At 29.8% G+C, this 140413-nt stretch overlaps 10 protein-coding genes and 1 pseudogene across 12 annotated transcripts; 6 read left to right on the top strand and 5 right to left on the bottom strand.

Annotated features, from left to right (window-relative positions):
- The first annotated feature begins 42 nt into the window (after positions 1-42).
- Positions 43-12113, top strand: LOC119603655 (fatty acyl-CoA reductase wat-like). Its single transcript, XM_037955767.1, has 8 exons — positions 43-499; positions 6335-6447; positions 6751-7002; positions 10364-10625; positions 10697-10898; positions 10962-11204; positions 11275-11532; positions 11909-12113. Exons 1-8 carry the CDS (start codon positions 409-411, stop codon positions 12000-12002), a joined length of 1515 nt encoding a protein of 504 aa, XP_037811695.1. The 5' UTR covers positions 43-408; the 3' UTR covers positions 12003-12113.
- Positions 12114-16859: 4746 nt separating this feature from the next.
- LOC119603642 (deleted in malignant brain tumors 1 protein-like) lies at positions 16860-22016 on the bottom strand. The gene is made up of 6 exons (XM_037955749.1): positions 21815-22016; positions 21584-21755; positions 21464-21523; positions 19953-20170; positions 19774-19884; positions 16860-17059 (listed from the first exon to the last, which is right to left on the bottom strand). The coding sequence occupies exons 1-6, from the start codon at positions 22014-22016 to the stop codon at positions 16860-16862; spliced, it is 963 nt and encodes a 320-aa protein (XP_037811677.1).
- Positions 22017-22048: 32 nt separating this feature from the next.
- Positions 22049-116887, bottom strand: LOC119603651 (cadherin-89D). Its single transcript, XM_037955761.1, has 12 exons — positions 116305-116887; positions 98934-99700; positions 98620-98873; positions 97518-98154; positions 97134-97457; positions 96906-97069; positions 93736-96843; positions 93010-93078; positions 92680-92944; positions 91927-92081; positions 91504-91810; positions 22049-22221 (listed from the first exon to the last, which is right to left on the bottom strand). Exons 1-10 carry the CDS (start codon positions 116411-116413, stop codon positions 91995-91997), a joined length of 5784 nt encoding a protein of 1927 aa, XP_037811689.1. The 5' UTR covers positions 116414-116887; the 3' UTR covers positions 22049-22221; positions 91504-91810; positions 91927-91994.
- Positions 22384-25166, bottom strand: LOC119603659 (myosin regulatory light chain LC-2, mantle muscle). Its single transcript, XM_037955771.1, has 5 exons — positions 25005-25166; positions 24721-24936; positions 23002-23121; positions 22810-22946; positions 22384-22749 (listed from the first exon to the last, which is right to left on the bottom strand). The coding sequence occupies exons 1-5, from the start codon at positions 25044-25046 to the stop codon at positions 22572-22574; spliced, it is 693 nt and encodes a 230-aa protein (XP_037811699.1). The 5' UTR covers positions 25047-25166; the 3' UTR covers positions 22384-22571.
- LOC119603657 (glutathione S-transferase D7) lies at positions 33667-37420 on the bottom strand. Of its 2 annotated transcripts, XM_037955770.1 has the most exons (5): positions 37170-37420; positions 36351-36560; positions 36147-36288; positions 33862-34113; positions 33667-33792 (listed from the first exon to the last, which is right to left on the bottom strand). In XM_037955770.1, the coding sequence occupies exons 2-5, from the start codon at positions 36548-36550 to the stop codon at positions 33730-33732; spliced, it is 657 nt and encodes a 218-aa protein (XP_037811698.1). In that variant the 5' UTR covers positions 36551-36560; positions 37170-37420; the 3' UTR covers positions 33667-33729. The 2 variants fall into 2 exon arrangements, with proteins under 2 accessions (XP_037811698.1, XP_037811697.1); XM_037955769.1 differs by lacking the exon at positions 37170-37420 and having other exon boundaries at positions 36351-36616.
- Positions 59762-60791, top strand: LOC119603656. The gene is made up of 2 exons (XM_037955768.1): positions 59762-60023; positions 60179-60791. The coding sequence occupies exons 1-2, from the start codon at positions 59796-59798 to the stop codon at positions 60767-60769; spliced, it is 819 nt and encodes a 272-aa protein (XP_037811696.1). The 5' UTR covers positions 59762-59795; the 3' UTR covers positions 60770-60791.
- LOC119603661 (glutathione S-transferase 1-1-like) lies at positions 67257-68319 on the top strand. The gene is made up of 2 exons (XM_037955773.1): positions 67257-67541; positions 67610-68319. The coding sequence occupies exon 2, from the start codon at positions 67612-67614 to the stop codon at positions 68242-68244; it is 633 nt and encodes a 210-aa protein (XP_037811701.1). The 5' UTR covers positions 67257-67541; positions 67610-67611; the 3' UTR covers positions 68245-68319.
- On the bottom strand, positions 71263-72283 carry LOC119603660 (glutathione S-transferase 1-1-like). The gene is made up of 2 exons (XM_037955772.1): positions 72159-72283; positions 71263-72086 (listed from the first exon to the last, which is right to left on the bottom strand). The coding sequence occupies exon 2, from the start codon at positions 72076-72078 to the stop codon at positions 71443-71445; it is 636 nt and encodes a 211-aa protein (XP_037811700.1). The 5' UTR covers positions 72079-72086; positions 72159-72283; the 3' UTR covers positions 71263-71442.
- On the top strand, positions 76904-78122 carry LOC119603663 (glutathione S-transferase 1-1). 2 transcript variants are annotated; one of them, XM_037955775.1, is made up of 2 exons: positions 76904-77046; positions 77406-78122. In XM_037955775.1, exon 2 carries the CDS (start codon positions 77407-77409, stop codon positions 78031-78033), a length of 627 nt encoding a protein of 208 aa, XP_037811703.1. In that variant the 5' UTR covers positions 76904-77046; position 77406; the 3' UTR covers positions 78034-78122. The 2 variants fall into 2 exon arrangements, with proteins under 2 accessions (XP_037811703.1, XP_037811704.1); XM_037955776.1 differs by having other exon boundaries at positions 76982-77037.
- Positions 79567-85483, top strand: LOC119603664 (annotated as a pseudogene).
- Positions 116888-137233: 20346 nt separating the features above from the next.
- LOC119603643 (putative gustatory receptor 89a) lies at positions 137234-138405 on the top strand. Its single transcript, XM_037955750.1, has 2 exons — positions 137234-138145; positions 138226-138405. Exons 1-2 carry the CDS (start codon positions 137234-137236, stop codon positions 138403-138405), a joined length of 1092 nt encoding a protein of 363 aa, XP_037811678.1.
- The last annotated feature ends 2008 nt before the right edge of the window (positions 138406-140413 follow it).

Below are 140413 nucleotides of genomic sequence, written 5' to 3' on the forward strand. Positions count from 1 at the left end.
TGGCGTATACGCGCTGCTTTTTCCACACAGATTTAAAGCCCGATTCGCACTCAAACATTTCTAACACACTTTTTTACAAACATACGTTTATATGTATGTGTGTATAACTATTGAATGTAATATTTTAGTGCATTTTTTGCATATAAAAGCCTTTATCAGCGAACATTGGGATTTTATTTGTGATTTAAAGTGAAGCGGAACTGTCTGTGTTCATTTCTTCTTACGTGTTACAGCAGTCAGTGTGATTTTATTCGTAATAACTACGCGCGTGCGCTTTTTACGGAAATTGTTGCAATATTTGCAATTTATATTTGATTTTCATTAATAAAATATTTGTTAAAGCTGCACTTGTTTAAGACTTTGAATTAAAAAAATATATAAAAACTAACAAGAATAAATAATATAAAAATGGAAACTAAACAAATGGAAACCAATATACAAAACTTTTATAAAAATAAAGTTGTATTTTTGACAGGCGGTACCGGATTTTTAGGAAAAGGTGTGTTGGAATTAAGCCAAAAAAAAAAAATGTGTTAACAAAAAACTAATTAAGAATTTAGTAACGAAAATATAATAATCTTGAAATGTGTTTTAACAAAAAATATTTTAAAAATAAATATGTATATTAGATGTGTATATAAAAAATAAAACAATTATTATTGTTTTTTGCTGGTTATTAAAAACATCGTAATGATTCTAAACGAATCAATGACTACAATTAAAATAAACACAAACAAACTTAAATAAGTAAATAAAGATTTATAAAAAAATAATTAGTATTTACTAAGAAAATATAATTGCCAAAATAAATACATTTTAATAACAATGATGAATATGTTTTAAAATTGCACAGAAAAAATATCAAGTTCGAAAGGTCAAAACTCAGGAAAGAAAGAAATTTTAAATATTTTGAAACGTTTAATGTTAAAATTTGCAAAAAGTGTTGATTTTTTGAAAATAGATTTATGCAAATTAAAAAAATCAAAATAGAAAATATTGGTTTTTAAAATTTTTACATAGAATTATTTAATATAAATTTATAAATTATTCAAGTAAAATTTGTTAGAAAAAAATCATACTTAAAGAGACATGATCTGGCCATATACCAACGTAATCCTTTTTGAATGGACTACCGTTTTATACATTGATGTATGGAAAATTTTCGTGACTCAACTTAAAAAATCGATTTGGATGAAATTTGCACCAAGGTTAGTACTATTTTCAGCTCTATCGGTTAAGAACTACCGGAGTTAGAGGGGTCAAAGTTGGACATTTCGGTCATACAGGGATTTTTTTCAAATGAGTGTAACTTTTCAGCTATTAGTCCTAGCAAAAATTTTCCAAAGGACTTTAGATAGCTATTTCCCCAATATTTCCAATTTTTTTTTTAATTTTAGATAAACCCAATAGGTGAAAAGTTACACACATTTGAAAAAAACCTGTATGACCAAAATGTCCAACTTTGACCCCCTCTAACTCCGGCAGTTCTTACCCGATAGAGCTGAAAATTTGTATCTGACCTATTATCCAATAGTACTAATCTTGTTAACCAAATCGATTTTTTGAGTTGGGTTACTTGACACGAAATTGCCCACATATACCTATTTTTTTAGTTTTATTTCTCAAAAATAAAAATTATTTTGTGATTGTTATTTTTTGTTTAGCAATAACACTGGCCAACAATGAAAAACACTTTTTGAAATAATTTTCCCTAATCCCAGTGTTATTTAGTGAGCTGATTCCGAAAATGAAAATAAAAAAGTCGTATCACGCACCAATTTTCCACATTTTAATCTTTTAGTCTTCGTGGCTGGATACTTGTATCCCAACTATTCATTTCTATAATTTTTCAGAAGTTGCCAATATTGGCCATCTCTACCTCTTAAGTTATAAAAATGCATTCTGGAAAAATTCAGGGCGATAGGTCCACGTTAACTTAACTGGTAGCGCCACCGATCTAAAGTGGAAATTGATTTTTGCAAAACTTTTAGCACTAAATATATATTTTTGGATTAAACATCACACAATTGAAATACATAAGTTTGCAATTATCGTTTTAATAAGATATAAAACACAAAAATCGGTTAAAAACTTGTAAAGTTTTTACAAATTACTCAGATCTTTTAGTGTCACAAAACACTTTTAAAAATTTTATTAAGTAAATTTAAACAAAATTTTGAAAATAAATAGTAAAAAAAAATCGGTCAATATCTCTCACATGATTTGAATTTCGAGGTTTTCGAAAAAAAATTAATGCCAATGTTTTTGGAAATTAGTCTTAATTCTTTATTATAATGCATTATTATTAGTATATTATAAAATTTCAGATAATAGGAAACATATATCTGAAGTCGAATAAAGATAACTTTATCCACTTATCTTATTTAAGCGGCATTTGACATCGTCGAAAGTCTCGTACATATCCGTGCAAAATAAGTTTTCTCCGACTAAGCTATGAAGCCATTTTAATTTCAAAGCCAATTTAACTATTAAAAATCTTTTTACTGGAATAGGAGACTATATAGGCTATTCAAATCCAATTTTATTTTAATCGCTCAATTAGTTTTGAAGATATAAACGATTAAAAATTGTTCGATTTTGATGGATTCAACCTTTTCAAAAATTCCAAATCTGGGAAATTGGAATAAATTTAGGAGACTATAGGCTATTTAAATATAAAATTTTGGACAATTAGTTTTTGTTCGATTTTGTTGGATTCAACCTTTATTATAAACCTTTACTATAAAATCTTGGTTACATTGTATGCTATAGAATTTGATAGATTTCAGATTTTCTGAAAGAGGGAAACCAATTTAACTATTAAAAATCTATTTACTGGAATAGGAGACTATATAGACTATTCAAATCCAATTTTATTTTAATCGGTCAACTAGTTTTGAAGATATAAACGATTAAAAATTTTTCGATTTTGATGGATTCAACCTTTTCAAAAATTCCAAATCTGGGAAATTGGAATAAATTTAGGAGACTATAGGCTATTTAAATCTAAAATTTTGGACAATTAGTTTTTGTTCGATTTTGTTGGGTTCAACATTTATTATAAACCTTTACTATAAAATCTTGATTACATTGTATGCTATAAAATTTGATAGATTTCAGATTTTCTGAAAGAGGCCATTTATTTTTGTAAAGCGATTTAGATTCAAAACGTTTATGTGTAATTTTATTCAAATTGGATATTAGTAAATCTATATCAATTATGAATGTTAACTTCATTATATGAAGGACATGCTGAGTTTAAAATATGGTCAATATTGACCCAATACATTCTTAGGGAAAATTTTGTGTTTTAAATTAACTTTTAACCCAGATTATATATACTTTATCTTTCACAAAGATTTCATTTGGATTATGCCTACTTATAAAACTTTTCGAGCTAAAAATATAAAATTACAACAACATTTCAATTAAAAGACAATTACTTTTATGGTTAATAATAATAAACAAAATGTATATTGAATTTGATCATAAGCTTTTTATAGAAATTACATCTCCATAAATATGTATGTACGTCATAATTTGTCAAAAATTTCCATTAAAAATACTTAAGAAGTTGTTGTATAGAAGCTGTCATTTTCTAAAAATAACAGTCAGAAATTTCTGTAATACTTCCAATTAGATTAAACAACATTCAAAAGTTTTGAATCAAAACAATGATACTGACGCAAAATAATATATTAATTCCTAAAAAAAATATTCCATAATGTAGACAAAATTAAACTTTTCCGCTTTAAAATATTTGATTTACTTGTTTACCTTTCTTTCAATTATTTAATGCAAATCAATTATAAAAAGCCTTATAAACAATTAAAATTTAATTATTAGTAAATAAACATACACATGTATATAGCAATTAGCCAAGTTCATGCTAAGCAATTAACTTAACAATTACCAAGTATTTAAGAACAACATACATAAATTTTAATTAGAGTAGTAAACCATTTAGACAAATAAGTAAATGAAATATTATTCATTTATTTTTCTGAATTAAGATTATTCTAATAAGATCTCAATAAATTTAAAGTACGCGACATTTCGTTTAATTGCTATCGTTACAAAAATGATGTAATACAATAAGGTAATTAAATATTTAGGAAACATTTTAGTATTATGTGTGTAGTAAATAAATTAATAAAATGGTTTGAGAAATACGTTTTAACTTAAATCTTTAGATAATTCTTAAAAAACCTAAAAAATAAGAAGGAACATAATAGTTTTCTAGTTAGTCGTCTAGTACTATTAGCCAAATATCATTGGACCATTTTTACCCACATAACGTCTTTGTATCTTCCAAATGTAATAAAGGAACTACTATCGAATCGCATAAAACACTACGCCCAAATTCTTCGGGAAAATTTCCGATATAATTTTCTATAATATAGTTTGGCAGCAAATAGATTTTCCAGTGAAAAATTTTCATATTTAAATTTTATTTTGCTACTATAGGGATACAGATCTTTAATAATTCTATAGACAAACTTTCAAGAAGTTTTCTATTTAAAATTAGCAAAATCGGTCCAAAAGTAACAAAGATATTAGCGAAATTCCGGAATAACCAATGAAAAAAATTTTAAATAATAATAATAACTTAGGCCAACGATAAAAAAGTTTTTTAAATAATTTTCATAATGGAAATAAAAGAAGTCGTCCCAATTTTCCACATTTTGATCTTTTAGTCCTCGTGACTGAATACTTGCGTCCCAAATATTCAATTCTGTTCTTTCTTTTGAAAATTAGCCTTTATTCATTACTGATATGTATTTTATATAAAACCTTTTCAAGTTTCAGACAATAGGAAACATATACATATCTGAAGTTTTAATATAATCGGATAGACCTATAAAGGTCTAAATCAAATTATTCACTTTCAAAACCTTAATTCAAACTTTTAAACATTTTGTTAAGTAAATTAAAAAAAATTTAGAAAATCTCCATGTAATTTGTGAACAAGAAATAGGGATATATTAGGTCAATATCTATCACAGAACAGCGGTACATGCAATTTGAATTTTAAGAATTTCGGAGAAAACTTTTTTTGACAATATTTTTGAAATAATTCATTACTGTTATGTATTTATATAAAACTTTTTCAGATTATAATATTTCATATAATAGGAAACATATATCTGAAGTTTCAATAACCCATTATTGAAGGTATAAGTCAAATTATGCAAAATAGGTAAACTTTATAGAAATATTATTTAGTTTTCAGCCGATTTAAATAAAACTTGAAAAAATATATAATAAAGACCCATATTTATAATGACTTTAACCCTTAAACGTAAAACGGCTGAAATCAGGGATGGAAACAATTTATGATTGAAATTCGGATTTTTTTTAATTTTAAATTAAAAAAAATTAAAATTATTAAAATTAAAAAATAAAATAAATTATAATATTAAAAAAATGAATTACTAATATAAGAAAACAAAATTATTAAAATCTAATATTAAACAAGTAAGAGTGTCATATTCGACTATGCCGAATCTTATATACCCACCATCAAACCGTATGCCGTAGATGGAATGCTCCCCTATAAACAATAGGTTTATATTTGAAATAGGGCTATTATCAATTATGGACACATTCCTATCGGATTAACAAAATATTAATTTTTCAAAACAAAATATTTTTGTCCAACTTTTAAACCATGAACATATATAAAATTCGGTAGAGAAATTTTGGCTCGTAAGAAACTTACTTCGGTATATCGAATTTCATAGATATACTCGCATTTTTAGCCTGTAATGTACGTTAAAGTCATTTTTGAAGGTGGCTTTATGTGGGGGCTAGGGCCAATTATGAACCGATCCTCATATAATTTGGTACAGACAATTTGGCTCATATGACTGTAAAAGTGGTTTTTCGGGAAGCACTTGTATGGGGGCTATACGAAAACCTGGACCAATATTGCCCATTTTCAATACCAAACAAACCTTACCTATAGGAAAAAATTTTGAAAAATTTCAACTCTCTAGCTCATTCCGTTCGGGCTCTATCGTGCTTTCAACAGACGGAAAGAAAGACAGACGGACGGACATGGCTAGATCGTTTTAGAATTTAATAAGGCCACAGAATAATTTGTGGGTCTATCATCAATATTTCGATATGTATAGCCCCCATCTTTTTTGATGGCAAAGGTTATATAATATTTGTCACTCTTGCTTACTAAGGAGTCAGATTCTCTTTATTTAAAATGTCAGAACTAGAATCCTAATTCCTATTCCTATCCTATTAAAGAACTTGTCATCGACAATTGAACATATTTAATGATAATTTAATGCTAACAATTTAACATTTCTTTTAATTTCAGTGTTTATTGAAAAACTTTTACGTTCCACAGATGTGGCCAAAGTCTATGTTTTAACGCGACCCAAGGCAGGCGTGGATATTAATGAACGCTTTAGCAAAATCCTAAAAGATCCAGTAAGTAAAATGTATAAGTATGAAAATATGTATGAAAAACAAATAGTAGATAAGCAATACCCTGTGGTCACAAGCAAAAAGTGGCTAACTCCAAAAATATACATTGGAGAATTTGTAGAAACAAAAACAGCTATCTATACTTTGGTATACATACTTATGTAAGTATGTAACACAATTCATTCTTAAATTGACTTAGGCTATTAACAATTGTGATCACAGCAATAAAAACAAAGAAATAACAAATACTATAAACCATTTCATTAGCAATAATAATAAAAAAAAACTTAAACTTTTCTTTTACAGCTTTTTGAAAAATTGTGCACCATCAAACCGAATCCAATGAAATATATTAAACCTATTGCTGGCGATTGTACACTGTCAAATTTGGGAATATCAAGTGCGGAAGATCGTGAAGAGTTAATTGAAAATGTTGATATTGTTGTACATGTGGCAGCAACAGTCAGATTTAATGAACCACTGAGCAATGCTACAAAAATAAATGTGCAAGCAACCGTGGAATTAATAAATTTAGCCAAAGAAATGAAAAAACTTAAAGTAAGTACTTAATACTAACTAATATGTGTATTACAATATAAGTATTTGTATTTGTACTTATTTACTAACTTACAAAAAAAAAATAATAATAACAAAGAATTAACACATATTTTACAACACATTTGTTATAGTTTTCTATGTGTTTTCTTCTGTTGTTTTGTTTTAAATGGTTTAAATGAAAATACAACCAAACATATGGGGAAATTGTAAAATAATGTAATTTAAGAAAGATTTAAGAGATTTATGTACATATTTTACCAAAAACACGAAAATGATGCAATAATGGTGAGTGTAGATCATGTTGCATAAATCTAAGGATTTTTAAAACAAGTCTGACCAGAGCTATTTAATTTATATAATTTTATCTACACAAAATGTTAGTTTAATTAATGTTTTCCTGCGATGGACTTTATTATTATTACAAAAAAAAACAGTGAGAGTGTTTGTAATATTCGGTAATGCCGAATATTATATACACACTATGATGCATGTGATGTTTGTATATGTATGTATGTTTAATAGACTCTTTATGTATCGATCGATCGGGGATCGCGATCCTTTCATCTTTCATTTATACCAAAGTTTATTTTTAAAGTAATTAATAAATATAATAAATTGCCGTTATATGGGAACTAGGGTCACTTATGGTAAATATATTAGGGTTGTTATTAAATATGGGCCCAGGTTCACCAAATTTTCTGTGTTTGTTGGTGCTTTACGTGAACAGCCTTATTTCACGGTCGTCAAGATTCTTTCGACGACTCACCAAAAGGACCTACTGTCATAAATTGAGCATATTTTAGAGTAAACTCCAACACACTCAACCATGAAGGAAAATCGCCGATAAATTAAAGATTAAGGTATTAACAGTTCCGTCAAAACATCTCACTCCATCCGTCACACCTCAAAAATAACTCAGAATACCCCTCATCCATCAGATACAAGTACCCATCATAATATTTTAAACAAGCGTCCCTATGTGGATCCCGATTAACCAAGCGGCAACCTCAACCAACTGACCAGTCAGGAGAAAGTCCTGCGGTCAACTGGTCACCCGTAGTACCAGATTATCTGGTGCTCTGGTTCGACCCCAAGTCAGGCCGAGGATACATTTGATCATCACGGAAAGTGACACATTTGTTATAAACGCCAAATCGATTATCAAAATTTGCAAGAGCGAGTAAATTGCTCTCTATATGAGGTGATCTTATCATTGATCTTTGAATTTAATTCAATGTCAACTAACAAAAGGAAAAAAGATTGGAAAGTAGAATTAATCTTCAACAATAAAATGTTCAACCTATTTCATTACCATTTTGTTATGTCGATTTTGATTATGATAATCATAAATGAGAAGAGAGAAATTTTGGAAAATTTCATCCCTCTACAATAATCATCTTCTTCATTAGGATTTTAAAACACTTAGCTTGGAGTTGAAAACGTTTGAGTTCCCCCTCATTGATCTAACTTGACGCCTAATTCATGAAGAATTTTATTGCATTTCGATTTTGAAATACAGCACATTTATTTTAGCTTTTCAACTCAGTTACAAGTACTGTTTCCGCTCTACTATTCTGCAAAGATCGGGATATTCGAAAAACTCTTTATTAAAAGTTAAATATTTAGAATAATAATAAGGTAATACCTCCCAACGCAGTATAGAGTACAAGAAACTAGATATATGTATTTTCATACATATTACCACTTACGTTTGTTTAGATATCTATTGGCCAGTTTTTAAGATGGGTTATAAGACAACAAAATATCACGTAACATGCAACTGTTCCAAAACTATTTGAACGAGACAGAGTGTAAAGAAAAGTAGGAAAATGCTTTAATACAAAATAATACTTTTTGACTTGAATGAGAAAAAAAACTAAAAGCTAATTTTCAAAATACTCAACAAGACAATTTCTTTTAGCGTTTAAGTTGTTTTTTTTTTATTTATTGTTTATTTTTATGGCTAGTTATACAAGTTATTTTTCACAAATTATTTTCTTGGTTATTTTTCAATAACCAAGTGTGCGTATTAGTTACTACAGTGGACTGGCATAGTTACATATGTATATACCAGCCATACAGACATTTACTATATAGTACAACAAACAGATGGACGTCTAACAGCTGATAAGTTGATAGTGGTACAAGAAAATTATGTAAAAATTGAAAATTGGAAAAGTTGTTTATTGCACAATTTGTTATTATTGTTACAACTACTATATGTATGTTTTTTAAATTAGCTACATTTTATAATTGTTTACAGTTCAAATCAATTTCACTTCTAAGCTTGAAACTATGAAATAACTTGTAATATTGAAATATTTTATAAAAAAGTAATTGTTGTGTTGTTTATTTAAATAATTTAGTTTGTATTAAACAAAGTACATATTATTCCAATAATCCAACAAAATCAGTGACCATAACCTAGAAAAGTATTAAAATTTCAAGATGATTAATTCTAACATATTCTAAACGATCTATTAGGATTAATAGATCCACGTCTAAGTCCTTAAACTTGATCAGCAAATAGTTCTCTTTTAAACCTTGCAATATCAGTTTTAAATTCTTGTCTCATTTGCTCTTTGCTTTATTGATGCAAAGAGAGTGTCAAATATAGTAACGTATTTTGTATGTATGAGTTTAACTGGCATTAAATTGTACATCTGTTTATGAAACTAACGTTTAAACCGTATTGATTTATTAAGTGTTAACTTAAATAGTTGCCAATATAAGCATGTAATACAAGGTATTAAAATGGTAATTATAATCACTATTATTATAATAAGATTTAGATATTTTTAAATAATTTACTTAAAGTCTATATTGATACCCTACAACACCATAACGAGGAGGATATTAAGCGTTAGTAAGGCATACAAATATTCTTAAAGTATACCGATCGACTCAGAATCACTTTCTGATCCCGTCCTAGCTGTTTTAAGAGATATTCTCATTTGAAAATTAAATTTTCAAAATCCTAATCCAGTTTTTGATAAGAACGAGTGCAAATAGCGAAAGAATTACTTAGGACTTGGGTCAATTATGGATCGAACTTTTCTAAATTTTAGAGAGTGATTAATTTCTAATAACAAATTATTTTTGTTTTATTTCTTTTAATAATGTTTAAGGGGTTATATGGTGTCCAAGGTCAATTATGAACTAATACTCATGAAATGCGATTGGTTCTCAAAAAACATATGACAAATTTTATCATCCTACTTATTTTTAAGCCAGTTATGAACCTCAGTTATTTGCTGAAGGTACAAATGTCAACATCTACTAACTCTCTTAACAAATACCTATAGATTATATTAAGATTTAAAAGTCATAATTTGAAAAAATGTTTATTATTTCGTTTCAGTCCTTCGTTCATGTCTCTTCAGCATTTGCCAATTGTTTAGTGTTCAATGCCAGCGAAACCTATTATACCGAATACCTGGGCATAAGTAGTGATAAATTATTACAAATTAAAGATGTACTAGGTGATGAAACATTGGATCGTATGGAAGGTGAATTGGTGGGAAAGTTTCCCAACACATATTGCTATACAAAATCATTGGCCGAAGAAGCAGTATTAACTAAGGCTAATAACTTGCCTATTTGTATTTTTAGGCCGGGAATAAGTAAGATTTTAATCAAACAAACAAATGTATTAATCACTTTAATTAATATGTTATTTATGTTAACATTTTAGTTTTACCCACTAGCGATGAACCCTTAACCGGTTGGATTGATAATTTATATGGACCCATGAGTGTACTTTATGGCAGTGCCTATGGTGTGTTGAGAGTAATGTATGGCTGTGCCACAAATAAGGCGGGTTTAGTGCCGGTAGATTATTGTGCCAATATGATGTTAGCCTGTGGTTGGTATACCGCCACCGCTGTTAAACAAATGTAAGTTATAGATTTAGGAATTTTATGGAAATAAGGAATTATATTATTATATTTTCTTTTTAGACCCTCCAAGGATCCTCCTATATATAGTTTGGTGCCCGATGAAACAAATCTTTTAGAATGGGGTGCCTATAAGAAATACGTTGAAGAGCATGGCGTTCAAATTCCTCTGTCCACCATGATTTGGTATCCATTTTTAATATTTGCCAGCAACATGTGGTATTACAAATTTTTATGTTTTGTCTATCATACGGTGCCCGGTTATTTGATAGATTTTTTGTTATTAATTATAGGCAAAAAACCGAGGTAGGTTATATCAACTAAAGTTTTGGAACACATATTTTTGATTTTTTTTTTTTTTACTTTTAATTTTTAGAATGACTAAAGCCTATAAAAAGATTCATATGCAATGTGGTTTGTTGCGTTATTTTCTGGACAATGAGTTTACATTCGATACAACGAATGCGAAACAATTGTGGAAATCTATGAGTGTTGAAGATCAAAAACTATTTAAATTTGATATGCGCTCCTTAAATTGGAGTAATTACTTTTATAATAGTTTATTTGGTTTAAGAAAATTTTTGGCCAAAGATGAACCCGATACTATACCCAAGGCTAAGAAATTATTAAGGAGGTAAGTTTTTGGGAAATACGGAACTTTCATTAATTCAGACTATAACGAATCTAGTTTAAAGGAAAACCCATTACTTACGTTTTAACCTACCCAGCAAAAACAAAACTAATTACATAACACCTTATTTGCACGCGATCGTAGTAAGTACTTCTCTAACTGCCTACTTGTGGTAAATACTTGCCTCCAGTGTCGTCACCGTGTTAAAATGCTATTGTGTAAGGAGATTTTATCATTTTAATATCTTACTTGTCAAATTAAGTTTTTGCTGGGTAATTTGTTTCTAAGGTCCACCACTTTTCATTCCATTAAAAATTTCTTACTATTTATAATTATAACACTTTAATTTATTTTCTGTTTAATTTTTTTTTTATTTCAGATTATATTTTGCTCATTGTACTGTTCAGACTTTGGTATGTGCTGGAGTTCTATGGCTGTTATGGATTATATTGAAATTCATTTTCCTTTCATAGTTTAAGTAATTAGTTTTTAAACTGTTTGTGTTAAAATATTAGGTTTATTTTATTTTTAAGGGTTTTTATAATAAAAAAAAATCATTATCATGGTTTAGAAGAATAATATAATTGATTGAATTTGGAATGTTACTTAATAGGTTTATGAAATTATATTTTTAATTATAGAGAGAATATTTCCATATTTCATATTTGATCATATCTCCCTTATATAGGTACTCATTTTGCTTCTCTGTAGTATGTCTGATAGAATTATTCAAGATTTGGATTCCAAAGATATCTGGGGGCTTCATAAAACTGATTTGAAGATGCATACGGACATGCAACGGAATACAATTACAAATTATATTCTAACCTAATTTACTCAGCTGGGTAACGATGACCATATGCCTGTTGTAGTGAAGCAGACCAGAATCTTTGGTGGAATTCGAACCAGAACTACCAACTAGCCTATCGGGGAACCAGGGATTTGGAATAGGGGTCACACTTAAAGTATTTGTGGAACCTGATTTTAAAAGTTCTTGTCATTTCTAAATTATTTTGATTCTACGCTCTGATCCTCAATATAATAATTGAAAATTTAAATTCGTTATTTAAATAATTAAGTAATTAGAAATAATTATAATATTTATGATAAAATATATAAATATGAACTTTTGTGCGTTTTATAGAAAACAATAGCATTTATTTCCATTGAACTAAATAAAATCTACTATTGCAAGTAATAAGTATGTTATTATTCGTAAACCTGTTGCTCTGTTCCTAATAATTGTAATTTATTCCAGCGATTAATATTTCATCATAAACTTGAGTAGCTACGTCTATAACTAATTGTTTTTGTTTTCTTTCTAATTTTTGCATTAATTCGTTATTTAAATTCTACAAACAATATTTCAAATGTTTCCCCCCTGTAATTTATTTAATTATATTCTTATTCAACGTCTAGTCAATCATCACTTCAACACGTTTATCTTTAATGATCAATTTAGTTATTTAAAAATGAAAATCTTAATAAGTTTAATATTATTTATAAAAGTAAACATTTTTTGAGAATTTTGTTAAATCTGTTATATGTAGATAAGACATTTTGACTACTTCCCAGCAAAAAAATGGTAATGACTTGTACTTACTCAACAACTCACTTATTGAAGACTACTACATACCGTCTGCATTACTTCGAGGAAGTCTAGTAATTATTTATAAATAATATTATAAGTAAGTACTTACTTACTAGCATTGATATTTTAATATAGAAGCAGTGGATCTTCTAAAACAACTAACTAAACTCCTTACTTGTAAGTGATCGAGGTAAAACTTAACTCCCGATATGTAAGCGAGCGTGATGAGTACTTGCCTCCAATGTTATCGCCGTGTGAAAAAAATTACTTGTGTAAGTAAATTTAAGCATTTTAACCCCTTACTTTTCAATGTAATTTATTGCGGGGTATGTATCCCTTATGCAATTTATTATCATTACGTTTGAATATTTATGGCCTGAAATTAATCTAATTTTTACCTTTTGCACTTTATTATATGGATTTAAATGTTCGATAGGTAACTGCTTAACAATCTCGTTGGTAGTTTCATTAGAACAAATTAAAATTAATATGCACTTTGGATTTCTATAAATACTTTAATTTAGTAACATTGTTGTTGAATTGTTTTAATAATAATTGGTTTAAATTTATTGAAATAATATGATCGAATACACATGTTTATGTATGCATATAAAATAATTGAAATGTGAAAAAAATTACTTTAATTTAATTGTCCAATTCACAATGGGCGTTGTGACGTTGTAAGCCATACATTTTATACCCTACACTACTATAGTGGGTAGGATATTATGCGTTTGTGCTGATGTTTTTAACACTCAAAAATCTTGGTTCTACACCCACCTTAAAGTATACTAATCGGCTCAGACTCACTTTCTGAGTCGATTTAGCTATGTCCGTCTGTCTGTTTGGCCATGTAAACTTTGTGCGTACGCTACAGGTCGCAATTTTCAACATAATTTTATGAAATTTGGCACGTACTCTTCTTTTGACCCAAGGCCTATAGAAAATGGTTCAAATGAGTTCATTATTTCGCATAGCCCCCATACAACCGTGCCCCCAGAATAGGGCTTTTGAGCTCATAGATATGTTAAATGTTCTTGTATCACTTTAAAAATCGGCAAAACTTGATGTCTTAATGATACTCCTGATTTTCGTAATGATTGAATTCAAGAAACCTATGAGTTCAAGTATCATAAATTCAAATTTGTACAAACTACCTTATTCCCCAGAACGACTAGAGTATATTAGCAAAATATAAATTTTTAAAATGAACCAGAAAAACACCGTGACATTTAAACATACTTCTGAAACATAGAATCTAATGATATAATACTCAATTTCAAAAGCTTATGTCAAAATAAGGAAATAAGCATTACAGTTTGCTGTTTGAACACGTACTTACAGTGTTATTAGCTTATTAAGCACTTATTCCATACAAAATACCTATTACAAACCGTTTATTCTTACTAATATAATTTTTATATATTTATTGACATCAAAAACTATTGCAGTAGACAATAGAGTTGACTATAGACCATCCAATTAACAAGGTAGTCAAATGTCAAGTTATTATAAAATTCATAGACTTCTTCATAGGTAATTTAATAGTCTAGTCCATAGAATATATTATTACACAATATATCACAAAAAATCTGAAAATTATATTAGTACTTTTAATCCTAACTAAATAAGTCCCAATTTCGGAAAAAGTTTGCACTACACATTTCAAAGGTTCTTGCCTGATTTCGTTTAAAAATATTTTCAGCGATTTTTTCTTTTATACCCATACAGTTTGATCGTATATTTGTTGAATAAAAATTTCGTAATAATTTGTAATTTTTAATGATTACTTCATATTAGGGATGCCAAACGGTACTGGCTTTTACAAATCCCGGGATTCGGGATTTTGAAAATTGCAATCCCGGGATATTTCGGGATCCCGGGATTTTTCGGGATTTCGGGATTACATGAATTTAATTATTTTATATATGAAAATCTTTAAATCATCATATTTGTAAAGAAAATTGTTTAATTTTGTGGAAATTTAGCAGACAGAAGATATATTTAAATTAAAACAATCCGATTAATTCCAATTTTTAAATAAAAACTTTCAGAATTGCATAATTTCTGAAACTTTTTAAATACATACTTACTTCCTAAATAAAAGTAAATAAATATCATGTTCCGAAATTAGACATAAGCACTTTTTAAAACCTCATAATGTTCCATGTGAACTAATAATTATAACAGATACAATTATTCGAACATCAATTTAGAACCTATTCTTTGAAAAATATTTGGAATTTACACAAAATACATATTAGTTTTGGAACATGTTATTATATTCGTAGTATTAATATAAAATTGTATGTGCATTCAGAAGAAGGTAATTTACCTTTACCGGTATCACTCAGATTTGTAGAAAGTTAGAAATGTAAAATCCTCTAGTATTGAAAAATAAAGTTTGTATTCGACTGTGCCGAAATTAAATACCCACCATCAAAATATTGAAATGTATTGATATTAATAACAGCATCAATGTGATTTTCAGAGGAGGTACAATTAGGTTTTCTTGTGTCAATTTTGGTAAAATTTGGAGCCCTAATAGAATGAGTCTTCTAACTCGTGTTTTCAGCTTACAGACACAGAATGTGTGTACTTTTTGGGTCGGTCTACGACCAACATTTCGATGTGTTAACAAGTAAGAAGTTATAGTTGGGCGAAGCCTACCATATAATACCCTACACCAGTTATAAAAATAAAATGTGATTTATTGTTCATAATAAAGCATCTAAGTTGGATTGTACCTTGCCTCAGATATACTTTAGCTATTTTTTGTTGAATAAAATTGTGTACATTTAAGTCATATTTCGAAGGGGGCTTTGTATAGGAGCTAGGGTCAAGGGTAGGCCGTATCATCAAAAAATACATCAGGGTCATGAAGGCTAGTATAGATTTTTGTCGAGATACGAGTATATTGAACATAATTATGAACTTAAAAGCCCTATTCGGGGGGTTCAGTTGTATGGGGGCTAGGTCAAATATTCGACCGATGTTACCCATTTTCAATAGGATCCGTCTCTAGTACAATAGAAGATCATGCAAAATTTCATTGAATTATCTTAAAAATTGCTGTAGTTTGATTACAAGGTTTACACGGACAGACGGACGGACATAGCTAAATCGACTCAGAAAATGATTGGTATATTTTAAAGTGGGTATAGGACCAATATTATTGTGCGTAACAAACATCAGCACAAACCCAATATACATTCCCCACTAAAGTGGTGTAGGGTATAAAAACGAAGTGAATATATAAATTTATATGTGCTATGTGTATTAAATCATACCACTTTAAAAAATAAAAGGTTCAAATATGTATGAAATTAGCTCTGCGGAATTTAGTTTTACATGAGTCGAAAATAAAATAAGATCGTAATTTTCAAATTAATGAAAATTATGGCTCAAAAAAAGAAAATAAAAATAGTTTTTGAAACAAATCCCGGTATTTATTTTGAAAAATCCCGGGTTTCGGGATATCCTAATCCCGAAAAAACCCCGGGATTTACTTTCCAAATCCCGGGATTCGAGATTTGCCAATCCTGAAAAATCCCGGGATTTTCGGGATCGGGATTGGCATCCCTACTTCATATGTATAATCTGCATCTGATTAAAAGTAGTTTACTAGTTGCTGGTATATAATGTGATATTTCAATTAGTTGCGTTTTTAATTTCTTAGAAAATGAAGGAAGAACACTTCATTAGAGTTAACTTGTAATATATACAATCATTTTCATATTTAAAAAATTAAAACACTAACGGAAAACTTACGATTATTAGATGAATTTATAATTTTAACAGTATTATTTTGTATGGTAAAAATGTTTGTAAATAAACATAAAGGATTCTGTGTAACATCCTCCAGAGCACTATACGACGTATATGTAGATGTTAAAGTTGCTAGCAATGGGGATGACGATGATGAAGATGAACTTTGAGCTTTGGGACAGCATAATAAACAGCAAACAGAAGTAAACAGTATAATAACAAACATAAAAGATGCCAACATCTTGTTTTGAAATTTATATTTTGGCGCACTTTTTTTAGAATAAAAGAATATAAACTCGAACACAATGTTAAAATGTTGAAACAAAATTTTGCATAAAATTCAAATTTTAAAAAAGTTTTATTTTTTTTTGGGAAAATAATTTATGTTAACTACACATAAGTTTAAGTATTTCTTAATTTCTTTATTTTATGTTATTGCTTAGCGATGCGTTTCACAAGACAAACCAATAGAAACTGAAAAACACAGTTGGCGTTTAAACTATTTTATATGAAGTACATGATGCTAGTAACATCATTATGTTCTTCTTCATCATAATCATTACCAACATCATCTGTATAATTTCTTCAACTTCTTTTACATTTTAGTTCCTTCTTTTTTCGGAAAACAAAATGTTTAAAAACTCATGCAAAATTTGTTCTGTACACTTGCACTATGGGAAGAGCACATTCTTTTAAAGAAATTAAATGGTTGACTATACAATACATATTAATACAGTTATCCAATTTGAACAAAATTTCTTATCAGTACATATTTTGTTGTAAATTTTTTCAATACTAAAATATAAAAACCAAACTCAATGAAAAATTTGTATGACAAACTTACATATGTGGAGGATTTCATGTCAAGTGACCCAACTTTGGAAACCAATATCTTCCGATCGGAATGACATTTGTACCAATGCTATATTGAATAGTTGTCGGGACAAAATTTTTTTAACAGTATCGATCAAGATCGGAAACAAAGAAATGCCCTTTCTTAGTCTCTGAAGAACCTTCAAGATTGAAGAGATAGCTATCTAAGCTATTTGGAACAAATTTTGCCAAGAACAAGAGGTAAAAAGCTATATTGATGAGAAGAAGCACATGTTTGGCAAAAATATCATATATTGACCCACTGTAACTCAGAGAGTTCTTGACCGATCTTGTTGGAAAATTGTGTCTAAACTACTATCCAATACGACTAACATTGGAGCATCCAGATCGGAAGAGATGGGTTTTAAAAGTTGGGTCACTTGACATATAGTGATCAAAAATATCGATTTTGTTTTGGGTGAGTCTTATGTTTAAAAATTACACTTAGCCCCGTTAACTCCACCTCTGGTTATCGTTTAACCTGTAGATATTCTACCGGTTAAAATATATTTTATATGAAAACTGTCAATTTAACCTTAAGATAAAATATAACCAGACATTGAGATAAAGGGGGTTAGTGGTGTAACTTTTTTTTATTTCTTAAAAAATAATGTCATAATTTACACAGGACCATTGTGCTAATCTAGTGAGAGTATAGAATAATAAAAAGTATTAAAAATACTATAAAAGAAGAAACTCATTCATAGAATTAAGTGTAGTACAGAGTATAAAAACGAAAATAAATAAAAACAATTCGCAAAAAGAGCAACAGCAACAAGAATAATAAAAATGTTAAAGAAGTATAAAAACAACAGGACTCCATAAAGTGAGAATACAAAAACAAATAAGAAATTACAAATGGATATGTCCGACTATAAGATAACTTATACTAGACAGTTTTGGAAATGACTCTATTTCTTATGATTTACATGTTTATAATGTTTATGTCGAGTTATATTAGGATTCCCGTTCGATAGATCCTTCGTGATACAGTAATGATATTATTACGAGATTTATGAGTGTTAGTGTGTTTAGCACTCGGGTCGAAACTTATACTTTTAAGATTTTTAATTCGGTAAAATAATATATATAAAAACATCGCCGATACGAATGCCCTGATGATAAAAATTCAGAATATGCATATGACACCGAAATCACAAATTCATATTATGAAAATTGCAAATGGAATGGCAAATTTATATTATACCCCCAACGCTCTGGTGAAGGATGTAAATTGGAGTTTAACAAAACGTGTGAGTGTAAATGTAGACATGTAGTCAGCCAAACACGAAACACTATACCAATACATACAATTTACATAATGACATTAGGATGGGTCCATTTGTATAATGTCAACAAATGTTGTCAAAAAATTCCAACAAAACTAAATCGAATAGTAAAAAGGATATTTTTTTATATTTTTTATAAACAGTTACAAACGCATAAAAAATTATTTCGAAACAAATTCTTGATAATTCCACGCCTTCCTAATTTCCATATGTGTCTGTAGTCTAACTGTATTTAAGGCAAAATAACACAAAAAAACAACAGTTACTAATATAATCACAACTACTATTCCTACTACTACAACTGCTACAACCACTTCCGTAGCTTAGGTTCATTTCCGTATCCGTTTAAAATTAAGGCCAAATATCAACTATAAAGTCTTTGTTAATAAAGAGACAAACTATAGTTTTTTAATAGACTTACAATTATTTGTATTTAAGAGTATATAAAATGAAATCATTTGTAATATTATGTTGTGGTTATTTTTTCAATTGAATGTGTTTTTTTTGTTGGCATTAATCTTGTTAAAATTAAATATTAATGTAGGTTTGAAAATGTAGAATAGTTGTTGTAAAGTTTAAATATTTAAACGAAAGTCAAGTTCTTAAAAGTTTGTCTCGATGGTTGATAAAATTGAGTTAGATTTCTATTGAACCCTATGACCAACAAATATATAATATATATTTTATATAATGTATTTAAAGAAATCATATTAGTTCACTTACCCTCTTTTAACCCTTTCGAAAGTTTAGAATTTTCCATTATATTAAATGCTAAAATATTGTTATTTGGTTTCTTTAACGATGTATGAATTTCTCCCACTACAATTGGTGAATCTAAGGAAATAATATAAAAATACTTTACAAATTTATTAAAGAAATATACCAACTAATCTTCTGCCCACCTGTTGCTATACTATTTATAAAATCATTTTGTATAAATTTAAACTTTCCTCTAAACCCTTTGGATGTAATATTCGAACTGGCATTAAATTCAATTAATAAATCGGGACCAGTACTGAGGATATGGCGTGTGGTGGTAAGCATACCGCATAAAACATCAATAACAGCATTCATATTGGCGGATTCAGCATCAAATATTGTGAGTTTATCTAAATTACAACTGAAATGGTATAAATTCGTTAAAATGGTAAATTATTTCCCTTTTTAAAAGTTTAAATTAAAATAGTACTAACTTATAATAAAATAGTACTTTTTTAGATTTTAAAGTACTAAATTAATTTTCAGGTAGACTAGACTGTAGACGAGACTATTGAATAGACTCTATACTAGACTAGATGACAGGCTGGACTATAGACTATACTAGACTAGCTTATAGACTAGACTAGTCTATAGACTATAGAGTAGACCATAGTCTAGGCAATATACTAGACTATAGACTAGGCTATAGACTAGAGTATAGACTTGGCTTAAGACTAGGCTATATAGTAGACTACAGATTATACTATAGACTAGGCTATATAATAGAGTATAGACTTAAGATTAGGCTATAGAGTAGACTAAAGACTACACTATAGAATAGACTACTGACTAGACTATAGACTAGACTATAGTCCAGACAAAAAACTAGGCTATAGTATAGACTGGACTGTAAACAAGCCTATAGACTAGACTATGGACTAAATTATATACTGGGCTTATAATAAAATAGTACTTTTTTAGATTTTAAAGTACTAAACTAATTTTTAGGTAGACTACACTGTAGACGACACTATTGAGTAGAAAATAGAATGGACTATAGACCAGACTATAGACTAGACTCTCTACCAGACTAGACGATAGGCTGGACTAGACTAGCTTATAGATTAGACTAGTCTATGGACTATAGAGTAGACCATATACTAGGCAATATACTAGAGTATAGACTAGGTTTAAGACTAGACTATATAGTAGACAACAGACTAGACTATAGACTAGGCTATAGACTAGAGTATAGTATAGAGTATAGACTGGACTTAAGACTAGGCTATAGAGTAGACTACAGACTAGAGACTAGACAATAGTCGAGACAATAAACTAGGCTATAGTATAGACTGGACTGTAAACTAGCCTGTAGACTAGACTATGGACTAAATTATATACTGGGCTAGAGACTAAACTTACTAATTAACTATAGACTAGAATTGACTAAAAACTAGTCTATTAACTACTATATGGACTTCTATGTATATCAGAAGTTTAAATGTTAGAAAAAGTAAAGAAAATATCGTGGGGGTACTGTGGTACTTTCAAAAAGTAATGAAAAATACTAATGTACTGAATTTTCCATGCCTGCTTTTTAAGATATCATATATCTATAGCTATAAGTATTATAATTAAAACCAAGCCCTGTATTCGAGGAACCAATTACGTAACTAGTTCTCTTTAATAAGTGAACAATTAAATATTAGTTTACCTGGTTCCTTTTCTGGGTATGCGTAATTCTTCAAATATAACTTCTACACGAGTTTCGGGTCTGTAAATGAACCGATTAAATATATAGATAAAGTTCAATATCCTTAAATGAAAAACTCACCTGCCAATAAATTTATAAGAGCACTTAATATGACTAGGATATTTGGCGGGAAAGCGAGGTGAATGGAAATATTTCCATATATCTAAGGAATTAGGAGGCACTTCGGGATTAGCAAAGAAATAATAATCACAATAGGTGCCCGGTATAAGACGGCCATCATTTTTAAAATTGTCTAAATAAAAAAATTAAAATACATTTACAAACATAAAAGATTTTTATGTAAAACTTTACCTTTTTTTAAAAATCGATATTCCACACTAACATTTAAATGCCAATTATCGATTTTTGGCGGCAGAGGTTTAGCGAAACGTAGACGTAAGGCGAATATTTTACCCGAACTATAAATAAATTCATATGGCGGTAAATCATCTATATTCATGATGGTTGTGGTGGCAGTGGAAGATATATTGGCATACGAGCCAATATTAGACATGGTAAATGGACTGGATACATTTTTATTATAGATGATGTTGTTGATGCTGGTGTTGTTATTTTTGTTATTGTTGCTGCTTTTGCTACTTTGTGGCGACACTATTTTGTTTGAGTGTGTTTGATTACAAAATATATACTCTGGTAGTGTGGTATTTTCAACAACTGGTTCACGTAAATATGGAAAAATCTCAATATAATCTAAACAGCTGCAATTGAAAAAGAACAAGAACATTTATTGAGCTATAAGATTATCAATAAATGTGGACAAAAAGAAATGTTTAAGTAAAAGTGTTTAATATACATAAATTGTGTCGAAAACGGATGTTGTCATTTATGTTGGAAATAAAACGGAAGAATGAAAATTGAGTTATACAAAAATTTAATAAGATTTAAAATCAATAACATGTTTATTAAATTAAAATTCAAATAAATATATAAGAGACAATTATGAATAAATTAAATGATTTAAGATTTGTAACGCTTTGTATATGGCGTTAAGTTATAATTAAATTAGAAATTTTAGGTTTTTTTCCTTCAGTTTCAGTTATTTTTAAAATTATTCTGTAGTTTCTTTGCGCTTTCTCACACCACTTAATAGACGACAAAAGGCTGGATAATCAATCATGGGTGGATCTTCCAAATTTTTCGATTTCACTAATGGTGCATGCCGCAAAGCTTCTTGTGCCTCAGCCAAAGACATTTTATCACCAAAGTTGGTCAATTCTTCATACATTCTAATTAAGAAAATTAATTGCTCAGTCGATAAATTTGATTTTGTTAAGTATAATACTCACTTCCTTTCCTCAATTTTTCCCGTACCATACAGATCCCATTTACTCCAGGCCTCTAGCAATACATCTTCGGGATCTAGTTCTACAGTACGATGACTCATTAATTCCACAAATGCGTCTACGTTTAAGGGTTCTTTGGCCTAAAATATAGTTTTATTTTTACGATTTTATTAAAATTTAAGTTTGATTGCTTACTTCTTTTAACATTTCTTCCAACATTTCTTCGGTAACTTCGGAACCTAAAGCCCCAAAAGTAAATCGTAAATCATCTTTCGATATCAATCCATCGCAATCGGTATCAAATAATAAAAATACCTATTTTTGGAAAAAAAGAAAAATTAAAATTTTCTACGTGCTACAGGGTTCAGGCGAACTTTAAGTCTGATATTTTTACTTTACAAACAAATCCGTTATTTATAAATATTATTGATTTTTGGAGAGATAAAAGAACATTTAATATATTTATGAGATCGAAAGTCCTATCCGAGGGAACGTTTGTATGGGGGCTAGGCGAAATAATGGATTTAAACCATGGATTTTAACAAATTTCATCAAATTTTCATGAAAATTACGACCTGTAGCGCACGCACAAGGTTTACATGGACACACGGACAGATAAAGTGATTCTGAGACGATTTGTATACTTTAAGTTGGGTGTAGAACCAATATATTTGGGTTTTACAGACATCAGTACAAACGCATAATACCCTCCCCACTATAGTGGTGTAGTGAATAAATATATGTAAGTTGCTGAAGGAACGCAAACAGTTAAGCAGAACAGGACACCGCACAGAAAAAAATATGCACATTTTTTTTCTTAACAATCGTTTGCTTAAATTTAATTTCGATTTTTATAAATACTTTTATTTGGTTTTATAACGAATTTGTTTGATTTTCACGTAGAAGGAAAATTTTTGTAACAAACACTTTATTGAAATAAATTTAATTTTCAGTAAATATTTTTACTGGTTCAATAAATGTTTTTGTTTGAGTTTTATTTATATGTCAGCATATGGAATACAACAATAAAACTAGTTTTGGAATGTACTAAAATGAATTGATATAATTCTTACTTGGTTTATAACATTTAATGTATAAGTGTTTCAGTTTTCACAGTACAAATAATAGTATCTAGAATGTGAAATAGTTTTGTTGTAAGTATATAAGTACTTTTTTCTACAAATTTTAATTTTATGGAATTAGTAAAATTTTTATTAAAATTCAATATATATTTTTTAACAAAATTTTTATAGATTCAATAAGGAATTTTGTGTATTATTATTGACAAAATACAATAAATAATTTATCTGTTTCAGATAAAATAATTGCTTAAATTTCAGTACAAATACAAATAATTTGCGTTATTGTTTTAATAAAATAATTGTTTGGAAATGTTGCGAATATTTATTAATGTTTTTCGTAAATAGTATATTATTTTAATAAGAAAAATCCTGAAATTTTTTCAATAAAGAATTTACGAATTTGAGTACTTGATTTTACGAATTTCGTGATAGGTCCTATTTTAGTTAAAAAAATACTTGGCTTTATGAATTTTTTGTTTGATTTTGAATTTCATTTTTTTCTGTGCGTTTTGACGAATTTTGAGACATTAGAAAGATTTTTCCTCATTTCTCTCTGCTTGTCCAATTTTTAACATTTCCAACACCAGGAAGTATAGGCCTTTTCCTAAAGTCCTTATCGAGCCTCTAATATGTAAATCGACAAATAAAAAGATGGACGGACATTGCAAGATCCTCTTAGAATTCTTAGATAATTTTTGTTATAATGTTACAAAGAAATTTTATATCCGAACTTTTTTTTCCAAAAAAATCTTTGTTCTATACTTTTCCAAAAAAACCCAAAATTCGCCTTACCCATTACTTAAATAAAAAAATATCTTCAAAATTCTCTTACTTCCTTTAGTTCGGCCAACTTTCGAACATCTAAATCTCGCATAGCATCAAAATCATCGGTAGTAAGTTCGTCCGGTGGTCGATAAGGACCTGTTGATACTGGTAATTTTAAGGTGGGATTAAAAATTTCATTAATTACACGCATAGCTTCAGATTCTGTCTCCACTACCGGTTGAACGTTAGAAGGTTTACGAGCAGCGGCCGCTTTTTGGCGGCGCTATATAAAATAACACACAAAATTTTAAATCCTTTTATAAATTATAAAATTATATATAATAGGTGTACTTTTTCCAAATCATCAAAAGAAATAGCATGTTCACTGGTCATTTTTATTATAATTATAAAATCCTTTTTCTATAAAAATTTTACACTTTATATTCCAAATGTTTTTTTTTTTTGATGAAACACTTTATATTCCGTTGACTTTTAAAATATAACTAAAATCATATTTGTCTTTACATCTTTAATTTAATGATCGACACTTTGTAAATCAATTTTATTTAGAAAAACATTATTTGATTTACAATTTTGACACAAATTTTCACATAAATATTTAGTTTTACATTTGTACAAACATATGTATTTATGTAATGACAAAAATTCACCTATAAAAATGAAACAAGTAAGAAAGTATAGACGGGCGTGACCGACCATATGATACCCTACACCAGTTATGAATATTAAATGTGATTTATTTTTCATAATAAAGCATTTATCTTCAATATGAACTTGTTCCGATACATTTAAGCAATTTATGGATGAAAAACTAATTTTCTGAAAGAGGTTTTATAGGGGGGCTAGGGGCAAATATGGACCAAGCCCGATAAAATTTTGTAAATATATTGATATTTACATAGTATTTTATTGTGCTGAATTTCATCGCGATATTTGTGTTTATAAGTTAATTTTGGACATTCAAGTAATTTTCTGAAGGGGACTTTGTATGGGAGCTAGGGTCGAATGAGGCCCGATCTCTATGAAATTTGGCAAGGTCATCAAGGCTTGTATAAAACTTAGTTGTGCTTTTTATCAATATACAGGTATGTTTAACATAATTATGAGCTCAGAAGCCCTTTTCGGGAGGTTCTGTTGTATGGGGGCTAGGTGAAATAATGGACCAAGGCTTTGTCCTTGGGCCGAAAAAAGAGTGTGTGCCAAATTTCATCCAATTATCTTGAAAATTGCGACCTGTACCTTGCGCACAAGGTTTACATGGACAGCCAGCCAGCCAGACGGACATAGCTTAATCGACTCAGAAAACGATTCTAATACTTTTGGTATACTTTCAGGTGGGTATAGAAAGAATATTTTTGTATGTTACAAACATCAGCACAAACCCAATATACCCTCCCCACTAAAGTGGTGTAGGGTATAAAAAGTTCTTTTAATTTTTATTGAGTTAATGCGGTACATTCAACTTGCTCTTGTCACACCCCCGTTTTCTGAATGGGTCTGGCTAATTTTGCATTATGATAAATGTCATTACATTTTAATCGATTTTTGAGTTATTTTGGATTGAATTTGTTTTTATATGTACTTTTTATTTACTTAATTTCTTTTTGCAATCGATTTCCTTAATATAATTTATGTTTGTACAGTAAAAGTTTGTTAAAAAAAGATATTGCAAAAAACCTAAAAAGCTAAACTTTTTTAGTTGATATTATTATTTATTTAATAATTTCGATTTTAACATATTAGATTAAGTTATCAAATTTAAATCACAAAATCCCTCAATAATTTCTTTACTACCCTTGCAAACCTAGCAAAAGTAGTTATAGTTAGCTAGAACACACCAAAATAATTAAATTTATACAAATTTGCTGATTTAACAGTAGCTTTACAATATGATTATTAAAGGCTTGGAGTTTATAACAGCACTTTATATTAAATTTACTACTATTGCAAATATACTACATCCTCTTTAATTGAACGATTCTTCATTTCACATACATTTTACGGTATTTTATTCATGCTACACTAGATGTAAATACTCATAGTACATGATTTACTATCACAGCTGCATCAATCGAACGACAAAATACTGTCTCAATCTAATAAAACAACATAATGTTGTTTGTATCAATCGAAAAGAAATCAAACTAAAATGTTAATGCTTTATAGCCAAAAGATAGATTTATGCAAATGAAGTGCACCAACAAAATACTTTTTAATAAGAAATTAAATAAAAAATTTGCAAATTTCAAATTCCACAACCACACACAACACTCTTCAATGAATTACATGAATTAAAACCGAAAAAGCAATTTAGAATATTCTGGTCAATGTCTTGATAAATAATTTTTCAACAGATGTAATAAAAAAAGAGATTCTAAATTAAAATATATTTATAAATTTAAATAAATATTTTATTGTATAAATCATGTTTGTATGTTTAATAAGGCAAAGGAAAGGGTACGTTAAATTTATAAAATTAAATTATAATTCAGGAGCCCACTTAATTATGTATATTAGGGTGATCCCAAAATGGAAATCGCCGATGTTTCGTCTGAAAATAAAAATCATAAACATAGAATACCATTTGATTCTGGGGTTCTGTTGTCACCAAATAATAAAATGATATATAATCGAAATATCTTTTTGCATACCCGACACATTTTTTTTTTTAAATTCAACATGGACTCGCAAATATTGCATCAGCATATTTTCGAGGTTTGGCGTTCAGAAATTTTTACTATAGAAAAAATGTATTTATTACAAATAAATATTGGACTACCCTAATGTACATACGTAACAAAACAACTATTCTTAAGCATCGGTATATTTTAAAACAATTTTCACAGATAATTTTCATCATTGAAGATTTTAAGGAAATCAAATTATCCCAGCAAAACTAGTCCTAACAAAATATCTTTATAGGACAATGGTGATTTTCGGATAGTATTTTCAATTCTTACTCGCTTCCTTGTTCAAGTATCAGCTGAAGAACGAAAAAGAACCAAAAAGTTTACTCTTATAGATGTTCATTCTATCAGGATTCTGTAAAAATTATTGGATAAATGGATCATGTACCACTTAAGTAATCCAAAAGCTACTCCTCTGTATACGTTATTGGAGTACATGATCCGTTTAGTAGTCCTATGTAATGCAGACATGGATAATGTTTATCTTTTGAAAACGACATGGTCCATAGACTGCATTACATGGGGTTACATGGGATTGTGTAATCCCATAATTTAAGCAAGGAAGTAGTTTTGGGGATTACTCCGATGTAACGCATGGTTGGTGGTAATGCGTGGTCCCTACCTAAGACATCACAATGTTAAATGAAGTATGTTTTTTCCATATTTTTGGATTAGTTTTGGACCAGTTCTAGTCCTTTGAGGAGTACTCTTTACACGTGTGTGGGGAGTAGTCTCAATGTCAAGTGACCCAACTTAAAAAATCGATTGGAATGTGCGAAGGTTAGTACTATATCGGTGAAGAACTGCCGGAGTTAGAGGTGGTCAATGTTGGAGATTTTGGTCATACAGGGTTTTTTTTAAATGTGTGCAAATTTTTTCCTATGTACAAAGTACTTTAGATAGCTATTTCTTCAATGTTTCCAATATTTTTTAGTTGGGTCACTTGACACGAAATTGCCCTTATATACGCATGTCTGATATGTTTCAAGGTTCAATATTGCAGAATAATCAAAAAGTACCTGTTAAAAAATGAAAAAATACTATAGACTACCCTTTCATAAGGATTTAATTTTGCATTTCCAGGTTCAATATTCTAAAAAATTCAAAAAGTATCAGTTGAAGAACGAAAAAGTACCAAAAAGTTTATTTTGATTTTATATTTCTATATTTGATTGTAGAAAATCAAAAAACAAAATGACGAAAAGTATTAGAAAGTCCCATTTTTTCACTCAATCTGGAAATACCAGTTCAAGAACAAAAAGTACCAAATAGTTCACTTTTATAGATTTTCATTTACTCAAGATTCTGCATGTTTAATTTCATGGCTCAAGGTTCAATATTATAGACAATCCGAAATTTTCCAGTTAAGGATCGAAGAAAGTACCAAAAAGTTCTTCCTAAAGATTTTCGTTCACTCAGGATGCTTAATGTGTAATTTTATATTTCCGGTTTCTATATTATAGAAAATCCTAAAAGTACTTGTTGAAATACGAAAAAGTACCAAAAAGTAAGTTTTACAGATTATACTTTACTCAGAACTATGCATGTTAATTGCATATATTTAAGTTCAATATTATAGAATACTCAAAAATACCAGCTGAAGTACAAAAAAGTACCAAAGAGTAGTCCTTGGTATCGGAGTTCTAAATAACACCTCATTCCGTGCCATTTAGTGTTACTAAATTAACAATTTTTATCAAAATTGGTGCAATCAGTTTGAATAAAATCAAATTTCCCGTTTTTACCCCCCCTTTGGTACTTTATTTCCTCCTGATGAATCAGTCATCTTGCTGGGTTTTATGATCATTATTATAATTTTTTATATATTAACTTACTTGGGTCTTAATCGTATATGTTTAAAACGCACTGAAACGATTTCCTCATTCGAACCGCTAATAAAAATGATGAAACAATCATTTTTAGCATGACGAACTGTTGAGGCATTTAAGGCTACCAACGAGGGTGACGTGGAAGTACCATTGTGATCTTGGGCATGTAAACAGGAACATTCTAAAACAAATTGTGTGCGTTTATTATGATTTTGTTTTTATTAAGAACATTTTAAATATATTTTTTTTATTTTGCCATAATTATTGCCAAATGTCTTACCCAAAAATAAACTTTTGGTTTTATTGGCGAAAACTATTTGGACATCATAAATATGTATGATACCGATTACAAAAATTAACACAAATATTTTAAACATGTTTTTTCTTTAATTTGTTTTTAAATTACAATATTTCATTTAGAATTTCCTTTATATTATTAACACAATTTGGAAAATTTATGAGCAACACAACCACAACCAGCAGCGGCAATAGAGTCATTGAAAACTCCGTGTTTTAACTGTTACTGATGTTACTGATTGACTAAAAGTGTTTTTCATCTTCAACGCGGGCAAATTTATAATAAATTTTATATTTTCCTGCTAAATATATGTGTGTGGTCACTGCTGCCTGTGTCTATATTTTATATTATTTATTTTTTTTTTCGTTTAATTTTGTTTTGTTTTTGGTATGCTCCATTTAGACTTGTTCCTTGCTTGATTTTCATTTCAGCGGAGGAAACGGAAATAGCATTATGTATGTTGTCTACTCTAGTTGTGTAAGTGTTTGTAAGTTTATGTATGTATGTGGGTGCTTGTCGGTGTGTGTTTGGTGTTTATGTTTCTTTTATAAATAGTGTATGTCTAGCAAGTTACTTTGTTTTTGTCATACTTTTACTCGATACTCTGTTACTTTGACAGTTAGTCACATTTGCGACCTACATACATATGTATGTATATCGTCGTCTTCATTATTATCATCATCGTCGTCATCATTATTATATCTTTTGTCACCATCATCATAATCATCATTTCTATCATCACTAGGGCAACAAAGCTTTAAAGCAAAAAAAGAACTAAGAATGTATGCCATGTGTGCAACTACAGCCTGTTTATATTATTAACCAGTTAGGAGACAATAACAGAGAGTATTAAAACTCTCAATGGAATGACAACAATAACATACACATAAGTAGCATCATCAAGTATTATAAAACTAAGCTAACTTAGTTTACGATTGACACCGTGGTTTAAAATGATAAAATATTGTGGTAAAGGTTTTTATATTATTTCGATGAAAATTCGAATTTTTCTATAAAAATTTCATTTTTCTATAAAAATATTTTTTTTTTATGAAAATTTGATTTCTCTATGAAAATTTGATTTTTTTACGAAAATTTGATTTTTCTATGAAAATTGAATTTTTCTATGAAAATTAAATTTTTCTATGAAAATTCGATTTTTCTATCAAAATTCGATTTTTTTATTTTTTGTAAAAATTTAACTTTTCTATGAAATTTTTACTTTTTTGAAAATTCTATTTTTTGTTAAACATTTTTATTCAATGAAAAAACGAATTTTATTTTTGTAAAAAGTGATTTTGTTCAAATCGGATTTTTAAATAATTTTTTGAATCATAATTTTAGCTCCTAAATTTCTGAAAATATCCATGAAAAGTTTTAGGTAGTCTGAATCCGAATCTGACCTCAAAATGTACTCTTCACATCAGGTTTTCCAGATATCGTGTCATCAATTTTGAAAAAAAGCTTTTGTCCATTATGGATTCAGATTCAAGAATCCAACGCTGCTCATTTCTTTAGAAAAGTATATTTCGGTATCTGGGTTTCGACTTTTTTTAAAATTTGTTGGACTAATGAATCGTTAATTATCCAATAAAATTTGACAAAGGTTTTGATTAAAATAAAACATGAAGAATTTAAGTGAGTTATCAATCTTAATGTGATTTTCTAAAGGGGATCTTATATGAGGGCTTGACCCAATCCTTATAAAATGCCAGACAGATTCTAAAACTAGCTCATGTCTCTTTTCAGCGCTATACCGGTATTTTTTAGCCAATTATGGGCTTTAAAGTCGTTTTCGGTGCGAGACTTTATATGGTAGTAGGATCCATTGTGGACCGATACTTATAAAGTTTAACAAAAAGATTTTTGCTCCTATAAATCTTAAGATCCCCTTCAGAAAACTGTTACTGTTTAAATTAGACCTAAGTTAAGTGAAATCGTGGACCTATAGTGATCATTTTCAATATACAACAAACTGCATCAACTAAAAATATTTGCACTCTATTGTGTTTTCAACAGAGGGATGGATATAACTAGATATTAAGGACCCAGAATATATTTACTTTTGTGGGTATAAGACCAATATTTCGATGTGTTACAAAGGTAATGACAACTTCAATATATTCCAGAATTTTCAAATTGTACAAAACAGCATTAACAATTGTACTTTTTTGATTCCATTTGTGAAGTAATCTCAAAATTAACAGTTCATCTGTATCTATGGGCTAGATTAGTCATTAGACTAGTAGATAAACAAGTCCATTTTGTCATCAGATTTGTCCATATACTAATAGGGAGTCTATAGACTCCCTATGGACTACACAATAGAGTAGTCTATAAACTAGACAATAGATTACTCTATAGACTAGACAATACACTATTCTATAGATTTTAATGTTATATATTAGTCCAAAGGCAAATACAGAGATGTCTATAAACTAGATAATATAATAGCCTATAGACTATACTCTAAATACTAGATAATAGGGTAGTCGGTAAATAACGCAAAGGCTACTTCATAGACTAGTTCCTAGACTAATTTATAGACCAGACCATAGAAAATACATTAGACTACACCAAAGTATAGTAAAATGTATTTTAAAAGTCTATTCAAAATTGCACTTAAAAGACCCTTAAAATTATTTAAAATCGGATAAAATAAGTTCTAAATAAATAATAAATAATTGTGGGAAATTATGACTCTGCTTGTCTGGTTGTAATTTCTTTCAGATTTCTAAACTATATGAGAGAATATAAACAAGAATTTTATTTTTCCTCTTCAGAATTTATCGAAGGACTTCCTACCTTTGAACTTTATGTCAGAAGTACAATTTTAGATTATTATTTCAGTAAGAAAATGAATTTCAAATTGTACAAAATGTGTCATTGTACTTTTGAGTATTGAATTGTACCAAAAAAAGTACAATTGTACCAATTTTACCAACCCTGATATGTTCCCATGTGTTTTGTTGGTGAGTACAAACATGATTAAACAACTATAGAGAATGAATTTGAATTGATGTTAGAATAGCGAAAAATAATAGTCCTATATAATTTTTTTAAATTGATTCAGCAATATGCTCACATAAATATCCTTCTATTGTAGCTAACAATAGGCCCGATAGTGGCCTAGGAGTATTTCTTTGGTAACATCTATTCAAAATAATAGGAGTATTCGATTTACATTCAAATATTTTTTAAATAAATACAAAAAAATATACAAAGATATTTTGCCATTAAAATTTCATTTTCAAGAAAACGAGAGATAGCGACTATTGAATATATATAGTTCCTCGATATAAACTTAAATTTCGACACACTGTACTTTTAAAACATATGAAAACTAATTTTTATTAGACAATTTGTTTTACAAAAATATAAAAGATTTCTTCTTTTATTGTCACTTAATATGTCAGCGAAATACTATAATAAATACAAACTTATGTACATACATTAGGGTGTCCCGTGGACCACTTCTTTCTAGGAATACCACTCTAACGATGTGTATTAAATAAGAGAAAAATAAAAAAATATTTTTTTGATTTTTTTCACAACTTATACAGAGGACGGGATTTTTCAATAGTTAGTAGGGAGCTTAGGATCGTTTAATACTGAAAGGTATTCCTACATTAGATTCTTAAAAAGTGCTATTCCTCGGGACACTCTAATGAACATATACTATAACAATCAACACAACTTTCTCTAGGTATCTATTTAGATAAACTGTATTGTTCCACGGTACAAACTGAGAAGGTCCTTACTCCTATACTTTTTTTCTAATATGTATTTAATATAGTTTTATTTTTTAACAACAAAATTTTAGTTTATAAATAAAAAAAGTTAATATGGAAGCTAGGAAATTGTAACAGGGAATGACCCAATTAATGAATCATTTGAGTGTAAACAATCAATTTATAACACAGTTAGCTATTGAGCCTTATAGCTATAACAGCTAAAGGCAAAATGAAAATGTATAGTCTCGTTTTTTTAAGAGAACATAAATAAAACCACAATATTAATAAAACTAAAAAATAAAGAAACCAAAAATAAATCTATAGTGTTTTATTATTTATATTTAAAGTTTAACCAATTTTAAATTACGTTATAGATAAATTTATTATTAAGTTAAGTTACTGTGACGTTAAATTCTTATTAGTTACAGCTATAAGTATGCTACAGTTTTCTTAAATTCGTGTTGCCCAACAAGCATTTTGACTTTGTACGTGTGTGCCTCTTTAATTTTACTTTTGCAATTTTGATTTAAACATTTCAGCCAAAACCAAAGCAGGATTTCCATTTAAATTCTGCAGTTAATAAATTATTGATGTTAATGTTATGTTTAATTTTTTTCATAAATAATTAATTATACTTACCTCATAATCATAGGATTCGGCAAATTGTTTACATCGTTGATACCATTGTTTAATGCGCGTGTACGATTGTAAATCAAATTCAAAAGCTTCTATTTGTGATATGGTCACCATAAGCGTTAGATCAGCTATGGTAAAATGTTCAGCTGCTGAAAATTTTCTACCCTTTAGTATGATATCGAACCATCCTAGGGCTTCACTTAATTTTGCTTTTTTCGTTTCGTCCAGAGGAGCTCCCATAAACATTGTGGGGAACTTGGGAACGATTAATACAATAAGTTTTTATTACAGGAGTTTAATAGTAAATAAAAGAGAAATTGTGATGCCACCTACTACTAATCCGAGAAAAGTTGGTCTTTTCTTAAAAAGAGCAATTGAAATTTATTTACTTCTTAAAGTAAAACATAATTCCATAATAAATTAACTCTTATTATTAAAAGACTTTAAACTACAAAAATCTTGACTTTAAGAAAATCGGGGAAGAATAAAACTTTTTAAAGCCATTTTTAATGGTATTACGTTTCCTATAGTATCAGGATTTTTTAATGTTTCATTATTTTCGGTTATAAATTTGACTTTTACAAATTTAAATTAAATTTAAAAAAAATCTTTTTAGGGATTTTTCAATGGATATAGAAAGATTTTATTTATTCGGGGAAATTTAGGTTTAAAAAATGATACAATTTTTATGCAAAATATTTTTTAGTGATATTTTTCTTAACTTTTTGTAATGTTGCTATATCCAAAAAGTAATCATAAACTTAATTTTTAATGAAACGGATCTTTTAAAATTGGTACGATGTGATGTTTGGACTATATAAGGTGCATTCGCTAATATCTCTAGTAGTTAGTTAGTTAGGATGTATATACATCAAATCCGAAGAAATACACCTAGGCCTCTATCGGGCCTGTTGTGCGCTCCTTAACCAGTGCCTCAGGTGGGAATCGAACCCACCACCTCCGGTCTACCAGACTAGAACACTAACCACTAACCTACCGGAGGCCAAAATCTCTAGTAAGAATTTCAAAAGTTATTAGTGCAATCATCGAAAAGGGAAATTGAGCCTTTATTGATTAAATATCTTTTCAATCTTAAAGATATTATCTTAGATCTAAAGCACGTGATTAATATTATCACTCTACAAAAAATGTGGGCGGTAATATTATGGCCATGTCCACTTTATTTGCTGGGTTTGATTTACATATTTAGAGAACTATCTTTTGATCACTATTTGAAACAGAATTTTATTTAAATCAGCTTAAATAACTAAAATATTAGTATTGACCATGCCCACTTTTAAAAATTTACTATAAAGTTTAAAATAATCAACTATTGTCATTAAAGTTGTAAATATTATTACACATTAAACGGTTTAATAAAATTATAGCGAAATGTGGGCGAAATGTTTGGATGAGGGCATGGTTGTCATAAAAATTTTATTAGATTTTTATGGTATACATTTGAATAAAAATTAAAATAATTTGCAAAAATTATCTATATAAAAAGTAAGCTCGTCTTTATTATAACTACGCCTTTTTGATTTTGTAAGGCTTGACTCAGTTTGTCTGTTTTAAAATTATTACCTTTTATTGTACTGAAGAATATCAAAGTTAGCACTAATATACGAAGTGGACATGATATAAACGTCCTATGCGATTAAAGTTTTGGAAAAAGAAACTTTCAATAGTGGAAAGTCGTACAATGTTCTTTACATATTTTAATGCCTTGAAAAGGACACAAAATCCGGGGTCGAATTACCTCATACATTATTGTAATTTTCTTGATAGCAATCAATATCGAAAAAGAAATCTAGTAAATTTTAGCATAAATTCGATATCAAAATGTGTTTCGATCTGAATGATTTTTCGAACTTAGTACATACAATTGCTACAAATTAACTATATACTCGTGAAATTCGTAAAAATTATTTATACTTATGTATATTAATAAAAATATTAAAGGTTTTTATATAAACAAAAGCCTCGCAAACTGTGCAATCTGTGCATTTTCGATTTTACATTCAATTTGTCACAGATTGTATGGGATTTTACTTCCACAACATTGATACATTTGATCGCCCATTTGAACGGATCATTTTAAACTAAATTTTCTCTTCTTAATAATACAGATAGCCATTTGTACAAGTTTGCACTAGTGTTTCATGAATACCCTTATTAATTCCTCAAATTTAATAAAACAGGGTAATTACCAAAGGTCCCTTATTTTAGTATATATCGGATTTGCTCTTGTGTAAAAATGGCTAATGTAATAATAATTGAAAACTTACATAATATTCCATCATTCTTTGATACAATGTACCTAAATCAAACATCATACGTTGATCTACCAGAGCTCGAACACGAACATCTTTTGGATATAAACTGTCATCTTTACCGAATGCCGAAACCATATAAGATAAAATAGCGCGACTAAAATTAACACAAAAAATAAATAATATTTTTCATGGAAAATTTCAATTAATAAAATTTACCTTTCCCATAATATTAAACCATCATCATTTAAAGTTGGCACACAATGCTGGGGATTCATTTCAAGAAATTCAGGTTTCATTTGTTCGCCTTCCATAATATTGATGATCTTTAGATCGAGTTCGAGATCTAACATTTTGGCCAAAAGTAAAATGCTGCGACATGGTGGACTTGGTGGTAAATAATACAATGTTGGTGTCATATTACCGCCTCTAATTAAAAGGCAATAGACAAATTCTTTAACAATATTTGTTGTTTCTTCAAACATTATTCAAATGAAAATGACAAATGTCTTTTTTTTAGGTAATCGTATGTAAGTTTTTTAACTTTTTTTGGGCATACAGTAATAATAAATTAGTACGAGTTTTTAGTATGACATGAAATGGTTTTATACAGGTAAGTACGTATGTACTCAATATTAAAAAATACAAAAGAAACCAATAAAAATATACATAAATAAAAAATAGAAAATCGATTTAATTGCTAAAAAAAACAAAACACAACATATATGGCAAGTGATTAGATTTAAATGTAACGTCTAAATATTAAAAATAAAAATAAACAAATTACAACGCAATGGTCAATGGGGTTATATCAATAATTTTATTTCCCAAAAGCCCAAAAGTATGCTTTTATTTAATAACAAAAATATTAATACTCATTAGAATTGATAAAGATCTTCTAGTTTTCTTTCCTTCTTTGTGCTTGCACTTATTTTCCTAGCAATTATTATAATGTTTTCTATTAATTTTCTATTTATTTAATTTTTGGTTTATTTTTGAAACACTCACTGACTGATCGAGAAGACGTTTATTACTTACTTGAGTTGATGCACAAATTTGTGTTGCACCACTTGTACTGTTTCTATGCAATTCCCCAGTTTTTCTTTCTTTTGCGCAATCACCCGTTCCGGTTTTAAACTTTCAAAAGTGTCCTTCCTTGTCAGAGTCTTATAAATGTTTAAACTTTTATTTGTTTCGTAAAAAATGTAGAATAAAAATATCTGTGTAAATGTCCTGTAATGGTGTATTTGACTTTGGTCAACTTATAAATATATGTAGGAACTTAGACGGTTGGGTTAAATGTTGTAATAAATATACAAAAACAATTACATAGTTTTTGTGTTTAGTTTTTCTATTACCGAAAAAAAGTTGCTAAGCAACAAAAAAAAGTTCCATTGACATTAAAAACGTATGGGTGATTACACGTGTCGTTTGGGGTGGGAAATGGTACATTTCGAATAAAATTTTAATAGTCCAACAATTACTGGGATTTTGTTTATGGTTAAAATTTATTACCTTTTAAAGGTTTACATAAATTAGTGTTTAACAATCCTTTTAAACAACAAATTTAAAGTGAATTTTGCATGGTTTCACGATAAAGACCATTATGAATATGGATATACCTCTGTTATATTTTGCTGCTTCTTCGAGATATCTTAATCTAAAGTTTTGATCATTTTATATAAATAATGGTAACTTTGAGCGATTATAAAGTCTCTGATATATCGAAGAACTATAGTAGAGTTTTTTATTCTTTTGGGCTAGTTATTTCGGAAACCTGAAGCCATGTAGAAATTCTGAGGTCAGATTCTGATTCTGTACAGTACAATCATTTGAAATCTATACGATTCTTCCTGGTTTCTAGGTCTCTGGCTTATAAATTTGATAGACTCTGTTATAAACCGATCCCCTTTAAATTTGGTATAGAAAGCTTTTCTCAAGGGAACCTTGTATGATGGCTAGGGTCTTCTATTGAAAATATCACTTTCAACGTTATAGCGCTTCTTAGATTCAGACTACAAGTATTTTTAGTCTTCCCCTATGACGGGTTATCTTTATGAACTTCCCCATGACAGGACTATAACCTGATGCTGTCAAATGTATTCACGGCTTTTCTTGCAACGATTTGTCCACAAGATGAACCTATTTTACCTGGTACTACGAAAAGCGGTAGATCGCAGAGCAGAGCTTCAAAAACGTCGGAAGAGAATGTTGTTTAAAAGACTGATACACGGTGAAATCTATATTTCTGGAAAAGTTCTGTGCTATTGCCGAAAAAGTTAAATGATACCTCTCAGAGGAGTGAGTGTCGGGCTAAGCGTTGGGAATGGGTTAGAATGCAGGTTAGTCCACCTGTATATCTAGAATAAATGTGGCGGATTTTTTTCTCAAAAAATGTGTCGGATAAATAAGAATGGTGATGGATGTACGGTATATTATACAAGTGACACCATTTAATTTCCCGTCCTTGTCAGGATATGTTCAGAGTGTACCCTGTTCATATCTCTTCTCTATAAGTAATAACTTGTCTTTGGCTTATTTGATGGATTCGCATTTCGGTCTACCATCGATCGTACCATCTGCGTGGTTGTAAACGGAAGTTAAGCAACGGGGCAGCAATGGTCAGAGATTAGATAGCTCAGGTACTTGAGCAAAGTTCTTGTACATGGGATGGGTACCATGTACAATATGTCCACCTGCGTGTTTTTTTCAAGGGCGGTGGTGAGTCATCTCAAGCTCATCATGTGGTTGGAAAAGTGTCTCGTGGACAAAATTGTTATAGGAACAGTTGAGTAATCTTTGCAGCACTGAATATGGAAAAAATAAAATTCTTAAATACCTTCTGTTTCAAGTGTGTTTCAAAAGTACCTTAACTTTAAGGGGAATATAATTATAAATTTTCTTTAGAGTACTTTTGGTCCACAAAAAGTTTTTAGCGCATTACGGGTGGCATTAAGATTTCGACAATTTTAGTAATAAGTATCAAAATTTTAGATTAAATTTACCCAATTACAATTGCTTATAATTTTATTTTTTTCCAATTACAATTACTTGTTTCCAAATTCAATTACTTGAAATAGATGTTTTCAATTAAAATTACTTGTAAATGAGGAATTACTAATAACAATTACATGTAATTATAAGGGGAAAATTCAGAATTACAATATAAAACTTAAATTACAATTACAAGTAATTGGAGGTTATTCAATTAAAATTACAAATATGTAATTGTAATTGGCAAATTTCAATTACAATTATAAGTAATCCAAATTGGTTATTGGTCAATTACACATTAGAAGTAATTGGAAATGGAAATTCTGCAATTACAAGTAATTGTAATTGTTATAGCTGCACTTACAATTACTTCAAATGTTAGTAATTAAAAATGTAATCATTACTTTTTTACAGCTATTTAATGCTGAGATTATGATTTTCAATCGCTGGTAGTACCCATTCAAAAAATATATTTCTTATTTTTCCCATGTTCAGTACATAAATACGCATTATTTGAGAATTATGCCTAAATCAAATTCCAATAGGAGCTGACTGTCCCACGGTACGCTCTAATATACAGCTTTATCGATTATAAAGAAATCAAGATTTATATTGGAAAATTTTTTTGTTACACTTTAGTATGGAAAACCTTATATAACAATATTTTACTTATTTTTCTATATCAATGATTTAGTCAACAATAATGTACATAGAATACTATTTAGGAGTTCGTACAATTAAGTGTAAATACAAAGAAATGTATTCTTACAATTACGTTTAAATATACATGTGAGGGGTTTTTCCTGACACTTTTCAAGAAATGACGTGTAAATACTAGTATTGTTTTGTTGTCTGGTCATTATTAGTATTATAACACAACCGGTTTTAATACCCTACATTAAAGTATAAGAATTATAGATTCGAATTGAATCATACTTGTCATGCCTTAATACAAAAACAACTTTTAAAAATATGTAGTTATACATAGGGTTAAGAAATACCACCTGGCATATGGCCCCTCGCTAGGTTTTTTTAAAATATTTGTATACTATTGTAAGAAGTGTTGGTTTTGTCCCATAGTATCCATATCAGAATGTTAACCTTGTAATTAAACTACATGTTATAATTTCAAAACTATATTACAAAATGCTCGAGATCGATCAATATTTTATTTATTTATCACTATCTAGTGTAGGTTAATAAATGTTCAACCTAGCTCGAAATTTTTTTTCTTACATGGTTTACAATTATTTGTATTATTTCAAATCATTATTGATCTAAAACTGCAGTTAATTTGACATGCATACAAATACATACATAAGTTTTTCTACATTCACTAGAAAAAAATTATTACCCACCTTCAACACCCCTTAGAAAAACACTTTTTTCAACATTACACAGGTGAGTGCGGTCATACCTTGATATAAACAAATTTGTCTTATAATATGGACTGACCGTCGCAACAACTACGTATATAAATACATTCATATGGATATGCAATATGTATGTGTATTTCTAAATGTATTAGAGAATGGGCCAGGTCATTATACTCTAGAGAACACGCATGACAAAATTTACGTTTTACTAACCTACATAGATATTTTCTTCAAATGTTTATTTTTTTATTATAACCGGACTAATGTAGACAGTAGAAAGAATTAGGAGACCCCATTTAATTGGAGAATTTCTGTCCTGTTGTCAAAAACCTCTCAATAAAAAAAATTAAATTTGAAAAGCCTCAAAAAGGGACATTTTTATCATTTAAACAAGCTCAACAAATATTAATGTCAGGACAAAAAATTTTAGAAAAAGAACGAACTAAACTTCCATTTAGGGCCCACCCTAATTTACATACAAAGTATTAAAGTTGTATGTAGTTTGTATGTAAGCTGTAAATAAGTATTAAAATTTTAAAACGACATATTAATTTTATACTTGTCAACACTTATAATTTTAAAATCTAATATTGGTATTACTGAAAAAAGTTATTTTCTCTTTTATTATTCCTTATAGAGTGTTTGTTAAAATAACAATTATCAAGTAAATAATTAAATAGTTTTCTTAAGTTCAAGGATATTTATTAGATTTTTTATTTGTGGTGAAAGAAAGAAAATTCTAGAATTTTTTAAATTATTAAAAATATTTAATACAGAATGTGAATTGAATTGTTCGCCAACGACATGGCTAATGTTAGTATAGAAAGTACTACATTTATATCCCACCAAATATCAATTTTTTTGTGAAAACATAAAAGTCCATTTTCTGGCTAAACGGAAGGGCCTAGGACAAAAACGATTAAAATCTGTGATCACTTTTATATCCCACCAAATATAGATTTTTATGTGAAAACATAGAAGTCCATTTTCTGGCTAAACGGAAGGCCCTAGGGCAAAAACGATTAAAATCTGTTATCACTTTTATATCCCACCAAATATTGATTTTTTGGTGAAAACATAAAAGTCCATTTTCTATCTAAACGGAAGGCCCTAGGGCAAAAACGATTAAAATCTGTGATCACTTTTATATCCCACCAAATATTAATTTTTTGTGAAAATATAAAAGTCCACTTTCTGGCTAAACGGAAGGCCCTAGGGCAAAAAGGATTAAAATCTGTGATCACTTTTATATCCCACCAAATACCAATTTCTTGTACAAATATAGAAGTCCACTTTCTGGCTAAACGGAAGGCCCTAGGGCAAAAAGGATTAAAATCTGTGATCACTTTTATATCCCACCAAAATACGATTTTTTTTGGTGAAAACATAAAAGTCCACTCTCTGGCTAAACGGAAGGCCCTAGGACAAAAACGATTAAAATCTGTGATCACTTTTATATCCCACCAAAATGCGATTTTTTGGTGAAAACATAAAAGTCCATTTTCTGGCTAAACGGAAGGCCCTAGGACAAAAAGGATCTGTGATCACTTTTATATCCCACCAAAATACGATTTGTTTGGTGAAAACATAAAAGTCCACTTTCTGGCTAAACGGAAGGCCCTAGGACAAAAATTATTAAAATATGTGATCACTTTTATATCCCACCAAAATACGATTTTTTGGTGAAAACATAAAAGTCCATTTTCTGGCTAAACGGAAGGCCCTAGGGCAAAAGCGATTAAAATCTATGATCAATTTCATATCCCACCAAATATTGATTTTTTGGTGAAAACATAAAAGTCCATTTTCCGGCTAAACGGAAGGCCCTAGGGCAAAAACGATTAAAATCTGTGATCACTTTTATATCCCACCAAATATCAATTTTTTGTGAAAATATAAAAGTCCACTTTCTGGCTAAACGGAAGGCCCTAGGGCAAAAAGGATTAAAATCTGTGATCACTTTTATATCCCACCAAAATACGATTTTTTGGCGAAAACATAAAAGTCCATTTTCTGGCTAAACGGAAGGCCCTAGGGCAAAAACGATTAAAATCTGTTATCACTTTTATATCCCACCAAATACCAATTTTTTGTAAAAATATAAAAGTCCATTTTCTGGCTAAACGGAAGGCCCTAGGGCAAAAACGATTAAAATCTGTGATCACTTTTATATCCCACCAAATATTAATTTTTTGTGAAAATATAAAAGTCCACTTTCTGGCTAAACGGAAGGCCCTAGGGCAAAAAGGATTAAAATCTGTGATCACTTTTATATCCCACCAAATACCAATTTTTTTGTGAAAACATAAAAGTCCATTTTCTGGCTAAACGGAAGGGCCTAGGACAAAAACGATTAAAATCTGTGATCACTTTTATATCCCACCAAATATAGATTTTTATGTGAAAACATAAAAGTCCACTCTCTGGCTAAACGGAAGGCCCTAGGACAAAAACGATTAAAATCTGTGATCACTTTTATATCCCACCAAAATGCGATTTTTTGGTGAAAACATAAAAGTCCATTTTCTGGCTAAACGGAAGGCCCTAGGACAAAAAGGATCTGTGATCACTTTTATATCCCACCAAAATACGATTTGTTTGGTGAAAACATAAAAGTCCACTTTCTGGCTAAACGGAAGGCCCTAGGACAAAAATTATTAAAATATGTGATCACTTTTATATCCCACCAAAATACGATTTTTTGGTGAAAACATAAAAGTCCATTTTCTGGCTAAACGGAAGGCCCTAGGGCAAAAGCGATTAAAATCTATGATCAATTTCATATCCCACCAAATATTGATTTTTTGGTGAAAACATAAAAGTCCATTTTCCGGCTAAACGGAAGGCCCTAGGGCAAAAACGATTAAAATCTGTGATCACTTTTATATCCCACCAAATATCAATTTTTTGTGAAAATATAAAAGTCCACTTTCTGGCTAAACGGAAGGCCCTAGGGCAAAAAGGATTAAAATCTGTGATCACTTTTATATCCCACCAAAATACGATTTTTTGGCGAAAACATAAAAGTCCATTTTCTGGCTAAACGGAAGGCCCTAGGGCAAAAACGATTAAAATCTGTTATCACTTTTATATCCCACCAAATACCAATTTTTTGTAAAAATATAAAAGTCCATTTTCTGGCTAAACGGAAGGCCCTAGGGCAAAAACGATTAAAATCTGTGATCACTTTTATATCCCACCAAATATTAATTTTTTGTGAAAATATAAAAGTCCACTTTCTGGCTAAACGGAAGGCCCTAGGGCAAAAAGGATTAAAATCTGTGATCACTTTTATATCCCACCAAATACCAATTTTTTTGTGAAAACATAAAAGTCCATTTTCTGGCTAAACGGAAGGGCCTAGGACAAAAACGATTAAAATCTGTGATCACTTTTATATCCCACCAAATATAGATTTTTATGTGAAAACATAAAAGTCCACTCTCTGGCTAAACGGAAGGCCCTAGGACAAAAACGATTAAAATCTGTGATCACTTTTATATCCCACCAAAATGCGATTTTTTGGTGAAAACATAAAAGTCCATTTTCTGGCTAAACGGAAGGCCCTAGGACAAAAAGGATCTGTGATCACTTTTATATCCCACCAAAATACGATTTGTTTGGTGAAAACATAAAAGTCCACTTTCTGGCTAAACGGAAGGCCCTAGGACAAAAATTATTAAAATATGTGATCACTTTTATATCCCACCAAAATACGATTTTTTGGTGAAAACATAAAAGTCCATTTTCTGGCTAAACGGAAGGCCCTAGGGCAAAAGCGATTAAAATCTATGATCAATTTCATATCCCACCAAATATTGATTTTTTGGTGAAAACATAAAAGTCCATTTTCCGGCTAAACGGAAGGCCCTAGGGCAAAAACGATTAAAATCTGTGATCACTTTTATATCCCACCAAATATCAATTTTTTGTGAAAATATAAAAGTCCACTTTCTGGCTAAACGGAAGGCCCTAGGGCAAAAAGGATTAAAATCTGTGATCACTTTTATATCCCACCAAAATACGATTTTTTGGCGAAAACATAAAAGTCCATTTTCTGGCTAAACGGAAGGCCCTAGGGCAAAAACGATTAAAATCTGTTATCACTTTTATATCCCACCAAATACCAATTTTTTGTAAAAATATAAAAGTCCATTTTCTGGCTAAACGGAAGGCCCTAGGGCAAAAACGATTAAAATCTGTGATCACTTTTATATCCCACCAAATATTAATTTTTTGTGAAAATATAAAAGTCCACTTTCTGGCTAAACGGAAGGCCCTAGGGCAAAAAGGATTAAAATCTGTGATCACTTTTATATCCCACCAAATACCAATTTTTTTGTGAAAACATAAAAGTCCATTTTCTGGCTAAACGGAAGGGCCTAGGACAAAAACGATTAAAATCTGTGATCACTTTTATATCCCACCAAATATAGATTTTTATGTGAAAACATAAAAGTCCACTCTCTGGCTAAACGGAAGGCCCTAGGACAAAAACGATTAAAATCTGTGATCACTTTTATATCCCACCAAAATGCGATTTTTTGGTGAAAACATAAAAGTCCATTTTCTGGCTAAACGGAAGGCCCTAGGACAAAAAGGATCTGTGATCACTTTTATATCCCACCAAAATACGATTTGTTTGGTGAAAACATAAAAGTCCACTTTCTGGCTAAACGGAAGGAACTAGGACAAAAATTATTAAAATATGTGATCACTTTTATATCCCACCAAAATACGATTTTTTGGTGAAAACATAAAAGTCCATTTTCTGGCTAAACGGAAGGCCCTAGGGCAAAAGCGATTAAAATCTATGATCAATTTCATATCCCACCAAATATTGATTTTTTGGTGAAAACATAAAAGTCCATTTTCCGGCTAAACGGAAGGCCCTAGGGCAAAAACGATTAAAATCTGTGATCACTTTTATATCCCACCAAATATCAATTTTTTGTGAAAATATAAAAGTCCACTTTCTGGCTAAACGGAAGGCCCTAGGGCAAAAAGGATTAAAATCTGTGATCACTTTTATATCCCACCAAAATACGATTTTTTGGTGAAAACATAAAAGTCCATTTTCTGGCTAAACGGAAGGACCTAGGGCAAAAAGGATTAAAATCTATGATCATTTTTACATCCCACCAAAATACGATTTTTTTGGTGAAAACATAAAAGTCCACTTTCTGGCTAAACGGAAGGCCCTAGGACAAAAAGGATTAAAATCTGTGATCACTTTTATATCCCACCAAAATGCGATTTTTTGGTGAAAACATAAAAGTCCATTTTCTGGCTAAACGGAAGGCCCTAGGACAAAAAGGATTAAAATCTGTGATCACTTTTATATCCCACCAAAATGCGATTTTTTGGTGAAAACATAAAAGTCCATTTTCTGGCTAAACGAAAGGCCCTAGGACAAAAACGATTAAAATATGTGATCACTTTTATATCCCACCAAAATACGATTTTTTGGTGAAAACATAAAAGTCCATTTTCTGGCTAAACGGAAGGCCCTAGGGCAAAAGCGATTAAAATCTATGATCAATTTCATATCCCACCAAATATTGATTTTTTGGTGAAAACATAAAAGTCCATTTTCTGGCTAAACGGAAGGCCCTAGGGCAAAAAGGATTAAAATCTGTGATCACTTTTATATCCCACAACAATACGATTTTTTGGTGAAAACATAAAAGTCCATTTTCCGGCTAAACGAAAGGCCCTAGGACAAAAACGATTAAAATATGTGATCACTTTTATATCCCACCAAAATACGATTTTTTGGCGAAAACATAAAAGTCCATTTTCTGGCTAAACGGAAGGCCCTAGAGCAAAAAGGATTAAAATCTGTGATCACTTTTATATCCCACCAAAATACGATTTTTTGGTGAAAACATAAAAGTCCATTTTCTGGCTATACGGAAGGCCCTAGGGCAAAAACGATTAAAATCTATGATCACTTTTATTTCCCACCAAATATTGATTTTTTGGTGAAAACATAAAAGTCCATTTTCAGGCTAAACGGAAGGCCCTAGGGCAAAAAGGATTAAAATTTGTGATCACTTTTATTTCGAACCAAATATCAATTTTTTGTGAAAATATAAAAGTCCACTTTCTGGCTAAACGGAAGGACCTAGGGCAAAAAGGATTAAAATCTGTGATCACTTTTATATCCCACCAAAACATAAAAGTCCATTTTCTGGCTAAACGGAAGGCCCTAGGGCAAAAGCGATTAAAATCTATGATCAATTTCATATCCCACCAAATATTGATTTTTTGGTAAAAACATAAAAGTCCATTTTCTGGCTAAACGGAAGGCCCTAGGGCAAAAAGGATTAAAATCTGTGATCACTTTTATATCCCACCAAATATCAATTTTTTGTGAAAATATAAAAGTCCACTTTCTGGCTAAACGGAAGGACCTAGGGCAAAAAGGATTAAAATCTGTGATCACTTTTATTTCGAACCAAATATTGATTTTTTAGTGAAAACATAAAAGTGCATTTTTTGGCTAAACGGAAGGCCCTAGGACAAAAAGGATTAAAATCTGTGATCACTTTTATATCCCACCAAATATCAATTTTTTGTGAAAATATAAAAGTCCACTTTCTGGCTAAACGGAAGGACCTAGGACAAAAAGGATTAAAATCTGTGATCACTTTTATATCCCACCAAAATGCGATTTTTTGGTGAAAACATAAAAGTCCATTTTCTGGCTAAACGGAAGGCCCTAGGGCAAAAACGATTAAAATCTGTGATCACTTTTATATCCCACCAAATATCAATTTTTTGTGAAAATATAAAAGTCCACTTTCTGGCTAAACGGAAGGACCTAGGACAAAAAGGATTAAATCTGTGATCACTTTTATATCCCACCAAAATGCGATTTTTTGGTGAAAACATAAAAGTCCATTTTCTGGCTAAACGGAAGGCCCTAGGACAAAAAGGATTAAAATCTGTGATCACTTTTATATCCCACCAAAATACAATTTTTTTGCTGAAAACATAAAAGTCCACTCTCTGGCTAAACGGAAGGCCCTAGGACAAAAACGATTAAAATCTGTGATCACTTCTATATCCCACCAAAATGCGAATTTTTTGGTGAAAATATAAAAGTCCACTTTCTGGCTAAACGGAAGGCCCTAGGGCAAAAAGGATTAAAATCTGTTGTCACTTTTATATCCCACCAAATATCAATTTTTTGTGAAAATATAAAAGTCCACTTTCTGGCTAAACGGAAGGACCTAGGACAAAAAGGATTAAAATCTGTGATCACTTTTATATCCCACCAAAATGCGATTTTTTGGTGAAAACATAAAAGTCCATTTTCTGGCTAAACGGAAGGCCCTAGGGCAAAAACGATTAAAATCTGTGATCACTTTTATATCCCACCAAAATACGATTTTTTTGCTGAAAACATAAAAGTCCACTTTCTGGCTAAACGGAAGGCCCTAGGACAAAAACGATTAAAATCTGTGATCACTTCTATATCCCACCAAAATGCGATTTTTTAGTGAAAATATAAAAGTCCACTTTCTGGCTAAACGGAAGGCCCTAGGGCAAAAAGGATTAAAATCTGTGATCACTTTTATATCCCACCAAATATCAATTTTTTGTGAAAATATAAAAGTCCACTTTCTGGCTAAACGGAAGGCCCTAGGGCAAAAAGGATTAAAATCTGTGATCACTTTTATATCCCACCAAAATACGATTTTTTTGGTGAAAACATAAAAGTCCACTTTCTGGCTAAACGGAAGGCCCTAGGACAAAAACGATTAAAATCTGTGATCACTTTTATATCCCACCAAAATGCGATTTTTTGGTGAAAACATAAAAGTCCATTTTCTGGCTAAACGGAAGGCCCTAGGACAAAAAGGATTAAAATCTGTGATCACTTTTATATCCCACCAAAATGCGATTTTTTTGGTGAAAACATAAAAGTCCACTTTCTGGCTAAACGGAAGGCCCTAGGACAAAAACGATTAAAATCTGTGATCACTTTTATATCCCACCAAAATGCGATTTTTTGGTGAAAACATAAAAGTCCATTTTCTGGCTAAACGGAAGGCCCTAGGACAAAACGGATTAAAATCTGTGATCACTTTTATATCCCACCAAATTGCGATTTTTTGGTGAAAACATAAAAGACCATTTTCTGGCTAAACGGAAGGCCCTAGGACAAAAAGGATTAAAATCTGTGATCACTTTTATATCCCACCAAAATACGATTTTTTTTGGTGAAAACATAAAAGTCCACTTTCTGGCTAAACGGAAGATATGTGATCACTTTTATATCCCACCAAAATAGGATTTTTTGGTGAAAACATAAAAGTCCATTTTCTGGCTAAACGGAAGGCCCTAGGGCAAAAAGGATTAAAATCTGTGATCACTTTTATATCCCACCAAATATCAATTTTTTGCGAAAATATAAAAGTCCACTTTCTGGCTAAACGGAAGGCCCTAGGCCAAAAAGTATTAAAATCTGTGATCACTTTTATTTCGAACCAAATATTGATTTTTTGGTTAAAACATAAAAGTCCATTTTCTGGCTAAACGGAAGGCCCTAGGGCAAAAAGGATTAAAATCTGTGATCACTTTTATATCCCACCAAAATTCGATTTCCCACCAAATATTGATTTTTTGGTGAAAACATAAAAGTCCATTTTCTGGCTAAACGGAAGGACTAGGGCAAAAAGGATTAAAATCTGTGATCATCTGGCTAAACGGAAGGCCCTAGGGCAAAAAGGATTAAAATCTGTGATCACTTTTATATCCCACCAAATATCAATTTTTTGCGAAAACATAAAAGTCCATTTTCTGGCTAAACGGAAGGCCCTAGGGCAAAAAGGATTAAAATCTGTGATCACTTTTATATCCCACCAAATATAAATTTTTTGTGAAAATATAAAAGTCCATTTTCTGGCTAAACGGAAGGCCCTAGGGCAAAAAGGATTAAAATCTGTGATCACTTTTATGTCCCACCAAAATTCGATTTCCCACCAAATATTGATTTTTTGGTGAAAACATAAAAGCCCATTTTCTGGCTAAACGGCAGGACCTAGGGCAAAAAGGATTAAAATCTGTGATCACTTTTATATCCCACCAAATATCAATTTTTTGTGAAAATATAAAAGTCCACTTTCTGGCTAAACGGAAGGCCCTAGGGCAAAAAGGATTAAAATCTGTGGTCACTTTTATATCCCACCAAATATAAATTTTTTGTGAAAATATAAAAGTCCACTTTCTGGCTAAACGGAAGGCCCTAGGGCAAAAAGGATTAAAATCTGTGATCACTTTTATATCCCACCAAAATTCGATTTCCCACCAAATATTGATTTTTTGGTGAAAACATAAAAGTCCATTTTCTGGCTAAACGGAAGGCCCTAGGGCAAAAAGGATTAAAATCTGTGATCACTTTTATATCCCACCAAATATCAATTTTTTGTGAAAATATAAAAGTCCACTTTCTGGCTAAACGGAAGGCCCTAGGACAAAAAGGATTAAAATCTGTGATCACTTTTATATCCCACCAAAATACGATTTTTTTGCTGAAAACATAAAAGTCCATTTTCTGGCTAAACGGAAGGCCCTAGGACAAAAAGGATTAAAATCTGTGATCACTTTTATATCCCACCAAAATGCGATTTTTTGGTGAAAACATAAAAGTCCATTTTCTGGCTAAACGGAAGGCCCTAGGACAAAAAGGATTAAAATCTGTGATCACTTTTATATCCCACCAAAATGCGATTTTTTTGGTGAAAACATAAAAGTCCATTTTCTGGCTAAACGGAAGGCCCTAGGACAAAAAGGATTAAAATCTGTGATCACTTTTATATCCCACCAAAATGCGATTTTTTTGGTGAAAACATAAAAGACCACTTTCTGGCTAAACGGAAGGCCCTAGGACAAAAACGATTAAAATCTGTGATCACTTTTATATCCCACCAAAATACGATTTTTTGGTGAAAACATAAAAGTCCATTTTCTTGCTAAACGGAAGGCCCTAGGACAAAAAGGATTAAAATCTGTGATCACTTTTATATCCCACCAAAATACGATTTTTTTGGTGAAAACATAAAAGTCCACTTTCTGGCTAAACGGAAGGCCCTAGGACAAAAACGATTAAAATATGTGATCACTTTTATATCCCACCAAAATAGGATTTTTTGGTGACAACATAAAAGTCCATTTTCTGGCTAAACGGAAAGCCCTAGGGCAAAAAGGATTAAAATCTGTGATCACTTTTATTTCGAACCAAATATTGATTTTTTGGTGAAAACATAAAAGTCCATTTTCTGGCTAAACGGAAGGCCCTAGGGCAAAAAGGATTAAAATCTGTGATCACTTTTATATCCCACCAAATATCAATTTTTTGCGAAAATATAAAAGTCCACTTTCTGGCTAAACGGAAGGCCCTAGGCCAAAAAGTATTAAAATCTGTGATCACTTTTATTTCGAACCAAATATTGATTTTATGGTGAAAACATAAAAGTCCATTTTCTGGCTAAACGGAAGGCCCTAGGGCAAAAAGGATTAAAATCTGTGATCACTTTTATATCCCACCAAAATTCGATTTCCCACCAAATATTGATTTTTTGGTGAAAACATAAAAGTCCACTTTCTGGCTAAACGGAAGGCCCTAGGACAAAAACGATTAAAATATGTGATCACTTTTATATCCCACCAAAATACGATTTTTTGGTGAAAACATAAAAGTCCATTTTCTGGCTAAACGGAAGGCCCTAGGGCAAAAACGATTAAAATCTATGATCACTTTTATATCCCACCAAATATCAATTTTTTGTGAAAATATAAAAGTCCACTTTCTGGCTAAACGGAAGGCCCTAGGAAAAAAGGATTAAAATCTGTGATCACTTTTATATCCCACCAAAATTCGATTTCCCAGCAAATATTGATTTTTTGGTGAAAACATAAAAGTCCACTTTCTGGCTAAACGGAAGGCCCTAGGACAAAAACGATTAAAATATGTGATCATTTTTATATCCCACCAAAATACGATTTTTTGGTGAAAACATAAAAGTCCATTTTCTGGCTAAACGGAAGGCCCTAGGGCAAAAACGATTAAAATCTATGATCACTTTTATTTCCCACCAAATATTGATTTTTTGGTGAAAACATAAAAGTCCATTTTCTGGCTAAACGGAAGGCCCTAGGGCAAAAAGGATTAAAATCTGTGATTACTTTTATATCCCACCAAATATCAATTTTTTGTGAAAATATAAAAGTCCACTTTCTGGCTAAACGGAAGGCCCTAGGGCAAAAAGGATTAAAATCTGTGATCACTTTTATTTCGAACCAAATAAAGGATTAAAATCTGTGATCACTTTTATATCCCACCAAAATGCGATTTTTTGGTGAAAACATAAAAGTCCATTTCTGGTTAAACGGAAGGCCCTAGGGCAAAAAGGATTAAAATCTGTGATCACTTTTATATCCCACCAAAATACGATTTTTTTGCTGAAAACATAAAAGTCCACTTTCTGGCTAAACGGAAAGCCCTAGGCCAAAAAGTATTAAAATCTGTGATCACTTTTATTTCGATTTTTTGTTGAAAACATAAAAGTCCATTTTCTGGCTAAACGGAAGGCCCTAGGGCAAAAACGATTAAAATCTATGATCACTTTTATTTCCCACCAAACATTGATTTTTGGTGAAAACATAAAAGTCCATTTTCTGGCTAAACGGAAGGCCCTAGGGCAAAAAGGATTAAAATCTGTGATCACTTTTATATCCCACCAAATATCAATTTTTTGTGAAAATATAAAAAGTCCATTTTCTGGCTAAACGGAAGGCCCTAGGACAAAAAGGATTAAAATCTGTGATCACTTTTATATCCAACCAAAATTCGATTTCCCACCAAATATAAATTTTTTGTGAAAATATAAAAGTCCATTTTCTGGCTAAACGGAAGGCCCTAGGACAAAAAGGATTAAAATCTGTGATCACTTTTATATCCCACCAAATATCAATTTTTTGTAAAAATATAAAAGTCCACTTTCTGGCTAAACGGAAGGCCCTAGGGCAAAAACGATTAAAATCTGTGATCACTTTTATTTCGAACCAAATATTGATTTTTTGGTGAAAACATAAAAGTCCATTTTCTGGCTAAACGGAAGGCCCTAGGGCAAAAAGGATTAAAATCTGTGATCACTTTTATATCCCACCAAATATCAATTTTTTGTGAAAATATAAAAGTCCACTTTCTGGCTAAACGGAAGGCCCTAGGACAAAAAGGATTAAAATCTGTGATCACTTTTATATCCCACCAAAATACGATTTTTTTGCTGAAAACATAAAAGTCCATTTTCTGGCTAAACGGAAGGCCCTAGGACTAAAAGGATTAAAATCTGTGATCACTTTTATATCCCACCAAGTATCAATTTTTTGTGAAAATATAAAAGTCCATTTTCTGGCTAAACGGAAGGCCCTAGGACAAAAGGATTAAAATCTGTGATCACTTTTATATCCCACCAAAATGCGATTTTTTGGTGAAAACATAAAAGTCCATTTTCTGGTTAAACGGAAGGCCCTAGGGCAAAAAGGATTAAAATCTGTGATCACTTTTATTTCGAACCAAATATTGATTTTTTGTTGAAAACATAAAAGTCCATTTTCTGGCTAAACGGAAGGCCCTAGGACAAAAACGATTAAAATCTATGATCACTTTTATTTCCCACCAAATATTGATTTTTTGGTGAAAACATAAAAGTCCATTTTCTGGCTAAACGGAAGGCCCTAGGGCAAAAAGGATTAAAATCTGTGATTACTTTTATATCCCACCAAATATCAATTTTTTGTGAAAATATAAAAGTCCACTTTCTGGCTAAACGGAAGGCCCTAGGGCAAAAAGGATTAAAATCTGTGATCACTTTTATTTCGAACCAAATAAAGGATTAAAATCTGTGATCACTTTTATATCCCACCAAAATGCGATTTTTTGGTGAAAACATAAAAGTCCATTTCTGGTTAAACGGAAGGCCCTAGGGCAAAAAGGATTAAAATCTGTGATCACTTTTATATCCCACCAAAATACGATTTTTTTGCTGAAAACATAAAAGTCCACTTTCTGGCTAAACGGAAAGCCCTAGGCCAAAAAGTATTAAAATCTGTGATCACTTTTATTTCGATTTTTTGTTGAAAACATAAAAGTCCATTTTCTGGCTAAACGGAAGGCCCTAGGACAAAAAGGATTAAGATCTGTGATCACTTTTATATCCCACCAAATATCAATTTTTTGTGAAAATATAAAAAGTCCATTTTCTGGCTAAACGGAAGGCCCTAGGACTAAAAGGATTAAAATCTGTGATCACTTTTATATCCCACCAAGTATCAATTTTTTGTGAAAATATAAAAGTCCATTTTCTGGCTAAACGGAAGGCCCTAGGACAAAAAGGATTAAAATCTGTGATCACTTTTATATCCCACCAAGTATCAATTTTTTGTGAAAATATAAAAGTCCATTTTCTGGCTAAACGGAAGGCCCTAGGACAAAAAGGATTAAAATCTGTGATCACTTTTATATCCCACCAAATATCAATTTTTTGTGAAAATATAAAAGTCCACTTTCTGGCTAAACGGAAGGCCCTAGGGCAAAAACGATTAAAATCTGTGATCACTTTTATTTCGAACCAAATATTGATTTTTTGTTGAAAACATAAAAGTCCATTTTCTGGCTAAACGGAAGGCCCTAGGACAAAAAGGATTAAAATCTGTGATCACTTTTATATCCCACCAAAATACGATTTTTTGTGAAAATATAAGAGTCCACTTTCTGGCTAAACGGAAGGCCCTAGGCCAAAAAGTATTAAAATCTGTGATCACTTTTATTTCGAACCAAATATTGATTTTATGGTGAAAACATAAAAGTCCATTTTCTGGCTAAACGGAAGGCCCTAGGGCAAAAACGATTAAAATCTGTGATCACTTTTATATCCCACCAAATATCAATTTTTTGTGAAAATATAAAAGTCCATTTTCTGGCTAAACGGAAGGCCCTAGGACAAAAAGGATTAAAATCTGTGATCACTTTTATATCCCACCAAAATTCGATTTCCCACCAAATATTGATTTTTTGGTGAAAACATAAAAGTCCACTTTCTGGCTAAACGGAAGGCCCTAGGACAAAAACGATTAAAATATGTGATCACTTTTATATCCCACCAAAATACGATTTTTTGGTGAAAACATAAAAGTCCATTTTCTGGCTAAACGGAAGGCCCTAGGACAAAAACGATTAAAATCTATGATCACTTTTATTTCCCACCAAATATTGATTTTTTTGATGAAAACATAAAAGTCCATTTTCTGGCTAAACGAAAGGCCCTAGGGCAAAAAGGATTAAAATCTGTGATCACTTTTATTTCGAACCAAATAAAGGATTAAAATCTGTGATCACTTTTATATCCCACCAAAATGCGATTTTTTGGTGAAAACATAAAAGTCCACTTTCTGGCTAAACGGAAGGCCCTAGGACAAAAAGGATTAAAATCTGTGATCACTTTTATATCCCACCAAAATACGATTTTTTTGCTGAAAACATAAAAGTCCACTTTCTGGCTAAACGGAAGGCCCTAGGACAAAAACGATTAAAATCTGTGATCACTTCTATATCCCACCAAAATGCGATTTTTTGGTGAAAACATAAAAGTCCATTTTCTGAAGGCCCTAGGACAAAAGGATTAAAATCTGTGATCACTTTTATATCCCACCAAAATGCGATTTTTTGGTGAAAACATAAAGTCCATTTTCTGGTTAAACGGAAGGCCCTAGGGCAAAAAGGATTAAAATCTGTGATCACTTTTATTTCGAACCAAATATTGATTTTTTGTTGAAAACATAAAAGTCCATTTTCTGGCTAAACGGAAGGCCCTAGGACAAAAAGGATTAAAATCTGTGATCACTTTTATATCCCACCAAATATCAATTTTTTGTGAAAATATAAAAGTCCACTTTCTGGCTAAACGGAAGGCCCTAGGGCAAAAAGTATTAAAATCTGTGATCACTTTTATTTCGAACCAATAAAGGATTAAAATCTGTGATCACTTTTATATCCCACCAAAATGCGATTTTTTGGTGAAAAATAAAAGTCCATTTTCTGGCTAAACGGAAGGCCCTAGGACAAAAAGGATTAAAATCTGTGATCACTTTTATATCCCACCAAAATGCGATTTTTTGGTGAAAACATAAAAGTCCATTTTCTGGTTAAACGGAAGGCCCTAGGGCAAAAAGGATTAAAATCTGTGATCACTTTTATTTCGAACCAAATATTGATTTTTTGTTGAAAACATAAAAGTCCATTTTCTGGCTAAACGGAAGGCCCTAGGACAAAAAGGATTAAAATCTGTGATCACTTTTATTTCGAACCAAATATTGATTTTTTGGTGAAAACATAAAAGTCCATTTTCTGGCTAAACGGAAGGCCCTAGGGCAAAAAGGATTAAAAAGGGCAAAAAGGATTAAAATCTGTGATCACTCTCATATCCCACCAAAATGCTATTTTTTTTGGTGAAAACATAAAAGTCCATTTTCTGGCTAAACGGAAGGCCCTAGGGCAAAAACGATTAAAATCTGTGATTACTTTTATATCCACCAAAATGCTATTTTTTTGGTGAAAACATAAAGGTCCACTTTCTGGCTAAACGGAAGGCCCTAGGACAAAAAGGATTAAAATCTGTGATCACTTTTATATCCCACCAAAATACGATTTTTTGGTGAAAACATAAAAGTCCATTTTCTGGCTAAACGGAAGGCCCTAGGGCAAAAAAGATTAAAATCTGTGATCACTTCTGTTTCCCCAAAATACGATTTTTTTGTGAAAACATAAAAGTCCTTTTTCTGGCTAAACGAAAAGCCCTAGGGCAAAAAGGATTAAAATCTGTGATCACTTTTATATCCCACCAAATATCAACTTTTGTGAAAATATAAAAGTCCACTTTCTGGCTAAACGGAAGGCCCTAGGGCAAAAAGAATTAAAATCTGTGATCACTTTTATATCCCACCAAAATACGATTTTTTTGTGAAAAGATAAAAGTCCACTTTCTGGCTAAACGGAAACCCCTAGGACAAAAAGGATTAAAATCTGTGATCACTTTTATATCCCACCAAAATGCGATTTTTTGGTGAAAACATAAATGTCCATTTTCTGGCTAAACGGAAGGCCCTAGGGCAAAAACGATTAAAATCTGTGATCACTTTTATATCCCACCAAATATCAATTTTTTTGTGAAAATATAAATGTCCACTTTCTGGCTAAACGGAATTAATTAAGTCATATTCCCAAAATCACAATATTTTGCTTACTCTGTAGTTTAAGCCTTAAGAAAAATAATCATTGACTCACAAAATTATATATTTTATATCCTTATGAGTCTCTAATATGGACGTTATGACTATTGGTGTGTCCTTAGTCTGTGTCTAGCCAAAACTTAAGATCTGAATGTTTATCGTCACACTATTTCCATTAAACAGTATAAGGTAGACTTAAGCATTGAAAGAAAATCTGGATTGGAAAGAATAAAAGGTCTAGATGATATTGATAATGCAAAATAAGTTAAACAACTGTTTCGACAAACACAAAATATTTCCATTAGGAAAACAGCTCGTAAAGTTAAATGCTCTGATTCTTTTGTGAGCTAAAGCTAAATCTAGGTTGAAGTCGTATAAAGTCGTTCAGAGAGTTTCTAATCAATTCGGCAAAGAACTAAGAATTTTGTTTAAATATACTTGTTGTGTGATGGATAATGAAACTTATGTACTGGGAGACTTTTCACAACTTACGGTTCAAAATTTTTATACGGCTGATGAACGAGGTAATGTTCAAGAATAATTTCCGATAAAAACAAGCAAAATTCCCCAAGACGTATATTGTAGATCAAGCCATTTACAGTTGTGGCAAAAGAAGCCAATCAATTGTAACTTTAGGCTCGATAAACACAGAAATATCTATTACGGGGCATCTCAAAGAAGGGGGTTTACCTCTATCTTTAAACAGCTTAGAGAGTTTTCATATTTCTGGAACGATTAGGCATCATGTCACTATGGAAAAAAGGCTCTTCAGTGGTTCTCGAACAATAATGACAATTTTGTACCACGAGAGGTCCAGATTTTTGGCCTATTGGACTTTTGTAAAAAAAATATTATCACAGTAAAGTTGCGACTTTAAGCGTCAGTGGACTATCTCATCCAAAAATGCAAGGGATACAACTATAAGATTTTTAGTAGGATGACTTCCGTAAAAAGTGGATAAATTTTTGCAAAATTTCTTGAGGATCGGTCTCTACCTCCCAAAATTATTTTAAAGATGGTTCCATATAAAGTTATATTACGAAAATCTTGTTGATGATCATGTCATATTGATTAGATCATGTATTTTACGCGAGCGAGATACAAATGTAGATTGAGTTTAGAATGTTTTGATTTTTACTATATAAAATACATACATATACACCAAGACCTCATATTTCGAAGATCACATTGACGATCAAGTTATATTCATGATGAACATGTAATCTTCTCTAGTGCGATCGACATTTTTATAGAGTTTATAATGTTTTGATGATCACTATATAAGATTTTTACTGGTTTTTACTTATCAGAAATCCCTTAAATTTGAGGCAGGAAAGTATGTACTAGCAATATTTATATTAGAAATGAAATTATAAAGTACGGAAAGCAAAGAAAACTAAGCTAAAGGGAATTGACACATACTTTATTAGTGAAAGGAATGCGCTAAAATTTCTAACTGAAAATCGAAAGAAAATCTAAATAAAATAGTCATCGCCCTAACAAAAAAACGTATACCTTTCGCTAAAAACAACTGTTGATTTGTTTAGAAAACACATGTTAAAGCCAAGAAATCAACAGGAAAATACGTAGCATGAAGAATAGAAAAATAAAAACAGAATAAGAAAATGTCCATAAAAAATTAAAATGATGCAGCACAAATTTATGCAAAACAGCCAAAGCGCATATATCAAAGAAATTATCAAAGAAATACAAGCATAATAATTCTTAAAACTTTAACCTGGAAATGAAGAAATTAAACTGATTTTCGAATGCACAGTAGTTTAGAAACGTTACTTTGGTCTTCAAGTCGCCTACAAAGCCAAACTGCTGTAAATCAAAAGTATTAGCTTAACTCAGTGATAACATTGGAGGCAAGTACTAACCTCGCTTGCTAACAAGTAGGCAGTTATGTAAGCACTGCAGATAAGGAGTTTGGTAAATTTGTAAAAAAACATTCGAAAAGAAAATATCAAGGCTACAAAGTAAGTACTTACGTATACAGTTATTTGTAAGTCATTACTATACGCCTTCTAAGTAATGCAGGCGGTATGTAGTGGTCATTGAAAAGTAAGTTCCTGAGTAAGTAGAAGTCATGACCATGTTTTTGCTGAGATTTCAGCACAATCATGTTCTAATGTCTCCTATAAAAACTGAGATTTTGAATATGTATTTCCCAAAAATTATTTCTAAACCACTGTGGAATGCGAGAATGAAAAAATCCATATTAATGATAATTTTACATCTGTCTCCTATAGATCATTAGTTGTACAGGAAAAAACTTAGGGCGAGTAAAATAAAAAATGTGACATTAAGAACCTGGAATAAATAAATCCTAATATTACAATAGTAAAACAGGCGAGGCAGAGATATAGTTACATTCGGTATAATATTAGAATCAACATGAAATCTTATTCTCAGAGGACTATTTCTAGGGACACTCACTGTTTTTGAAACAACCCACAGCTAAAAGTAGCAACACTTCTGTTGATGCTAATATTTTAGTGTTTATTAGTTGTATTCATTCTTTAAGATACTTTGTTTAAAACGCGCATACCTGTAGTTCAAAGAATTTTCTTAATAGCTAAAATAAATTTTCACAAACTGTTTAAAAACAGCTTAATTTTTGCCATAAACATAGGATTTTTCGGAAATACCTGTGTGTGTAATAAAATTACCAAGAAAAAGTATATTATTCAAATACTATTTAAGGCACTTAGTCCAGGTAGTTGAAATTTAATACAAAATCTATAATACATATTTGAAGTGAATTGTTAAATTAACATGTCACTAATGACATGCAAAAGTGACTATTTGGAAATTTCCAAGAAAATTTCGGTGTAAAACTAACGAACAGATTTAGGGATCATATGCTTAAAAGATCGTAAAAAATTAGTTTTTGTGAAATTTACTATAAATAGTTAAGGACATGCTGCAGGACATTATCAGTTGCGTTTAGTAAATAAAGCAGTGAACATCAGAGAAATAATATAAAAAAATGAAACCATTTCAAAAAGTATTTTATTTAACTGCCATAGTAGCTTTAGGATCCCATGTTACAGCCATACCTGTTGATCCATCATTGTCTCTGGACAATAACGATGAAGCTACAAATCGGGAAAATGAACAAACAGAAGATCAGAAATCACCGCCTACTTCAAGTCCAGTCTCTAATTCTGATAAGGATTTAGAAACCTCTAACTCAAATCAAGAAACAACATATGTGGTAAGTAAAGCCGATAAGTTTCAAAAATATATATAAAACGGAGTTACAAATTTCGAAAGAAAATACTCAAAAAGTATTGATCTTAAATTTCTCAAGAATTGTTTAACATTGTTTCATCAAGATCACTTTTAAAATCTTATATTTCTCTCTTTTAGCTACCCGAACATCATTCATCTGGTGGCACTGCCAGCGGTCATTTTGATCCCTCCCTATATGCCGGTTATTTAACTCCCGAAGCTTTCCAACAATATCTAGCACAATTTGCTGGAGCCTTTGGACCTTATGGCTATCCCGGCTATGGTCCAGCTCCCGTCTATCCTGCCCCCTATGCTGTACAAACTGGTTATGAAGGCTTTTTAGTGCCCTCACCATCCACTAGCTTAACAGCTAGTGGCACAGTTAATTCCTCAAGCGGCAATATATTAACCGCTCTCACTAATCTCATTCCTGCTCTAATGAACTCTACTATATTCCGTGTAGTTGCCACCGTTGTAGGAGCTATATTAATGTTAATTTTTGGTGGTGCTGTTACGACTGCCATCTGCAATCTAACACCTCTATGCGATATTTCCTTTAAAGCTGTTACATATCTGAGAGGAAATGGTGCTGCCAATATGGGTCGCATGTTGGCTGAAGAAATGACACCCGAAAGAGTAAGACGTGCATCGGAATTTGTGCGCAGTGCTATACGTAAATATACGGAAATGCAGAAGGTTATGGCAGCAGAGAAAAATTTGAATGAATGAGCAAAAATGGGTTTTGAAAAACTTTATTTTAAAGTCTAAATTATGACAAGAATTTCAGAATCTCGTAATTTAATATGTATGTATTTAAAAAAAATAACGTAAAGAAAATGTAATTTAAGTATTAGTAATTTACACGCTAGATATTAAGTAATGACAATTATTCTTTTAAATAAAAGAAAATTTTTTTAAAATATTAAAAGTTTTATTTTAGTTTTACATTGGCCTCTGCATTAAAGCAGTTAATAATTTACTTTAACACTTTATTCTTTATTAAAAAAACTTCTAGAATGTTTTTTTTCTTTGCTTAATAACAATAAAATTGTTAGTGGTTTTGCATAAAATTTAGAACAGTAATAATAATACTTGACTTTATGTCAACAACCTGATAAGAATTGAAAATTATATATTTTTAACACTTCATCATATGGTATGCAGATAGTAGACAAAGCTTATCTTTCATAAAGTTAACATGATTTTGATACCCACCATCACCAAAGATGGGAGTATTGATTTTGTTATACCGTTTGTAACACATCGTAATATTGGCCGTATATCTAATATCTATTCTGGGTCTTGAAATAATTATAGGTTACTATTAATTTCGAAATTTCAAGTAGGCGAGATGCCACACCCACATGCAACATAAGTATTAAAAGTAGCATATCTCAGAAACTTCAATAGGGAGTGGGAGTGGCAATATAAAATCAGTATATCTTAGAAAATATAACAGAGTTCTAAAATTTTGTTGAAGCCACTTGAGTGTATTTGTGAATATTTAAGACAAAATGGCAGAATTTTATATTTTCACTAAAAAATGGATTTTTGATGAGAAATAAAAGTGATCACAGATTTTAATCCTTTTTGCCCTAGGGCCTTCCGTTTAGCCAGAAAATGGACTTTTATGTTTTCACAAAAAATCGCATTTTGGTGGAAAACAAAAGTGATCACAGATTTTAATCCTTTTTGCCCTAGGGCCTTCCGTTCAGCCAGAAAATAGACTTTTATGTTTTTACTCAAAAAATGAATTTTGGCGGGTAACAGAAGTGATCACAGATTTTAACCTTTTTTTAATCCTTTCCGTTAGCCAGAAAATGGTCTTTTATGTTTTCACTCAAAAATCGAATTTTGGTGGGAAATAAAAGTGATCACAGATTTTAATCCAATTTGCCCTATGGCCTTCCGTTTAGCCAGAAAATGGACTTTTAAGTTTTCACTAAAAAATCGAATTCTGGTGGGAAACAAAAGTGATCACAGATTTTAAATCTTTTTTTTGCCCTAGAGCCTTCCGTTTAGCCAGAAAATAGATTTTTATGTTTTCACTAAAAAATCGAATTTTGGTGGGAAACGAAAATGATCACAGATTTTAATCCTTTTGCTCTAGGGCCTTCCGTTGAGCCAGAAATTGGACTTTTAAGTTTTCACTAAAAAATCGAATTTTGGTGGGAAACAAAAGCGAGATTAGGTTAGATTTTTATTATTATTTTTATATTAGGGCCTTACGTTTAGCCAGAAAATCTGAAAATCTCAAAAATGGATTTTTAGTGGGAAACAAACTTTAATCCTTATTGCCCCAAAGCCTTCCTTTTAGCCAAAAAATGGATTTTTATGTTTCTACTAAAAAATTTAATTTTGGTGGGAAAAAAGAAGTGATCACAGATTTTAATTCTTTTTGCCCTAGGGCCTTCCGTTTAGCCAGAAAATTGACTTTTATGTTTTCACTAAAAATTTAATTTTGGTGGGAAAAAAGAAGTGATCACAGATTTTAATTCTTTTTGCCCTAGGGTCTTCCGTTTAGCCAGAAAGCGGACTTTTATATTTTCACTAAAAAATTTCCGTTAGAAAAAGTAAATTTTCAAATTGCAATTTATGCTACTTGTCCAAATGTAGAGTAGTAAAAATTCGTTTTAGCATTGCATATTAAAACTTTGCTTTATATATCAAAAAATAATTTAAGAGTAAATAATCAACATCCCCTTAAAGCCTTCTAGACAAATTTTTTTCCGTTTGTAGTTTCGATTTTATTTATATTCAAAAAATAAAAAATAACGAAATGTAGGTTTAGTTCAAGGTTGCAATAACAACAAAACACGCCTTAAATGGGTATAATAACAGAAAAAATATAATAATAAATTAAAACAAATAAAATAGTAAAATTTTGCTCTTTCTTTAATGATTCATTCACACATTTAGTTTAGTAACTGCTACATATTTGGGGGTACAATGACTTGTAAGAAATAAAATATTGTGATAATTTTGTATTTTTTTGAAGGCAATTAAAATTGATAGTGGAATTTTCGAAATCCCTTTCTAAACCAGTTTCAAACGTAAACTGCAATTGTGATACAGAAAATAAGAAGAAAAAATAGCTTAGTCACGTTTAAAGTTTAAATACTATATGGAATTTTCAGTTACTTTTTAAATACCTACTGAAAAATAAAAAAAAAAAATTAACAGTTTTTTAACTAAATTGCATTTGGCTCATAATGTGTGAGTGGTATAATTTAAACAGAAAATAAATTAAGAACATTTGCAGCTATTGATTACACATTAAGATAAAGATTTTATATCTGGGTAAAATGCTTATTGTCAGGCTCATTTGTGATTCCTTTAATGTTCGATATCTCAATATTTAACATTAATGCAATTTATTTAGTACACAAGTATTATATAAATTAATTTGAATAATTTTTATAACATTTTTCTAAACAATAAGTCTCCGACTAAATGCAACTGTGTTTAGTCTTCTATATAAATCTATCTCACATTTTTCTATGGAATGAATTACTCTCATTGTTAGTCGAAATATATTTATATAGTACATACATATGTACTATATAAATATATTTATATAGTACATACATATTGTTTAGACTTGCCGATCCTATTCCTACATATTTGTGAGTCTATAAATTATTTAGATTGTTGAAACTTGCATTTGCCCCCAAATCGCTCCCCTTTTTCTAGATATTTTTTATTTTTTATTGCCATTTGAACTGTGGCGTGTATCTAATCTCAATTCGAAACCATTTACTTGAAGTGCAATTTTTGTATCTGTTACTAAGTGTTTAAATACTTGCACTATATAAAAAAAATGTTTAATTAACTGACAAATACTTGTTGAATGTGGAATTCTATATTTATATTGAATATAATAAATTGGTATTTGCAATTTTACCAGATGGTCGGTTAGAAAATTGCAATGGTTTTATGTGAAGAGAGATATTATATCAATAGATAATTTTAGATATCACCATTATTAATCCATTTCCTAAAATATTAAATCGGTTATTTTTACTATAAATATACGATCGGGAACATGCTCGAAAGCTTGTCCTTTAATAATAGTTTAGACACAATTTTACAACATGGCCGGTAAAGAACTCACTGAGTTACAGTGGGTCAAAATTTAAAATTTTTGTCTATCTACCTATCCACCTATCTATCTATCTATCTATCTATCTATCTATCTATCTATCTATCTATCTATCTATCTATCTATCTATCTATCTATCTATCTATCTATCTATCTATCTATCTATCTATCTATCTATCTATCTATCTATCTATCTATCTATCTATCTATCTATCTATCTATCTATCTATCTATCTATCTATCTATCTATCTATCTATCTATCTATCTATATATCTATCTATCTATCTATCTATCTATCTATCTATCTATCTATCTATCTATCTATCTATCTATCTATCTATCTATCTATCTATCTATCTATCTATATATCTATCTATCTATCTATCTATCTATCTATCTATCTATCTATCTATCTATCTATCTATCTATCTATCTATCTATCTATCTATCTATCTATCTATCTATCTATCTATCTATCTATCTATCTATCTATCTATCTATCTATCTATCTATCTATCTATCTATCTATCTATCTATCTATCTATCTATCTATCTATCTATCTATCTATCTATCTATCTATCTATCTATCTATCTATCTATCTATCTATTCTATCTATCTATCTATCTATCTATCTATCTATCTATCTATCTATCTATCTATCTATCTATCTATCTATCTATCTATCTATCTATCTATCTATCTATCTATCTATCTATCTATCTATCTATCTATCTATCTATCTATCTATCTATCTATCTATCTTATCTATCTATCTATCTATCTATCTATCTATCTATCTATCTATCTATCTATCTATCTATCTATCTATCTATCTATCTATCTATCTATCTATCTATCTATCTATCTATCTATCTATCTATCTATCTATCTATCTATCTATCTATCTATCTATCTATCTATCTATCTATCTATCTATCTATCTATCTATCTATCTATCTATCTATCTATCTATCTATCTATCTATCTATCTATCTATCTATCTATCTATCTATCTATCTATCTATCTATCTATCTATCTATCTATCTATCTATCTATCTATCTATCTATCTATCTATCTATCTATCTATCTATCTATCTATCTATCTATCTATCTATCTATCTATCTATCTATCTATCTATCTATCTATCTATCTAATAATTTTGATAATTTCCGAAAGGGTGGATATATGTATGTATAATAAACTAGGCCCATACATGCATACATAAGTATTTGTATATATAATTGCGTTCCGAAATTTAGTTTAACGTTACGATACTTGTTTTGATGGTGGGTATATGGGATTCGATATTGCCGATTATTGTTGTATTCTTTCTTTGGTATTAAAAGAGGTAAAGTTAGATTAGAATATTTAAAATTCTAAACAAAAATTTAAGCAAATCGTGAGACACAGAGTCTTAATTTTTATACTATTTGATTCACATATGTATGTATATATATATATATTCTGAAGGCCAATAAGTATCGCATTTTAATACCATAAATAACACCTTATCAATTATTGAACATATTAAAAAACCTCAACTCTTACTAAAATAAGAAAAAATCTTGTGGTTTCAAAATAAGTATACAAATGCTACTTAAAAACAACTGATCTTGTATTTTCAAAACTATTATGAATCAACCATTCTATTCAATAGCTTTATAGTACATAAATAGTTTGTTCATATGTATGTACGGATGTACTACAAATTTTGTATAGTTTTGCAAAATAGTAAAAAAATCCCATTACGAATTTTAAGATTGTTTGAATCATATTTTTTGTTTCGTTTAAAGTTTGACATTATTATGAAATTCTCTAAAACATAAATTCTCACCATGAGTATTAAACATGTCTTAAGCCTTTATTATTTACTCAACTTAACTGTACGATCATCAGTCATTCACTCACTTTTTCCATTTAATCTCAAAAATGACGTGTTCTTTTAAATGGGGGTTTTCATATAAACATTTATACAAATTTGTTTTTTTCTGAAATTTCATTAGTGTAATTTTTTTTTTTTTAAAGTTTTTGCCTAGTCATCATGATCATGTTTGCTGATCGAGTGTTAAGAGAGCGTAAATAGAGAGTATGCGTAAAAAACATTGTAAAACAAAACAAAAAACAATAGTACGTATAAAATTAATAAAAAATTTTATTATTATGAATACAAACAAAACAAAATTTTTATTGCGTTTCGCAGAATATTTTTGTTTATCCCAAGTTGTTTGTATAAATAATAGTTAACAAATTTGCGGGGTAAAATAATATTAAATAGAATTTAAAAACACCCTACAGTAATAGAAGGTGTAAGATATAAACAAATATATAAATGTAGAACCTTTAATTGCTACAAAGTAGGAAAAATATTGGAATAGACTTTCCATAGTCTGAAATCGTTCCATTTTGCCATATTTCAATAAAATTGAAGAAACTTTTTTTGAAAAATGATGCACATTTCCCCAATCTAGAATGACATCAGTCAAAACAAAAAAGTTTCTCGATTTTCGCGATTTTTATGTATAGAAACAATGAAATTAATCCGATGTGTCGTCGTACTATATAAAGTGCATTTTAGAGTTATATCATCTAAAAGGGACATTTCTAGTCTTTATTGATTAAATATCTTTTCAATTTAAAAGATATTATCTTAAATCTAATGCATATACTTGACATAAACTTAGTTAAACCCCTACAGTAAAATATGGGCGGTAATATCAAGGTTACGCCCACATTATTTGTTGGTTATGCTTTAAGTGTTTTGAGAATTCTCTTTTGATCACAGTTTAAAACAAAATTTTATGAAAATCCGCATTAAGCTTAACAAATATAACTAAAATATTTGTATTGACCATGCCCACTTTCTCTATTTCAATTAGAGTCTGTTTAACTATATTTTATTATATTGCAAAGTAAATACTAATATCACAATTAAAAATTCATTAACAACTATTTACTGGAATTAAAATAAATCTTAATAACGTAAAACAATTGTGAATGAATTTAATAAAAAAATTAAATGCAATATAATCAAAAATCAATCTCTCGTAAGCAATTTTGAAAATAAAACTTGGTTGGAGACTTCAATCACATTTATGTACTTATTATTAGTTTAATCGAAAAACATGGCTGTCAACATGTACCTCTTTCTCTGTACGAGTAGTTAACAATAAACAGAGTTAGTTATCTATTAGTTTAGTTATTTATATGGACGACTAAAGTCTATTATAACAAACTAATGTTTTTCTAGCAATTAATAATGACTTGCTATCGTAAACAATATCAAAAGGTGTAGTGCAGTCAATACAATTTATAAATTATATAAAACAAATAATTTTCTAAAGTTTTAAAAACATTTTGTTAAAGAACTTGATAGACAACAGAACAAAAAATAAAGTAAGTATAATTTTCAAAATAAATACTAAATTATTTATAATAAAAGTGTTTATATTTGTTTATTTTAGCCATGGATTTCTATTACATGCCTCCCTCTGCCCCCTGCCGTGCTGTCGAAATGACTGCCAAGGCGGTTGGTGTTAAATTGAATAAGAAAATCTTAAATTTACCTGCTGGTGAGCATTTAAAACCTGAATTCTTAAAAATCAATCCCCAACACACCATACCCACTTTGGTCGATGGTGATTTCGCTTTATGGGAGTCTCGGGCCGTTATGGTTTATTTGTGTGAAAAATACGACAAAACCCAAAAATGGTATCCCGAATGCCCCAAAATTCGTGCTGTCATTAATCAACGTTTATATTTTGATATGGGTACTTTATACAAAAGTTTTGCCGACTATTATTACCCACAAATTATGAAGAAAGCTCCTGCCGATCCTGAAATGTTGAAAAAAGTAGAAAGTGCTTTTGAATTTTTCAACACTTTCTTAGAAGGACATAAATTTGCTGCTGGTGATGATGTCACCGTAGCTGATATTGCATTATTAGCTTCAGTTACCAATTTTGAAGCTGCCAAATATGATATGAGTAAATATTCGAATGTTGCCAGATGGTATGAAGAGTGCAAAAAGGTAGTTCCTGGCTATGCCGAAAATTTAGAGGATTGTTTGAGTTATAAGAAATTTGTTAAACAAGATTAAATGTAAAAGATTTGTTTTTAATTTATTTTTATTGTTAAATATTTGTAAATAAACTAGTTTTTATGTAATAATTTATTGAAATTATGTGTTTTGGAAATTTAGCGAAAAGCTAAAAATTTTACTTTCCGTTGAACATGGTCTTTGAACAGGGTATTATGCATTTGATTCTAATATTAGTCCTACACCTTTTAGTTTACAACTTAAAGTATTCCGATCGTCTCAGAATCACTTTCTGAGTTGATTTAGTTATGTCTGTCTGCCGTCCATCTGTGTCCATGTAAACCTTGTGCACACGCTAAAGGTAGCAATTTTGAAGATAATTTGGTGAAATGTGGCATATAGTCTTCTTTTGACCCAAGCCTATTGAAAATGGGTAAAGTCGGTCCATTATTTCACATAGCCCCCATAAAACCGTGCCCCCCGAATAGGGCTTTTGAACTCATAATTATGTTAAATGTTCTTGTATCACTTCAAAAATTGGTAAAACTTAGTTTTATATACATAAGTATCATTAGCTGCCGATTTTCGCAATGATCGGACCCTATCGTGCATGCAACAGTCAGGCGAACATATCTAGGTCGCCTTAGAATCTAATAATTCTGTTAGTATTTTCATATTACAGGTCGTAAGCAGACTCTAATTCTAAGTATTTGGAAAATCATTAATTTAGGTTAAAAACGGCAGATTATAATTGCTCACTTATTCTACGTTACTTAGAACCTGTGGCTTTGTGACGTTTTTATTGAACCTTATCTTGACTCTAGCAGACAGTCATAATATTTATTTTAATATTTTGAAGAAATTTATGTCAGAGATTATTAAATTAAAGCGATTAAAGAGGTATATAAGTATATAAAGTTGTATGTCAAATGTTTTGAAAATATTAAATCCGATTTGAATGAAATATAAAAGTAATCTGTGATGACATATTGAAATAAATCATTGTTTTGCTAGCAAGATCAATTTGGAGATATTTAAGAACTTTTCAGAAAAAATCTCAAAAATGTTTAATGATAGCATAAGTTTGGGGAGAAATGGTAGTTGAATAGAGGATTAGTCACCTGTAATAACTCATTAAAATTTCGACTATATAGTTTAATATTCTCTTTTTCTTTAAGCAACTAACAATTAAAATAAACATTCATTACAAATTAAAAAATTTATAAAACAATTATATTGTGGGAACGATAATATAACAAACAACTGAAACGTTCTAGTAAATAGTACCTATTTTAGTAAAAATTCTGTTTGTATTTTTGTTAGTAATTAAAGTTTTTGCATACATACACTCAACAAAATAATTATAAGGAAATCTAACTGAGTGCAAATGCACCTTATATTGACCGATCTGCAGTTAGTAATATGATTTCAGAAATGAGTTAATATTGTTTTAAAATTGTACAGACATCTATAATTAGAAAGAGATTCTCAGTTATACCATACATACAACATATACACACTTTTCAACTGTTATTCGGTAGAAATGGACTCCGAGAAATAGGTACGTGCAAATATAGTTAAAACTTTTCAAAAAATCCAATATGGACTTTCATAAAAATCGTAAAGGTCCGTAGTTTAACGTCACACTATTTCAAAAGATATTAAACGGTATAAGGAAGACTTGAACAAGGAAAGAGAACCTGGATCGGAAAGAAAAAAGGTCTAGCTGATATTGGATTAGATTAGGTGGATAAGAGGATGTATCTATATAAAATCCAAAAAAATACACCTAGGCCAGTATCAGGCCTACTGTGCGCCCCTTTTCATGGAAAATGTTTCCTGATAAAAACACTGAATATATTATCGTCCGATGTTCAGAAACTCTAGCAGATATTGATAAAGCAAAATAAATCGAAAAACTGAAAATCGTAACGTTAAATGTTCTGCTTCTTTTGGGCGCAGAGCTAAAACTGGCTTGAAGTCGTATAAAGTTCAGAAAATTCCAGATCAAATCGCAAAACAGCAATAAAAAACGAGTGAAAAAAATTATGTAGAATTTTATAAGAAATACACTTGTTGTTGGAGAGACTTTTCATATTTCCAGGTCAATGTTGAAGAATAATACCGGACAAAAAAAAAAACCAACAAAATACCACAGGACCATTTGTGTCATCAGGCTTGATAAAGAAATATATATTACGGACTGTGTAAAAATGGCTTTATCTATCTTTAAAGATCTCAGAGAGTCTTCATAGTTTTGAACCGATTTATCATTATGCCACTATGGAAAAACACCCTTAAGTGGTAATTAAACAATAATGCACAAAACTGTCCAGAACTTCAGTGTGTATAATAGATAGTATTGGCCTCTTATAAAAAAATTACATCCGAAAACCGAACATCAATGCTAAGAGGTAAGTACATACGTATATAGTTATTTGTAAGTCATTATTAGACGCCTCCTAAGTTATGCAGGTAGTAGTTATTGAAAAGTAAGAAAGTACAAGTCATTATTATGTGTTTGCTGGGTAATGATTACTCTTTCTATCATCTAAGGGCATATTATAGGAAAAGGATTTTTTATTGAAAATTTAAAAACATTTAAAAGTATGTTTACTAGAATTTCAATTCAAGTAAACAAAATTACCTCTAATGCCAATTCTTAAAATTGGTAAACAATTAATCATTTTTAGATTACATTTTACTAAATTGTAGCATGACATCACAAGTGTTTATACATATCAAAAAGTATGATATTTTTGATAAGATTAAAATCAGAATTTTGCTTACTTAATCTAATCAATGAAAAACAAACACGGGCATTTAACTGATAAGAAAAAAGGTTAAATATAAAAACCATATTTCACAGGGTCTTAAAAATCACTTAAATTTTATTATAGAGCGCAAAGAATCAAACAAACAAATTAATAATTTTCTAAATCCATTTAAGGGTTAAATAACTTGCATTTGCAGTAAAATGGCACAAAAAATTCAAATAAAATAAAAGTTTGCATGTAATTTTGGTGAATGTGGTGGGTTGTAATTGAAACTAGTTTAAACTACATTTTTGCGTTTAAGTTTTTTTCTTTTCTACTTCATATATTTATTCAATAAAAAAGAGAAACTTGAGTTACAATTTTTTGCACTTTTCGTGTATTTTTGTTTCGTTTCTTAATATAAGAAAACTATTTTCTTTTCTATATTTTAATCTTTAGCAGCAGCAAATCTACATCCATATATTTTTTTTGTGAAAACATGTTACTGTTTAGGTTGGAAGTATTTTAAATCATGGCAAGACTCCACATTTTCAGCATAACCAGGTATTACTTGCTTACAGTTATTATACCATTTGGTCACATTTGGATATTTGCTGTAGTCAAAACCTACAGCTTCAAAATTAGTCATGGTAGCGACTAGGGCTATATCGGCAATGGTGTAAGTATCGGTATCGGCGGCATACAATTTGGCGGTCATAAAGGTTTCCAAATGATTAAAGGCCTCTTCGACTAGTTTGAACTTTTCAGGGTCAGCGGGTTGATTTTTCATAACAACGGGCACAAAATATTCCACAAAACTCTTAAAGAACACACCCATATCAAAGTAAAGACGTTGATTAATCAAAGCCTTAACTTTGGGCACCTTGGGGTAAAGAGCACCCGATTGGTCATATTTCTCTGCCAAATAAATGAGTATAGCTCTAGATTCCCACAAGACAAAATCACCATCTACTATGGTGGGTATAGTGTGTTGAGGATTGATTTTAGTAAAAGCTGGATCCATTTGCTCGCCAGCCGCCACATTGATCAATTTCTTATTTAGTTGCACACCTACAGCTTTGGCGCACATTTCAACGGCCCGACAGGGAGGTGAGGGAGGCAAGTAATAGAAATCCATATTTAAATCTAAAATTTTTTATTTAACACACTTGTTAGTTAAATTATTTATTTTTTTTTTTCGAAAATTTAATATTTTACCTTTTGCTATGCCGGTTTGTTAAGGAGTAATTAAAATGTTTTATTTTCTATATTTTCCAAAGTCTTGAAATAAACATGTTTTTTCATTTTTTTCCTTATCACAAAAAGATTAAAAATTATTATCTAACCGATATAGTTTTTAATATACAAAAAATAGCACAAATATTGGTACCGTCATACTAATAGCAAAACTTATGTTCCAATATTTATTGTAGAAGTTTCATACTTTACTACAGTTAATACAAATGCTAAGATAATGATGACTTGTAAATGACAAATATTTGAATTATTAAACTGTTTATATTCTTAAACATATCTAACTATAACATGAAATATTTGTAATCTTTTTTTAATTATTATGGAAATTTACCAAATAGTATTGTTAAATGAACTGTTAGCATGAAAGGTATTTTTTAGGTAAGTAAAGAGACAAGTTAAGAAATTACATAAAGTTAAAATGACTTTCTGTATATTTTTATCAGAAGTTATAAAAAATGAGGCTTTGACAAACTTATTCCAAACTCTACCGATTTTTGGGAATTTGGACCTTTATACAAACTTGCTTTAATTGTGAAATACATTAAGAAGATTCACATGGCAACATTATGATATCCATTAAGGTGTCTCGTGGACCACTTTTTAGTCGGAATATAAAAGAGAAATATAAACAAATATTTTTTTTGAAAATGGCCTCAGTTCACTACTAGAGGTCTCAGTATAATATGATAAAAATGTTGCAAATATTTTTCTGTGTAAGCTAAAAAATTAGGACAATTTCGATAAAAGTCGAAAACAATATGCCTCCCAAACCTAAAATCGTTTTGTGGGCCAAAAGTACTCTAAACTAATTTTAAAAATATTTTTCTCATAATCAGCTTAAACTTACGGAATTTTTGAGACCCATTTCGAAAAAATTGTAGAATTTTTTTAACATATTGTACTGAGATCAAGATTTTCAATCGATGGTAGGGAACTGATGACCGTTTTAAAAGACTATTAATACGCATCGATTGAGAGGCCTTCCTACTTGAGGTTCTTAAAAAACCTGTTTCTCGGGACACTCTAATATCCATGGGTCGGTAATGGAACGAATTTAACAGCGTTTAGCATTTAAATGAGCAAGCTATTATTACATTAATAGTAATTTTCAGAAAGCGATTAAGGACTGTTTCAGAATAAAATTTTCTAGCCAAAACTTATCTTTGGTCCAAGGCATTATAATTTTTTTGTGATCACGTTAGTTTAAAAAGTATGTCTGATATTATTTTTTCTTTTCATAAAAATCTGACATGAACTTTCATATAAATAGCAAAAGATATGAAGGTTCATCGTCATACTATTTCAAATGCGATTAAATAGTATAAAAAGTCTTTAACATTAAAAAAAAAATCCGGGATCAGGAAGAAAAAAGAAGGTCTAGCAGATATTGATAAGGTAAAATACGTCGAAAACTGTTTTGAAGATCACTGGGTTGAAGTCGTATAAAGTTCAGAAAGTTCCTCATCAATTAAATTAGAGGAAAAAAGAGCGAAAAAACTTCCGAGTGATAATCCCCAAGATGCTTCTTGTGTAGAAAGCCAGACTGATAAACACAGAAGTATCTAATAAAGAGTATCTGCAAAAAGGGGGTTTACATATCATTAATAAAATATATTTTTGAACCCATTTGTCACCATTACGCTATGGAAAAAAGGCTCTTAAGTGGTATTCAAGCAATAATGAAGATTTTGTATAACGAAAGGCAAATCCACATAACTAAACAGAACTTGGGCCTGTGGGAAAGTGTTGGAATCTTGTAAAAAATGACTTAAGGAACACAGGAAAGATGTCCCAGGACATAACAACAACAAACACTCCCAAAATGTTGAGTTAGGGTAAAAACTAGATTTTTGGAATCTTTAAGTATAGAGAATTGAATAGACTCAATTGCTTAGGACTAATATTTTTAAGCTTTATAAAAACAACAAAACCAGGCAAAAACAATGAGTTTTAAAAGATTTTCTTTAGCTTTTTAACACATTATTTTAACACTGTGATGACATTGGCAGCAAGTACTTAATACAAATAACTACCTCAATAAGTACTTACCAATAGGGCATTAAAAGGTTGTTTTATTTTAAGCACAAAGAAGTTCAAACAGAATACGAAACTGGGCCTCTTGATTGTTAATTCACTGTCTTACTCACAACACCAATGCTTATGTATTTTATTGCGGGTAGTAGTCATTGAAAAGTAAGTGGTTGGTAAGTACAATTCATAACCGAGTTTTTGCTGGGAATATAATGAGAAGTTTAAAAGAAAATAAACACTCGATTACATTCTCAATATTCGATTTTATAAAACACAAATGACATCAATGAATGCAATTTTATTTATTTATTTTTTTTTAATTATTTTATAATTTGTACTCTTGCCAAATGGAAAATGATGTAATGTTAAACAGATACGTTTCCATACAAAATAAAAAGGTTACAATTAACAAAAAATCATCCATAGTTTTTTTGCTTTTTGAAAAGCAAATAGTTGTATTTAAAAAAATCATATTTTTCTCTATTTTGAAAGAAAAAATAAGTCGATAACTGCTTAATGTAGGGGTTAATTTGTTTTTATAATGAAAATAAAAGAAACAGGCAAAACAATTGGATAAATGCCAAAATAGTAAAAAAACAAAATTATGAATGCAAAAACAAAGTTGCCGGTCGCCAAACATAGAAAATATGCTTGCATCCGTATAAAAAAAAAAAAACAAAACAAAAAATATTTTAACATAAAAGAGAAAAAAACTTATGGAATATTTTATTAAACAAAGAAATTATTGTTTTTATACCAAAAATATACTTATGTATAAGCATAGAAAATTATTAAGAAACTTACTAGTTTTGCAAAATATTCATGAACAAAATTAAAAATTTGTAAATCATATAAATGATAAAAATATAATTAATTTAATTTGTTGCTTATTTTTAGCCAGGAATATTAAGTAAATAATAAATAAATATTAAATAATTTTGAAATTGAGATAAGAATACAAAAGATTTATTTATTTAATTTTTTTTAAATTAACATGTTGCAAAAAAAATTTAAATTAAAAATATAAACTAATAGAAAAATAGCAACGTCATTCTCAAAACATTCTCGCTCTCTCTGTTTTACTCTTAAATGTTTGTACTTTTAAATGTATATGAGAGTACATGGAATGCATATTAGACTGATCCTTCAAATATAAATTTGCCTCGAATGGTTCTTATATTGTTTTTTATTAGTTACATACAATAGAAGTAAAATTTGTATCAAATTAATAAAAAAGTAACAGTTTAAAAATCGAGCGAAAATTTGAAAATTTCTTAAATTTTGAAAATTTTAAACTAGTTTATAGGAGCAGATATAATGTTATACATACATATATGTATGTATGTAAATATATATTGAATATATATACACCGAATTTTATATACCATAATACATTTTTTCACCCAGAGTTCAAAGTATATTTTTGCTAATGGATTGTGAAGTGCTGAATCCAAATCTGACCTCAAAATTTATTCATCACATTAGGTTTTCAAAATATCGTTTCATAAAGTTTGAAAACACCTGTTTTTGACACATTTCCGGCGCTAAAAAGGTTCCAAGACACCTTTATTTATAAAATTTTGTATGTAACCTAAAATTCCAAATCCAAATTCTGTTATATTTTCTTTAGATATTCTTAGGTCAGTTTGGATTCAGCACTACTCAATCTTTTAGAAAAGTATACCTTGGTCTCAGGGTTTTGACCATATAGTCGAAAGAGATGACAACCCCTTCAGTTTCGCCTATATACCTACTATATGGTTTCGACTTTATAATTAATAATTTTTATATGAACCTAAATCGCACTATATATTTTACAACAGTCGGTCCACAATATATCTTATTCACTATAGTCGTTAGTAAATCGATTAAATAATTTTTATGAAATACATAGACATTAATTTATTAAGATTGCTCGATAACTGATCAGAGCTCCTAAAGAGGGGCCATTTTCAAAAATCATTCAAATTCTACATAAATAGCTTTCATAAAAACTTGAATCATTCTATCTACTTCCATAACGATCAGTTTATTATACGATCAAGCTCTTCTAAAAAATTATATATAAATTTAAAAAATAAGTAAATTATTGCACTAAAATCTAAGAGGATCGTTCCAAATAAATATTAAATTTTGTCCCATAATTGATCAAAAAATTAACCTTGATTTAATAAAAATAGAGATCTATAGGTATAATAGATCATAGAATTTGATCAATTATTTAAATTACATAATATATTACATCAACCTTTATATAGAGAACCACCTTCTGAAAAGCATTTTTAATATACAAGTCTAAATAACACAGGCCAACGAAATGAAGGCTTAGAAAAACTTTATAAACTAATCTGACTCGATTTCATGTATTTTTGTTTGCTGAAACCGAATCTAATATTACCCACAATTTACTCGGAAATTTGATATAAATATAAAAATAATTTAAGGGTTAATATCGATGTCATTATAAATGTGGGACTTTCTTATACATATATGGGTCAACAACCGTTTTTTAGAGAAATTCATAAAAAAGTTTATAAAGATTAGTCAAAACTTCGGGAAATTGGTTTCGGATTTTGGCCTAAAATTGGTTTTCGGTAGAATGATACAACTTTTATAAATAATATTGCATTGATGACTTGTTTATTTGATTTTGAATAGAGTGCTGTTTATAGATAAAGATCGGTAATTATAAATTTTGTAAAGAGGGTTAATGGAGAAGAGAGCTTCTACAATTAATAGTTTAAATAGTTCTAAAATTGCACAGTTAGTAGCAGTCGTGTTTGAAATTTTGTAACGTTTACAACTAAGTGTAAGTTAAGTAAGTGCATTAAACAATTAATTATAGTTTGAGAAAATGTTTTTGTAAAATGCTGTAAAATAAAATTAGAAATAATTTCAAAATAGTTAACAATATAATTCTTCGCAATATGAAATGATGGTGATTCAAAATTAAATAACCTAAGCATACACTTTTATATATGCATAATTTTATTAGTGAACAAATATCGGTAGTTAATGCTTAAATTCAAAGGAACTTAAAAAGTATTGAACAGATTTCAAAAGCTGTGTTCTGTGTTCAAATCTGATGTCTATAATTTAAATGCTTAAAATATTTCCATCTAAATTAAAAAGAAAAACAATTTTCAAGAAAACTATTTATTATTTCCCCATTTTTAGAATGGATTTCTACTATTTACCCGGTTCAGCTCCCTGCCGCTCAATCATGATGGCAGCCAAAGCTTTGGGCATTAAACTTAACAAGAAATTATTGAACTTACAAGCCGGCGATCATCTAAAACCGGAATTTTTAAAAATCAATCCCCAACATACCATACCCACTTTGGTCGATGGCGATTTTGTCTTGTGGGAATCTCGTGCCATTTTAGTGTACTTAGCTGAGATGTACGATAAAAGTGAAACTTTATATCCCACGTGTCCTAAGAAGCGCGCTGTAGTAAATCAACGTTTATACTTTGATATGGGAACTCTGTATCAAAGCTTTTCCGAATACTACTATCCACAAATCTTTGCTAAAGCTCCCGCAGATCCTGAGAAATTTAAGAAAATGGAAATGGCTATGGATTTTCTAAATACTTTCCTTAAAAATCAAAAATATGTTGCTGGTGATACATTGACTGTTGCCGATTTGGCTTTATTGGCCACTGTCAGCACTTATGAAGTGGCAGGTTTTGATTTTAGTAAATATACGAATGTTGCCAAATGGTATGCTAATGCTAAGGGTGTAGCTCCGGGTTTCGATGAAAACTGGGCAGGTTGTTTGGAATTTAAGAAGTATTTTAATTGATTTATGACGATTTTTAATTGCTATTCAATAAATTCATTTATAATTTTTAAGAGAATTTAATATAGATTTATATAGAGCTTTTATTTAAATATCAACCAAATTTTCAATATTATATTGAAAAAAGAGCTTTAAAAGCTTTTTATTATGGTAGAAACACTTGCAAAATAATATTACAAATTAATTTTTGAACTTAAAAAAAAATATATATAAATAAATAAACAAATAATTAAAAAATATATTTTTTTTAAAAACAAAATTTATGAAAAAATAAAAAATTGCTTTTTTTAAAAATGCGTTTCTATTTCGGAATACAGAGTAAATATAAGAAGACTAGACGCTTTTGAGCTTTCTATAAGAAAAGAACTTTAAAAGTTTTTTATATGAAACCTAAACATTTGTTTTTGTAAATAAAGTAAACAAAAGCTTTTTAATTTTTTTTTTAAGAAAAAAGTGATATCTTTGTATTTATAAGAAAATTTTTCCAACAAATTTCATATTAAAAAGCTTTGAGCTTTATATAAGAAAATAACTTTAAATGTTTTTATTAGGAAAAATACAAATTTTGTGTTTGTAACTGACGTAAACAAAAGCTTTTTAATCTTTTTTTAAGAAAAGCTTTAAGCTTTCTATAAGAAAATAATTTAAAAGTTTTTATTAGGAAAGCACAATATTTTTTGTAATTTACCTAAACAAAAGCTTTCTTTAAGCAAAAAGTATTTTTTAAGCAAAAGTGTATTCATAACAAAAAGTTTCTGAAAAATGTTTCTTTAAAAAGCTTTGAGAAATTTCAAAACCTTACGTGGCCTTTGAATAACATTACTAACTGACGTAAACAAAAGCTTTTTAAGAAAAAAGTGGTCACTTTGTATTTATAACTGAAATTTTCTAACATATTTCACATTAAAAGGCTTTGAGCTTTCTATAAGAAAATAACTTTAAAAGTTTTATTAGAATAGCAGAATATTTGTTTTTATAACTGACCTAAACAAAAGTTTTTTAAGCTTTTTTAAAGCAAAAAAGTCGTCTCTTTGTATTTATAACAAACATTTTCTAACAAATTTCACATTAAAAAGATTCGAGCTTTCTATAAGAAAAGAACTTTAAAAAGTGTTTATTATAAAACACAACATTTGATTCTCTAACTTGCCTAAACAAAAGAAAAACTTTTTGGGCGAAAAATGGTCTCTCTAAATTTATAACAAAAAGTTTCTAAAATTTATTTTTAAAAAAGCTTTGACCAATTTTAAAACCTTACGTGGCCTTTAAATGACATCACTAACTGAGTAAAAGTACTTTTTGAGTGTAGGGTATTTACATCTACTTAAAAAAAACAAGTTTTATTGTTATTCATTGTTTTTTGTTAGCAAACATCAACAACAAATATGTTTTTTTTTATAAATTTTATAAAACTGACAAAATTTGCAATAATATTTTATTTGTTTTTAAAAAAATTTTGCCGGCTGTGTGTTTTTTATCTCTTTTACTCTGCGTCTCTTTTCTCGTTTCTTTTTAATTTTACATTTACTCTATCTGCCATTATTCATGGGGTTTTGTTTGGTTGTTTGTTTAGAGATAAGAGTTTGCAATAGTGAATTTCTAAAGAGGACTAATGAGGGGCTTCGTCATCGAATAGTTTAAATAGCTCTAACTCTCCAAGATACCGACAGTCGTACGTTGAATTTTGTAACGTTCACAGCCAAGACAAACTAAAGCATAAAAAGTAAGTGTACATAAAAAAATTGTTTTTTTTTCTTTAAAAAACCGGCAATAAGCAAAGTTGAAAAAAGTACAGTGTTTTAATTTTTTTTTTTTTTGAATTAATAAAAAAATATATAGTGAAACTTAAACCTACAAATTAATTGAAATATAAATAAAACTTGTTGCTGCAGTAGTAGCTAAAAAGAAGAAAAATTCCATGAGAGAATTTTCTAGAAACATTGTTGGAAAATGTCTGTTTTTTCAAAAAACTTAACCAGTGTGAATTTAATTAAAAAAAACTATTTTATTAACATCCGCTTTGAAACAAAAGTTTCTAATTTCAGTTTTTTTGTTATATGTCCAATTTTAGTAACCATGGATTTCTACTACTTGCCCGGTTCCGCTCCCTGCCGCTCAGTCTTGATGACTGCTAAAGCTCTCGGCATTGAGCTTAACAAGAAATTGTTGAACTTGCAAGCTGGCGAACACTTGAAACCCGAATTCTTGAAGATCAATCCCCAACACACCATTCCCACTTTGGTCGATGGTGATTTCGCCTTGTGGGAATCTCGTGCCATTATGGTTTACTTGGTTGAGAAGTACGGTAAGAACGACTCCTTGTTCCCCAAGTGCCCCAAGAAGCGCGCCGTCATCAACCAACGTTTGTACTTCGATATGGGTACCCTCTACAAGAGCTTCGCTGACTACTACTACCCACAAATCTTCGCCAAGGCTCCCGCTGATCCTGAGTTGTACAAGAAAATGGAAGCTGCTTTCGATTTCTTGAACACTTTCTTGGAGGGTCAACAATATGTTGCTGGTGACGCCTTGACCGTTGCCGATTTGGCTTTGTTGGCCAGTGTCAGCACCTTCGAAGTAGCCGGTTTCGATTTCAGCAAATATGCTAATGTTGCCAAGTGGTACGCTAATGCTAAGACTGTTGCTCCCGGTTTCGATGAAAACTGGGAAGGTTGCTTGGAATTCAAGAAATTCTTCAACTAAATTATAAGTTATTATTTTTTGTTTTTCATTTAATTTTTAATTTTTTTTTAATAATTTATATTTTAATTTATTAGAGTTAAAAACAATGCACAATATAATTTTCTAATTTATTAGAAAAGTAAATAAAAAAAGATATTTTTCTAAAAAAAACTTAATTTTGAAATGTTTTTTTTTTCCTAATCTTTTAAAATGCTTAGAAAAATCATGATCTAAGTTAAAAATATTAAATATTATTCAACAAAACAAAATGTTTGTTGTGCCTTAATGGTTTGTGTACAGCGTATGTAGTTTTTAAAACAATTAGAAAACATTATTACTTAATGCCAACAATCATAAGGTAATTGAGTTTTTCTTACAAAGATTTCATTAAGAGACCCTGACCTTATCCAATATAAAATATTAAACAACTGTATTATACTTTTTTTCAATTATTTTGACTAATGCAATAGAAAACTAAATATTTTTGTAAAAATATCGTAAAATAACTTAAAAAGCTAAAAACTAGATTTTTAATACATTACCAGCAAAAACTCGGTAATGACTTGTACTTACATAACATCTTACTTTTCAATGACCACTAAATATTGTAAAAAGGCCTTATAACTAACTTCTTTTCAATGAAAGTTTTTGCTGTTAGACCAGTAGCTATCACATTTCAGAATATGTAATTTGTAAACGATAAAAAGGTCAGATGTCATGTAAAATTTAAAAAAATAATTAAAACTGTACATACAAACATCAGCACAAACGCATAATACCCTCCCCACTATAGTGGTGTAGGGTATAAAAAATTAGTTTTAAATGGATTTATTACTTGTTATTTAATTTCTATCAGATTTTGTGACAATTGCAATTATTTCAATATAAGTGAAATTGTAATATTTTTGTATGTCAATGAAATAGAGTTAAAACAGTTAATCAATATTAACCCTCAGTTGACCAATGTGTAAATTATTTATATTTGTTGTCAAGACAAGTAAATCAAGTAACAATACTAATTCCTCTATACTATACACAGTTCGTTTCATAGACATAATGTACATCAAATGAAATATACTTTGAATATCTCAACTTTAATCATAATCGTATATAGATCTTCTAGAAATATTAGTGATTATTCAATATCTTTACTTTCGTCAAACACTCATATTTAAAAATTTGCTTTAATTTAATTTTTTTTCTACGAAAAGTTGATTGATCAAAAGTCGTTTGATAGAACCTATATTCCGAGATTTTCGGATATCAAAAACACATAATACCCCGTTTTTCTTTATACGATTTTTTATGATTAAAATATTGGATTGTTCTTTGGCCTATTATTCAGAAAAGACCTAGAACCACGATTGGCAATGTATATGTCTATCTGCCGATCGCTGTTCTAGAATGATAAAACAGTGCAAACATACTCTACTTTACTAAAAAAAGACGGCAAGCTTTTACTACCAACAGTGCTGCCATATTTCAATTATTACCTTTGATTAATTTTCTTCTACATTTTCTTTTTAAAGTGGAAACAAAGTTTGGTTAACCACAAGTTACGACGAGTTTCTGAAAATTTTGTAAATAGGAAAATATATTTACAGGTAAAATATTATTAATTTTCTTAATTGAAATTAGTTAATAATTTAGATATTATTGTTTAGTGTAAAATTATGTTTGAAAAAAAGTTCTTTATAGATTTTGAAAGCAAGTAAGACTAAAAACCAGCCACGTGGATGCTTTCTAGGGTATTTAATATAAAATTAAAAAAATCGTGACTAAACCCACAAAATTTTCTCCCACAACTTAAAAACTCTTTAAATATATTATTTTATAAGATTTCTTTTTTGGTTTTAGAACATGACTTCATAATATCTAATAACTTTTTTAATTAAAATTATTCTAGCGTAAATCATTAATTTAAGCTAATTACAGAAAATAATTATCAAAAAGGAATTTTTAACGAAAATCTAAACAACTGTTTTCAAATATGAATTTTGGCTAACAATGATAGGAATTTGTTTTGAATGCATGTCTCGCTATTAAGAAATCATAATAATGAATAAATATTGAAATATTATGCGAATTATTATGCAATAAATATAATACTGATGATTGAAATTGTTAAATAATAGTGTCACTGAAATTAGGGGATTGCTTAAAAAACAAAGTGTATCCAAAATCCAAATAATAATAGGAAACTGTTGTAGAACTTGGTCTACTTGGATCTATCTATCTATCTATCTATCTATCTATCTATCTATCTACTATCTATCTATCTATCTATCTATCTATCTATCTATCTATCTATATCTATCTATCTATCTATCTATCTATCTATCTATCTATCTATCTATCTATCTATCTATCTATCTATCTATCTATCTATCTATCTATCTATCTATCTATCTATCTATCTATCTAGCTATCTATCTATCTATCTATCTATCTATCTATCTATCTATCTATCTATCTATCTATCTATCTATCTATCTATCTATCTATCTATCTATCTAGCTATCTATCTATCTATCTATCTATCTATCTATCTATCTATCTATCTATCTATCTATCTATCTATCTATCTATCTATCTCTATCTCTCTATCTATCTATCTATCTATCTATCTATCTATCTATCTATCTATCCATCTATCCATCTATCCATCTATCTATCTATCTATCTATCTATCTATCTATCTATCTATCTATCTATCTATCTATCTATCTATCTATCTATCTATCTATCTATCTATCTATCTATCTATCTATCTATCTATCTATCTATCTATCTATCTATCTATCTATCTATCTATCTATCTATCTATCTATCTATCTATCTATCTATCTATCTATCTATCTATCTATCTATCTATCTATCTATCTATCTATCTATCACAGAAAACAACGATGTCTGCACCCAGTAATAACGTCTTCAATATGGCAACAAATTAGGTTCATTGTCTCAGTAACCAGAGTTAGATTATTTTTTCCGAACAGTATACTTTGGTCTGTGGGTTTAAAATTTTGGGCTGTGTAATTAGGCCGAATGTACTATAAAATCACAATAGGGTAAAACTGACAAAAAAATCATTGAAAATTGTAGTTAGGATGAAGAATTATATACTTCCATAAAAAAACCTAAGCAATAAACAACAGGTAATCTAAAGAATTTCACCCAGCAGCGCGGTCCGGGTCCAATTATTTAAAAAAAAAATACATTAAAATTTTGAAAAAATTTAACATTTTGCTAGTAAAACCAATTACTGACCAAAAATAAACAATCGTGACCAAAACCTAAAACAACATATCTTGTCAAATCATCATGAATATAAAATGTTTGTGCTATTTGTATGTTCTAGAAATAATAACTACAACAATTGAATAAACAATAAATTTATGGTAGACGCCGATTCTCTCATATTCGCACTAATAAATGAACACGAATGGAAAGAGATGTGAAAAAAAAAAACATTGAAGTGAAATGATTAAAAGAAGAAACTTAAATAGCCAAAAAACTATTTAGAACAGAACAGTAGTAGTTTGATTCTCAAATAGTGAACAAGCAAAATTAAAAAGGTAAAAGAAATTCGCAGATGAAGTGATTTCATAGAAAAAACAAAATAATTTGAAAGAATAAAAGAGAGAAATTAATTTAAAAAAATTATTAAAGAGTATTTCTTTGTGTATGTTATATAAAAATCTCTTAAAATGTGATATTTTCAACATAAAAAAGAATAAATATGCCGCTAATGATATAGTTTTTTAAAGGAAATAACGCCAAGCTGTATTTTTTAAATAAAACATTATAATTATAAACAAATTCATGAGTTTTAATGAGACTGAAATCTTAAAATTCTTAATTTCATTATAATGGGCCTAATTTAAAACAAAAATGATAATCTTTGGTCTAATGCTTATTTTAAAATAAATTACATATTCTTTCATTATATTTTTACTGTACCCAATAATTATATTAAATTGCTCCAATAATAATTTTATTTATATATTTTTTTTGCTTTATTGTCTATTTTTAGTCACCATGGATTTCTATTATTTACCACTTTCTGCTCCCTGCCGTTCCATCCTCATGACTGCCAAAGCTCTTGGCATTGAGTTGAACAAAAAATATTTAGATTTATTTGCCGGCGAACATTTAAAACCAGAATTCTTAAAAATCAATCCCCAACACACAATTCCTACATTGGTTGATGGTGATTTCTCCTTGTGGGAATCTCGTGCCATTTGCATCTATTTGGTTGAGAAATATGGCAAAGATGATTCTTTATATCCCAAGTGTCCCAAAAAACAGGCAGTAGTCAATCAACGTTTATACTTTGATATGGGTACTATGTACGCTTCCTTTGCCAACTACTACTATCCTCAGGTGAAGCAAAATTTGCCAGCTGATCCCGAAATGTTTGCCAAAATCGAGGTGGCTTTTGATTTCTTGAATACTTTCTTGGAGGGTCAGACATATGTTGCCGGTGATTCTGTGACAATTGCTGATTTTGCGCTATTGGCCACTATTAGTTCATTTGATGTGGCTGGTTTTGATTTCAGTAAATACGCTAATGTTAAGAGATGGTATGAGCATTGCAAGACCAGCGTTGCCGGTTTTGAAGAGAATTGGGAAGGTTGTTTGGAATTGAAGAAATGGTTTAATAAGGAATAAGTTTGTTACTAGTTTGTAAATGTATGTATACTCATTATTTATAAAAAAAATAAATAAATAAAAAATAAATAAATAAAAATAAATTTTAGTGCACAAATCGCTATTGTAAATATATATAAACTGTTATTTTATTTATTAGTTCTTTTTATTTTGTAGTTATTTTTGGGTTTAAGGTAAAATTGGGAATAATTTAGAAAATTTTGGAACTAGATTTTAGAATAAAATTGAAAACTATATAACTAGTTGTAATTAATATAAAATCATTGGTACAGCTTTAAATTATATATTATAAAAAAATACGATATTGATATCTAATCCAAATTTAAATTCAGCTTTATAACTCTATTATTGATTTTTGAGTTTTCTGATCTTTACTATCGTTTCCGTATAAAATTGGCCGTATTCTACATTTCCAGTTTTCAAATACAAAATTTTTCATTGATGTCATAGTCGGTTATTAACTTTATTCGCGATCAAGTTAAATTGGTCGTAATCTTCCGTTTTGAAATTATGACCATAGATACTGAAGAATATCATTCGATTAACAAAACGAAAGATCTCCCGATCACGAATACGTTTTACTAAGAAAGAATATATACATATTTACCTCAAAAATATTTCATTTGTAATATGTTCTTTCACGATCGGACCTTTAACTACCACCTTTTTGATCGAGTAAAATTTATTGTAATTTTCCTTTTTGAGATTTATGACATTTAATATCGATGAAGCTTTCTAGATTTTAATACCATTATTAGTTTTAGATACGAAAGGAAAACTTGGAACTAGATGAAGATCGAATAAAATTTCCATTTACCTTTCATTCCCTCAACAATTTTTTTATCGTGAAAAACTGCTGTCCGGAAGTGATAGCAATTTTTTTTTAATTGCAACTTCATAATCGAAGAATATTATTCAATTAACAAAAATTTGGCATCGAAACTTGTTCGCGATACGAAAGATCATTCGATCACGAATATGTTTTACAAATTCTAAATCAAGAATGAATATATTTATAGCACAAATAAGATTTTACTTGCAATATGTTCTTTTACGATCATCTCCTCAACTGCCACCTTTTTGATCGAGTAAAATTGATCGTAATATTCCTTTTTTATATTATGACATTTAATATCAATGAAGTTACTTATCTAGATTTTTTACTAAAATTAGTTTTCGAAATGAAAGATCACTAAATCAGGAAAACAATTTGCATCTAGTAAGAATAAAATCGATCGAATGATTACATTCATTTATAGCTCTTATAAAGAGGAAATCAAGAGACAATATGTATAAGAATCATACTAACTCTCTCACCAACAACTATCAGTGATGGCAGAAGAGGTACAAAAGTACTTTAACATAAACGTATTGCAAAGGCTCAATTCCATTATTTAAAAGATAGTTTCTCATTTTTTTTTTTAATTTTAAAGACAAGCATTTATATTAAAAATTAAATAAATTACAAATTATTTAACTACTATACATATATAGATTTATATTACAAATTTGTCGTTTGTCCTCTACGTAACAGGTACTTTACGCTAACTTTTAATACACAATTCTTAATATTAAAACTAATTTTAATTAGAAATATTGCACAACTAATTTACATTAATATTATTCAATTATTTAAACTAAAACTTTAAAGAATTATTTATAGTATTATTAGTTTTACTACTACTGCTAGCATAATCTAAAGGTCTCTTAAATGACTGTTCCAAATTGTGCAGACGTTCTTCTAAATCATTCATAGAATTACGTAAAATATGGCCACGTGATCTTAAAGATATTCGTGGTGAACTCTGCATTAAATCATCCTTAACACCCGAAAACGAATGGCGTACACAGGACTTTTTCTCAAATTGGGAATTTTGATATAGATCTTGATGACGTTGCTGCAACTGTTGTTGCTGCAAATGATGATCACATAAGGAACGACAATTGGTGACTACTAGGGCATCATCATTTTGTAAAGAATCTTCATAGTTGTCACTTGAATAATGAAATGAAAAATTATGTTAAAAGAAATTTTATCAAATGAAAATTTTGAATTACATACATACCTAGAATCGGTATTATTAATATCCATTTTACTGTTGACAGTTATTAAATTCGTTTTATTATGCTTTAACGTCATATGATGTTCTTTGGCATGGCGCGGACATAGCGACTGATGAGTGCCCTTGCGTGCTTGAGAATCAAAAGAATCGGGTGAAGTTTCATATAGCTCACGACTGCTAAGAAAATCAACACCCGAATCCTGACCATTGGAGTGTAATGAAAACATGGAGGTTTCAAAGGAATGTGGAGAGCTTTTGACGAGTAAAATTTAATATAATGTTTTCTTTATACTTTATTTTCTGATACTTACAGATTATTTACAGGCTGACAGGCATTATATTTTAATACAAATGGTGACGAATTACTAACATCATCATCCAAACTATTATTATTGGCATTTCTTAAAGCTGCTGATTTAACTACAGACTTGGGTAAAGGAACATCAATATATTCACGTTGTCTTTGGCTATAACATGGATTTGTTAATGACTTCTTTTGTTTTATTTTATTTTCATTATTAATTTATTTTTATACCAAACACCATTAAAGCACTTAAAATTTAAAGTTTTTATAAACCGTCACCACTTAAAATTAATAGAACTAAAAAAAAACGATTTTTTTAAATTAAGTAGTTTTTTAATGGATGTAAAAGGAACTTCAGATTTTTGACCAGCAACCTTGGAACTACTAGTTTGTAAATATAATGGATATATATCTTAAAATTATCAGACACCAATAACACCCTGTAACAATTTTGAAAAAAAGCTTTCACACATAGAAAAGTTGATATGCATGTGAAACAAGAGTTCATTTATAGCAATTCTGCACACTCCGTTTTTTATAATCAGCTCTTATATCTTTACGAAAAGACTTCAAAGTTCCAAGGACTTACAATTTCAAACAACTATTTTAAATATTTTTATGTGTTGTAATATGCTAATATTGGTATCAAATGAAAGCTGGGAATCTGTACATTTTATATATATTATTAATTTGACTCACTTAGACAAAAAATCTAAAAAGAAATTAAAATTAAAAAAGGTCTCATTTTCGGGATCAACATTTTTAAAAACTTCTTTGTGACAAATTTTCTTTCAGCTTCCATTTCTTTTTTAATCCTGATGAATTTAAATAAAACAATATTATTTCTCAGCTTCATTTGATATTAATATTTATACCGAATTTTTTTATATACATTTGGAATTCCATTTTTGAAATCGTATGTTCTTTAACATTAAGGACCTTTAACAGGGGCGTAAGAGCTGATTGTGAAAAACTTAGTACACAGAGTTAATACTAATGATCCACAGTTTCCTGTACAAATAGTTTTTTTCATGTGTTAAAATGATGAATGGTGTTATATATGCCATTGGTGTGTTATTTTGTAATTCGGTTGGTACTTTCCAGAAAGGAAACACTTATTCCACTATGTTTTTGTTATAAGCGTATTTTTTGAATTTTAACAATATTAATATAGAAACTAAAATATACAATCGATTTGATTGAATAAGAATCCTTAAGAGGGAAATTTGTAGTTCTTTTTCGTTCAGCAAATGATACTTTTTGTATTTTCTTTAATATTGAACTTAGAAATATGAAATTTAACATGATTTAATAAGAATCTATAAAAAGTGACTCTTTGGTACTTTTTCATTCTTCATATGGTACTTTTTGTATGTTCCATAAGACATTTTTGGTACTTTTTGTTCATCAAACGGTACTTTTTTATTTTACATAATGAGAAACTATAAACTCTTTTGGGATGTGATGTACTTCGCTCGTGTTGGTTTTTTGCAAATTACATCACACCTCCCATAGATATAGATCTTATAGATAATCTTTGGTACTTTTTCGTCCTTTATATAGTACCTTTTTATGTTCTATAATATGAACCCAAAACACATGATTATTAAACATAAACAGACACCCTTATTGAATGAGATCCTTTAAAATAGTACTTTTTGGTACTATTTCGTCCTCAAACTGTACTTTTTTCAATTTTCTATAATATTCAACCTAGATTCATACATATTAACATATGTAGTCCAGACTGAGTTGAAATCTGAAAGAGGGTACTCTCTGGTACTTTTTATACCCACCATCAAAAAAGATGGGGGGTATATTGATTTTGTCATTCCGTTTGTAACACATCGAAATATTGCTCATAGACCCATAAAAGTATATATATTCCGGGTCCTTATTAAATTCTAAGACGATCTAGCCATGTCCGTCCGTCTGTCCGTCTGTCTGTTGAAATCACGATAGGTCCACATGAGAGGAGCTAGACAGTTGAAATTTTGCACAAATATTCTCTATTGTTAAGGTTTGTTTGGTATTGAAAATGGGCAATATCGGTCCACTTTTTCGGATAGCCCCCATACAAGTGGACCTCCAAAAAACAGCTTCAACGGGCATAACTGCTTCAGAAGTACAAGTATAGCGATGAAATTCGACATAAATAAGTTCTATATGAGCCAAAATCTTTCTACCAAATTTTTTCAGGATCGGCCCATAAATGACCCTACCCCCCATATAAGGTCCCTTTCAGAAAATGACTTTAACACTCATTACTGGCCTAAAAATTCGGGTATAGCGATAAAATTCAGTATAAGTCAGTTTCTTGCGAACCAAAGCCTTTTAACCAATTTTTTTTAGGATCGGCCCATAAATGACCCTACCCCCCATATAAGGTCCCCTTCTGAAAATGACTTTAACACTCATTACTGGCCACAAAATGCAAGTATAGCGATGAAATTCGACATAAATAAGTTTCATGTGAGCCAAAATCTTTTTTTTTTGAGGATCGGTCCATAATTGACCCTACCCCTCATATAAGGTCCCCTTTAGAAAATTACTTTAACACTCATTACTGGTCCAAAAATGCGAGTATAGCGATGAAATTCGGTATAAGTAAGTTTCTTACGAACCGAAATCGCTCTACGAATTTTTTTTAAGATCGGCCCATAAATGACCCTATCCCCCATATAAGGTTCCCTTCTGAAAATGACTTTAACGCTCATTACTGGCTAAAAAAATACGAATATAGCAATAAAATTTTACACAATTAAGTTCCTCGCGAGCCAAAATCTTTTTAATAACTTTTATTATGGATAGGTCCATAATTGGCCCTTCTCCCCCTATTGGGTCCACTTCAGGAAATAGCTTTAACGCTCATTACTGTCTTAAAAATAAGAGTAAAGCGATGAAATGCTACACACGTAAGTTTCTTACGAGCCAAAATCTCTGTACCAATTTTTTTTTTTTGGATCGGCCCATAAATGACCCTTCCCCCATATAAGGTCCCTCTCTGCAAATAACTATACTGCTCATTACTGGCTTAAAAGTATGAATGTAGTGACGAAAATTGACGCACATAAGTTTAATGCGTGCCAAAATCTCTCCACTAAATTTAGGGAAGATCTTTCCATAATTTACCCTACCGCCCACACAATGTCCCCTTTAGAAAATATCTTAAACGATCATTACTGGCTTAAAAATATGAGTTATGAAATACGGTTATGAAATTCGCTCCGAATTTCATGCGGAATGTGTCGGTAATATAACACTCTTACTTGTTATGATTCAAATGGTACTTATTGAATTTTCTAAATTGGGTAAACGAAAATCATGTTTCGAACTCCTTATTAAATGAGAATCTACAAGAAGGAACTTTTTGAATTTTGTATAATATTGAACATAGAAGCATACAATTTTTAATTGAATGAGAATATGTATAATTATTACATATTTCATAAAACAATTTTCTAAAAGATTCTAAAAGTAATTTTTCTTTCGAATATAACTTTATAAGTTCTTTAAAATTTTTTAAAAATTTACATAAAACCATATTACCCATTTAAGTAAAATAACCAATAACTTTAAAAAATTAATTAATAAGTATATATAACAGTTTTATATCCGTGCCATAGATTCCCCATAAAAACCATAGATTTTTGTCATATTTTATATTAAAGAAATTGTGCCACTTTTAAACCAAACCATTTTAAATTAAATAAAAAATTGGAAAAAAAAAGAAAAATCTATTCTACTCACTCGTTATTTAAATGCTGATGATGATGTTGATGCTGATGTTGTATTTGAGGAACATATTGATGTTGTGTGTTATTTTGAGCTTGTTGTGTTTGTTGATTAGTATTATTATGGGAATGATGATGATGAGCATGTTGATGATGATAGTGAGATGATGAAGAATGCTGTTTTGATAATGATGAATGAGACTGACTGAGAGGTTGCGTTTGATGATGTTGTGGTGATTGCAGCTTGGCAGCTGACCAGTCTTGAGATAGTTTTTGTGTTGCCACCGCTGTCGATTGTGTCTTGCCAGAAGAACACAATGATTCTAGAAAAGAGTAAAGGAAAATAAATGAATACTGTTTTTAAGGAACTACTTTCCAAATAAAATTAGAAAGAAAATAGAATATAAATGTATTAAAAAAAAGCAGTTGGCATATTTACGTTGACTTTGTCTTTGTAGTTGTTGAAGATGTGGATCTTGTGTTACTGTTTGTGTTTGATGATGGCGTCTACGACATGAATCTAGACCAGCACGTGCTATAGTATATGTTAAACCAGTTTCGGATGATGGAAATTCTTGTTGTGACCAAAGACCACTATGGCAAGGAGATAAAAAGAAAATAAAAATTGAATTTTACAATGCGTTTAAAAGGAGAGCAACATCGACCAGCAACATGTTTGTTTAGTGTTAATTATCTAGGAAAATTGTTGGCATTATTGGAATATTTGTATGATTTTACAAGAGAAGCTTAGAATTGTTTACGCTTTGCTGTTGTTGTTACAACAATCATTGCATTTTTATTATTTGTTCATTTCGAAAATGAGGTTAAATTTTTACTAATATAGAAAGTACCGTTATTTTTTTATTAACTAAAGATTACTGATTATTATTGTTGTTGGAGTTAGAGTTATTGTCACTATTACCAATAACCAACTTTTGCAATGAAACAAATAATTAAAACAACAATTCCAAGATTCTCTCTTTTCTTTTGTAAAGATCAGTTTTTATTCTGAATTGTATAAATTACTATATTTCATTATGTACTAAATGCTTAAGTTTAATTAAAAATGCTCTCATTTTTAGCAATAAGTGGGAAATTGTAAAATCATCAGTCTGTTTTAATATAAAATTAAAATGTTGCTCTTAAAAACTAGTAATTAAAACGTAATATTTAAATTTATAAATTCTTTTACCGTTTTCTGTCGCATACACATAAAACACAGTGCTGTGAGGGCTGCTCCTATGCCGCAAAATGCCACCAGAACAATGGCTACTATTTCTAAACTACTCCAGAATGTTGCACTGTGGGTAGATTTGCGCGGCAATTGTCCAAATTCGGCTAATTCTATAATACGTGGCATTGCCTTACTAGAATCCCAGGGACCATTGGGATTGTTTTGTAAAAGTTGTTGTTGTTGATGATGTTGTAGCGTGTCAAGTTGTATGGCAGCCAGAGATCTATAATTAATAATTATAATATTTTATTAGGGTTCTGTTCAAAATCTGTTGAAAATCAAACTTACTCTTGTAGCTGTTCCATTTCAACTACAGAATTCGAGCGATAATCGACGGCATAAATATAGGCATCGGTGCTATAAAATATTAAAATACATATATAAAATAAACAACTTTTAAAAGTTGTATAAAAATATTATAAAAAATTTTCAAAAATACAAATTTTTTTCTAAAATTTTTTTAATTATAACATTTTTCTATTAAAAATTTCAATACCGAATTTTGTTATAAAAAAATTCAAACTCGATTTTTTATAAATAGAACTAAAACCAGTTTGTTTTTCAAAAAATTTAAAATTTTTCTATTAAATATTTCATTATCGAATTTTTTATATAAAAAATATTTTTCTGTAAAAATTTTAAATAGCAAATAATTATTTAAAAAAATTGTTTAATATAAAAAAAATCAATACAGAAATTTATAAAAATCAAAGTTTTTAATATTTTAAGAAAAATCTAAATTTTTTCAATAAAAAACAAAAATTTTATTTATGATTTCAATACTGAAAGTTTTAAAAATGCAAGTTTTGAATATTTTAAGAAAAATCTAATCTAATTTTTCAGAAAATTTTTATGAAAAAATATTTCAAAACTTAAAAATTTCTATAATAATATTTCCAAATGGACTTTTTTTAAAAAATGTTTTTGAAATCTAAAAATTTTTTACTTAAAAAATAGCTTTTTTAAATATGAAAACAAATTAGAAAAAAAATATAATTAAACTTTAACACTTACGCCGGTTCCAAACCACCAATATGAGGTTCCAACAAACGCACTCTGACTTCCATACCAATGGCCTCACTTAGGCCCTGCATTAAAGCATCGATTTTCTTCTCCACATCTACCGGTTTGCCGGCCACCACAATACGCACTTGTTTCTTTTCATCGATAATATAAACAAAAACATTTACAATACTACTGCGACCATCATCAGCTCCAGCACGATCTGTGGCCTTAACATCAAAACCATAAACACGATCATTGGAAGGTTCTATATTGGCAATCAAACGAATTTTGCCCGTAGTCTCATCAATACCAAAAAGATGTGAATGTTCATTGAGTAAACGATAACGTATTTCGGAATTCAGGCCCAAATCAGGATCAATAGCTTCAACTCGAGTAATGGGATAACCAAATGTTGCTGAACGAGGTACAACAGATATGATGGGTTGACCGGATTGTTTAAATTTGGGAGCATTATCATTTTCATCTAGAATTTTCAACACCAAACGACATTCGTTGTTCTCCAAGCCCTCTAAACGTTCATCGATAACGGGATAGGATAAATGGGTATATGTTCGAGCCTCACGATTTGGTTTCTCGCCTTTAAGACGCAATTGGTAATGATCATTTTGTTCACGATCGAATGATTTTAAGGCATACAGAGTTGAAGTTTTGGCGTCAAATTCAAATAGTTCCTGACTCTCTTCTTGGTTTTCTAAACCCTGCTCCACCCATAAAGACCAGCGCAATGATTCTGGATTAAAATCCTTAGTAAAGTTTATTTTCAAAAGTTCGGTGGGTTCTTCATTATTCTCCAATAGTTGTATTTCATAGTATTGATGTTGGAATAGGGAAACATTTTGAAAATTTAAAACTTCTTCCGGTTTAGGAGTGGTGGTTTCTATTATTGCTTGACCCTGCAGGTTAACCAATACTATGGCCGTGGAGCTTAGAGAAGGGCTGCCTAAATCTGCAGCTATGACCGTGACATTTAAATGTTCATAATCATTGTAGCCTTTAAAATTGCTAATGGTGGTAATGGAACCTTCCCGGGAATCTATATGGAACACTGGTACTCCATGACCTTCTTGATGCAACAAAGAATACAACACCAAACCATTGCCATTGCCTATGTAGTCCTTGTCTATGGCATTAACTTGTTTAACAAACATGCCCGGTTTGGTATTACGATCCAAGAAGGCCTTATACAAAGGCACCTTCATAGTTCTATCCGCTACATCTGGTATATATAACTCAGCCTTGGTAACATCATCGTAACCAATAAATTCAGGTTTATTGTCATTTAAATCCAAAACATTAACCTCCACCTCTACGTAAGAGGAGAGCCGGTATAACGGCTCAGCATTATCTGTGGCTATGACCTGGAATGTATACTTGTCTCTGATTTCTCTATCCAAATATGATATTATCTTAATGACACCCGATACGGGTTTAATTCTAAATGGCAAATCTGTTTCACTGAGAGAATACGAAATATTGGAGTTTTCGCCAAAATCCAAATCTACCGCTACCACTTGACCCAATACCGAATCTTTATAGTCTCCCTCTTGTGTATCAAAACTATACCAAGATTTCTTAAAGACCGGAGCATGATTATTAACATCTATGACCACAAATCGTAAACAGGTAGTATCTTGTAGATTATCAATATCGGAGGCGGTGATATTCAGCATAATTTCAACGTTGGCTATTAGGGGATAGTTCACTAATACCTCTCCCGTTAATTTGTCTATGGCAAAATATTTAATATTATGGTGTTTATTGCTTAATTGGAGTGGTGTTAAGCGATCTACATGTTCCGCGGTCACTTCGTAATGTATTTGGGCATTACGACCAAAATCTTCATCTGTGGCGGTAACTTGCAGAATTTTGGTTAAAACTGGAGTATCCTCATAGACGGCAAATAAAGGACATTTATGTAAAGGTAACATGGCTCTAGTTATCCTAGATCTAGCACGCATTCTAGATCTAGATCTTGGTCTTGCTGCTTGGGTGTTATTGAAGCTACCTTCTGCGGTATGCAAACGGGGAGAACCGGGTAAGAAATAGGGAGGAATTACTATATTTGAAGACAAAGCAGCCATGGTAGGCATTAGATTGGTAGATGATTCCACAAAATATATTTCCATATCATTGGTATATTCCCTTATCTCCACTTTGGAGTCTTTGAACACTGATATCCTCTCAAACATGGGAGCATTGTCATTAACATCTGCTATAAGAATATTCAAATTGGCATAAGAAGTTAGACCGCCGCTGTCAACAGCTAAAATTTTGAGGGAGTAAATTTGTTCCTTTTCACGATCTAAAGGCTTAATGCCTGAGTAAGAAATTTTGAAGAATGGCTGATTGTTCATTTTCACATTGATGGGTTTTAAATCGGTTTGCATTTCCAGATATCTAAAATCTTCTTTCCATTGTTCGGTTAAATTATAGACATCAAATATTTGTGGAGTATTTAAAACGGTGGCATTATCTTGATTTACCAGTTCCACTTTAAACATTTCACTATAATCGCCTTGTAAGACCACTTTAAATTCAGCATTTTTACCCAAATCTTTATCAGATATAAGAACAGGCTTGTTTAGGGCCACTTCCAAACCTCTTGCGCTATTCTCCTTAATCAAACCCATATATGTGACATCACCAAATTCTGGAGCATTATCATTGACATCATCAACTTTAATTTCTACTTGATAAATACCAGCACCACTCACCAAACCGGTTGTGTATTCCACTATAACTGTCAGGTCATATTTATCTTTTAGCTCTCGATCCAAACCGGTTAAGGTCAGCAAAGTGCCATCTTCGGTTATGGTAATTTTATTAATAACTTCCTGCTGATTGGCTATAATATAGCGCAGTTTTATATTATTATCCTGGACTAAACGTCTAGGCAAACGTTTGCGTATTTGTTGTCTTTGATTTCTGCTACGAAATCGGGAATTTAGAGTAACATTGGTTTCTGCGGGAAGACTTCTATAGGATTCCAAATCATTGTTAACAATATTTATGCCATTTTTATACAATAACTGGCCAATTATGCCTCCGACTATGTTTTCTTCAATGTGGAATTTTATAATGTTCATGTTAATTTCTCTGAAAACAAATATTATTATCAATAGGAAACATTTTCTTTACAATAAAGCGGCACAACTTACTCTATAACTGGCCTAAGAGGAATACGAGCTTCAGGTTTTGTTACCACATGTATGGTAACATTTGTTATTAACACTCCTTCATCGGTTAAATCGGGGGCCGGTACAGTAGTCAAGGGCTGAGAACTGCGCGACATTTTTAAAGGTTGTGTAGAGTTGGCAAAAAGCTAAAAGTTTTTAAGTTTTTTTAAAATAAACTTTTAAATTATAGCTTTATTTCTAATAACTTACATAGTTAGCCACTGCCTCAAAATAATAAATTTTGCGAGTGAATTCTGACAATTCTCTGATAACTGTAATAATACCCGATCTTTCTTCTATGGCAAAGGGTACTCCTTCCGAATAGGTATGCAAAAGATCATACATAATTTCATCTTCACCCTCGTAAATTAGGGTAGTACGCACCTGGCCCACTGAAGTGCCCAAAGGAGCACTAGCTCCTACCCAAAATTCATAAGGTGCTCCTATAAAATCTATAGCCTGATCATCAATGGTGGCATAAACTTCAATGGTTATAACAGCCAAAGAGAAACGTCTTTCAGAAGGATTTAAAGGCTAAAAAATAAAAGAGATGTATTAAATTATAGAAAAACCATGCCCGCCAATTTTACTAACCTGATCACTGGCCTCCACAAACACCGCTATTCTTCCCCTTCTCAATGGTCCAGCCACATAGATGGTACCATTTTTATTATCCAAACGAAATGGTATGTAACCACTTTTCTTGGGTCTTTGCAGCTCATACAACAACATACCATTGGGACCTTCATCGGGATCCAATGCCACAACCTGACCTATCACATAACCCACTGTGGCTGTGATGGGTACTTTAAATTCATACAAGTTTCCATGTTCAAACTTTGGCGTATTATCATTTTGATCGAGCAGTGTTATTTCCACCTTAACTTTACTCGGTCCTGGTCTCTTAAGATTAATATCCTCCATGTATGAGGGTGTACGCTCCAGAGCCTCTACTTCTAGATGGACCGATTTACGTTGTTCACGATCTAATAAACGATCATCGCGTACAGTAATCCAACCGGAACGAGAATCAATGCGAAAAGCTCCGCTAGCTTCAGGTTCTTCTCTGAGATTATAAAGAAATTCGGCATTTTCTCCTTGATCACGATCGATAGCATTGACTTGCAGAACACTGAAGCCGGTGGGTAAATTTTCCACAATAGAAATGTTGTAAAAATCAGCTTCAAATTCGGGAACATTATCGTTAAGATCAAGGATTTCCACTTCGATTCTAAAAGATAAATGCAATAAAATAATTTTAAAGTTTTTTTGTTTTAAAGCTTTTTCAGAATTTCATAAAGCGATTTTTAGTTACAATAAATTTTGTGGAATTTTATATGAATACGATAATTTTCAAAACATTTACATATTTGATCGTTCATGGGGGCTAGGGTCATACATATGTATGGGGTCCAAATTGTCCAATATAATAATTTGTTCAAAATTTTAACAAGATTGATGAATTATTAACATTTTTATAAGTATTTCTTGAGGATATTTATATGAGGGGTAGCAGTAATGTGGACCGATGATGTCCATTTTCAGTACCAAACTAACTGAAGCAAATTTCTGCATCTTAGCTCCTTCCGCCAATATTTCATTGAATTACAAGCGGCATTTGTAATTCAATGAATCTATATACTCCTAATAGTTATAGATGGAGGGTATCAAAAGAAATATTACTAAATTCACTTACCTTGCCAAAGCCTTCTTTAAAGGATTATCCTTCTGTCTAGCTTCAATTTGCAAAACAAAAGTATTTCCCGGTAAACTTTCCTCTTCCAAATCGATTTCCTTTTGCAAATACATTATGCCATTATGGGGATTAACACGAAATAATTTACGTTCATTGCCCGATATTATATCGTAAACTAAAGTAGCATTTAAAGAATCCTGATCAAAAGCCATTATAGGTGGATCAAAATACAAGGGAATTCTTATGGGCATGCCCTATAAAGAATTAAATTTAAGAAAGAAACAAAAAAGATTATCTTTACAAAAAACTCTTACCGTCATTGGATAAAATTCATTGATCTTTGTACGGTATACACCTTCTGTAAATTTGGGCGGCAGATCATCGACATCTTTAACATTTATCGTAATAGTAGTATTAACCTGATTTGCTGGAGTGCCACGATCCCAGGCAAATAATGGTAGACTAAATAAACGTATGCCATTATCAAAATCCAATTCCTTTTTCAAAATCAACAAAGGTCTATGAGGACTTTTCAAGGCAAAATAAGGACTACCATCGGCTGACAACTGTTCCGGCACAGTAGACATACTGAAATGTACCTCCGAGTTAGGAGTATTCGGTTTATCACGATCAAATGCCTGTATACCCTCAAATACTATTGTGCCGGGTGGTGTATTCTCATCTATATCCACTATATAGGGTGTATTGAGAAATTCTGGTTTATTATCATTAACATCTTCTATATACACTGTTACAGAGAGATAGCTTCCCTCTTCTAATTTTTCATTTTTAGCCGCACATATTATGCGAAATTTTAGTAGATTTTTTGGCACATCTCTGTCAACAAGATCTTCCAGAGATCTTGTTAGTGTTACTACCACTGAGGTGGTATTCAATTCATGTATGGCAAAATATTTATGATCTCCTGAATTATCGGAAGATTGTAGAGCGATTTTGGAACGTGGATAGGCTTTAAGTGTTAGGATTTCTTTACCCGTTTCAGCGTCTTCACGTAGACGTATGAAACGTACACCTTCACTTTCCGCCGAAACGCCATCGTGAAAGGCACAACCAGGATGACCTAGAAGGAATAGAAGGATATAGAATTAATATGTTGGGTATAAACAACATTTATAACATGTTGAAGGCACGGTAGAACCCAAAGAAAGGGACCTAGGAAGATGAATTTTTCGAAAAATATTATTTTAACATCGGTATAGCATTTCTAAACGAATAGTTCGATCGTGACAAGATTTGACATGGACGTAGCGTTTGAGTTTAACGCTATGGCGTTAAAAGTATGGTACCTTCGATATTTACAAATATTAAATGCATGGCACGCATGTTTCCATCCGTAGGCACGAAGTATTAGAGTTTAAGTTTTGAAAATGGACCCCACAAATGTTCCAGGGGCTGCGATATGGAGGCTTAAAGTATGTTACCATCGATTTGTAAAATTTTGTTATCCTACATCAAAGATTTTTATAATTTTGGAAAGCGCTCGGCTAGAAATTTAAAAATTGTGCCATACCTTGGTAGGGCGTTGATTAGACAATCTAAATTACCAATAATACACAGACAGAAAAATATACGACTGGTACCAAATTGACAACAAACTGTTTATAATTTTTCAATAACATCCGTTGTCAAAGTATATACATACGTACTATAACACTAATGTTGACAACGCAACGTTGTCAACATTGCAACAATTCGTTGTCGAAATGTAAATTTTATACACATCCGTTGTCTAAATGTTAACAAACGTGGTAAGCTCACTATTGGCAACGGATTGTTTGTCAACAGTGAGCTTACCACATTTGTTAATATTTAGACAACGGATGTGTATAAAATTTAGATTTCAACAACGAATTGTTGCAATGGTGTCAACATTACATAGTGTCAGTGATGCCAAGTGTAGGGATTTTTCCCTTTTTGTAGGGATTTTTTTCAAAAATTTCACGTGTAGGGAAAAAGGGAAAGATTTCTTACTATTGTCAAATTGTAGGGATTTTTCAATTTCATAGTTTTTAACAACTAAAAATATACTCTTTCATGTATTAAACTTTTAAATTAAAAATGAAATCAGTTTTAAGTGTATCGTTAGTAAAAATTCCGCTTGTAATTTCTACAATATATGTACCTACATATCGCTACAAGACTGGCATAATCCAAAATTCGGCTTTCTTGAACTAAGGTCTTCAAAACATGCGACATACTAAAATCTTTCATATAGATTTATGAAATTTCAAATATGTCTATTATTTTCGATGTGAAATCGATTTTTTGTAAACGTAAAAACTAAAACCCACGTTTTTGTGAATATTAGACAACTAAAAATTTAATTTCAATTTAGATGAGAAACATATTAACCTCAACTATCTGAATCTGGATTTTTAAAACCCCTTGATTTGTTTAAAAGTTATTAAAAAAATAGTTAAATGTCATTAAATATTCATATCCATTTTTCTTGAAACGACTTTTTGGATTATGCCAATCCTGTAGGGCGATATATTCTGACTCCTTATAGATAGAGTAGTCGGGGGCTTAATGCAGTAACTCAGGATAGAAAAAATGAATTTAATGTTCTGAAAATTTATAAAAGTAAACCGCAAAAAGTAAACCTTATTTAAAATAATTATTTTATGAACATTTTTTTGTTGGAGGCACATAAAATAAATTTTTATCACGATTCGATATACTGCCATAAATCTTTCAATTGTTTTTTTTTAATCTTAACTGAAGAGTCAGGGTTGGAAGATTTGTATGATGTAAAATTGAAAGAAAAAAAAATTAAAATTTAAATTCTAGAAATTTCATTCCTAAAAATTAAAAAAAAATACATACATATACATATGTATATTATAAAACGTGCTAATATTTTAGTTTTTGATGTTATTTTTGTATTTTTTTAAGATAAACTTTGAATAAAATGGAAAAAAGTAGTGTAGGGAAAAATGTAGGGAAAATAAAAAGTGGGTGTAGGGAAAAAAGGGATTTTTTCTCATAAGCGTAGGGATTTCTGAAAAAAATCTCCTGGCATCACTGCATAGTGTTGTCGTTCGTAAGGATATACTTTGACAACGGATGTTATTGAAAAATTATAAACTCTTTGGTGTCAGTTTGGTACCAGGCGTGTATATTTCCTTTTCCCTCTGTGTATACCAAAAATTTTGAGCTATATCATTTATGGATCCAATAATAAATGATTTTCAATCTTAAAACCAAAAAATTTATGATTTTAGCTGTTTTTGGATGAAAAAGTCATGACACTTTTTTATTTAAAAAAATTTCTTAAGGAACATTTATATTTTTTGCTTGTGCCGAATTTGAACTATATTTTTAAATCAAAATTTCAACTTTGGGCCATATGTTCTCAAAATTCCAAAGCTGGAATCAGAAAACGGGAACCAGTTTTGGAAACCTAGATATGTTCCCTATTTATTCCTAAAATATTTTTCTACCCCTGAAAGAAATGTGGATCCTATGGACAAAATTGTAAAAAATTATATTTTTAGGATTTTCGCTACAATTTTTGGGAATTACCGGATTTCCATTGACCTAGCCTACAAACGTCAGCCATTTATTCTAAAAATGTCCGTTATGCCCCACTGTGCAATGAAACAAGCTTTTATTTTCGGTGGGAATACCTTATTTAGGTTACTTTTAATTTTCACACACTCCACATGAATTTTATAAAATTTTCTTGTAATTTTAATAAAATTACATACTAACAATTACAGTTTCCTGTTTCCCTTTTTTGAAATATTATTCCAATAATATTTACATAGTCTAATCATGCATATTGCAGTTATTACTTCATTGTGCATTAAGCATTTTCAAATAAATTAAACGCATTTTCCAATCGCATGATAGGAAGACATTAAAAGGCCTGTTTTTGTATTTAAATTATTATAAATTATATATTGTTCTTTTGTTGAAAAGTAAAACTTAAAACTTTTTCCTTTTCATCTAATTAAATTAAAGACAAAAACAGGAATTGCTATATGGGAGGGTATACACACATAAATGTATACATTCAGACATAATTTTAATTATCTTTCGATCAATATCTCAGACTTAATTAAGTTCTTTTGTAGAGCTCATAAATTGTTTATTAAATCACAAATTATTTACTTAAAATTTTCCACAAAATTTCTCTTTTTGTAACAAAATACAAATAAAAATTTCACCTACTTTTAACAAAATTTACCTTGGATTATTTTTTTCTGAAATTTCTTTAAAATATTTTAAAATAAAAATTTTAAATTATAAAAAAAACACCACAACAATAATCTGAGAGATACAATAGCAACAGCATAAAAATAATCTCATAAAATATGCAACTATGGAAGTAAAATGACACAAAAAAGTAAAATAAATAAAAAAAAAATTATAATGCAATTTCTAAATACTCGTGTTACAACAACAATAACTATAAGAAAAAAATCTTGAGAGTATTACTAATGAGAAAATTACACAGATCAGCTTAACACAACTCATTTCTAAACAACAAATAGACACTGAACTGGTAATCGTGGTAATCTGTCAAATTTAAAAACTATTCTTGGCAATAGTACTGAGAAAAAAATTTAACAAATTATATCGCACTTCATAAACTACTAGTGATATTAAAAGGAGAATGTTTAGGGAGTAACTTTTTATATATGTACATATTTAGCATTATGGGCATAAATATTAAATTTCTATGATATTTGGAATTTTAATACTTTTCAAATGCATTAAATTAAATTAACAAATTCAAATTCAGCGCCTAAAGAACTGCTCATCTTTTGAGGCCATGATACTCTACTACTTTCGGATACTCTGTTCTGAAGTGAAGTTTTTCCGAGAATAAGTTTTTTAACGATCGAAATAAATAGTGGTCGGACGGTCTGAACCGTAAGGCTTCTTAACCACTACTTATTACAAAGTTTCTAAGGTACTTATTGCTACATGAGGCGTAATATTCTATATGTTGGGCTTGCATATCTAGCCCTCGTATTCTGGGAGCTTTAAATAAATCAGTTGGATTCGGTACAAGTTCCCTGTGATAATCTGATCAGATTTAAACACATTCACCATAAAGTTTGGGGAGAATCATTGTGATTCAGTGCCACCTTTTTATAACCACCTTCAATGGGGTATATTGATTTTGTCATTCTGTTTGTAACACATCGAAATATTGGTCATAGGCCCACAAAAGTATATATATTCTGAATCCTTATTAAATCCTATCAATATTGTATGAGAATCGTTCCATAATTGGCCATACCCAACCATATAAGGTCCCCTTCAGAAAATGACTATAACGCTCATTATTACGACTATTGCGATGTAATTCGTCACACATCAGTTTTATGCAAGCCAAAATCTTTCTACCAATTTTTTTTTTTTTTTTGGAAGATTGGCCCCATGTCTCCAAAAATTACTTTAACACTCATTACTGGCTAAAAAGTACGAGTATAGCGATGAAATTTTACACAAGTAAATTTCTTACGAGTGAACACCTCCTCCACGTACTTTTATGAGAATCGGACCATAATTGACTCTATCCCCTATATAAGAATCCCTTGGCTGGCAAGCATTAACATATTTATTTCAAGTTAAATCTAAGATCGTATTGGTTTGTAAGACAGCTTTAACCGAATACTCATAAAGAGGTAAGCTCTGCATGATACGGCTACCAAGACACTCGAGAGTTGTCGGCAACGAAAAAGCGAATTTACTTGTTTAAAAAGGAAGGGAGCTCGACGTAGTTAATTTGACGAACGCAGAACCATTCGACACAATGAGGGCCGAATGAAAAATATGAAATAACGAAACAGTGGGTAGAACTACATAGATCCTATGCAGTGATGCCAAGTGTAGGGATTTTTCCCTTTTTGTAGGGATTTTTTTCAAAAATTTCACGTGTAGGGAAAAAGGGAAAGATTTCTTACTATTGTCAAATTGTAGGGATTTTTCAATTTCATAGTTTTTAACAACTAAAAATATACTCTTTCATGTATTAAACTTTTAAATTAAAAATGAAATCAGTTTTAAGTGTATCGTTAGTAAAAATTCCGCTTGTAATTTCTACAATATATGTACCTACATATCGCTACAAGACTGGCATAATCCAAAATTCGGCTTTCTTGAACTAAGGTCTTCAAAACATGCGACATACTAAAATCTTTCATATAGATTTATGAAATTTCAAATATGTCTATTATTTTCGATGTGAAATCGATTTTTTGTAAACGTAAAAACTAAAACCCACGTTTTTGTGAATATTAGACAACTAAAAATTTAATTTCAATTTAGATGAGAAACATATTAACCTCAACTATCTGAATCTGGATTTTTAAAACCCCTTGATTTGTTTAAAAGTTATTAAAAAAATAGTTAAATGTCATTAAATATTCATATCCATTTTTCTTGAAACGACTTTTTGGATTATGCCAATCCTGTAGGGCGATATATTCTGACTCCTTATAGATAGAGTAGTCGGGGGCTTAATGCAGTAACTCAGGATAGAAAAAATGAATTTAATGTTCTGAAAATTTATAAAAGTAAACCGCAAAAAGTAAACCTTATTTAAAATAATTATTTTATGAACATTTTTTTGTTGGAGGCACATAAAATAAATTTTTATCACGATTCGATATACTGCCATAAATCTTTCAATTGTTTTTTTTTAATCTTAACTGAAGAGTCAGGGTTGGAAGATTTGTATGATGTAAAATTGAAAGAAAAAAAAATTAAAATTTAAATTCTAGAAATTTCATTCCTAAAAATTAAAAAAAAATACATACATATACATATGTATATTATAAAACGTGCTAATATTTTAGTTTTTGATGTTATTTTTGTATTTTTTTAAGATAAACTTTGAATAAAATGGAAAAAAGTAGTGTAGGGAAAAATGTAGGGAAAATAAAAAGTGGGTGTAGGGAAAAAAGGGATTTTTTCTCATAAGCGTAGGGATTTCTGAAAAAAATCTCCTGGCATCACTGATCCTATGGGATGACTCTGACGAGAAGCCTCCTCAAAATGAGTAAGTCTGAGTTTAGTATGATGGTAGGATTTTTGAGTGGACACACGGGTTTACGGGCACAACTATACAAAATTAGACGTGCGTATTCCAAAGAATGTACATAGAGCATGTGGAGAGGATAGTGAAACTCTTGATCACGTTCTTTGTTGTTTGTTTTCAGGCTTTAGTCGAAATTTGATCCAAATATCTTGGAAGTGATATTATTCCGGATATAACATCTCTCACGAACACTTATTGAAAAGTCCTCCATGAAACTGAGTTTCTGAAAATAGGACGATAATATGTACCTTCATTGATCACCATAAAAAGCTGCGCTCAACAAGTCTGATAGTGGGTTTGATGTATTTTTTTTTTTTTTGGATTTGATATATACTACATACATCCTCTTAGCAACCTAATGTAAACTTTCGTAAATAGTACGATGAATTTTAGTATAATGCAAAATAATTTTATATAATTTAAGAAAAAATAATTTATTTTACGAAATAAATTTTATTATTTATGAAAACAAAAAAAAAACGTAATAAAACTGTTTTATTTCGTAAAATAAAATAAATATTCTCGTACATTACGAAATAATTTAGTTACGAAAAAATTTCATTACTTTCATTAAATGTCAAAATTATTTTTGTAAAATAAAACAATATTTCGTAATATATACGAAAAAGGATATTACGAAAGGTTTTCGTACTTTAGTAAAATTAGAAAAGGGTTTCATTAAATAAGATTTCGAATTTTCTCTTTAACATTTCCGGTATTAACTTCCACATATGTATGTATGAAAATCATAACATCTCAGGATCTCCCTACTACCTACTTATAAATATTTATAACATATTTTGTTAACATTTTTATTGTGATTATAATTTTCTTAAAACTACATAAAAATTTGCAATTGGAAGCAATTCAATATTTACAAACGGATGCAACAACGTCTTTAAGCAAAAAACACAAACAGACTTTTAAATTAATTATGTCATGAGGGTGGGAAAATTTTTTTTCATATACAACAATCAACAAACGATGAAACACATGAATATTTGTATATTTCACAAAACTGCAAGCCAGCCAGTTTAAAGAAGACATGTAAAAAAATGTTGCCTTCCCAAAAAAAAAAAACAAATAGAAAAACTAAATAAAAAAACATTGTCTGCATTTGAAATGCAGATGCTCTGTTGTTTGTTTGCATTGTTTTAAACAAGTGTTGCAATCATCGTCATCCAAATACTAGGCATCAAGTTTAATGGAATTACAGATAGTAATAATAACAAATGAAGTTGGTAGTCGGTTTGGTGGTAAAAAAAATAATTTCTTTATTATCTTCAGTGGGTGGTTAGAAAGTTTTTTTTTTGTTTAGGAAAAAATTTCTTATTTTTAATTTTTTTCCCTACAGCAAAAATAGTTTATTTATTTCAATGTTTTTCTTCTTGTTTTATTGAAGGCAAAGGAAAAAGTTAAAGTTATTTTTTATTGCTATAAAAAAATGCATTTTTATTTCTTTCCAAATTGTGCGACGAATGCGATTTTATTTGCCAGATATTCGCACGATCTTAGATATGTATATGCTGTTAAAAATTACATTGTTTTCACTTCATTTGTATTGTAAAGAAATGAAATTAAAAAAAAAAACAAAAATCCGTCTGAGTTGGGAAACTCTTTCGCTTTTTAAGCGAAATTAATACAAAAAAAAACCAATGAAATCATAATAAAAAACGCATTTTCTCAATTGCATGATAGGAAGACATACATCCATAAAAATGCGGTATATTTTTATTTAAATTTTAATATTATATGTTGTTCTTTTGTTAAAATGCGGAAAAAGTGCAACAATTATGTTTAAAAGTAAAACTTTTTTTAAGTTCTGAACAACTAAAGGCCCAACTATAATGTGCATAAGCTTGCTTAAGGTAATGTAACAATCGAACGAAAAGTCTCTCAAATGTTTAAGAAAATCCGAGGAAACTTTTAGGTGGCTATAATGTACTTACGTGTATTCAAAACAATTTAGCTCCATTTACACATTTATGTGACACACGTAATAAAAAAAATACATATTTCAAAATATTTTATTGAAATAAATTAATTTTTTTTTAGCTTTCCATTTTTTTCTTTATTTTCTTTGTGTATAATAAACAAACAATTGATTCCGTACGTAATGTGCTGTCAGTATCGCTCTTTGCTTAAGCAAATAAAATTTGACGAAACTTGACGAAACTCTCTTAAGTACATTATAGTTTGTCACATACATTTTATATGTGTTCGCACAGTTGCTTAAGCTGACTTCAGTTTGTTTAAGCATATTATAGTTAGGCCTTAACATGCTAAGCATACAAATTAAAAAAAAAAATAATACTTTTTCCTTTTAAATTTAATCTGCTTAAAGCGAAAATATCCCAGTAAAAACTTTCATTACCATGTAAGCGGTTAAAATGCCAAAATTTACTTACACAATAGCATTTTAAGTCATTACTTTAACACGGTGATGTCATTGGAGGCAAGTACTTACCACAAACGATTACAAGTAATTTGAAAAAGTAGTCATTGAAAATCGCCTGAAAAAACGTATACACTCGTATCTTCACTGGCAAGATGACTAATAATTTAGAAAGTATTTATATAATACATTATTAGTAAGACCTTATTAGACTACTTCTATGTAATCTAGACGATATGTAGTAGTCATTGAAAAGTATATTCTTAGGTAAGTAGTTACAATTGAAAGCCATTACCCAGTTTTTGCTGGGATGTTTATTTATAAATAGCAATGATTTAGATTTACCTTTATAAGTTAAGAACGAAGTAATAAATATTGTGATTTCAAACTAGGTACTATTGTAAAAGGCACACTAGATCTGAAGCAACTTCTTGGAACCATTTGAAAAAAATCAAAGAACTATATATATAGTTACAAGTTTAACATGGACGGACAGATAGAAAGACAGACGGACGGACATAGCATTATCGAGTTAGAAGGTTATTCTAAGGCTATTGGAACCATTTGAAAGAAATTAAAATGAATTAAAACTTTGTTTTTGTGTCAAAGAACTATATATGTCAAATTTTGTCATATAATCTTGAAAATTACGTTCGATTACAAGTTTAACATAGACAGACAGACAGATAGACAGAAAGACAGACAGACAGGCAGACGGACGGACATAGCATCATCGATTTAGAAGGTTATTCTAAGGCTATTGGTGTACTTTAAAGTGGTTATGTCACTAATATTTTTATACTTTACAAATATCAGCACAAACCGAATATACTCTCAAACAAAAAACGCTGAAAAAATACTAGTTCCATAACTATTCTAAAGATGGTGTTTATACTATCTGAACCCTTCCTCAAATTCAGGAAAATATACAAAGAACCCACGGAAAAGGTAAACAAACGACTAGACTCAAAGATCATTCAAAGAATGAAAGAGTTGAAGAAATGCTCGTGGAATGTCTACCAACAAATTATAGGACATGGGACGAAACTTAAAATAAACTGAAGAATACTGCAATTAGGGAATTTGGATACAAACAGATGGATGGAAAAGGAGAGAAAAGACTTGAAAAGAGAAACTCTACATAGTCCATCAATTATACAACAATATAAAGTTTTAGCAGAAGCCGTTAAAACTTCAGCTAAAAAGAAAATACTCCCAGAAAATCGCCAGTGAAGACGAAACTGCAGCAGGGGCAAATAACAAGCGAAAACTAAATCGGCTAATCGGGCGCCTGACCAAACAGAATACGAACTAAAAACATATGATAAGGGGAAGGCAACCTCCTTACAAACGTAAAAGAACAAACTATTTAAGCGATGGAGAAGAAGAATCGAAAAATAATCGAAAGAAAATCAGTTATTCAAAGGTTGAAAAGGTATAATGCCCCAGGAGAGGATGGAAGCCCAAAAGAATCGAAAAATATTTGATTTAAACGCCAAAGTAGAACAAGCATTTGGCTATAATAATGAGTTCTAGATATTAAAAATAGAATTTAATAAAACTCAAATAAATTTAAATTTTAACACAGGCCGACAAAATTTTAAAAAAAGTCGAAAACGTGAGATCAAGTTAGACTTTTCTCAGACGCGCTAAATCCGTATCTAAACTCAGATATCGTGTCCTGAAATTGGTAAAAATTCCATTTTTGGTATTTTTGGATACGTTATAACAGCGGAAAAACAACATATCTTCTTTCTTCTTAGAGATATCTTCACCTAAATCTCGAAAACTCATGATTTTTGGTGCATGGTATTTATATTCCATACTACTATAGTTTGGAGGGTATTATGCTTTGTAAATATTGTTTATAACGAGCAATAATATCGGATACACACCTATCTGAGGATGTCTGTCCGTCCATCAACTTTAATGGGTAATATCTCAGCAACTACACAGAGGAAAAAAAATATATTGTCAAGTATATACATACATATAAGAACAACATGTAATGTAGACCACGCAACTTTGTCAACATTGCAACAATTCGTTGTCGCAATCTAAACTTTATGCACATCCGTTGTCGAAACTATTTACAACGCATTTTGAGCTTACCACGTTTCTTAACTTTTACATGTTGTTGTATGTATGTATGTATATACTTGACAACGGATGTTATTCAAAAATTTGGTGTCAATTTGGTGCCAGGCGTGTATATTTTTTTCCTCTGTTTACAGCAGATTTTTCATATGAAAAATTTTAATGTATGTATAAGTTTTGCTTTGAAAAATAAAGGCGAAATGTAGAAAAAACAGTTTTCGTCAATATATTGTTATATCAAGCTTTAGGCGAAGATATCTCGAAGATGATAGAAGATATATCAGATGTTAAGTCTTTATTTTAAAATTGACAGAATGAACTTTCAGATGGCATATAACATTTTATAAATAAAGTTGTCTTGGCGCTGTTATAGCGTTTCAAAAAAGTCAGAAATGAAATTTTTACAAATTTCGGGACACGATATCTCAAATCCCAAATGTGATAGAAAAAAGGTCAGATTCGGATGCAGCGCGGCTCAATCCTTTAGGAAAGTCTCTGGTTTAATAATTTATCGGTCTGTGTACTCCTAACCAAAGCTTTAAACAATTTAAAAGTGCAAATACTTTTTTAAATACAAAATGAAAATATTTTTTTCATATCATACTTAAAAGATTTTATAAATTTATTGATAATTTTTCTAAATTTGCATGACAATTTCAACCTAGATTTTTTTCAAACATTATTCCTCTAACCTCTTTGTTTTCAAACTACTAACATCAATCTTAAGAAATCTTCTATAAACAAAAACTAGATCAACAATATTTTAGTTATTTTTACAACAATAATCAAGTTTGCTGCTACATCTTTCAAATACGATGTGCTAAAGTAAAAAAATAATCAATATATTAATAATCTTTATTTCAAAGTATAAATAAAAAAACATTGCAGCAAAAACCAAACCAGTCACATAACAAATCAACCAATTGAGGACAGAGTAGCCTTAGTAAACCTCCCAGGAATGTTAACTAATAAAGATGCTCTAAATAAAGACACAAACAGCAATAACTGTCAATGAGTTATTATAAGGTAAACATGTTCTAAATAAAAGCTTCAAATTTATTTTACGAAAAACTTGTTCCTTAGCCAAACCAGCACTTAATAGTTCATTCATAATCTTGAAAAATTTAGTAACCGTCTTTTGACTTAATGTCTGTGTTTAAATCTGTTTGTGTAATGCAACAAAAATAATAAAAATCAGGAAGGATTTCTGTACAACTTAAGGCGTTAATTACACGAAAAAAATTATATACACTATTTTATTAACCACCAAATTATCCATCAGAGACCCAAGTAAAAGGCCCCAAACATGTTCATTTATTACCACTCTGCGGTGTGTGCTGCTGTATGTGATTTGCAACAAGTTTTGGTAGACAAACCAAAATCCAAAGAGACCAAATAGAAAAACCATTATTTCAAACATTTATAATTGTGTTTTTCTATGATTTAATAGAGACTAGAAAAGCCAGAAGCGGTACATGACAACACACTCTGCTGCTGATGATTATGATGATCATCATCGTCACAATCCCGATTTAATATAATGGATTTGAAAAGCATGTAAATAGAAAGAAAAATATAGTAACGATTGAAAAGCACTTTACTAAGAGAGTGCATCTGATATGAACAGTGGTATAAATAAATAAAATTAATTAATAAAAACATTTTTAAAAAAATCATTTAAATCCTCCTATGGAACATTATTGAGGTTTTGAAGTACTTTCTTCGTTCGGAACTAAATTCTTGAAAGCAGTTGTAAAAATTTTAAATCCATTTAAAACTTCATAAATTTATTTTCATTATTAATCGGCATATTTGTAATGACTTACTAAAGTCGTTCTTTGTAAGCGAGTGTGGTAAGTATTTTCTTCAATGACATCACTGTGTTTAAATAATGTGTTAAAATGCCAATGAGCAAGTAGTGAAGAATGGTTTTATTAGCATTTTAACTAATTACTTTTCTAGGTGAGTTTTTACTGGGTATTGCAACTATTTCTCAAAATTGGACCTAATTTTAATAATTTTACACAAAAGTATTCGAAAAAATCTGATCTAGAAGTATTTAAACTCTAAAGGTGACAAATTTGTACAAAACTATTGATAAAAGAACTGGTTTCAGAACCTTTCTAAAGAAACAGTCTCAGCAAAAACTAGATAATGACTTTCAATTATAATTTCCCAGCAAAATCTTTACTTACCCGGTAAATAGGCAAGTAATATTGGAGGCAAGTGTAAGTACTTACTTTTTGGGTGAATAACTACTTATTTTTGTTCGACGATGACCAAAAAATAAGTGGTTACAAATGTGCTTATCCGACTTTCTTGAATTTAAACTCGGCTTTACAGTAATTTTCTGTGATTATTAGTCTATTCTCTTACTCAATGCTCCATTTACAAGTTATTTTATCGTGCTATTTGGAATGGTTTTTACACAAATGTAAAATTCTAAATTTGTTCAAAAAACTTGTAATGTCGACCAGGGTTAGAATCATTAAGTAATTCTTTATTAGACATACACGCTAGACGATTGGCTACAAATCCTATTAAAAAATATTAATAAATGTTACTGATAACGACCCCACATTACCAAGTAATGTATGAAATACCAACATTTTAAAATATTTTGCTGGGATACTTTTCAATGACATATCGTCCGAATTACAAAAAGGTCTTACTAATAATGTGTTATATAAATACTTTCTAATTCATTAGTCATCTTGCCGGTGAAGATATAGAAGCTGTATACGTTTTTTCAGGAGATTTACAATAACTACTTTTTCTAATTACTTGTAATGGTTTGTGGTAAGTACTTGCCTCCAATGACATCACCATATTAAAATAATGACTTAAAATGCTATTGTGTAAGTAAATTTTAGCATTTTAACCCCTTACATGGTAATTAATGTTTTTACTGGGGGTATCGAGTGTATAACGCTTCGAGTGTAAAATGCTTTCAAAGAACCAGTTCTGAAGGTGAGAATTTCGAAGAAATTCTAAACTAAAACTTATACAACGCTATAATCATACGTTCTAAAACTATTTGAGCAATTAACATAATTTGTCATCACGTTTTTACATCAATCATTCTTCGATCTAACACATTTTAGAAAAACCGCTAATTTTAACAGTTTTTAAGTTGACAATTTTTATTTCGCATCATTTCATTAATTAAACAAATTTTGTTCTTTTAGTAGAATTCTTTAAAAAATAATATGTAATAATGTCAAATAAACGAAATTTAGCTGTAAAATTATTTAACGATCAAATGATTAATTAAAAAGAATACTAAAAACAAAATATCTTAAGGCACATATTTGTTTTTAGTTAATTATAATGTTATTTGTTTTTATTTATACTTAAAAGAGTATTATGCAAATTAATATTAAAAACAAACCCAGTAGAAAATTTTGACAACAAAACTTTTAAAGACTATATAATACTTGTATGATTGATTTTATTTTAAAAAATTTATTGATTTATTTTAAAAAATTCCTAAAAAATAAATACATAAATAACATTGTAAATATATCAAAATGACAAAATTTTTTTATGAAAATATATTTTTCTTAAAATGTTCTATGAAAAGAGAATTTTTAATATTTTTTACAAAAATTTTCTATAAAAGAGAATTTTTCGAAAACCGGGAGAATGGAAAGTTAGCTGCTGGTTTTCTATATTATGTACAAAAAATATTTTAACATATGAGAGGTGCGGCAAAATTATTATAAATTTTAAGCTACATAGTAAGTATTCCAAATAAAATGTGTACAATCCCAGGAAAAACTTACATTGAAAAGTAATGAGCTAATGAGCTAAAAAGCTAATAAAACCTCTTTTCACTACTTCTTCATTAGCATTTTAAGTCATTATTTTAACACGGTGATGTCATTGGAGGCAAGTACTTCTACGCTCGCTTACAAATAGGGAGTTAAAGAAGTACTTGCAATTTCTCTTACAAAACAGAAGTACAACCCATTACCGAGTTTTAGCTGGGATATTATTAATTCCTCAACAGTTTTTAAAAATTGGTACTAATCGGCTGAAAAAAAAAAAATATTTTTAAATTAAGCGTTTACTTTCTCTAAAGCTTCCTTAGAACTAGTTCCGAGGTTGACAAATTCGAACAAAAATCATTGATTTAACAACTAGTTCCAGAACCGTTCCTAAGAATGAGTGTCGACTCCATAATGCTTCTTCAGAACCAGTTCCGAAGGTGACAATTTCGAACAAAAATCATTGGTCTCAATGTCAAAGTAGAACGAGTACATGTTATAATCATGCGTTCTAAAACTACCCAGCAAAATATTTTCAAATTTTGGTAATAAGTAATAAAGGTAATAATGTAGGTATTTCATACATTACTTGGTAATGAGTGGTCGTTATTAATTACATTAATTATTTTTATAACCTACACCACTATAGTGTCGATGGTATTATGCGTTTGTGCTGATGTTTGTAATACCCAAAAATATTAGCCCTACACCCATCTTAAAGTATACCAGTCGCCCCAGAAGCACTTTGTGAGTCGATTTAGCTATGTCCGTCTGTAACCCCCTGCCCCCATATAAACCCTCATTTAGAAAATTTCTTTTTTTCGACAAATGACAAATACAAATCTTTGGTAAAAGTTTATGAATAAGACTGGTGTTGGGTTTGTTACTTGGTTTTTAATAGGATTTGTAGCCAATCGTATAAGGAATTATTTAGTAATTCTAACCCTTATCGATATTAGAAGTTTTTTCAGCAAATTTAGAATTTTATTTACATTTGTGTAAAAACCATTCCAAAATAGCACGATAAAATAACTTGTAAATGGTACATTGAGTGAGAGATTAGACTAATAATCACAGAAAATAACTGTAAAGCCGGTTTAAAATTCGGGAAGCACATTTGTAACCACTTATTTTTTGGTCATTGTTGAACAAAAATGAGTGGTTTTTCACCCAGGGTACACTTGCCTATTTACCGGGTAAGTAAAGATATTGCTGGGTAGTTGTGGAACTAATACAATTTTGGTTTTATTTTTTTTTATAAAAACATAATTTTACAAGAATGTTCTTTAAAAAAAATATATATTTTTTGATAATTTTTGCATAAAAAGCTAGTTTTCTATTATAAGAGAATTTTTCATAATTGAATGAAAAACTAATTTTCCGCAAAATTTTTTATTAAGAGATTTTTGTGAATTTTCTTTAAAATAAATAAAGTTTCGATAAAAAGGAGAATTATGTTCTATAAAAAGATTTTAAAAATTTGCTTAAAAAAATATTATTTTACAAAAATTTTATTTAAATAATCTTGCGGGAATTTTTTAGAAACTATAAAAAATAGAATATTTCGAATATTTTCTATAAAAATAAAATCTTTCGAAAGTGAATTTTAAAAATTGCATTAAAAAATAAACATTTTTCAAAAATTCATTTATACATCGCTTTGTTTTTGGTTTATTCATTATAATATAATAAATAATATCTTAAAAATTTTGATTTCATTCACAATATACAGCCTGGTTTGTCATAAAATATTAGGACATTAAAATTTATGTTCTGAGAAAAAGTATTCCAAATTTTCATTCTCAAGACCCCACTGTGAAACAAGTACAAACATACGTCAGAGTATTAAACGAAAAACGGGGTTACTTAACGGATTATTTCAAACAAACATATAAACACTATAGAAAAAAAACAAAAGACTTAAGTGACAAACATGTTTGCAATAAAAAAAATTAAAACTAATAAACACACAAACACAAAACAGGCAACCACCGGCCAACCTGGACTACGTTGTCTAAATGATTTTGTTTTTGTTGGTGTTGTCAGTTATCGTTGCTAAATGTAACTCATCATAGATTTCGTGGAACTAAAGTAACAAACAGCATGAACATGAAAATGAACATGAACAAGTCCATTTTGGTCAATAAAACACATTTAAGTGGAATTAAAGAAATAAATGAATGCCACGGATGAGGCAATAGTTAGTTAATAGGCGGGCATAATATGAACTTTTTCCACAATTTTTTTTTTTATAAATTATGACAGCAACATTCATATAATAAACTTTACTATAAATTTAAGTAACTGTAAATAAAATCAATGAAAAATGTTATATTTGAACTTGCCTATTGCAGTGTGCAGATGATGCAGTATTAACAGCCAAATCAATGAAAAGCTAAAAAAGCCTAAACAATTTTGAGTTTTAAAATCCACATGCAGGAGATGTAAAATCATTTTTTTTGTTATTGCTAAAAATATTTGCGACTTAAGTTGCAGTTGAAATATTACGTTGCGTTTGTTGCAAATACAACCATTTGGCAAACCACAAGTTTATGGTTTTAAGGTCGTTGAGCTGTTGTTGTTGGTTTTTTGTTTGTTTGGCCAGCAGCTGCAGTTTCTTATTGTAAATCCTTTAAAAGGTAAAGTGGGTTAATAAACTTGACCCACACACTTTAAACATGTAACAAAAACATGTTGTTGTGTATTTTTCAAGGCACTTCTTCAATAACACTTTGTTTTATTTAATTTTTTTTGTATAATTTATAAAAAATATTTTTTTTTATTGATTACTTTTTTTCTTTTTAAATAATCTTTGTTTTTATTGATATATAACTATTTTTGTTTTTTAATATTTTGTGTCAAATCTTTTCTTTTACGTTTCTTTTTTCTTTCTTCTTATTTTAACCGCTTAACACTTGCAACACGAACCGCATTCAAACATCAACTGGGGTCTTGTTTTAGTTGCAAAGATGTTTCAAGCGCGACTTTTAGTTTTTTGTTTAGTTTTTCCTCTAAACAACAATATAACCAGAGAACTTGTTAAAACCATAAAAATTTACAAGCATATGTATAGTGTAAGAAATATATAAACTAACAAGTCTTTTTAAAATTAAATACCCAATGGGAAATGTTATGAACTTCCCTTGTGGCGGATAGTGTGAGATTAGGTCAGTTACAATTATATACTTATGCAAATTGACCAATAACCAATTACAATTACAAGTAATTGAAGTTTTTCCAATTACAATTATTTGAAGTGTGTAATTGAGCAATAACCAATTACAATTACAAGTAATTTTATTGACCGATAACCAATTACAATTACTAGTAATTGTAATTGAATTTTTGCCAATTTCATTTACTTATATGTAATTGTAATTTAGGTATTACGAATTACAAATTACATGTAATCAAAAGGGAGTGAATTCAAAATGACAAGCAATTTTTATTGGAAATTCTTCAACTACAATTACTTGTAATTGTAAAAACTTCCATTACAATTACAAATAATTGTAATTGGCAAAATTTTAATTATAATTAGAAGTAATTGTAATTGGTAAAGCTTCAATTATAATCACTTCAAAGTCTGCGGGAGAAGATGAACAATCTTTCCTATGATTTCACCTCAGGAAATCTCAAGGTAGAATTGTTCCACTAAAATACTCAAACTATGGAAAGTACAAATAATAATATTAATGTTACGACGGTACAGGGCCTAAATAACACATTGTTGATCTGCTCGCGAGACTTGTGAAGGCATCATGCAGTCGTGAGTAAAACACTACTACAGATGTGGAAACCTTAGCTTCTATGGAGGGCAATGTGACCAATTGCAAAATTTTAGAGGTGAAAGAAAATGTATGTAACTCTGAATACCTAGATAATAATAACACCATGAAATCTTAACATAGATGAAGTAGGGGAAATGGTGCAGAGGGTGGGTGACAGCATGGATAAGTTATCGACAATCACAACTATCTAGGAGAAGATTTAGAAGATGTTCTAGAAAATAATATCGTATAAATCTCAGAATACTAAAAAGGATATATAGAATTTTGACTAAATATCTGAAGTAAACAGAGAGAACAAACTCAGACGTACCTCACTCAAAGGAGGATAAAGCCACAATCCTGTAAGGAAGACAAGCTAGCTATGTGAAGTCGAGCACGTCAGCCAAATCGAATTCGAAGGAAAGGAGGCCTGCACAGAAGCCTATATATGCGGGGATGAAGAGCTAGATACTGAAAAGGGGAAACTAAAGTAGCTAAGAGAAAACAACGAGACAATCATGTATACGATGCTAGAAATCCGGCATATAACTCCCAAATTATCATCCTCGAAACTCCGCTATACATTTTTTACATTTTATGGAAATGATTAGTAGTTTTTTTATACATTACTAGGTAATGAGTAGTATTCAACAACCACATTATTGCATCTAGCTGAATAACTACTTAGAGGTAAAGAGAGACATAATCTGAACAAACCAAAGAATATACTAACGTACTGTCAAATCTCAATCATACCTCACTCAAAGGAGTTTAAAGCCACAATCATGTAAGGGAGAAAAAGCCAAGCAAGCTACTGTGGGGATGAAGAGCTAGATACTGAAAAGGTAAAACAAAAGTAGCTAAGAGAAAACAACGAGACAATCATGTATACGATGCTGGAAATCCGAAATATAACTTCCAAATTATCATCCTCGAAACTACGCAATACATTTTTTGGAAATGATTAGTATTTTTTTCATACATTACTAGGTAATGAGTAGTCTCCAACAACCAGAGTATTCCATTTAGCTGAATAATTACTTACATGTAAAGAGAGAAATAATCTGGAATTGTTTATAGTCCATTTGTTTAAGGCATTTGATTAACAAAGGATTTTTGGTTCGATCTAAGTTTGATATCAAATATTTTTTTTTAAATAACTTAGTTTTATATATTTAAACCTTGTCTGGACCTCGTCGAATGAAAATAAGTAGTTATTCTGCCCAAAAGTAAGTTGTTTTTTTTTTGACAACCCATGACCGAAAATACCCGTTATTGGCCATATTTGAAACGTTATAAAACCGCTTAAACACTTTAGTTTAAAAAATGGATTACGTCATCTGAAAGACAAATCTGTCGTTTTTAAAATATAGGTATAACTTCTGTCATATCTTCTTGTTTTCTTCGAGATATACTAAAGTAAAGCTTGAATATAACATTTATAGTTTTTAAGCTCAAAGAAGGAAACAGTTTTAATAGGGTTAAAACCCTTATTTTGTAGTTAGCAGATTGGACTTTCAGATACTATAACAAGTATAGCATTTCCCTATGGGGTTCTTTAAAAAATAAAACTTAACCGATTGTTTCCAACAAACTAGTACATTTAAAACACCGCTGAGCGTATGTGTAGAAATATTGTCTAAGAAGACTTGTTTTCTTTTCTTTATTAAAAACAATTTCTAAGACTTTGCGCTGGGAAATTGCATTAATATTTTTTACTATTTCTTAAAGAAAAACTTCTGTTGTTTAAATAGAAAAACCATGTATTTTTATAAATTAAAAGTACTAAAGAAAATAAACATGTCTCATGTCATACGTTGTTTAGAGTCTATCAAACAAAAAGTTTTTATTTATAAACATGAACGATGATAGTATGTAGTACAATGTTGGGAGTTGGAGTTTTTTTTTCTTTCTTTTGATAACAAAAAACAATGTTTTTGTAAAAATTTGCATGATCTGTAATAGTTGAAAGCTGTAGCAGCTGTCAGTCTTTATGGTTGACAAGTGAAAATTAATTAGACAAATAATTTAAGTAAAAATATTGACACTTTAAAGTTAATCGCAAAAGGTGAATTATACTATTAAGTTTGTAATTTTTTAAAAAATTAAAAACAAACTATCCTCTAGCTAGTTTTGAATATAAAACATCTTTTGCAATTTTTCTGTTATAGACTTCAAATATTTTTTACAATATTTTTGAAACTCTTCTAAAAGGAATTTTAATTAAAGAAAGAAAAAGCAATTATTAATTTACTTAAAAGGAAGTTGTGAAATTTTTAATACCCACTAATTTCGACAGTTATTGCGGATTTTAAAAGTTGAATTATGAAAGTTTGCTTATTCAGTATTTAAAGAATTTTTTGTAAATTTTTAAACTCTTTAAATTAAAACATAAAAATACAATTAATATTAAATTACTTGTTAAAAATGTACATAATTATGAAACATTGCGCAATAGATTCTTAAATAAAAATAGTTAACAAATTGCGTGTTAATTCATATGAAGTAACGAACATTACTTTTTTTCATTTCCATTTAATTTCAAATTTATTTAACAATTTTTTTAGAACTTTCTCTTACAAAAACTTTGTTTTTTTAACAGTTTTTTATTAAACAGAGTTAAACTCTTATCTTTAGTAATATGTATGAAAAAAAAGTCATTTTATTTATTTTTATTTTCACTTTAATGCACAACAAAAATGTTTCAAATATCAATTTTATATTCCTGTGCTATAAAAAAAATTAAAACAAATATTTTCTTTAAAAAAAAATTGTTAAAAGTTAAACGCACTGAACTCTCAACATACAATTTCGTCAGTTTAAAAAAAAAAAAAAAAAAAAAAAACACGCAATGAGTTTCAATTTCGAATCTACAAGTGCGTGTAAAAAGCATTGAGCGAGTAGTCAGTGGTAGCACTTCTTGTTAAGGCGATAATTAAAAACTATTAAACTTAAATGTAAGACGAATAGGTTGTTTTTTTGTAATTTATGAAAGACTAATAAAAAAACTAAGCTAAATATATAAACAATAATAGTAATAAAAAAATAATGTTAATAAGTTTTTTTCTAGTAGTGTTTCAAACGAACTTTGAATGCGCTTTTTGTTTTCGAAAGTATAATATAGTTTGTTTCGAAAATATTTAAAATATTTCAACGAATTTAGAATTGATATATTTTGAGACGAATATATTTTCAACGAATTTAGAACTGATATATTTTGAGACCATTTTCGAAAATCTAATATTAAGTTCGAATTTTCGAACTCGCTGAAAAATTACTGATAATGTTATTTATTGTTATTTTCGAAACTATTCCATCTTCGAAAATTGCAACTAACTTTTTTCATTTGAGACCACTTTCGAAAATTCAATATTAAGTTCGAATTTTCGAACTCGCTGGAAAATTACTAATAATGTTATTTATTGTTATTTCGAAACTATTCCATCTTTGAAAATTGCAACAATTTTTTTCATATTTTGTTAAATCGAAAATCCAATATTAAGTCCGAATTTTCGAACTCGCTGAAAAATTACTAATAATATTATCTATTGTTATTTTCGAAACTATTCCATGTTCGAAAATTTCAACTATTTTTTTCATATTTTGTTTACTTTAGCACTTTTTGAGACCACTTTCGAAAATTCAATATTAAGTTCGAATTTTTGAACTCGCTGGAAAATTACTAATAATGTTATTTATTGTTATTTCGAAACTATTCCTTGTTCGAAAATTGCAACTACTATTTTTTTTTCATTATAATATGAAAAAACATATCCTCATTATAATCTATAATTTTTAATTTTAGAAAAATTCTAAGAAAATTACTCTACTTTTATAAATAAAATTATTAATTAATTTAAATATTAATTAAAAAACTCTGTATATCCGGATAAAGATATAGACAACCTCAGGCTATAAATATAAACATGTGACTCTGAATTCTCAGATGATAATAACAACACCAAATCTAAACAGGGATGAAGTAGAGGAAATGACGCAGAGGCACCATAGGTAAGCCATCGGCAAATAAAAAAAAAAAAAACATATATATGGATGAATATGAAGATATACCAAAAATTATATTATATTCCGGTATGTGATGGTATTCGAAATCAACCGATTTGAAAAGGTTTAATGAATTACATCCGAGGAATGATTTCGATTTAAAAAATGAATTTCATCACATCCCTGAATGTGTCAATCCCAGAACACCAAAAAGCTTATATGAGATTGTCACTAAGTATCTTCTGCAAAAACTGAGAACAAATCCAAAAATGTACTGTCAAATTTCAACCATACCTCATTTAAAGGAGCTTCAAGCAATAATTCTGTGAGTAAGGGAAACAAAACCAAGCAGGCTATTGTGAAGGCGAGCACGTCAGCCAAATCAACATTGAAGGCCTATCCTATTTACGCGGATGAAAAGCTAGATACTGAAAAAGGGAAACCAAAGTAGCCAAACGAAAACACCAGGAATGATCACTGCTATATATACGATGCTGGAATTCCGATATAACTTTTTTTTAAATTTTTTTTGGTCAGTAGTTATTTTATACATCAAATCATAAATACAAACTCGATCTATCTTTTCGGAGTGAAAACGATGTGTTATCAAAGTGACAACGCTATGTTGTCAAACAGAACGTTGCGTAGAAATGACAATGATGCATTGTCGTAATCACAACGATGTATTGCCGAAATGAGACAAAGCATAATCAAATTGAAAACAATGAGTTGTTGCAATGCGTTGTCAAAATTACAACTGTATTTGTCGAAATTACAACGATGGTTGTCAAAATGAAAACTGGATGTTATTTAAATTTTATACACATCCGTTGTCTTAATGTTAACAAACGTGCCAAGCTCAATTTTGACAGCGGATTATATCAATTTCAGTACTTTTATATTGATTTTTTCCCTCTGTAAAGACAGAAGTAGTATGCAATCGTTTATCGTCCAATTGCTTAAGGCGTTTGTCTAACAAACAAGAGGTTTTTGGTTCAATCATAGCTTGATAGAAAATATTTGTTTAAATAACTTCGTTTTATATATTAACATAAAACCTGTTCTGGAATGAAGCGTTTTTTGAATGAAAGTAAGTAGTTATTCCCCCTAAAATTAAGTACTTTTGGGGAAAACTTATTAAGTACAATTTTTACTGGGCTATTCTGGAGAAGCTTTACAGAACTTTCTTAGAGCTGATATAAAACTACTTCTTTTTCAGGGATTTATAAATGAAATTATTTATTAAATCCAGTTTTGAGAAAAATTTCATGAATTATTATGGACTCGATTATATACCCAGCAAAAACTGGATAATGGCTTGTTTTTACATAACCACTTACTTTTCTATGACTACTATTTACCGTCTGCATTACATACTTTTAAGTACTCTTATGTCTGTCTGTCTGAACGATTTCAAATATCAAAAGTACCACGATTTTTTTTAGAAAATCGTCTAAAAATAAAATTTGCCATAATTGTTAAAAAAAAGATGGTGTATATGTTCTCTAAAGATTCCCTAGAACTAGTTTCGTAAGCTTCCATAGATCTAGCACTGATGATGACAAATTAAGCAATTATCACTGATTAAAGAACTCGTTACAAAACCGTTACATAGACCGAGTGTCAACTTCGTAATGATTTTATAGAATCAGTTCCGAAAGTGATAAGTGATCTCACGTATTAAGTAAAGTTTTTACTGGGTAGTTCTGGGGAAGCTTTACTGAACTTCCTTAGAACAGAGTTCTTTTTTCAGGGATTTTTGTTTGAAATTTTTTAGATTAGGTCTAATTTAGAGAAAAATTATATGAATTATATTGGACTTGATTATATACTCAGCAAAAACTGGGTAATGGCTTGTATTTACATAACCACTTACTTTTGTATGACTACTATTTACCGTCTGCATTACTTTTAAGTACTCGTATAATAACTTACATATAATCAGATACGTAAACACATGATGTACATATTTTGATTTTATTTCCTTTTTCTAAAAGTTCTTGAAAATTACGTAAAATCTTTAAAAAGAATATAGTGTCTGGCAGAACGATTTCAAATATCAAAAGTATCACGATTTTTTTTTTAGAAAGTCGTCTAAATATAAAATTCGCCATAATTGTTCTAAAGAAGGTTTATATGTTCTCTAAAGATTCCCTAGAACTAGTTACGTAAGCTTCCATAGATCTAGCACCAATGACGACAAATTAGGCAAATATCACTGATTAAAGAACTTGTTACAAAACCGTTCTATAGAGCGAGTGTCAACTCCATAATGCGTTCACAGAATTAATGCCGAAAGTTTTAATTTCGAACAAATTATTGAACACAACTTTAAAATAGAACGAGTACAGGTTATGATCTGTAGTTCCATCAGTTGTGGAACTAATAAACTTTATTAATATTTTGTACATTTTCTTAAGTAAAATTAATTTAACATTAATACTGTAGAGTGTTTAAAACCTAACCAGGAGAAATTAACGTAAATCATACAAGAAGAAGACATGGCAAAAACAAGTTCTTACATGCACAAATTACATTAATCATCTAAGGAATTTTGTGGATTTTGGGAGAGTAGAATATATAAATTTTATTATTATTTTAACATAGAATTATGTTTACAACAGAGAAAATATTCTACTACAGAGCTTAGAGTGCAAATTTAAACTAACACAGTCGCATTTCTACACTATTTCCCTATAATTACACAAAAACAAAAATCTTAGAACTTATCTAATATTCAAATATTTAATTAACGGCTACAACTGGCATAACTTCTTTAATTCTTCGTAATTTCACTTCTACATGATAATTTTTCTAACAACAAAAAGGTGTTAATAATTTCCTTAACTACCGTCATCGTCAACCTCAGATCTAAAAATCTCAAACGTCTTTTTCTTCCTCATTTATTAACAATTTCTATTACTCTATTGTTGTTGTTATTGTTAACAGCACTACATTCACATTTTCATTCTTTCCGATTAACGGTTAACAATGATACTTTAGTGGATTGTTACAAAATAATGCAGTTTTCAGTTGAAACCTCTAACACTATTGAATTAATTTTATATAAAAAAAAACAAATCATAATAAAATGAATAATATAAAAAAAATTAAAAGAAACCATCACACCTTGAGCAATGAAATTGATCTTCATTGAAATCGACAGCCAAGAAAGAATAATGGTTTAGATTTTAAGACCTCTAGGCAGGTTGTTTTGTTGTTGTGGCTTTTTCTCTTTTTCTCTTCTTCTTACGAAATGTAAACCAAACAATATTGAAACAAATTTATCATCAAACAATAAAAATCAAAACAAAATGTAAAGAAAAGAAAAACAACAACAACAAATTCAAAATAGAAAAGTGCTGTTAAAATGAAAGAAAAAAATAAACATTAAATACATAATACAAGTATTAAATAAAACAAATACACTAAAAACATACATAACAATGCATTTTTGTTTTTTTTTTTCAAATCGATAAATTTTTTATGTTAAAAAGCTCGAGCGCTAGAGAGTGAGACACCAAAGTCGTTTGTTTAATGCGTACAAATTTTTGAATGGACACAAGTAATACGTTTATAAGCCGGGGGGATACTGTATGGTTAAATGGGCATAAAACATGCAACAACAACAACAACAAAGATACTAACATTCATTAATTCACTCATCAAATTGTATTGAAAATCGTTGAGATACAGATGTTTAATTATGACTGCAGCACAGTGTTTTTAAAATCTTAAATGTTAGGAAATGTTTTGAACTACCGATTAATTAAGACAAAATCAAGAGATGAGAGGCGTTAAAATGACCATAAAAAAGTGATCAAGTGAATAGGTAGTTGATTAAGAGATCAATTCTGTTCGGGTCCAAAATGTTTAATTTTTTAACTGCAACAAATAAATTTAATTTGTTGAAAGTTTGAGGAGACATCATTATAACAAATTTTCTACATGAAAGAAACCGGATTAGAGTTTTTGGGGAATGCTAATTACATTTGCATTAAATTTTATTAAAAGTAATTGTAATTGAAGTCTAACCAATTTCAATTACTTCTAATTATAATAGAAGAAATACCAATTATAATTACTTTACAGAGAGAAAGTTGCCAAATACATTTTTCTTTACATTCCATTAAAAGTAATTGTAATTGATTAGTTTTAAATAACAACTACCTGCAGAATTACTTTTTGAATCGATTGAGGGCAATTATACACTATCATGTATGTGCTAATTAGGCCCAGTTTTGACCTCTTTACCTAGAAATCGAGACTACTTAATCCATGTTAGTAACACAAATTTATTTACAGTAATTATATGAAATATAAAACTTCACTAAAAGATTTCGAAATTATGTACATTGTTTTTTATATATATCTTTTTTTTTGCAAAATTTTCCATTCACTTTAACCACTGTGTCCTTCGGAATTTTCCGTATGGTTTTTTTTTGAGTAATTATTTGTAGAAAAATTACTTTGAAAGTAAATGATTTTAATTAAAAATTAAATAATAAACATGTTTTAACAATCGGCGACGACGTAATAGCAAACTAATATAAACAATTTTGTTTGTTACAAAAAACAAATTAAAATGTATTAAATATAATAATGTCTGTTATGAGAGTAATAAATCAAATTATGATTATTTTTACATACTACTTATAATATGTAATTGCGAATGACATGGGTGACACAAAAAAATAAGAAAATGTTAAATTTAAAAATGAATTGTATTGGGAAATAATTTTTTATATAAAATTATAGCCTGACTATAGGTGAGTAAAACCTTTTTTAGATGACTTATCTTAAATTCTATCGAGGATTCTCATCTTAGTTGTTTAAAATTTTACTTCAGCAAATGGAACAAATTTCAACTGATCTCTTAATGAATTTTAATATTGAGTAAACATGGAGTTAGTTACGTCTTTTAATACAAAGAAAATACCTTAATGATTTTTCATTAGAGGCTGACTGGTGTGGGATTATTCAATATATTCATGGTACTGAATCAGCCATGGAAAATTCAGTACATTTTAATATCGAAAAATACCGCAATACCCTTATGATATTTTCGGTATTTTTTCTAACTTATAAACTTTTAATAAAAATCCACTTTAGTCATCCACAGTAGTCATTAGACCAGTATGAGGTCTATTCTAGTTTATAACTTATTATTTAGTCAAGTCTATAGCCTAGTCTAATCTATAGACTAGTTTATAGTCTAGTCTATAGTCTAGTCTATAGACTAGTCTATAGTCTAGTCTATAGTCTAGTCTATAGTCTAGTCTATAGTCTAGTCTATAGTCTAGTCTATAGTCTAGTCTATAGTCTAGTCTATAGTCTAGTCTATAGTCTAGTCTATAGTCTAGTCTATAGTCTAGTCTATAGTCTAGTCTATAGTCTAGTCTATAGTCTAGTCTATAGTCTAGTCTATAGTCTAGTCTATAGTCTAGTCTATAGTCTAGTCTATAGTCTAGTCTATAGTCTAGTCTATAGTCTAGTCTATAGTCTAGTCTATAGTCTAGTCTATAGTCTAGTCTATAGTCTAGTCTATAGTCTAGTCTATAGTCTAGTCTATAGTCTAGTCTATAGTCTAGTCTATAGTCTTCTATAGTCTAGTCTATAGTCTAGTCTATAGTCTAGTCTATAGTCTAGTCTATAGTCTAGTCTATAGTCTAGTCTATAGTCTAGTCTATAGTCTAGTCTATAGTCTAGTCTATAGTCTAGTCTATAGTCTAGTCTATAGTCTAGTCTATAGTCTAGTCTATAGTCTAGTCTATAGTCTAGTCTATAGTCTAGTCTATAGTCTAGTCTATAGTCTAGTCTATAGTCTAGTCTATAGTCTAGTCTATAGTCTAGTCTATAGTCTAGTCTATAGTCTAGTCTATAGTCTAGTCTATAGTCTAGTCTATAGTCTAGTCTATAGTCTAGTCTATAGTCTAGTCTATAGTCTAGTCTATAGTCTAGTCTATAGTCTAGTCTATAGTCTAGTCTATAGTCTAGTCTCCTATAGTCTAGTCTATAGTCTAGTCTATAGTCTAGTCTATAGTCTAGTCTATAGTCTAGTCTAGTAGTCTAGTCTAGTCTATAGTCTAGTCTATAGTCTAGTCTATAGTCTAGTCTATAGTCTAGTCTATAGTCTAGTCTATAGTCTAGTCTATAGTCTAGTCTATAGTCTAGTCTATAGTCTAGTCTATAGTCTAGTCTATAGTCTAGTCTATAGTCTAGTCTATAGTCTAGTCTATAGTCTAGTCTATAGTCTAGTCTATAGTCTAGTCTATAGTCTAGTCTATAGTCTAGTCTATAGTCTAGTCTATAGTCTAGTCTATAGTCTAGTCTATAGTTTAGTCTATAGTCTAGTCTATAGTCTAGTCTATAGTCTAGTCTATAGTCTAGTCTATAGTCTAGTCTATAGTGTAGTCTATAGTGTAGTCTATAGTGTAGTCTATAGTCTAGTCTATAGTCTAGTCTATAGTCTAGTCTATAGTCTAGTCTATAGTCTAGTCTATAGTCTAGTCTAGTCTATAGTCTAGTCTAGTCTATAGTCTAGTCTAGTCTATAGTGTAGTCTAGTCTAGTCTAGTCTATAGTCTAGTCTAGTCTATAGTCTATAGTCTATAGTCTAGTCTATAGTCTAGTCTATAGTCTAGTCTATAGTCTAGTCTATAGTCTAGTCTATAGTCTAGTCTAGCCTATAGTCTAGTCTAGTCTATAGTCTAGTCTAGTCTAGTCTATAGTCTAGTTTAGTCTAGTCTATAGTCTAGTCTATAGTCTAGTATATAATCTAGTCTATAGTCTAGTCTATAGTCTGGTCTATAGTCTAGTCAATGGTTTGGTCTACAGTCTAGTCTATCGGCTAGTCTATAGACTACGCCGCTAAAACCACCTTTAGCATTATTTGAAGCATGCATTTTTCCAGCATAAAATAATTTTCGAATGTAATGTTTGAAAAAATGCTGCTACATTTAAGCAGAAACCATATTAGCCATTTTAATTTTAATTTGAAAATTTTCACAATTTCAAGTTCAAGTGTATTTGTGTGTGGTTTGTAATTTAAAGTCTATTCCTCATTCATTTAGTCAGTCAAGCCAGTATTATTGTATGCGTTTAAAATTTACAACATTTTATTTAAACTGTCAACAGTTGCAGAGGCTGCTGCATTTTGCATGGCGACGGCAATGCCAATGCCAACCCATGTTTATTTCAACAAATGCATGGATTTTATATCAAATGCAATAGAAAACAACAACAATAATTATTAAATGCTGTTTTGTTGATGTTGTTTTAAATGTTGAATTACCACCACAAACTAACAAAAATAATAATAATGCTACATACTTACAACAAAATAATAAGAAGAGTTCATCTTAAAAACTTTCGTTTAAGAAAAAGTTTCACCCAAAAAATAAAATTGAAATTAATTTGTGTACGTATGAGATACAAAGTCGTGTAACGGTTTTAATTTTGTTTTTATTTTAAAATTTTAAACTCACTGCTTGAGATGTTTGTTTTTAATGATAAATTCTAGGTTTTAAGATGTCGTTGAACTTTATATGACCCATATTTTACATATGCATTTAATTTGACCATTTTTACTTAAAAAGTACTTTGTTAGGAAATTGTATATGTATACTTGGGTAATTTATGACTTATTTTTTTTTATTTATTTAACATGTCTGTTGTTAGTTTCTTACTTCTCTTTTCCTTCCGAAAAAACATGTGAAATTTTTAATTATTCTTGTTTATGTTACAAAATACCTAAACACTCATCAGTTTAATGCAGTGACTAATGATGTTTGAAAATGGGCCAACAAGTAGTTGGGTTGGTCATTTTTTGATAGCACTTGTTTTCTACAACGACATCAAGGTGGTTTAGCTAGTAATTCCATAATGAGTATTGAGAAATGTTGATACTTTTTCGTGGTAATTGATTTATGTAGTTGATGGAATGAAAGTTTAAAAATGTTTAAAAACAAAAGAACATTTTCTTTATGTAAATACCACCTCCCAATTGTGTTTAATTAATAATTTTTATAAAAGTTATGAAGAAACACATATTTTTCCCATGATTTCTAACTAATTATTGAAAATGATTGATCTTAAAGATCATTTAAAGTTATTAATTCGAAATTCGAAATCGATTATTCTGGACGATATTATTTATACACAGAAAAATATATAGAATATTGACAGTTTATTTCAATTAGCTTGTTTTTTTTCCTTATTTAATTTTAATTATCTTAATTATCTTTTTGTTTAAAACATAATTTTATAACTTTGTTTAAAAAAGGACTTATTTTGAAAAAAAAAAAAAAAAAAAAAATTAAAACAAATATTTTTTTTTTGGAAACAGTGAAGAAATAGCTATTTGAACTAACTTGAACAATTTTTGCTAGGACTAATAGGTGAAAAGTTACAACCATTTGAAAAAAATTCTGTATGATCAAAATGTCCAATTTTGACCTCCTCTAACTCCGGCAGTTTTTGGCCAATAGAGCTGAAAATTTGTGTCTGGCCTACTATCCAATAATACCTTGGAGCAAATTTCATCCAAATCGGAAGACATCGATTTTAAAAGTTGGGTCACTTGAAACGAAATTGCCCATATATTGTTTTAAAGCAGAGTGTTATCAGTTTCATAATTCTATAAGCACAAATATCGAAATTCTTAAAACGGGAAAAATGTGTTCCAAAAACAGGGTTTTTTGTAGGGTTGTCATTCAAATAAGAATTATTCGATTAATCGAGGAAAAAAACGAATACAAAATTTCCAATTTAGAATAAAGAATAATAAAGAATAATTTCTAAGTATACTGAACTCTGTTTCCTGGGCAAGAAGTCTGGTTGACTTCGTTGGACAAAAAGTGTAATATGAAACCACAACAGGGAGTTCAGCGTACATGCTGCTTGAGTACAAGTGATGCCAGAAGCACAATGTTAAGCAAATCTCCAGAAACGTTATTAGATATTCCACCCATTGAAACATATTTAAGATATGAGGCGACACTTACAACCTAACGGCTCATAACATAATCATAGGAAAACTGGGCAAAAGCGGTTATAGGACACGTCATCAATGTATACTGGACACATTGGAAGGCTATAAACAATCATCGGACGTGCCTGATCGCATACCAGACACAGAATAGTCGGAAACTTTGAAACACTGAGCCCAGAATAATTATTCGAATAATTTGAAACACGAATAATTAACAACCCTAGTTTTTTTGTTATTAAAAGTGTCCATAGTGACGTTTTTTTTATATATGGCTTAAAAAACCAATTTTTTTACACACTTAGGGTCTTACTCATAAACTTTTATCAAATGTTAATAAATCAAATTTTCATACAAAATGTGTTCTATAAACCTTTGATAAATGTTTATGAATAAGGCAGTTATGCATTAAGTTCTCTGTCCACATTATATAAAAATTTTATATATTAAAGTACCGTATATCCTTTTACAACTGTTTCAACTTTAGATGTGACTAACTTGTTATAGGTACAAGATAACTGTTATATATTTTTTTTTTCACAAACAAAATTTTTATTTTATAAACAGTTTATAAATTAGATTTTGTATGGAAATTTTGTTTTATAAACCTTTTATAAAATAAAAATGTTGTTTGTGAATAAGGATGTTATAATAAAAACAAGTAAGAAAGTATAATCGGGCGTGACCGACCATATGATAGACTACAACAGTTATGAGTATTAAATGTGATTTATTTTTCATAATAAAGCATTTATCTTAACTTGTTCCGATACATTTAAGCAATTTATGAATGAAAAACTAATTTTCTGAAAGAGGCTTTATATGGGGGGCTAAGGGCAAATATGGACCAAGCCCGATAAAGTTTTGTGAATGTATTTATATTTATATAATATTTATTTGTGCTGAATTTCATCGCGATATTTGTGATTATAAGTTAATTTTGGGCATTCAAGTAATTTTCTGAAGAGGACTTTGTATGGGAGCTAGGGTCAAATGAGGCCTGATCTTAATGAAATTTGGCAAGGTCATCAAGACTTATATAAAACTTAGTTGTGCCGCTTTTTATCGATATAAGGTATATTTAACATAATTATGAACTCAGAAGCCCTTTTCGGGGGGTTATGTTGTATGGGGGCTAGGTGAAATAATGGACCGATTTTAACCATTTTCAATAGGCTTCGTCCTTGAGCCAGAAAAAGGCGTGCATGCAATTATCTTGAAAATTGCGATCTGTACCTTGTGCACAAGGTTTACATGGACAGCCAGACGGACGGACGAACGGACGGACATAGCTTATTCGACTCAGAAAACGATTCTAAGTCGATTGGTATACTTTACGGTGGGTATAGGACGAATATTTTTGTATGTTACAAACATCAGCACAAACCCAATATACCCTCCCCACTAAAGTGGTGTAGGGTATAAAAATGTTGCTACTAACCGATAGATGTCATATCCAACATCTCATGGTTTATGTATCGACTAAATAGTGTAGCCAACCAAAATTTTAAGATGGTTGTGTGTCACACTAAATTGGCTATGTATTTTGTATAAGAATTTATTATACGAGGTTCACAACTCAAAATTGCATTTCATTTCTTTTTTAATTATTAATTGCACAATAAAAGGTCGAACAAACATGATTTTGGAACATTTTTTGCCTTTACATTTTTTAAATAATAAACTTTTATTTCTGTCTCGTATTTTTTTAAAATTCAGTCCTATTGGGGTGTAAAAATTAAAAACCCTTTTTCGATTTATTGACGTATAAATACCTGTTTAATTATAGACTAACCCCCATATTTATAAACGCTTAATAAAGTTGTTGATGGTTTATTGTAGGAATTTTGTATGAAAAAAATGTGTGTAATAAACCTAAAATAAACGATTAATATCTTTATGAATACGGGGCTAAGACTGCAACATTTGACAAAATTCGGAAAAAGGGGAAAACGGAAATTTAGTTTCGTTTTCTTTTTATAAGTAGTAGTTTTCACAAAGAAATTTTTCTACTATTTCATGGTTCTAATAGTATTTTTTTTTTTATTTAAAAATATTAGTTTAGAAACAAAATATTTACTGCCTTATGCAAAAAGGGTTATTAAAATTAAATTATGGTTTACTACACATTTTTTCCATATAAAAACAGATTTTAACAAACATTCTTAACTTAATAATCGTTTATACATAAGGTAGATTAACTACATAAGGCAGATTAAGGTCCTGATTGAATAAGGATCTATAAGAGGGGAAATTTTTGGTACTTTTTCGTTCATCAGTACTTTTTGTATTTTCTTTAATATTGAACCTAGAAACGTATAATTTAACATGACTGAGTGTGAATCTATAAGAGCTGGTACTTTTGGTACTTTTTCTATATTCTATAACAAAAAGCCAAAACACATGATTATTAAGCATTTACGATCCTTATTAAATGATATTATTTAAGAGGGAACTTTTTGTTACTTTTTCGTCCCTCAAATATTGAACTTAGAAACATAAGTTTTGACATGCAGGGTCCTGACTGAATAAGAATTTGTATGAGGAATTTTTGTATTTTTTTATTATTCCATAGTGGGAAACCGAAGCACATCATGACGATGTTTCGTCCTTATTAAATGAGAATTTGTAAGACGGAGATTTTTGATACTTTTTCATTCTGAAAATGGTACTTTTTAAATTTTCTATAATATTGAACATAGAAAATATTAATATGTAGGGACCTGAGTGAATGAAAAGAAACTTTTTCGTAGTTTTTCGTTCTTCAAATGATACTTTTTAAAGTATAAAGGTAATCAAAATTTTGTATTTAATTTAGATTGGGGTAGCGAAGCATCCAGGGTATGCTAGTTTTTAATAAAATTATTTTCCTTGGATTTTCTTAATTTTTCAAATAGTATACATCATGAAAATAAATAAAACTTTTCTTTTTACTACTAACTCATTGGCATTTTAAGACGTTAATATCATTAGAGGCAAGTACATACAAACAGATAGTACAGATAGGGAGCAAAAGAAGTACTTACACTCTCGCTTACAAAGAAGTTGTTGAGTAAGTTAGTTTGGTTTTTTAATAATAAAAAGAGCCATCTAAAATACGAACCTGGGACTTCGGTTCCAGTTCACTACATATTTTAAATTTATACGCACTTTTCATTATTTAATCATTCAAAATCCAATTGATATTATAAAATTTCCAATTAAATCATTGCCAACTAATACATATTTCCATTAATTTCAATTTTCTGAATCTTTTATTAAACTTTATTATTTCTTTTATATACAAACATACATATATCTCTCAATACGTAAAACAATCGACTCTTTCTACTAACTCCTTAAACATGATTTATAAACTTTAAAATTCTGTAGACACATATAATCCCAAATAACACAAGGATCAGCACGAGCTTTCCACTTTGCCAAAATACTAAACCATTTTGCACGATTGACAAATATTTCAACATACAACAACCTAAAACCTTAAAAAGGGGGAAAATAAAAACTAAATACTCGAAAAAAAGAACAAAGAAATTAAAGACAACTCCACTTTGGTACGTGAACACGACAAAAACAGGAAAATCAGAAAAAGTATTTTCACAATACGAAAATGGAAATATTTAGTATGAAAAAAAGTAGAGTTCAATTTGCTTGAAATGACAACTTGTAGCAACATGTTTTATGTGAACTAGAAAACAACGAAAACATAACCAACAAATAGGACAACAAAAAAAAAAAAACAAACAGGATACTAATCCTTTTTTTCTCGAACACAATTGCAGACGCGACATGTATTTTTCAGTGACAAATAAAACGTGAAAAAACTATAAAAAATTGCATAAAAATTAAATATAACAAAAAAAAATATGTCTGCCACATTTGAGCGTTTACTTACACACACACACACAAATGCAGCCAGGCTATAGAGGAAAAGTTGTAAAAAATTCAAATAAAAAAAGGAAACAACAACAAATAGCAAAATTACTCCCAAAGCTCATAAATAATGACTCAATATGAAGCAAGTGTCCATTTAAATACTTTCAATTATTAATCACACATAAAACAGACCTCGGAAATTCAACACAACAGAGTACAACTGGAAAGTGACTGACAGAGGCAACACAAAACTAGTGTTGCAAATACTATTCAACCAACCGCAACGTAACACAAAAGACAACAGCGTTCAAAAGGAAAAAAGTAATAAAAATAACTATAAGTAACTATAGTGTGAGTGGCAGGATATAAAAGGACACTCACACATAGCTACACTTTGTCTCTTACTGTTTTTATTTATAAGTTTGTGTATTATATGTACATATATATGAACGTATCTGTATATATGGCAAAACACTAATCCAGATATCCGTTTATAATAAAATGAAAAAAAAAAAAAAAAACAGCAACGCCAATTGGCACAACAATATTAAAAAAGCGAGAAAAGTACTAAAAGACGCATTCGAGTAACAACAACAAGAAGAAAAAACTAAAAACTTTAACACGCGATTAAAAACTACAATAAAAAGAGGAATACACGAAGTTGTGACAAATCTTTGGGAAAATCCTTGGATTTGAAGTGTTTAAAAGATTTTATTCTTTTTTTGAGATTAAGTTAAAATCAACATAAGGTTTCATATTACCTTTCTGATAATCGATGATTTCAACGGTAACTTTGAAGCTTGGAATTTTTAGGGGGTAAAGAAAAGAGTAAAAATGGGAAATGACTGAAATCTCGCATCTCCTTAACTAAAAAAAAAGGACCCAGAATATATATAATTTTGTGGGTCTGTGACCAACATTTCAATCTGTTACAAACAGAATGACAAAATCAATATACCCCACTTTTTTGATGGGGGGTATATTGGAAACCGAAAAGTACCTGTAAGTCCCCTATTATAGATTTTTATTCAATCAGGAGGCTGCGAATTTATTTTTGCGTTCTTTAGGTATAATAGTATAAAAATACTGAAAAAGTACCAGTTAAAGAACGAAAAAGTACCAAAAAATTATTTCATAGATTTTCATTACGTCAGAATTTGTTTACGTCTGATTATATGTTTCTACATTCAATATTGTATAATAACCGAAAAATACCTTAAAAATACTTTATTACAGACAGATTTTCATTCACTTAGGACTCTGAATGTTTAATTTTATGTATCTAGCTTCAATTTTATAGAAACTAGCTTTTTTAAGAAGGAAAAAGTATTAAAAATCCTCTTTATAGGTTTTCGTTTGCTCCGGCTCTCCATGCTTAATTTTATGTTTCTTGGATCACCATTATATAAAATTCAAAAAGTATCTCTTGTAGCTATGTCCGTCCGTCCGTCTGGCCGGCAGGCTGTCCATGTAAACCTTGTGAGCTAGGTACAGGTAGCAATTTTCAAGATAATTGGATGAAATTTGGCACACACGCTTTTTGTTACCCAAGGACGAAGACTATTAAAAATGGTTAAAATCGGTCCATTATTTCACCTAGCCCCCATACAGCAGAACCCCCCGAAAAGGGCTTCTGAGCTCATAATTATGTTTAATATACCTGTATATCGATAAAAAGCGGCACAACTAAGTTTTATACAAGCCTTGATGACCTTGCCAAATTTCATAAAGATCGGGCCTCATAGCTGCATACAAAGTCCCCTTTAGAAAATTACTTGAATGTCCAACATTAACTTATAAACACAAATATCGCGATGAAATTCAGCACAAATAAATAGTATATAAATATAAATATATTCACAAAACTTTATCGGGCTTGGTCCATACTTGCCCCTAGCCCCCATATAAAGCCTCTTTCAGAAAATTAGTTTTTCATCCATAAATTGCTTAAATGTATCGGAACAATGAATTATTATGAAAAATAAATCACATTAAGTATTCATAACTGGTGTAGGGTATCATATGGTCGGTCACGCCCGACTTGTTAATCTAAATACTGATTTTGTGTAAAAAATTGTAATGATCAAAATGTTTCAATATTTTTGTTTAAATAAGTTTCTTCTACCACTTAAAAAAATAATTGAATTTATATGGAAATTCCATTCATAAATAACTTAAACCTTCCAAAATTCCACACCTGCTGATATGTTTTTGTCTAATAAATAACATCAACACACTAAAAAAAAACAAAGCAAATAATATTTGTATAAATCCTTTGAAATCTCTGTTTTTGACATGTGCTACACTTGTGTTTATTTTCTAATATTTTTTTTTCACTTTTTTCCAGCAAATAACTAAAACAATAGTACAACAAAGGAAAAAAACATACTAATAGTATAAAGGACAATAACAACAGCAGTGACAGCAATATACATGTGAGAATAGAAAATCGTAACAACTATTGCTCATCAGCAACATCATGTTTAGAAGTTTATGTAACTGTCACTGGTCACGTCAAGTGTCAAATATGCGTCATTGTTGGAATAAAATATTTTTTGTGATCATACGTGTAATGGTGGTTATAAATCAAACCATTCTAACGGCACCATTTATATACTATAAAACTACAAAAACAATGGCTAATATAACCAAGATTGCACCGGAAATGGAATCAACCTCAAAGTCTTTGCTAAAATGGAAATTTCGTACACATCGTTTGATCACCGCAATGGCCATATTTTTGTGTATTTTCTATATAGTAGTATCACCATTTATGTTTAAAATGGCCTCAGATTTATATTCAAATACTCGCAGTAATCAAGATAATCTATTTATCATTATAGCCAAAGTAACCATGGCCAATGATGTTGTATGCTCTCTTCTGCTAATGATCACTCACATCTGTTATCGTGAGAGAATTGTTGAAATTTTAAATTTATTCAATGAAATTGTAATGAAAGTTATGCAATTGGACAGAGATTTTGTGAGTTTCAAAATAATGGTGGCTCTAATGCTCAAAATGAGCTTGTGTATATATGAAATGTTCTTAAACTTTCCATTTATAATTAAATCGGCCTATAAGTTCTCCACTCAAAGTATAGTGGCTTTTGTATTTGTGCTGTATTTGCAGGAATTGAATTATATTTTTGCCTTAAATATCTTTGTGTGTATCTTAATAATGCTCTGCTGTTCTTTGCAATTGGAAAAGGAGTTTGAATGCAAACACATCTTAGGCAATAATTTAAAAATATTGCAATTGATCGATGTGCAAAATTCTCTACAGAAACTTATACGATTGTTTATAAAAACTTTTCAATTTGGCATATTTTTAAATATTTTACTATATTTTGTTACGATTCTGTGTAATATTTATGCCTTGCTGGATTATTATGTAACAACTCAGCATCTGTTTAGGACATTTATCGTTTATATCCTGAGTGTGGCCTTGGAATTATATTCCTTGATTTTGGTCACTTATTTGTGTAATCGTAGTCAACGCCAGGTTAAAGATCTATTATTGCAACGTGAAGAATTGTATTTCATGAAGGTAGTACATATTTGAAATGTTAGTTTTATTGTGTTTTAAATTGTAAAATTTCGACTTTTTATCATATTTTTATTTTACAGTCTCCAGGTTTATTGTCAATAGTAGAAACGGATATGATATGGCCTCAATTGCAAGAATTTACATTATTGGGCTTATTTACCATAAATAATGAATTTGCTTTATTTCTTTTATCTTATTCGGTAAATTTTATAGTAATTATATTGGAATTTGCAATTAATAAAGCAGCACATAAATTATAATTAAGTAATTTCTGCTTGATTAGTTTTAAATTAACTGATTATAACTGAATGTTAAAGTTTTGTTAAAATTAAGACAAATGAGTATTAATAAATTTTTCTCAATTTGAGACTTATATTTAACGATTTACAAAGATTTGAGTTAAATTATTTTTCTTCAATTTTGCCTTATTAAAGGAATTAAAGGCTAATTTAGTTTTTAGATGTTTCCTTAATTGGAATATAATTAAAAAATCAACAAGAAATCATCACAAGACAAAGTTAAACCAAATCATGAAAAAAACAATAAAAACTATACCGTAACGAATTTGGAAATTATGGAGAAGTTTACATTTAGTACTTATGTAAAGCATAGCTAAAGTATATGAACCCAATTACAGAGAAATCAGAATGGTTAAAGTACAAAACCTGCTGGTCAAGAAAATGTATCGATTGAAGGTTTTACAGCCAATTTAAGATGATATGAACCTTGAGTGATCACATATTTTCAATATTTTTCCAGTTCCGATTTAAGATCTTATAAAAATGAGGTCTTAAATCGAATTAATCAAAACAAAGCTCTTAAAGGAAATGGCCTAAGGGAGTTTTTTGAAAAAATAAAAAACAAATTAAAATTATATTCTGTGTTTTTGCTGTTAAAAACCTAAAATATAAATTAAGTGGTAAAATTTTCACTTCTGACCGATAATGCTGAAAATCGATTTTAAAAGATGGGTCACTTGACACGAAATTGCCCATATATGTATATTCTAAGTATTTGCTGTTAAAAACGAAAAATATAAATTAAGTGTTAAAATTTTCACTTCTGAGCCGTGACGTAGTCTTACCGGCCGAAATTTTTCCGGAATGTATTTTTACATTAAAATAAAGGGAAAGACTGTCAATATTCGACTTTTTTATTGTAATTTACGGGACCAACGAACCAAATAATACCACACAGAGGTAAAATGAAATATACACGCCTGTTACCAAATTAACACCAAACTGTTTATAATTTTTCAATACCATCCGTTGTCAAAGTATATACATACGTACGACAACACTATGTAATGTTGACAACATTGCAACAGTTCGTTGTCGAAATCTAAATTTTATACACATCCGTTGTATAAATGTTAACAAACGTAGTAAGCTCACTATTGACAAACAATCCAATGCCAGCAGTGAGCTTTCCACGTTTGTTAACATTTAGACAACGGATTTGTATAAAAGTTAGATTTCGACAACGAATTGTTGTTGTCAACATTACATAGTGTTGTCGTACGTATGTATATACTTTGACAACGGATGTTATTGAAAAATTATAAAATCTTTGGTGTCAATTTGATACCAGGCGTTTATATTTCCTTTTCCCTGTGTGGAGGATCTCTGAAGTTTACTTAAATAGTGTTTTCATCGTTGGCCTGTAAAATTAGTGATAATTTCCATTTTTATCCTTTTAAACTTAGATCTACAAGGTTTTTTCATCCACTAAAAAATAGATTTTTGGTTACATTTTATTTAGTTTTAATTCTCACCATCAAAAAAGATGTGTTCCGTTTGTAACACATCGAAATATTGGTCTAAAACCCAGAAAAGTATATATCGTCACCTAAAACGCAAACATTTTTAAAATTTTACAGGAGAAGCAAAAAACTATTTAAATTGAAAAGTCTGTTTCTATCAACGCGATTTATTTGTAGTAAATAAATAAATTGTTTAATAGTGAAACCTTTCATTTGTTATGATAGTTGACAATTGGGTATATAAAAATGGATAAATTGGACTTTTGCCTTTAATATTTAAATGTTTTTGTAGGTAGGGCCTTTTGCTTTCTGACAATAAAATCGATAATTATGGTCGGATGCAATACATAGAAACACCAATAAAATCGATTTTGAATTTTTGGTTAGTTAGGGCCGCTTGCGTTTCAGATGACATATATTCTTGATCCTCATTAGATTCTAAGACGATCTAGCCATGTCTGTCTGTTTGTCCGTCTGTTGAAAACACGATAGAGTCCGAAAGAAAA

This window comes from Lucilia sericata, unplaced genomic scaffold (assembly GCF_015586225.1).
Source record: "Lucilia sericata isolate MDLA Ls3-8-SP2 unplaced genomic scaffold, ASM1558622v1 Contig000323F_arrow, whole genome shotgun sequence".
In the NCBI taxonomy this organism is placed as follows: Eukaryota; Metazoa; Arthropoda; class Insecta; order Diptera; family Calliphoridae; genus Lucilia; species Lucilia sericata.

Bases quoted from the DNA above. Each gene is read 5' to 3' on its own strand.
- LOC119603655 (XM_037955767.1), top strand. From the start codon at position 409: ATGGAAACTAAACAAATGGAAACCAATATACAAAACTTTTATAAAAAT. The intron at 7,003-10,363 runs GTAAGTACTTAA...ATTTCGTTTCAG, and splicing joins AAGAAATGAAAAAACTTAAA to TCCTTCGTTCATGTCTCTTC. The intron at 11,533-11,908 runs GTAAGTTTTTGG...TTTTTATTTCAG, and splicing joins GCTAAGAAATTATTAAGGAG to ATTATATTTTGCTCATTGTA.
- LOC119603642 (XM_037955749.1), bottom strand. From the start codon at position 22,016: ATGTCTAATATTGGCTCGTATGCCAATATATCTTCCACTGCCACCACA. The intron at 21,756-21,814 runs GTAAAGTTTTAC...TTTTTTATTTAG, and splicing joins ATATCGATTTTTAAAAAAAG to ACAATTTTAAAAATGATGGC. The intron at 17,060-19,773 runs GTAAGTGAACTA...GCTGTCCCAAAG, and splicing joins TTCGAAAGGGTTAAAAGAGG to CTCAAAGTTCATCTTCATCA.
- LOC119603659 (XM_037955771.1), bottom strand. From the start codon at position 25,046: ATGACCAGTGAACATGCTATTTCTTTTGATGATTTGGAAAAA. The intron at 23,122-24,720 runs GTAAGAGAATTT...TTCCAAAAATAG, and splicing joins AGTTGGCCGAACTAAAGGAA to GTATTTTTATTATTTGATAC. The intron at 22,947-23,001 runs GTAAGCAATCAA...ACTATATTTTAG, and splicing joins TGGAAGAAATGTTAAAAGAA to GCCAAAGAACCCTTAAACGT.
- LOC119603660 (XM_037955772.1), bottom strand. From the start codon at position 72,078: ATGGATTTCTATTACTTGCCTCCCTCACCTCCCTGTCGGGCCGTTGAA.
- LOC119603661 (XM_037955773.1), top strand. From the start codon at position 67,612: ATGGATTTCTATTACATGCCTCCCTCTGCCCCCTGCCGTGCTGTCGAA.
- LOC119603657 (XM_037955769.1), bottom strand. From the start codon at position 36,616: ATGTTTGAAGAAACAACAAATATTGTTAAAGAATTTGTCTATTGCCTT. The intron at 34,114-36,146 runs GTAAGTTTTCAA...ATCGTTCCCAAG, and splicing joins AAAGAATGATGGAATATTAT to TTCCCCACAATGTTTATGGG. The intron at 33,793-33,861 runs GTAAGTATAATT...TATTAACTGCAG, and splicing joins CCGAATCCTATGATTATGAG to AATTTAAATGGAAATCCTGC.
- LOC119603663 (XM_037955775.1), top strand. From the start codon at position 77,407: ATGGATTTCTACTATTTACCCGGTTCAGCTCCCTGCCGCTCAATCATG.
- LOC119603643 (XM_037955750.1), top strand. From the start codon at position 137,234: ATGGCTAATATAACCAAGATTGCACCGGAAATGGAATCAACCTCAAAG. The intron at 138,146-138,225 runs GTAGTACATATT...TTTATTTTACAG, and splicing joins AAGAATTGTATTTCATGAAG to TCTCCAGGTTTATTGTCAAT.
- LOC119603651 (XM_037955761.1), bottom strand. From the start codon at position 116,413: ATGATTTTACATCTCCTGCATGTGGATTTTAAAACTCAAAATTGTTTA. The intron at 97,070-97,133 runs GTAAGTTATTAG...AAAAACTTTTAG, and splicing joins TTGAGGCAGTGGCTAACTAT to CTTTTTGCCAACTCTACACA. The intron at 96,844-96,905 runs GTAAGTTGTGCC...ATTTGTTTTCAG, and splicing joins CCTCTTAGGCCAGTTATAGA to AGAAATTAACATGAACATTA.
- LOC119603656 (XM_037955768.1), top strand. From the start codon at position 59,796: ATGAAACCATTTCAAAAAGTATTTTATTTAACTGCCATAGTAGCTTTA. The intron at 60,024-60,178 runs GTAAGTAAAGCC...TCTCTCTTTTAG, and splicing joins ATCAAGAAACAACATATGTG to CTACCCGAACATCATTCATC.